Raw genomic sequence first — 133,988 nt, forward strand, 5'->3', positions numbered from 1 at the left:
ATGTCTTTATGTTCACGTTCAAAAAATATTTTAATCCTAATAGCTTTTTTAAACTGTAGCAATTTCAGTGGAATAATAGAATCTAACAGTAGATTCTACCATCCTTTAATTAAGATATTCTTCAGAATTAAGTAAACAAGGATGTATGTTCCAGTTCAATATATCATAAAACATGTCCTGCACTTGCTTCCACCTTGGTCAAGAAATGCCAAGTCAATCCTGTAAGAGATCGAAAATTTCCCCGTGGGCCAAAAATAGAAAAATAATTTTCATCTGAAGACCTAATTCTGAAAATAGATACAGGAAAGTTTATGAGTCCATCTCCAGGAGAAAGGAGAGCTGTTTTCAATTAGTACTACCTCGTATAGGCCAAAAAAACTTTTTTAAAGGAGAGGCAACATTTATGATGAATTTACACCTTCCAAAAGATAGTATTAATTGCTTGTTTTCTTTCTTTTTGTTTCAAGTTTAATTTTTACCATATATACATATGCCAAATAGTTTTAAATATATATATAATTTTACCAAATTTATATTTTACCATATATATGGTAATTTTACCATATATATAAAGATAAATATATATATGATAGTCAAATAGCTTTCAAGGCTTAAAATGAAAGCCAGTAGCTACTTTATCTACCTCTTCCCACCTCTGATTTTCACTCCCAGAAGCAACTATTTTTAAATTCTTTAGCTATATGTTAGTGTTTGGTGCTATAGTATGGTAACTGATGTAAACAGTTTTCACCAAATCTCTTGTCACTCTTATTTTGGCTCATAGTTAAAAGGAAGCTCTAAAAGTGGAGGGGGGGGGGAGAGAGAGATTTAAAAAGGGGCTTCACTGAAGAATAATTGAAGAAATCACAATAATTTCATTAGAGGGCTCCCACCTGTTGGTTTTGTTTTGTTCATTTGCTTTTCTTGTGGACTGATGACTTTCCCCAGAGAGAAACCCTCCAGTTTTCTATCTTTAAATATGGTAGCTAGCATTCCAAAATCACAGAAGAGGTTGTGTAGAGACTTTCATTCAGTTGCCCTCTTTTTGGTTTGGTACTCTTATCCTCCTCTCTGCCTTATACCCTAAGTCCTGAATCCTCTGATATGACATCTCCAAAGAATAAATCTCTAGTTTTCTCCCAAGGTCAGGAAGAAGGAGTTGCCTAAGAATGAAGCAGTGCTATGAAGAGGATCTGGGACATAAATTGTATCTGGTGTAAATTTTCAATCAGTCCTCTTGAATTCATCTTTACCTGTGCCCTATATGTTCAGAATGTAGAACATTTAATTCCTGAAACTTTTTTGGAAATATCCAGTATAAGTTGACAGTTTTCTAAGCTTTAGCCCTTGTGAGCTTACATTTTATCTTCCTCTGATCTGTGGAGCCAATTACCATTCATCCATGAGCTTTCTAGCTTTCAAAATTGCACTATTCTCTCTCTCTCTCTCTCTCTCTCTCTCTCTCTCTCTCTCTCTCTCTCTCTCTCTCTCTCACCAAAGCTGTGTGTACACATATTATTAGCCTTGAATGACATCACAGTGGAATTTCAAGGGAGGAGGTTAAGCAAGTTTCAATCTGCCATGTTTCTGTTTTAACCAGAAATCATTTGTTTTATAGAGATAACTTTAGATTGTTAAAATAGAATTATCTTAAAATCTTATCAACACCCTGTAGTACAACAAATAAAATTGAAGTTATTTTTCTCTGTGTTCATGTGGCTGATTCTGTCTACTTTTAACAAATCAAAACTTCAGTTGTAATAAATTATTCTCCTGGTGAAAATTTGATCATTATGTTGAGACCTGAGATGGGTAATGCCTTCATGCCCACTTTTTCAATCTCAATTCAATATTTATAGTTAAATGTTTAATTTCTTGCCATTAAACACAATTGTTAATTGTGTTGACTGCACGTGTTTATTTCAGAAAGTTTGAAAAACAAAAAAATTGAGAAAGTAAAAGAATCATGCATAAATTCTACTACCTCTTTCAAACCAATATGTGAAACTCACTTCTCTTCAGTCCCACTAGGCTCATTTCCAACCACCTACCATCTATCTGTAAGCATTAACAACATTTTAGACTGTAGAATTATGGAAATGTTTATGATTTTATCTGCATATGCAAGATTAGAGTTCTTTCTCACAAAATATAGGATTGTATATGGTAATAAAACTTGCTTTTTTCAGATAATAGTATAATACCATCTTTCTAAGTATTTTTTTGACATATCTCATTCTCCAAATGAGTGCCTTAATGAATGGTTTTAGGATGCATTCATAAAATAAGTCTACAAATAAGTCTCCACCCTCCAAAATGTATGGTCTAATTCACCTCTTGAGTGTGGCCTCAACTTGGGGCCTCACTTCTAGTGGTTAGGATATAGCAGAAGTTATAGAGTGTGACTTCTGAGACTAAAGCACAGAAGGTACTGTAACTTCTGTTTCCCCCACTCCCAGAAAAGACAGCTATGACAAAGAGCTGAACCCTCCTGCTAAAAGCTAGAGACTGTGGCCCTTTGCAAAGTACATGTGAGTAAGCTACCTTGGAAGTGGATCCTCCAGCTCTGGCCCAGCCTCCGGATGACAGTAGCGCTGATGGACAACTCAACTGCAATCTCATAAGAGGCCTTGAGCCAAACTATCCAGTAAAGCTGCTCCCTGATTTCTGAACCACAAGAACTGAGGTATAATGAAGTGTTAACAAGCTGCTATATTTTGGAGTAATTTGTTACCCAGAAATAGATAACTGATACTGATTTTGATACCTAGAAATGAGATGTTGTCATGATAACACCTAAAACTGTGTAAGTGGATTTGGAACCATGTAGTGGGCAAAAGAACTTTTTAAGGGCTTTGAAGAAGCATCTCAGGAAAGCCTAATGAAACAGTTAATAGAAGCCTGATGGTCACTGAGAGGTTGAGGGGGAAGGCCCAAAGGACAGTGAGAAAAAGCTATTTGAGAAGAAAAGGGGAATCCTTGTTATGAAGTGACAGAAAGTTATCAATACTATCCCTTGTGGTTATGTGGAAAGTAGATAGTGTACCTAATGACTTGCACAATCTAGCTAAGATTTCCAGATAAAGCACTGAAAGTTTGACATGATTTCTTTTTGCTATTTGTTATAAAATATAAGAGGAAAGAGAGAAAGAAATAATTGTTAAACATAAGAAGCCAAAATTTGATGGTTTTAAAGATTCCAACCATCTCCATATGACAAACCTAAAACTAAGAAAGGACTTCCCAACAAAAATAAAATCCAGGGGACTGCTAAAAATTCATGATGCAGAGATGAAGGTGAGAGTGTGGCTGTAAAATGCTTTGTTTAGAACTTCAGGAAGAATTAAGGTAATGTCTCAGAATTTTTTAGTCAAAGAATAGTGGTACCAGACAGTGAGGTGCCCAGTGGTCCTTTCCAGATTGTCATTGTCCTGTTCAACATTTAACATTTATTTAAGTGAAAGAAGAAGAAAAAGAAGCGAGAAAGAAATGCTCAAGAAGAAGAAGTGCTCTGAAGAAAAGAGAAGATATATCCTGCACTCAGAGTGAGCCACTGCAAGAACAAGAGGACAGTGGCAATGAGGCCAATGTCCTATATCTTTTATGTCTTCTTCTGACATTATATCTGACACAGGTCTCTGAATCTGCTCTGTGCACACATGCCAGCCATGATTTGACAGATCTCTGTGATTGACAGGTCACACCCAAATTCCTGCTGGTTTGCCATGCCCTAATTTCCTGCCTCAATAGGGCTTTGGAGAAATCCAAGGATATTGCCCTTCCACTGCTAAGGAGAAGCCCAATGCAAAGAAGCACTTATGACATCTCAGAAATTTATAATAACTTACAAGATTTCAAGAGATTTCTGGGTGTGAATTTTGTCTAATGAAGAGAATCCCAGTAAAAGTCACAGAAGACCCAAAAAGTTTCTAAAAAATAATGATACTGACCAAAATACCATCAATTTAGAATGCAGAGGACAGAAATGGCACACAATGAAAAGAGGTGCTTGGACTCAAACTTTTTGTGAGAACACTACACAGCTCCAAAACAGGCCACCTTTCAGGGAAAAGCAAGGGTGAATCAGAGGAGAGAGCCAAGGACCCAGAGGATAAAGCCAGGAGAATCATTCCTGGACAGTTCCTTGAGTTCAAAACAAGGAGCTTCTGACCTGGGCCTGGGTGGATTTCAAAACTTCTGTGGACCAGTAATTGTATTAAACCTCTGATTTTTCTCTTTTGAACATGAATACCTAGATTGATTATCTTCTGCCTATACCATAAATGTATTTTGGGAGACTATGTGGGTGGATAGCTTCTCTTTTTAGCTCATGAGGTTTCAGCTAAAAGGAACTGCATTTAGGAAGCTGCACTTAAGTAATGATACCGGAAAAGCCTCAACCACACCTGGATCTGAGTAAGAAGACAAGTTTCTAGACTTTTAGCAATGCTGTGAAACATTGAGACTTGGGGTTGAGTGATGACTTTGAAAGAGGATGAACATGTTTTCCCTAAGTAAAAAATGTAGGGCTGGGGATTTAGCTCACTGGCACCGCACCTGTCTCTCACAAGCACAAGGTCCTTAGTTCGATCCCCCGTACCAGAAAACAAAAAAGAAGAATGTAAATAACTTGAAGCCAGAGGACAAATTGGAATCATTTTATAATATGTCTACACTCCTCATTCCAAAAGGTAGAGCCTACTTCTCCACCTCTTGAGGTTGGACTGGACTTAATGATTTATTATTAATGAATAGATTATTGTAGAAATGATATTATGTAACTCTGAGACTAGGTCATCAAATTATAGCTTCCTTTTAAAATTAGCTGTTTAATATATATATGACAAATATATACACACTAATATATACATATATAATGTACAACATAATGTTTTGAAATATGTATACATTTGTGGAATGGCTACATTGAGATAATTAACATATACATTATCTCATGTATTTACTTTTTTGTGTATGTGGTGGTAGCTTTCATCTTGCTCTTTCTCTGGGCATTTTTTCTCAGAGAAGCCAGTTGCTGTACCATGAGAACACTCAAGCAGACCAATGGAGTATTCCATGTAGTAAGAGATGGAGATCCACTGCCAGCAGAAATGTAAAGGAGCCTTCTTAGAAGCAGAGCCAGTGAAGCCTTCAGCTAACTGTAGTCCCTAACATAGTGACTGTAATCTCAGGAGACACCCTGGGACAGAAATGCCCAGTTAGGCCATTCCCAAACTCCTTACTAATAAAAACTGTGATAAAATAAGTGTAGTTTAAAACTGCTATTTGTTAGTATAATTTGTGCACAGCAACAGATAAAATAAGCATATACTAATCTGTTGTTCTCTCTCCTCCCTTTTATACAACTATGAACAATGTTATAACAAACTTCTTTATATGATTATCTTTATGTTCCCATGATATTACTCCTATAGGATAAGTTCTTAAAACTGGAATTGCTAGCTATGCACATTTTAAATTTAGAAAACTGTTGTCAAATTACCCAAATATGGCTCCAAAAAATTGTAACAAATTATACATTTCCCAGCAGTGAATAAGGGTGGGTAGTCCTATGTTTTTGCTAATTTAAAACGCTATTAGTTTTTCTAATTTATCTTAATCCTATGAAAGTATTTCATAATTGTATTAAATTGTATTCTTTAATTATTGGTGAGGTTGAGCATATCTTTGTATGTTTATAGTTTGAAAATGTTCATTGCTTATTTCAGGTGAAATTCTCTTTGCATGCTCTTATCTCTTGATATTTCCTCACATACGATGCTTAGCATATAGTTTGTATTACATAAACGTGCAGTTTTTCAAAGGACGAATGGATGACTGGCTAAATAAATGAAATTCATTATGCAGAAAGTAAGCCGTCATTCAACCCCGTGGAACTGACTTTTGACTGAGAAAAAAATTTCAATTAATTTAGTTGTCTTTTTCTTTCCCTTGTATCACTGTTCTTAGTCTAAGCTCTTTATCTTTACAACTTGTTGAGGCTAATCTGTTTCTCAAAGTAGCTATATTTTTCTCTCTGAATATTTTTAAAACAATAACAATACTAGTAACAACAATAATAGTGGGGCTAATTTTAACTATTCTTTGGCACCTACTACATGATAAGTACATTATATACATAACTGACCTAATTTAATCTTTTCTACAACCCTCTAAGTATTGCTATCCCCCACTATAGAAATGAGGAAAGTAATACTTCATGGGGCAAAGTAAATTGCCTAGTCATATAGCTATTAAATGATAGAGTTGGGATTCAAGCTTTATCTGATTCAAAGTCCATATTCTTTCAACAATGCTCAGATGACTTTCTTAGAAATAAATCATTTATATCATTTCTCATATGATATGTTTGAGAAAAAGGGGAGTTCAAGAAGAAAAATTCCACAATTTTATATAATAAACATAAAGCTTTTCTGGCCTGGGAGAGTAGTTGTTTACTGCTGTTGATTCCTTTTTCAATAATTGCTAAAGAAAAAAAAAAGATTAAGTCAAATAAATGAGCATTTTTTCCTTTCTTTTGCAGTTTACAGACTTAATTGAACTATCAACAGGCAAGTAACTTGTCTTAGTCCACTGTGCGTTGCCACAGGATACCGAAGTTAAAAACATTATAAAGAAAAGAGCTTTATTTTGATTCATGTTTTAGATGCTGAAAAGCTCCAAAAGCTCATGTGGCCACATCTGCAGAGAGCTGTATACTGCATCATAACATGGTGGGTGTCATTACATGACAGGAATGTGTGCAAGAGCAACCAGGGGCATGGCAGAGAAAGTCAAACTTTATAATAACCTGCTCTAGTGGTGACTAGTCCAGTCTTGTGAGACTAACCCACTCCCATGAAATGGGCCTTAATCTCTTGCATGATCTTATCATTTTCCAATAGGCCAACCTGCTCTAGTGGTGACTAGTCCAGTCTTGTGAGACTAACCCACTCCCATGAAATGGGCCTTAATCTCTTGCATGATCTTATCATTTTCCCATAGGCCAACCCTCTTAAATGTTTCACCACTGGAGACAAGCTTCTAGAACATGGACCTTTGGGTAGCACACCATAGCATGACTTATACTCTCTTAAAAATTAGAAGATGTGATTGAAAATTTAACTAAGAAAGGAGAAAAAAAGGAAAATATTTCCTTTCACAATGATCAGTCTTAACCATCTAAAAAGATTTATGTCAAGCTAAAAAAATTATCGGTCAGATCAGAAATAAGACTGAATAATGAATTTTAACACAACATCATGGAAATGAGACTGATGCCTTCTTTAAAAAGCCACTTGTAAACTTTCAGAAATAATTTGTTTCTGGATGTTGAGATCAGTATAGACTGAAGACAAATATACATTTCAGATTTCATTTAAAAATATTCAATCAGAATGTTGTCAATTTATTTTTTAGAGATAATTCCTCTAATTGTGAAAGGCTTTTTTCTAATATAACCATAGCACAATGAAATGTAACCATGTGGGGAGCAAGCTTTGAATATGAGGATACTGTGAATTCAATTTTATATATAACAATTTCTCTGCTTCATTTTATGACACGTATCTAACAGTTTTCATGAATTTAGTGCAGGAAAATTGTTTTTTTCCTGTTGAACATGGCAAAATCATGTTCCCTCAATAATGAGCTCAGGTGTGTCCTACAATAATGTTTTATTATAGGCATGACAACTCATATTCACCAGCGGCAGCAACAAGGCTGCTGGAACCAAAGACAAAAAGAGGCATAATGGTGAAAACATGTCGAGTGGTCTTGCAACAGAAACCTAGGAGGGCACTGGGAGTCTTTTTTTCTTCAACCTGTGTGTTGCTCCATATGATAATTGAAAGTTGACAGTAAAATGGATAAAACACTGATATCTCTCTAAAACAGGTGCTGCAGGTTCTCATAGTAATGACAGAATGTTTATTCGTTAATATTTGTTTGAAGTGCTTGTTCATGTATCTCTAGCTATGTTTTTATTCAGCCAGCTGCATGTTCACCACCATTTATAGAGTAAGCAGAAAACATGACACTCAGAGATAGGCAGAAAGTAATTCTCAATTCCCGGAAGCCATCTCAACAAAATTAAACAACAAAACTAATAAATGAATTTCCTAATACAGAATTTTATGTTGTACATATATTTTAAAGACATATCCTTTTATTTTATAAATATGCTGTATTCTTTAGTTTTTCCCTAATGTCACAATTTATTACAAATGGGATCTGATCATTCATTTCATCCATTTATAATATATTTACCTGTTTCTAAAAATAAAGAACTGGGGCCTAGACAGATACTCATATGCAGTGAAATATAAAAAAAATTAAAATAATGTAGAAAGGACTTTTATTTCTGGTAGCATGTTTGATTAGATACCCTGAATAAGCCTCCTAATTGAAACAAATAAAATACAAATATATTACTGAGTAAGCATGAAAGAATGAAATCTATAGATTTCAAACTTTAAGTGAAAGCAGAAACCTTATCAGGGGAGTAAATGCTAAAAGTAGATTTTGTCTTGAGTGTTTCTGCTTATACTGTGATATCTACAAATAGAATGATAATAGGATATAAAGCCCAGGATCATTCCAGGTGATTATTCCAATAGAAGGCTGGCCCAAAGGCCACCTTCACAATAGAAGTAAATAAGGCACACATAGTGAGCTTAATATGTACAAATTTCAAAAATTATGTAGGCGGTTGGACAATCCCAGGACAGAATGCATGTGATAAAACAATCTAATTGTATTACAAATGTGTAAAACTACCTCACAGAAAGAAGAAAAAGGAAAAAGTACTGATCTAAGTATCATTGGAAATAAATTGAATTTGTAAGAACAAAGGCAAGATTAACAACACATAGCGCTGTTCTCTAATTGATAAACTTGTTTCCCTCAGATGTTAACAATTCTGATACTGTTATACATATTATACTACAGACACACAGTTAAATAAATGGATAGCAGCCAGAATTTCACTGTTGGGGTAGGAGTTTACAGATAAGCAAGGAGAAGCTAAAATGACCTTTATGTATCTAGAAATGTAGACACCCAGAAATGGAGATATCTCTGTAAACTCATATTTAGCTTAATAAAGATTCAAATGATTAAAAAAACTACAGGTTTTTTAAAATTTAATTTTATTGGTACATTTTAGGTATACAATATAATGACATTCATCATTGGAAATTTGCACCTTTACATAATCTATCTTGGTTCTTTTTATTTTTATTTTTTATTTTTTTTGGCAAGGTAGAACCAAAATCTTTATATGTAGATGAAATGATCATCTATGGAGAAAATACTAAGAAACCTCTAGGATCCCCTAGAATTGTATTTGAATCTAGCAGGATTAGAAAACACAAGGTATATATAAAAATTCAGGTCTATGTATACTTGCTATAAATGAAGAATTGGATATTGAAATTTAAAAGTTATGTAGGAGTACAAAGGACCCAGAAAAGTAAAAAGAAAAAGAAAAAAAAGTGTTGGAAGACCTTTAGTACCTAATTTTAAGACTTCTTCTAAAGCTACAGTAATCAAGGCAGTGTTGGTATAAGGAAAGACATGTAGATCATTGGAATAAAACAGAGAATCTAGAAATAGAACCACACATATATGGTCCACTGAGTTTTGAAAGATTAAGTAACAATAACATTTTGTAGAATACAAACTCAATTCAAGAGCCAAGGAAAAGATAGTGTTTTCAGCAAATGGCACTAGAACACCTGGTATCTGTATATAAAAAATTAACCTCAACCCTTTTTTTCCATACATGAAAATAGCTTGAAAAGATCTATGAACCTAAATGTGAAAGACTAAAACTGTAAAACTTTAAGAAGAAATTATAAGGGAAAATGTTTATGAATTTAGGGTAGAACTTCCTAGGATACAAAAAATATGATGTATAAAAGAAAATATTGATAAATGAGATTCCATCAAAATTTAGAACTTTAAATGACATCATTAAAATGAAAAGTAGTCCTTAAAAAGACCATATTTACAATGCATATAACCTATGACCAGAATATACAAAGAACTCCTAAGCTCATTAGTAGACAACCCAATTAAAAAGTAGAAACAAGAAGATGATAAATAGCCAGTACAGACCAAGGAAAGGTGTGCTAGAATCAGGAAAATACTAATCAGTACAATAACAAGATTGAATTATACATTCATTAGGGAAATGAAGTTAAACGTCTCAAAAGCCTTTTCATTACTTTTTCTTTTTGTTGGATTCTCCTCCTTTCTGTTTAACTTGTCACGCCCAATGGATTCATTCTGGTTGGCTTCCTGGGGTTGTGATCCTCAATGTCTTTTCCTAGGATATTGTCTAAAATTTTTTTGGAGTGCTGGTTTGGAATTCATGAAGTTCCTAAGGTGCTCTTTGTCATAAAAATATCTTATTTCTCCGTCAATTTTGAAAGATAGTTTTGCAGGGTACATCAATCTGGGTTGGAGGCTGTTTTCCTTTAAGGCTTGAAATACATCACTCCAAGCTCTTCTTGCCTTGAGGGTTTGCATTGAGAAGTCTGCTGTGATTCTGATGGGCTTTCTTTTGTATGTGATTTGTTTCTTTTCTCTCACTGCTTGTAGAATTTTGTTCTTCTGTTGGGTTTTTGGAATATTAACTGTTTTATGCCTATGTATAGATTTTTTTTGATCAAGGTTATTTGGAGTCCTATATGCCTCACTTTCTATATGTCAAGTTGTTTTCCCCTGCTTGGGAAGTTTTCTGCCATCACTTGTGTGAACAGTTTTTTTATGTCATCTGCACTCTCTCCTCTTTCTTCATTGACTCCAATCACTCTTATGTTATTCTTCTTTGTATCATCTATCAGCTGCTGGATTGATTTCTTGTGGTCCCTTACAATTTTAAAGGGGTTTTTCTTTTCCTGGTCACTAATTGCAATCTTATCTTCTATATCTGAAATTCTGTCCTTACATTGGTTCATTCTGCTGGGTAGACTTTCAATGGAGTTTTTAATCTCCTGGAAATCTGTTTGCATCTGTTTTATGGATTCCATTTGTTTTCTATGTTGGGATTCCATCATGTTCCTCAGATTCTCTATTTTTTTATCTGTGTCCTCTCTGGATTTGTTAATCATGCCTTGCACTATGGCCACAATCTTTGCTGTTACCTGAGAAATTATTTCTGATTTCATTTTTTCTAAATCCTCTTTTGTTGCCAGTTCAGGGAGTCCAGGTGGTTGAGTATCAAATTGTTCCATCTCATTTCCCTTTGGGGTTGCTGTAGGTGATCTGGAAGTCTGTTTGTGAGGCTTGTTTACATGTCTTCTCATTTTCACGGGGGGGGGGGGTGCTGCCGGTACCCACACAACTCACCTCCTATGCTCTAGGAGCGGTGGAATGGCAGTGGGGAGCCTCCTCCTAGGTTCTGGGAATGGCTCACCTCCTCTGCCTAGGAGCTGTGGAATGGCGGTAGGGAGCCTCCTTGTAGGTGCTGGGAATGGCTCACCTCCTCTGCCCTGGGAGCTATGGAATGGCAGTGGAAGTCTCTTCTCTTTGTTGTTATTTGTTCCCCATTCCCATGCCCTCCCTTCAACACCTCCACCCCTCCCTATTTACAAAGACTTTCTTTCCATTTTTTCATTTTCTCATATGAATTCCATTCCCTTCTTTCCTTTCCACATTCCCCTCCCAATTCCCATTCCCCTTTGCCCCTTTTCTTCCTATTTCACTTTATCTATTATACCTTTTACTCCTTATTTACAGTTTCAGGTTCTCACACTAGAGAAACTATTCAGTATTTACACATGTGTGTCCTATTTATTTCACTTCAGAGTATCGCCTCAATGTGCATCCATTTAGCTATAAATGTCTCTAATTTCTCATTTTTTATGGCTGAGTAGTACTCCACTTTATAAAAAAAATACCCACATCTTCTTTATCCAGTCTCAAGTTGATGGGCATTTGGGCTGTTTCCAAGTTTTAGCAATTACAAACTCTGCCACTCTGAACATGGGTGCACATTTATCACTGTGGTATGATTCTTTTAATTCTTTGTGGAAGATACCCAGCAGGGGAATAGCTGAGTCAAATGGGATTTCCAGTCCTAGTTCCTTCAGGCATCTCCATACTGATTTCCACAGTGGTTGTACCAGTCTACACTCCCACCAGCAGTGGAGAAGTGTTTCTCTTTCCCCACAGCCCTGCCAGCATTTGTTGTTGATTGATTTCACGATAGTAGCCATTGTTTCTGGGTGAGGTGGAATCTCAGCATTTTGTTCATTTGCAACTCTCAAAATACCAGTGATGTTGAACATTTTTTCATATGTTTCTTTGCTATTTCTATTTCTTTGTCTGAGAAATGTCTGTTCATTTCAGATGCCCATTTTTGGATTGGGCCTTTAAATTGGGGAGGTCTGATTTTTTAAACTCTTTATAGATTCGAGACAGTAGACCTTTGTCTGAAGAACAACAGGTCAAGATTTTTTCCCGCATTGTGGATTATCTCTTCACACTGTTTGTGGTTTCTCTTGTTGTGCAGAAGCTTTTTAGTAAGAAGAGATACCACTTGTTGATTGTTTGTGCTAGTTCACAGGCAACTGAGGTTTTGTTCATAAAATCTTTTCCTACACCAATGTCTTCAAGAGTTAGACCTCACCTCACCTCTGTTCTAGCCAGTAAAGCATTTCTGTTTTAATGTTTAGATCTTTAATCCATTTTGATTTTAGTTTAGTGCATGGTGAGAGATATAGGTCGAGTTTTAATCTTCGGCAAGTTGAAACCCAATTTTTCCAGCACCATTTATTAAAGAGGCTATCTTTCTTTCACAGAGGGTGTTTGACTCCTTTGTCAAAGATGAGATGGCTGAGTGTGTCGGGAGTTGTTTCTGCATCTTCTAATCTGTTCCACTGGTCCTCAGGTCTGTTTCTTTGCCAGTACCATGCTGTTTTTATCACAATAACTTTGTAATATACTTTCAAGGTTGAGGTTGTGATACCCCCTGGCATGTCTCTGTTGCCTAGAATTGCTTTTGCTATTCTAGGTCTCTTCTTATTCCAAATGAATTTCTCGATTGTTTTCTCATGGTCCATGAAGTATGCTGCTGGGATTTTAATTGGGATTGTATTGAATCTATATAGCAGTTTTGGAAGTGTGGCCATTTTCATTGTGTTGATCCTTCCTACCCAGGAGCAAGGGATGTCTTTCCATTTTCTGATATCATCTTCAGTTTCTCTTTTCAGAGTGCTATAGTTTTCAGAGAGGAAGTCTTTGATTTCTTTCATTAGGTTGATTCCCAGGTATTTCAGGTTTTGGAATGTTATTGTGAAAGGAATTGTTTGCCCTATTTCCTTCTCAATGAGTCTGTTGTTTATGTAAAGGAAAGCTATTGATTTTTGTGTGTTGACCTTATATCCAACTACTTTTCTGAATTTGGTTATTAAGTCTAGAAGCCTTTTGGTGGAGTTCTTGGGGTCTCCTATATAGAGTATCCTGTCATTTGCAAATAATGACAATTTGACTTCATTTCCTATCTTTATTCCTTTTATTTCTTTCTCTTGTCTAATTGCTATGACTAATGCTTCCAAAACTACATTGAACAGGAGTGGCAGGTTGTTTAATTGGGCTCAGTGTTTTTTCCTAATATGAGTATTCACTGCTATGAATTTCCCTCATAAGAACTTCAGTTCCTTTGCACTTACATAAATATGTTCTATGAGCAAGTATGTGGTCTATTTTGGAGAATGATCTGTGTGCAGCTGAAAAGAATGTGTATTCTGATTTTGTGGGATTGGTACACTCCGTAAACATCTGTTAAGTTCATTTGTTCAAGAGTTCAATTGAGTTCTAGTATTTCATTGCTTATTTTTTGTCTAGTTGATCTATCTATTTGTGGCAGTTGGGCTGAAGTCCCTCACTACTATTGTATTACCTCTTATATAATTTTTCATGTCTGTCAGTATTTGTTTTATATAGTTGGGTGCTCCAGTGTTTGGTGCATAGATATTTATGATTGCCATCTCTCCCTGTTGGATTGTTCCCTTTACAGGGATGTAGTGTCCTTCTTTGTCTCTCTTAATCAGTGTTGGTTTGAAATGCACTTGCTCTGCAAAGAGGATAGATACTCCTGCTTTTTTTCAGGTTCCTGTTGCATAGAGTATTGTTTTCCACCCTTGAACTTTCAGTCTATGAGTTTCATTTTAAATTAAGTGTGTTTCTTGTATGTAGCATATTGTTGGATCTTGCTTCTTGACTCATTTTGCCTATTTCTTTTGATTGGTGAATTGAGACCATTAACATTGATGGTTATAACTCATACATATTGGCTTATCCTTGTCATGACTTTTTCTTTTTGTTGGATTCTGCCCTTTGCATTTAATTTCTTGTCACGCCCAACAGATTCATTCTGCTGGGCTTCCTGGGGTTGTGATCGTCATTGTCTTTTCCTAGGATATTGTCTAAAATTTTTTAGAGTGTTGGTTTGGTATTCATGAAGTTCCTAAGGTGCTCTTTCTCAAGTAAGTATCTTATTTCTGCATCAGTTTTGAAAGATAGTTTTGTAGGGTACATCAATCTGTGTTGGAGGCTGTTTTCCTTTAGGGACTGAAATACATTACTCCAAGCTCTTCTTGCCTTGAGGGTTTGTGTTGACAAGTCTGCTATGATTCTGATGGGCTTTCCTTTGTATGTGATTTGTTTCTTTTCTCTCACTGCTTGTAGAATTTTGTTCTTCTGTTGGGTTTCTGGAATCCTAACTATTATATTCTTATGTGTAGTTTTTTTTTTTTTTTTGATCAAGGCTTGTTGGAGTCCTATATGCCTCACTTATCTCTATGTCAAGTTCTTTTTCCCTGCTTGGGAAGTTTTCTGCCATCAATTCTTTGAACAGTTTTTTTTATGCCATCTGTACTCTCTCCTGTTTTGTCATTCACTATGATCAGTCTTGTTATTCTTCTTTGTATCATCTAGCAGCTGCTGGATTGATTTCTTGTGGTCCCTTACTATTTTAAAGAATTCTTTCCCGGTCACTAATTGCAATCTTATTTTCTATATCTGAAATTCTGGCCTCACATTGGCTCATTCTGCTGTATAGACTTTCATTGGAGTTTTTAATCTCCTGGAAATCTGCTTGCATCTGTTTTATGGATTCCATTTGTTTCCTATGTTTGGGTTCCATCATGTTCCTCAGCTCCTCTATTTTTTTATCTGTGTCCTCTCTAGATTTATTAATCATGTCTTGCACTATGGGCACAATCTCTGCTGTTATCTGAGAAATTATTTCTGATTTCTTTTTTTCCAGATCCTCTTTTGTTGCCAGTTCAGGGAGTCCAGGTGGTTGAGTATCAGATTGTTCCATCTTGTTTCTCTTTAGGGTTGCTGTAGTAGATCTGGAAGTCTGGTTTTGAGGCTTGTTTACATGCCTTCTCATTTCGACAGGGTGCTTGCTGCTGGCACCAGTGAAGCTCACCTCCTCTGCAGTGTGAGAGGCGGTATAGCAGCCCAGAAGCATCCTCCTCTGTGCTGGGAGGGGTGGTACCTGTATATATTTTTATATAAGGACTAGTGTTATACACATATATTTCCTTAATTTGTCAGCTAACAGGACTTAGAATTGATAACATTTAACTCTCCCTGAGCACATCTATTTCACAGGTATTGGTTCCCGATGGCATTCTAAATAAAAGAAACCAGGGACTCTTGGGGAAATAGCTGATTCTAAGACTGCAACAGTATATATACATAACTAAGATGATCCCAGAAAATCTTAAAATGCCAAAAGTACTAAAGTTCTCCAAACCAATCAAACAACACCCAACCCCCATAAAACCTCAAAACAAAAACAAAACTCTGCAATGGTGAAGGTATGTGAAAGTGATAAAGGAGCGAACAGTTAAGAGCTCTCAATAGCCAAAAGTGGCATAATTTTAGCAACCAAGGAAAGTAGCTTTGGATTATAATTCAAAATACATAATAAATATTCATGATTCCATAAGACATAAACAAATGGAGAAGAGACAAATCTATGCAGAAGAATTCTAAATAATTTATATGGATACTCTACCCTTCACAAAGTGGAGCATAACTTCTTATTCTGCAAGTGTGGGCTGTATGTAGCCACTTCCATCTAAAGAGTACAGTATGCAAAGGGAGGAAAAAAGACACATGCCAAACACTGTCTCTACAAGATGATCAAGGTCAACATCAACAGCCAAAAATCATGTTGACAGTATGTGTCTTTGATAAATGTGATGAAAATGGTAGCTTACCCTGTGACTTTCCTCCCAGTTTAATCATGAGAAAAAATACACTAACTCCAATTGAGGGACATTCTACAAAATACCTAACAAACCCTCTTCAAAACTGTCAAAATCATCAAAAACAATGTTAGAAACTTTCTAGTTTTCTAGAGGTGCCTAAGAAGATATGATAACTGAATGTAATATGGTGTCCTGGAAGGCATTCTAATATGAAATTCTATATTAGGTAAAACATGAAGGAACTCAATAAAAAATGAACTTGAATTAATAATAATGTCAGGTTTTTTTTAGTGATTGGAACAAATAAACTAGATGAATGTAAGATGTTGATAAAGGGAGGTACTGGGTATAAGGTAAATGGGAACTCTATATTATCTTCACATTTTTTTCTGTAAATGTACAACTATTTAAAGTAGAAAATTCACTTTTTTACAAAAGCACAAAAAAGGAAGAGCTGAAACATGCACTTTTTGACTTTGGCACTAGATGAAGAAAAACAAAATTTGTATAGTAAGCTGATGCTAACACTTATTTTTCTTGCATTCATTCATTAATATTATTTGTGTTGTCTAAGTCACCTGTGAAAGTTTTTAATGCAATAAGGTGGTTTGGTCATGCTCCCAGGCAATTCTCAAAAGCAAATGCAAATCCTCTCTGGAAGAATTCAAACTTAATGTTGGTCTGAAAGATGTTCCAGAAATAAAATTCTCCCTTCAAAAGAATCGCCTAGTCAAAATCTATATAAAACACACAAGAAACATACCATTTGAGTAAGAAGGAATAGCAATAGATCCAAATATTTCCAAAAATGGTTACAAGACACAAAATAGAAAATGATTATTATTAATACACATTAAACATTAAAAGTTGGAACAGTTTGACAAAAATAGAAATTATATAAAATGACACAGATGATTTGCAAAATAACCAAGTTAATTTTTTAAACGTCAAATTCAGCAAATCCTTCTGGAGTACCCCCTAATGCTAAGGCATGTGTTAAATACTTTCACATTTTTTACTTTTATAACAATAAAAATTCCACTGATAGATACTAAAGCTGTAAAAACTTTTATAAAAATGTTTTCCATTATTTTTCTTTTCCGTTTAATCTGAACACTTCCTACTGATCTGTTTTCCAGTTTACAAGTTATTCACCTATCTCAAATCTACCATTATACATTCATATTCTTACTTTTTGTTATTAGTAATTTTTTTAATTTTAGAATTTCTATTTGGTTTCTTTTCAAATATTTTATGTTTAATGTTCCCTAAAGATTTTTTTCAATATTATCTTTTATTTCTATAAATGTAATATCTACATTTTTATAATCATTGTCTGGTTGCAATATCCAAAGTTTCTCTGGTTGTTTCTGTGGTCTACTGCTTCTACTGGTTTCCCCTCATAGTGTCTTATTTCTTGGTCCTGCATGCGTTCTGGTAATTGTAGTTAGGCAATTACTTTTAGGAGTAATTTGAGCCCAAGAATGATTTTATCTTAACCAGAGGAAATTTTTACTTGCTTCTTCCAAATGTTTTAATCTGTCAGTCCATACCATCTTATTTTCAATTCGAAGACTGAGGCTATCCCAAATTATCTAAGTGAGCCAAAGCTGGCTGCAAATTGGTGAGATCAGTGGTTCATTTCTATTTCACCATTTTCCTGAGGTCAAAGTGTTTGGAGGTCTCAGCTTATAGACAGATTTTTATTTATTGACTCCCCACCTGGGGTGAGCCCATGCTTTGTTTTTTGTCTCCTTAGTGCCACAAGGCTATTATAATTGGCCCTCAGTTTTGCCGCTATTTCTTGCAGAGCATCAATGCCTCAAAGACAAAAACAGCATTGAATGGTGAGCTCACTTCTCTAAGTTCTTATCTTTTAGATTTTTGACTCAATAATTTTTCATTATCATATTAACTAAAGGTTCTAACAGAACAAGTTCCCAGAAAAAAGTTGACCCAAATGTTAAAAAACACTTAAGCAGACAAGCACAACTTTCCTCATTGTCCCATTAAGGACCTTTGACTGCACCAATGCCTGAGGTATGTATGTCTGGCTCTAGGACATAAATATTATGTATATAAAACTTTACTCATGACTGTACAAGATCTTTCTCTCTTTGTTTCCCTAATATTCAAGAGAGGATGGCATTGATAAAGCTTTAAGGGTCCATAAACAGGATAAATACGGAGATTCATGACTGACATTTTCCTAGGAATTTGGTTTTATTTTCTGAACCTAAAATGAGACTTGGTGTGCCTAATTCCTATCATGAGTACATGCTCACTTGGTACCTAGGCTTCTGGCCAACAAAGACTAAAAGGTAAGTTCCTTCTATCTAATCTGAATGCTCACTGGAGAAACAGCTCTTACTAGTGACAACCTACAGGCCTACAGACACGACAAAATGAAAGACCTTACCCTGCCTGGCTAAGGGCTCAAATTTACATATTTCTCTTTGGATATTCAATCCCTCTCCTAATCCAGAGCAGGTTCAGTGAGGGTTTTGGGATAGGGTACCTTCATAATTCCTCTCAAATCACACTCAAATAATTTAGAATCTGTTATTGTATGACCATTCATACTTAATGAAGGGCTTTAATACATTGTCCAGGCACTCAAGTTCTCAGATTTTGCTGTTTAATGTTATGTACCAGTCATGTATGACTGCTGACCTCTTGCACATGGCCAGTATAAATGACTGAGCTGTAAATATGAACTATAAATCAGATTTTAAAAACCTAGTAGGAAAACTCACATAATTTTTATATTGACTACATGTTGAAATAATAATATTTTAGATATATTTAGGACATATTATTGAAGTTAACGTCCTCTGCTTCCATTATAGAAGTAGCATAGCATAATAAGAAAAAAATTTGGATTATGATCTTTATTCTTGTCATTAACTAACAATGAGATTAGCCAAATAATTATAACTCTGGGTCTGAGTTTCTTCATATAAAAGGGAAGATGATTGACTATATCCCCTCTATAGTTCCTTCCAATCCTATGATTATTTGATTATTATTGTGTTAATTTTTTTTCTAAAGTATTTTCCACGTATAAGATACCCTTAGTTTTTACTGTAATGCATATATAATTTTTGAACTTGTTTTCAAAAATATACAAATAATTCTGCATTTCATTAAATACAAAGACCTACATCAAGTTATTTTATATAGCCACACATATATTAACATTGCACTGTCATTTTCTATTTTGCTATTGTAAATTTCATAATGAAAATGGTTTTGTTATGGTTTTCAATTTTTAATAGTCTATTGCTATGATTATTATTTATTCTCTGTAATTGGTTCCTCAGCTTTTCCTTCACACATCATCCTGTTCTTCATCCATTTCTGCCTCCTCTATTCTCTTTTGAACACTTCTGGTTATATTTTATATTTTGTCCTGATTTTGCTGTGTCCTTCAATACTCTTTCAGGACTAAGCTCTCTGCCCACCTCTCACCAGCTCGCTTGAGAAAGCTTTCCACCTTGCTCGCATTTGTCCCCTCCTTTCAATTTGAGGCCTTTTAAATCTCCTCTTTCAAAACAAATTCATTTGTAAAGATCTAATAATAGATACATACAGGATGAATTCAAATCTTTGCAGTTCCTTCTTCCTGAGGAGTGGGGCTGAGAGGTGCATACAGGCTTTTGCATTCAAATCTTACCATTCATCCTGAAATGAAAATCTTTATTCCTATTAAACTGAATGGAGGAGAGGGTCTAGTTTAAGTTTAAATTTTCCTAAAATCTATTCAGTATACTTCTTCTTATAGGTTTTGCAAGCCCTTCCCCACTCACTCTTTCTTCTGAAAATGTGAAATCTATAGTTACCTGTGCAAGGCCCTGACCTCCAAAGAAGTATGTTCAACCCTAATTTTTGGCAGTTTGAAGAGCACCAGCCTTGGAATAAGATGACCTACTTGAACCAGTGGTATCCTCTTGGACAAATCTTTTATTCTAAGTCTGGGTTTCCTAATCTATTAAAAGAAATTATTAATATTACTTATTACCATTGCCTCACAGAGTATTTCTGAGCTGAAAGGAAATAATGAATATGGTAACAAGCTATGCAGAGTGAATGATCTTGAGCACCTTAAAATTTCACTACAATTTTTTCCTAGTTCAGTTTACTTTTTTTTTTTTTTTGGTACTGGGGATCGAACTCAGGTCCTTGCGCTTGTGCAGCAGGCGGTGAAACCACTGAGCTAAATCCCCGACCCCTAGTTCAGTTTACTTTAAGTCAGGAAAAATATGCTGACCCATTCAGTTTAGACAAGAATAAAGAATATGATTAAGGTTTTCAGAATAATAGAAAGTTTTAAGGTAAAGTGAAATAATCACTTTCTTCATTCAATAATAATATGAGGGCTGTGAAATACTAATTAGAACTAATGTCCTGAATTCCTGTACATAATCTATTTACGAAACTGAATTTATTAAGAGAGCCAAAATGGTTTTATGAAATTTGGAAGTAACCTGAATGGAAGAATGTGAGTTGATTTTTTAAATAATATCCCCATTAAAGGAGCAAATTGATGTTGTTATGAAAATGAGGGCAAGTGAAAGATTTTAAGAATTAGAGATTAGGACTGGAGATTTAGCTCAGTGGTTTTGCCACCTGCTGCGCAAGCGCAAGGACCCAAGTTCGATCCCCGGTACCAAGAAAAAAAAAAAGAATTAGAGATTAATTGACTGGATGTATTGGAAAGGAATTGTTTCTAAAATAAATTCAACATTTCCGAAACACAAAATTCAAGTGCTTGAGATTATAGAGTATATATGTTTCTTTATGTGTAAATATGTACTATTTTATCAACATTTTTCTGTGAAATCAAGGGGGTTCTCTATGAAATCAAGAGATTCTGACGTCAATTATTTTTGGAATTTAGCAGAATAAGGAAAGAATTTGGAATCAGTTCCCTTGAGTTCCGTTCCTGTTCCCCAGCTGGAAGCTATTTCCTTCTTCCTGAAAGGGAGGCAACACAGCCTGCTCACCTCACTGGCAGTTTTCTAAGTACAGGAGGAGCTGTTTGGGACACTGAGGTACAAATGCTGCTGTCACCACCACCAGTGACTTTGGGCTGAGCAATGCAGTTGAAAGACAATCAGCTCTCCCCAGCTGGAGGACACTTGGGTGAACAGAGAGAAAGGTACGTAGTTCTCTTTACCTTCTTTTTGATATCGTTTCAAATTTGGGTGAGAGGACAGAGTGAGGCGGATTTAGGGAAATCGGACGCTTCGTTATCTCCTCATTCAGTCATTCATTCAACAAATATCTCTCTCGGGGACTGTTGGGTGCCTGGCAGTGGACAGTGGGATTGCAAAGAGAAAAGGACCCACCACAGGGTCCAGATGTGTAGGGTGAGCAGAACCTAAGCGCCTAATGGCAGCGAGTCGCGCTCGCACGTGGTAAATTTGGGCAAGCAGCGGGGCCGGCGCGAAGCTGCTCCCGGGCGCGGGTCGCGCCCCTCCCCTTCCCAGGCGGCGGCGAGGTGGGGCCGCGTCACCATGGCAACCCGCGGCGGCGTGGCTGGCGGGCAGCGGGAAGCTGCAAGAGGAGCAAACCGCCTGGCCGCTGGGTGGGCGGGCACAGCGGCGGAGGAGCGGCGGCTGGTGGCCGGGCCCACCCCACCCCACCCCGACGGGCGGTGACCCGAGAGGTCCGGTGGCCAGGCCTCAGACCTAAGGGCGAGCCCGGCGTGGCGCAGGTAACCGATCCCGGGCCTCCCCGGCCCTCGCCCGGGGCGGCACGTGCTGGGAGCTGACCTGGCCCGCTAGAGGGATGGGAACCCCTACACGCTGGCGGCCCCGCGGAGGGTGGGCTTGACCAGGGCAGTGGGGAGGACCGGCCTGGGAAAGTCCAGAGCAGTGATTCAGATGCTGCTTGTGTGGCCTTGGACAAGTCACTTAGCTTGTCCGCGCTTCACATTCCCTACAGAATCATTTATTCAGCTGAACATTCTGCTCTAGTTTCGTTCACCTCACACACAGTTCCATTGTCTCTTAAATTCCTTTGACGTGGAAGTGATGTAAGCCCCAAAGTCTCCCTCTCCTATACCAATGGTCTTTAACCCTCCCTAGTCCTTGCTCCAGTGCTATTTCATTGACTTTTATGTAGCAATTTGAAGAGCTGAAGTTCTTTTCAATACTTTGTTCATTTATCCTCATAGATTATTTTTTAACTAAAACTTTGTGGCTGGGACAAGCTTTTCTTTTTTTAAAACTTCAAGCAAGTCCTAACATCTCTGTTTTGACAAGAAAGGAGACAGTGTTTACAAAACCATTGAGGAATTGTAAGATTTCTATTTTACAGCAACTCCTAGATTTTTTTGGTCCTAAATTTAATAATAACAACAGTCATGGGCCAAAGAAAGAATGTACTCAAACTAGGGGATCTACCAGTCTGGAAAGTTTGATAAGCTCTGCTGGAACTCCTCTTGAATAAAGAATTCTGTTTTATGCATCTTCCTGTACTGAGCACTTTGCAAAGTACCTGATTCCAAATTGTTGTTCAGTAGTAAATAGAACATGGATGCTCTTTTTAGTCACTAACACATTTCAACTTATCACTTCATGGGAACACTCAAACTCAAACCTGTTCACCCAAGAAACCAAGTTTCTGCATTGTGCAGAGCCCAGAGCTGCCACCCTCAGGAAAACTCATACTAACTTGTTTGCCAGTAACAAAATTTTTATGTTTTATAGGTTAATAAATCTAATCATTTCAGGAATCTAGATCATTTTTTTTCTAACAGATTAAAAATCAAGAAGTATAAACCAGATGTAGCAGTTTCTTGACATGGAGAACCAAGCCCATAATACAATGGGGTAAGTGTTGAGAAATTTCTTTATTATTTGTTGATATTTAATTATGTAGAAAATCTCCCTGATGAAATGTAAATTTAGAAATTTATTATTAATAGAAGGATGTTCCAATTTTTTTTTTTTTTTTGGTACCGGGGATCGAACTCAGGACCTTGCGCTTGCTCAACAGGTGCCGGAACCACTGAGCTAAATCCCTGCCCCTCCAATTATTTTTGGTAAGAAGGCTGGGAGAAAATATCAGATGACTAATTAAGAACCTATTAGTGTATTTCCAGTTTCTGTTCTGTGTGCACTCTAAAAGCACTAGTTTCCACCTTGTAATGACTGTGCAGTGTCTGAGGGTGCTGGTACCCAGGCTGGCTTCAGATACCTTTCCGCAATGCAGCAAATCCTGGATAGCTTGCACTTTTTTTAACCCCCTGCATTGAGGATCCCAGTTTTTTCTCGGCTCTTACCTTTAAGACTTGATCTTACTTACTCAACATTTTAAACACAACCTCAAACTAGATCCAATTCCACAGAACTGGATATTATACTAAGAAATTTATTATGAAGAGATAAAGAATGGAACTAGTATAACATTTGTATAGGCAATCCACTTCCTTTTTACAAACATCTGTCCTCACCCCTTCCACAAAGATTTCTCTTCCTGTGGTTTCACTAACCTGCTGGCCACTGGCTGACCTCATAGCTTGGGAGACAAGGGATGTACAGGTAGTTCTAGACTGCCCAGTCTTGCTCGTGACTGTTTCTGGCACTAATCACACTACTCTAGGTGTCTTACTTTCAGAGAAGATTCTGCTCAGACCATGACTTTGGTATCAGATTAAAAGAAAACGTCAGAAGTCTGGATAACAATAACTGTCACTGTTTTGAGCCCCTCCTCCTTTCAACAGCCCTACTGGATATCATTCTCATTGTATAACAAGAAAACTGCCTATAGTATAGTATGGTCTAAGCTTTTGTGATAGAGAACCCAAAAGAATGGCTTAAATAAGATTAAAAGTTTATAACTGGTCCAAGGATTAAGCAGAACAAGACTGGTAGGGTATCTCTGCTATCCTCACTACATGATTTCCATCTCTAGGCACAAAGTGATTGCTTCAGCTCCTCTTAAAATGACTGTGCTCCTTCAGTTGTGACTGTCCTGTTCATAGAGGGAAAGGTAAGGGTGACAGTAGTAAGACCTTTCCCTTTAGGAGTGTGACATGGAAGTGGCTCGGTTCTCTTCTGTTCACTGTCCATTGACAGAACTCAGCTCCAGCTAGCTACAAGAGAGGCTAGGAAATGTGGTCTCTAACAGGGAAACCTTATGTCCACCTAAAGCTTAAGAAGTTCTTTAATATTGACTTATCATCGACTTCATGATAGAGTAAAAGTGATACATCTCAGAAACCATGTTTCATATTTTGAATCTGTTTTTCCCCCCTGGCTAGTAATACCTGATATTCCTTTTTGATGGTGCTGGACATTGGTAGCAAACCCAAGCTTCCAGTCAGCCACATGGTCATAATGGTAGACAACTGATTCTCCACAGTATACCATATTGCTAAGCTATGATGTTCAATAGGTTAAGGGTACTGGTGTATTTTCAGTTTTGGATATTTTTCAACTTATCCAGATGTAACCCCAATGTAAATCAAGGGGCATCTGTAAAGGAGGAAGAGTGGATATTGCAACAGTTGCCACACTGAGACTTAGAAAGATAGAAGGAAAATGGGAATTTACCCCCTAGGCTAGCATACACAACTGGTTAATGCAGGAGGTGTAATTCGAATTTAGATATGACTGGCTCTAATTCCTGCATTACTTCCTGCACTGTAAATGAATGGCAGTGAGATGCAAGGAGCAGCCTGCCTAGTATCCATAGCAGAGCCAAGTGGATTGAGCATGGGCTGGGTCCCTGGTATGATAATCACACTCAGCTCTAAAATATTGAGCAAAGGCCTCAAAGGTAAGGTTGAGTATCAGAACATTTCACTCCTGTAAATCTGGTGCCTTGACTATTTCTCTCCATTCTTTTTCAAAAAATGTATTGAGTACTGAATATGTAACGGGAACAATGTTAAGCCCTATATTTCATACACAAATAATTTAGAATTTGGTAGAGAACTGTGGAATTTGTTTGGAAACAAAATAATTATAAACCAGAAGTTAATGAGAATTTCTGTACATTTCCATTTCCACATATGATGGCAGATATGAGAGATTATTTACTGTAATTTCTAGAACATAGAGACCTGTGTCTTCCGTGATATTGAGTAATGAGTGAAAGTCTGGATCATGAATCATAAAACCTCATTAAGGACTTGCCATGTTAACCTCTGTACCCAGTAAAGTTTTGTGGAAAGGCCTTCATTCAATACATATTTAGCATCTCCCATGAGCTGCACATAAAGCAATATAAACATATAAATAATGTATCATATGCTGATATTAAAGAAAGTATGTGTATGTAGTAAAAAAGTCATTTGGTTCTTTATCACTGTTACCAAAAAATGACAATCTCCTGTTCTCTTCTTACCCCCCAGTTATCCACTTCCAGAAGTAACTACTTTCTGCTGATTCTCCAGCCCCCACTCTGGTGTTTACCTACATATCTCTAAATAACATGTTTTTATTGATACTTCTTAATTTTTTTCAGTTTCAGACAATATCTATTGATTATTAAGATGGATATTCCTCCCCACACAGTCACACTTCTCTTCTCCATCCTCCCAGTGCATTATAATTTCACTAGGATCAGTGTTCTCATTGGCTTGTTATGACTTTATAAGTATTATTCACCTCTGAGTCGTGTAATGTATCATGATTATTTTTTTCCAGGACAGTATTTTTCCTGTAGTTAATAACCCTGGTACCATAATTATAAATTATTTTTAAAAATTTTGATGCATACTTTTCTTCAAAAATGCATTTCTGCTTATATTTGAGCTCTTTCTCTATCATGTGAGGTGCTTTCCTCAAACATCTAGGATGCCTGACTGTTTGCTCCTATGTAAGAGTAGTGGAGTAGAAAGCTGTTGGGAAGTTTGTGTGCACATGGAGGGGCTTACTGACAGTAGTCTTCACTGAATGGTCATTTGGGCTAAGCTGTTTCCTTGCAGGACTCTGTGTCATTTTGTTGGTCTTCCATCTCAGGTGGACCCTATTCCAGAGAACCTTCTTCTAATCTCCTTCTTAGGGGATATAAATTTGGGTTGCTAGAACTCTGAGAGCTGAGAAGGAGGGAAAGATTTGCACTGTGTGACTTCAATTAAATGTCTCAAGTCTCAGCATAGTGGCCCTACCCTCACTGTGCCTGGTATTCTCCTAGTTCAAGGCCTTTCTGTTTTATCTTCTACCGGAGAATGTGCCTCAATGTCAGTAAGAGGATTGGGAGTCCAACCCCCTCTTAGCCATGCTTCCTGATTTCAGCCCCACATGCAACCCTCTACTTTCAGAAGTACCTACTTAGATTGTTTCTTCATTATCTCCACTAGCTTCCATTACTTTTGTCCTTATAGATTTAACTTTGTAGGCTAAAAATATCCCTTTACATTACTTAGCAGGACTCAGAAAGGTAGCAAAATGTGTGTTCATCGAACCTTAACCAAAAGTCTCATTTTTCTCTACTGAATCTTTTATTATGTGACTTACACCTTAGTCATTGATCTCTTTCATAGAATCTTGTCAAATGCTTCCTAAAAGTCTAAGTTCTGCTACATGATCCACCAAATTCTTATCTTCTATGAAAGTTATATTTCCAAAGAACCAAAATAGATGAATATTAAAGTATAACTTCTCAGGCCTCAGCTCAGAAAGCTCTTTTAAAACACTGCTGTTCTCTGTGTACATCTTTCTTAACCCATAGTGTCTTTTTCCTCGAAGATTCATTAATTCAGAATCACAACTTGACTTACCATTTCTTGATGAGTTAAAATGCAGTTTTAATTAGTCTGTAAAAACTTTTAAGTTTTCTGGTATTTCAGTATGTTGTGATGTTAATAAGTTGGGATAATGTATTCTTTTTGTTCATTGAAATTTTCTGTAATTTGATCATTTCTCTTGACTTCTGGATGGCCCAGACTGTGCCTCCCTATTCTCCCTCGAACATACTTTACCCTCCCCCATATATATACATATTTCTCTCCAGAGTAATAAATTCAACAAGTTCTTCTGATTTCTTCTTTCTGTGAAGAAGAAATAAGAAGAAATAAACCTAAGGTAAAAATCCTCAAGACCAACATGAATGTACATTCTGAAGTATTAGCACATTGCCAAGAGATTATAGGAATTCAGCATATGATTTTGAATGGAAGGAAGAAAATTCAGGGGGGAGGGGAGAGATTTTAAAAAAGGAAGATTCCTTTAAGAAACTAATTAAGTTTATAGGGAATTAAGTAACCATTTCATTTTAGGGAAATTTTTTTTTTTAGGTTTAGTGAAAGTTTAAAAAGTACCACTATGTAGGGTATATTTGTGCATACTTTTTATAGGGCAATTTTTATAAACAGCATTAGTTAAGTTACATTTTAAAAAAAGAAGTAGGCCTGGTAACTGTATACCTAGGTACCCTTACTCTATCTTAGTTTTCCGTGGGGCTCAGTTTTCTGGCTCCTTCAACCACCTGGAAAACTTGTGAGCCTCTAGTCAGAGCACTAGTGAAATAGACAAATGCCAAATACATGAATATTACACAAATGTGTGCAGCATAAAGATCCTCTCCACAAGGAACCATCTCATTAGACAGCAGTTCGTGTAAAAGCTAGTTTGTCTTTGAACTAAACTCAAGAAGCCAGAAGAAAGAAGAAATAGAGATAAAAACAGGAAAGCAGACAAGAGCAGTAGTGATACAAGTACTGGGGGCAACAGGACTGTGCAGTTGATCCAGCAACACTGTAGGCCAATGGATTCTAAGGGCCCAGCTCTGCTTAGCAATGTTTGTCTTCTCTCTGGTGTCACCAGAGAGACCAACATAGCTCCTGACACCAGGTAGGTGTGCAGTCAATGTCTTTGCATGAGGAACTGAAGGAATTACAGTCTGTTAAAGGGAATAGTGTCCAACAGGATGATCAAATATAAATACCATATCCAAAGACCAGAGATGAATGGAGTCAAGTTTCAGAAGTAACTAGAAATGGGGTGTATGGAAGCAAATGGTGAAAAACTGAAGAGAATCAGAGCAGTTTTATAGGTACATTTGAGGTACTGAGGGCTTCTCTTTTTAATTGGGGGATATATAGGTTGTGTTATATAGGAAAAGCTTCATGGCAAGAGACCAGCCTGCCTTCATGGAGTCTAAGGATAAAATCCTAACACACATTATTTTCACCTTTTAGTATTTAAAGTAGGTTATATTATGAAATTAACAGAAACATTTTGCTGTTATTCTCATTTTATTCTAAAAGCAATATTAACCTGTTGTTTCTTATAAATGGAATTGTTACAGAATAAGAAAATGTGTTTCATATATTGCCACACCAAAGCACAAAGGTGGCATAGCTCTCCCTGAGGAAACCCACTCATCAAGCCATAGTGCCAGGGAGCAAACAATCTGTACAAATGCTAAATGTATTAAGGTGTACAGGACGAGCTAGGTGCACTTGTAGAATTCATACAAAATGGGCTCCAGATTTTCTCTTAAAAACAGCCAAATGCAAATACTTTTTGCTAATCATATAAATTTCAAGTTAATTTTACTTAAAATGATTCAAGAATAGAAAAAATTTGGCAGATCACCAAAACAGTTGAGTCATAAATGATAGCTGTTCAGAGTACCCATGCAGCCAGGATCCATTCATATTAGAAATTGAAGTGGGATGGGAGACATAATTGGTGCTATAGCCCAGGGAACCAGGAGCATACAAATTTTGCCTCAAGTCAGACAATCTCAAGGGAGATACGTACATGATAACAATGGCAATGAAGAACAAAGCACTTTGAACAATAATGTAATGAGGCCTGCATTTGGGAGGCTGAATCAGGAAGACTGCAAGTCTTGAGTACTGGCTGGGCAATTTAATGAGATCCTGTCTCAAAATAAAAAGGACTGGGGATGTAGCTCAGTGTGAAGGCACTGGGTTCAATCCCTAATACCACACAGACACACACACACACACAAAATAACATAATGTAATGAGGCCACCCACTTCACATTGTTACTGGAAGCAAACATCTGCTGCAACCCTCTTTTAAATAGCTTTGTAGCAACATCATTTACATTTTACCACCAGATTTTGGTACATATCATGGTTAGCTCCAAGGGAGACTGGAAATTTTAGTTATTTTTTTTAACCAGACACATACCCACTCTGAATAACATTGGAGCTCTATTAATATGGAAGAAATGAAATATGGATAGTATGTAGGTATATTAGTTCATCTTCTGTTGCTATAACAAAATACTTAAGGGCGAGTACTTTAAAAAGAAAAGAGGCATATTTCCTCATAGTTTTGGAATGTGGAAGTGCAAGTTCAAGAAGCCCCATCTGTTTGGTTTCTGCTGAGGGTCTCATGGTGGGTGGTATCACAATGACAGAAGCACATACAGAAGAGATCACATGGTGACACAGAAAGCCACAGAGAGTCAGTGACCAGGCTACCCCTTTTTATAATGCACCCTCATAAAAACTAATCAGGATTCCGTGGGTACTGCATTAATCTTTTCCAAGGTTGGTGCCCCTAATGACCTAATATCTCTCCCCAATAGGCCACACCCATTAAAAGATCCATCACCTCTCAACATTACCACACTGAGAATTGAGACTCCAGTATTTTGACCTTTGCAGGAAACACTGAAACCATACCCAAACCATAGCAATTGACAACTAGAAGACAAGTGGTAAGAATGACTCAGACCACTTGGTATGTTGAGAAGTAGTCAGAAGTTAGCATGTATACAGAAGGTATTGCCAGTAAGACTTAATGCTGGTTTGGGGGCTTGGGGAAAACAAAACTAGAATCATGAAGGGTCTTTATGCTAAGCACCTGGTAGCAGTTATGCCAATTAAAGAGAGAAAGAGGGGTGGAATGAGGACAGGTTTGTGGTGCTGGGAGTAAAGTGCTGTTTTAGACATGTGAAGTTTGCTGCAAAATGTCCTATCGAAGTATCAAGGTTGCCCAGGCAGTTGGACATAGAACACTGAAGCTCAGACTGCAAATACAGATTTGGAAGTTACCAAAACAACCTTGCAGGGGAAGTAATTAGAAATTTCCAACATTCCAAAACCAGTGTAGTTTTTTAAAAGTTGTCTAGTATTGAAAAAACCTCAGATTTTATCTATACTTACCTAATTTTCTGTGTTAGGATCTAGGGAAAGAGCTGGCTCCAAGTTTAAATGGAAAAGGATAAAAGACTATCTTCATGTATACTAATACTGTAGTCTCATCAAATAGACCTTCTGTCGAGGGGAAATTTTAATAGTCCTAGAGGTTGGTTTACAAAGCACAAGTGTAGATAAACGTTGGTTTATTATGAACTGTATTATATGTTGATTCGTATTGCTGCTAAATAATTTAGATACATAAGTTTAATGAGGATAGTGAAGCTATTTATACTTCTAAATTATTACAGAGATCCTCTTGAATAAAGAGGTCAAAGCCTTCCAGTAGTTCACTGTCTCATCTTGCTGCCTTCCTGTGGTGCATGAAGAGGTTGCTCAGAATGTAAAAAGTTATTAGAAAGAAAAGTATCAGTACTGTAGGTATCTTAACAGATTGCCCTCTCTTTTTAGAACATAAATAATGAGATTTTAAATTTGTATGTGCCTAGAATTCTGGTAAAACATTGATAGGGACTTGGAGGCTATGGCATTGCATTTTATTTTTGCTATGTCTCCTTTTTATGATTATGACAAAGGCTTTAGAACAGGCCTTTATAAGCACGGTTAATTACACTTTTTAAAAATAATAGTGAAGTTTATGCCTCCTCAAAGTCCCAGCATTAAGCTTCTTTCAAATAAGAGAAAAGAATGAACTGAATATGAGCCACCATCTCACTTATGCAGTAAAATTAGGCATTTTAGTGATACTAACAGCAAACAGTAATGATGACAGTAAATAACATTTCTTAGAAAAGTGCTTGAAGAAAGCTATTTTTAATTTGATTCAGTAATTTCAAATAAGGGTAACCATGAAACTATGACCTGAAGTTCCTAAAATAACAAACTTTTTACTTTACTGTTGTAGAAGGGACAGTCAAGTAAAGAGTAGGCTGAAATTACAGACTTGCCAGTGAAGGTGGGTTCTGGACTGGGAGTCATGCTACATACCTGTAGTACTAGCGCTCTGGAAAGCTGAGTCAGGAGGATGAGAAGTTCAAGCCTACCCTGGACAACTTAGTGACTTAGCAAGACCCTTTCTCAAAATAAAAAACAAAGGGCTCAGTGTGAAGCCCAGTATTCAATCCCCAGTAAAGGAAGGAAGAGAGGGAGGGAGGGAAGGAGGGAGGGGAAAGAGATGGAGAGAGAGAAAAGAGAAAGGTGGTTACATTGGTTCTGTACTTTTGGAGTCTCTCCACTTGGTCTAGTTTATTTCTCTGGTGTGATGCAGTATTTGTATTTGATGTTCAAAACGGGCTCTGTGAGCCACCATGAAAGAATTAAATTATATTTAGTTTAAGTTATTGCCTAAGGCATATACATATACACTATATTTTAGAATATAAAAGATTAAAGTTCCATTAAAAGATTTTTGCAAAAATTAAAACCTAGTAAGATTATTTATCAGCCCTGTGGAAACTCATTTTCTTTCTTCTTCCTTTTTTTAGTACTTGGAATTGAACCGAGGGCTTCATATTAAGCTATATCCTCAGCTCCCTTTTTTATTGTTTAAAACAGTGTGTCACTAAGTCACTAAACTAGCTATCTTGCTATTTTAGCCTGGGATTATAGCTGTCTTGCTAGTTTAGCCTGGGATTACAGGAGTGTACCACCACACCCAGCTGAAAACTCACTTTCTTAGACCATTTCAGTTTCATGAAATCTCTATTCTCTATTGCTCTCTCCTGTCCATGATGACTTCTGTATTTGTCTTTTAAACCCCCTCTTTCCCCCCCCCAAGCTTCAGACTCAGACTCATTTCTATTTACATATCTCATGTACCAATCTCTCTCTCTCCCTCTCTCTCTTTCTCTGTCTCTCTCTCTGTCTCCTCCGCCAACCTCATTTTACAAACATCTAACATCTTTCCATCTCTGTTGTCCAGACTAGTGAGTGGTAGGTTACCCAACATCCCAGTTTGTGCAGAATAGTCACTGTTGCCACCTAACATGATTATTAGTGCTCCTCCCACTTTCAAAGTCATCTTGGATAACAAATCACATAGTCATCACAGCATTCTATCTGACAAAGGGCTGCCCTTTTAAGAACCAGCATGTAAGCCTATTTTAAATGACTTTGGGGTAAGAGGCCACCAGTCAAAAAATTGGTGTGGCTCACCTCCATATAGTTCATGCATTCTTTTTTAAATGTACTATTTTTATTTACATATAATATCTGTACATATTTATGAGATATAAGATGATATTTTGATTCATGTGTATATTAGGTAGCAGGCAACTCAGTCATTAGCGTATCTATCACAAACTTATCATTTCTTTATGATGAATACTTTTTCTCCTCTTCTATTTTGAGGTATATAATATTTATGATGAATACTTTTTCTCCTCTTCTATTTTAAGGTATATAATATTTGTTATTTATTATATTCATGGTGCTATGCCATACAATGCCAGAATTTATTCCTCCTATCAAACAATAATGTGGTGCCTGTAGATCAACTTCTCTTCTTCCCCCCATCCTTTCAGTCTCCGGAAAACCACCATTTCACTCTCCACTTCTTTGGATTCCACATATAAATGAGAATGTGTGATGTTTGCCTTTCTGTTTTTGACTTACTTCAACTTCATTTAATGTTCTACAGGTCCATCCATGAAGGTTATTAATGACTATTTTTTATGGTAAAACACTGTTCCTTTAAGTATATATATCATTTTTATTTATCCATCTATTGGCACATATTTAAGTTGATTCCATATCCTGATTATTGTGAATAGTAATAAACATGGCTTTTTCACATTTTGATTTCATTTCCTTTGGCTATATACCCAGCATTGGGATTGTTAACTCATGCAATAATTTCATTTTCATTTTTGGAGAAGTCTCTATACTCTTCTCTGTGATAGCTATAGTAATTTGCATTTCTGCCAACAGTGTACAGAAGTTCCTCTTTCTCCACATCTTCACCAGCACTTGCTGTATTTTTTTGGTCTTTTTTGATAATAGCCCTCCTTACAGAGTTGAGAATCTGAATAGCCATGGCAGTCTTGAGAAAAAAGAACAAAGCAAAAGGTATTAACACTATCTGACTTTAAAGTATAAACTATATTTTATTATCTCAAACTACATATTATGATAGCTACAGAGCTATAGTAATAAAAACATCATGGCCTTGTCATAAAGAAAGACTCGCAGATTAATGGAACAGAATAGACAGCCCAGAAATAACCCACACATTACAGCCAACAGATATTAACAAAGGAGTGAAGAACACATAATGAGAAAAGGGCAGTTTTTTCAACAAAGGGAAAACTAGATATCCACATGTGGAGGAATGAAAGTAGACCTCTGTCTCTCATCAGTTACAAATATCAACTCAAAATGGATTAAAGACTTAAATGTAAGACCCAAAACTATTAAACTACTAGAAGAAAACATAGGTGAAACATTTCAGGACATTGACCTGTGCAATGATATTTTGGGATATGATGCCAAATGCCAACACATTGAAAACAAAAATTGACAAATAGGACTCTTAAAACTAAAAGGCTTCTGTACAGACAAAGAAACAATAGACCGAAGAGACAACATACAAAGTGGGAGAATATTTGGAAACTATACATGTGACAAAGGATTAATATCCAGAATGTATAAGGAACACAAACAACAAAAAAAAAAGCCAAAAAAAACCCCTTAAAAATGGGCTAAAGACTTGGCTCTTTTTATTCCAAAAGTGACTTTCCCCCATCCCCCTGCACCCTTTCAACACACTTTCCACTGCTACCATCATTTATATCATCAGCTTTTTGTTCTGCTCCTTTTCATCTCCAAATTTCATATCTTGCTATTTTAATTCTATGCTGCTCCCCAGACTATTCTGTCACCCTGTGGGTCTCAGTGTCCTCTCCCTTCTTGTCCAGTGCATTAAAGGATTAATCTAACCTGACCCCAGGAATCTTCTCTTGCGAGTTGCTACCAAGGATAAACCCAATAGTAAGGACTGATGTTGCCATGTCTTAAGTAGATCTGATCTGTTAATTTTATTAATAGGATGTTGTGAACATCTATGAGAGGAAGTACAAGAAAATACTTAGCATAGTGTTAGCTGGTATTTGACTAAAGGAAATAATGAACATAAAAATAAAGAATATTAATGCCCAACTATATGAAAGAGGCTAAACCAAGCCTTTAAATTTTCTTTTAAAGATCAATAGATTTAGAAGCAAATATTGATGATGATAATAATAATAATGATAATAATTACTGAATGAATTACAAGTAATTATCTCTGTAAAACTGAAGAATAAAAGATAGACTAGAAGACTGGACAAGTGAATTTCAAAAGGGAACATTAAGTTTGACAAAAAACTGAGTGATGTAAAACTGAATTTGACCAAATCTTAGGGAAGACTCTGGAAGAAGCAGCATGGGCACCACGACTCCATGTGGACGACCCGCCCACTGCTTACCAGACCAGCCTCAGTTCACAGGTTATTGTTGGGGCATTAGAGAAACTTAACGTGATGTTTTGCAGGGCCTTTCATAATTGTTTTGTGAGAAAGAAATAAAAAGTTTCAAGGTTAGCTAAATGTATTAATAATTGATTATAATAAAAGAAATAATTAGCAGGTAACTCTTACCCTGAAGGGCTTGGTGGTGGAATGCCATACGGTTCTGTCTCCATTCTATCCTTTATCAGCTTATATATAAATATGTATATTTTGTGTGTGAAAGATGCTTTATATATGTATAATAGATGCTTTATATATGTATGTTTTATATATACATATTAAATTTATATGTAAATGGTGTATGAATATATGTGTATAAGACAGTTAATACTTGTCGAATCTGCAGCTGACACCAAACTGGGAGATCTAGTGAATATATTCTCTTATAGAAAAAGATCTCAAATTTATAAGCTCAGATTTACCTTGCTTAGGAAGAGTTCTGTGATACTGCATCCACTCCAAGTCTGTATTCAGTACCCCTTCTGTCTGAGGCTTGGCATGTATTCATCAGTCGCCCACTGCTTAACTGCCGTATAGGCCTCTCTCTCTCTGCACAGCCAGTTGGTCTTGTGTCTTTGTTCCCAGTATCTCACACAAACCTTAATGAATGTTTGCTGAAAGAACTACTGATGGTGATCTACACTGAGAGTCTAAAACTATCAAGATGAAATTTAACAAGGATAAAGTCCTGCCCTTTTGGTATTCCCCAAGAAATAAGCACGAGATAGTGAATGAGTCTTACTCATAGCATGCCTAAAAAGAAGGGTTTTAGACAAGAATAAACTCACTTTGAAACAGTATATCACTGCTTCACTCTTCTCCCTCCAAAATGTGATCTTCACTTGTTGGAATGTAAATATCTAACACCTAAAACAAAGAATGTGAGTCACTCTGGAGCTGACCAGACCATACCTTTGTTACTATTTTAAAGTCCTGAGTGATACATTTCAAGTAGGAAACCAACAAACAAGAATTTGTTCTAAGGAGAGCTGCTAAGATTATGAAGGGCCTAAAAATCTTATCAGAGTTATTCAGTTTCTTGTTCATTTAAATATCCATATGACTATATATATGACATAGGGAAACAAGAGGCCAGATCACTAGAAGTAGGGTATCCTATGTGACTGGTTTGGGGAATATATTTGTCCTTCTCTATTTGGCTCTGAGTTAGAAGTGGAAGCAAAAACCAGGGAAGCCGGCATTCAGTGACTGGATCCTGACCATTCTGAGATGATGGTTGCAGAGTTTGTAGTTTGGGTTTCTGGACTGATTGTTCCAGTTCCAAGTTGCAGGTTAGAGTATACGATCATAGGGACTGGGCATAATTCACTTGTATATTCAGTCTCTAAACTGAACATTGAGGAGAGAAGAAAAGATACATTAAAAACTGTATTCAGCACATAATGGATTGTGTTTAAATACTGTAAGGTCTTCTAAGCGAAAAAGTTCGGAACAATCTCAGTATATCAAATTAGGACCAGTGAGTGGAACAATTCTTGAATTTAAAAAATAAATTTTCTAAAACTCATTTCTAGCTAGATATAATCTCAGGCTGTGATTACCTGTTAAAAGAGATAATTCAATTCAAGGCTGAATGACCTCTTTACAGTGATGTCACAAAACAGATCCTGTACTTTCCCATTTGTCAGAACAATGTGATATCTTTATTACCAGTGCAGAATTTGGGGCTCTGTCCTAGACCTCCTAGTCAGATCAGTGATAGATTATGATTCTCTTATGAAATATTTGTGGAAAGAATGCACATACTGGACAGATAATTGTATTAGATGGCTTGTAAGATTGCCCTCACTCTGAGAGTCCAGTATTCTAACCTGCATACTGGCGTCACAACCAGGAAATAAACCATTCATTCATTTGATAATATTGATTGGGTAAATAAGTAGATTACATTATGTCCAAACTCTACTTTATAGGGTGTATTTTAATTCCATTCCTACATGCCAAGGAGGTAGTAATGAAAATAACTCATTTGTTCATTCTTCAAAGATGTATTGAACATCTGTTGAGCCTAGCTGGAGCACTGTACTAGACTCTAGGGAGTTAGTGATGAATAAGACTGATAAAGTCCTTTTTTTCAGAGCTTACACTAGCAAAAAAAAAATAGAATGTATTTATAGTAAAGAGTTATATCATATCTGTTATGCAAAAGAAAAACTGGTGCAAAAACACCAGGCCATAGTTCTGTTCTTTTTCCCTCCATCGTAACTCCAATTAAAAATCAATCAAGTTTTTTATGGAACAATTAGTGTACTTCCTTTCCTCAGATTTGTTTTAGGTTTTAAGTAAAAAATTGACCTTAGTCAGGATTACTATAAGAAAACTTCAAAAGTGGTACTTTGTACTTAAAACTTCTCTGTTGCAAAACTGGTCAATGTATTTCTAACAAACCAAGGGACAGTCCTTGGTCAGGTCGATGCTGGGTATTTTAAAAAATTATTTTTGAAATTCTGAGTTCTTTGGAGTTCTAATACTTGTTTGTAGCCTTACTGCCATGATGCAAATTTGTGCAGTAGCTTTCAAGCACCATAACACCCTGTCTTTTACTGAACGGTATACAGGAAGGCACGTAAGATGGGAAACAGCTGCCTAGGATCTAGCTCTTCCACTAATCAGCTGTGTGACCTTGGACCTCTGTGAGCCTCAATTTTTTCAAAATGCTAAATGATCCTTAATTAGCCCTGAATCCTGATTTGGTTAAAACTAAATGAAGGAAATGTTATCATTTTGCACCTGCTTCTCCCATTTGCCCTCCTCTCTGCTACACAAATATATTAGAAGCCTGATCATCACCATTGAAATGAATACTGAAATAACTTGCTTACCTAATCTGGACATTTGTGTAACCCCTGGAGGCTTCAGTATCCACCTCCTGTGCCAGCTCCCTGAGGAACATTTCAGCTTCTCTAAAGGAAGACCCTGTACTGGAAACACCTAGACATCTGTCCTCTCACCACTGTTCAGTCTTTATAATCCTATTGCCAAGAATCTTGTTTCAAACTCAGCGGACCTTCCTAGGCTCAGGATGTCACCATCTGCATGACTAATAGTATTTCCATTGTATGAAGATATTTTATGCTGTACTCATCTGTAAGATCAAATTCCTTCCAAACAGACATTATGTCAAGTTTCTCTTTTGAGGAGCAGCACCACAGCAGTTAGTACTCCTGAATGGTCCTACCCGTCCTATCCTTGCTCTTCTATCCCTAGCAGGCATCAAGATGTCCCAGTTTGCCTTTGTCTAACCTCTTCAAGTCAGAACAGACATAGGTACATTATATTTACTTGTAAGAGCACTGAGACCTAAACTAAATAGTACCATTTTTCATAGTTAGCATATTCTGTAGAATTAGCACCGTCTTAAAAAAGTCATTTACAAAAATTAAGTGTATGTAACTGTTAGCTCTGAAATTAGCTTTTGGTTTTAATTTAAAACTTAACCTTTAGCTTTGGACTTCTTGCTATTTAAATAATTGAACAATTTAAGGAAATAAAGCTGTGCAGAGCAATATAATAATTTTTCTTGTTCTTATTCTTCACTCTTTTAAAAACGCATTTTACTTTTCCACATTTTGCAGAGCTTCTCCTTGTGAGGCTGAGCTTCAGGAATTAATGGAACAAATTGACATCATGGTAAGCAACAAAAAATTGGACTGGGAAAGAAAGATGAGGGCTTTGGAGACACAATTAGATCTTCGAGATCAAGAGCTAGCAAATGCACAAACTTGTTTGGATCAGAAAGGTCAAGAGGTACTGAATACATGTGTTAAAAACTGTTAATTCATCAGACTCTTACAGATAGGATTTATTTTATCATAATATGTTTTTCATTATAGATGCTTTTTCTCAGGCATTAGTAACAGCATTTATTGTCTAGTATGCTAAATGTATTTGATGAATAAGTGCAAGGATTAAGTACATAGATATTTACTGATGAAGAAAGACTTTAGAGTGTCAATGCCATATATAAAAGTAAATGTTTAATATATATGTGAAATAAATATTGTTTGCAAACAAAGATATGAATGCTTTTGCTGCTATAGAAACAAAAAAGTGGTCATCAAAATTGTATCTCTGTTCAAGGAAGAGTACAAGAGCTTTTGCTTCTTTTAGTCTGTTAGAAAAATGTTACTTGACAATGAGATGTCAAAAAGAGGATAGAGTTTGGCCAAAGTGTGTGTTTGTGAGGCACTCACTGAGGAGGTGTTCTCTCAGGTGCCGAAAGGTGGCCCACTTCCAGAATGCGTCCTCTCATGCCTGAGAAGTTCAGGACAACCTTATTTAATATGGACTTTTGTGTCTCTGGGCATTTCTTTTCTTTTTCCGGGGGTGGTGGTGGTATTTCTTTTTAGTAATACATAATAGAAACATCATTCATTATAGTCTTAAAAAATCATCAATTAACATCATCAGCCATTTTTTTACCTTAATTGGTTTTTCACAGGAACTTGGTTTCATGCATAGTTAAGTATATTATTTTTTGAGATGGTTAATTTAGTTATTGATATCTAGTTTCCATTAACAATAAGATGCAGGTCATCAGTCTTGGCACATTCACGGGATTATTCTCTCTCTTTCATACCTGTAATGGCACAGATATGTAAACAGGAGTCTTGGCTACATTTTAAGTTTATATTTATTTTTTAATTAATTTTATGGGTATATTTTAGTATACAATATAATGACATTCATCATTGGAAATTTGCACCTTTACATAATCTCTCTTGGTTCTTATTATTTCCCCATTCCCCTCCCCTCCCTTCAAAATGTCCATCATCCTTATTTACAAAGACTTTGTTTCCATTTTTTCATTTTCTCATTTAATTCCATTCCCTTTCCTTTTCCCTACCCCTCCCACTTCCCCTTCCCCTTTGCCCTTTTTTTCCCTATTTCACATTATCTATTATACCTTTTAGTCCTTATTTACACTTTCAGTTTCTCACACTAGAGGAACTATTCGGTATTTACACATGTGTGTCCTATTTATTTCACTTCAGAGTAGGACCTCAGTGTGCATCCATTTAGCTATAAATGTCTCTAATTTCTCATTTTTTTATGGCTGAGTGGTACTCCATTTTATTTAAAAAACCACATTTTCTTTACCAGTCTCCATTTGATAGGCAATTGGGCTGCTTCCAAGTTTTAGCTATTACACACTGTGCTGCTATGAACATGGGTGCACATATGTCACTGTGGTATGATTCTTTTAATTCTTTGGGGAAGATCCCCAGCAGTGGAATAGAGGGGTCAAATGGGACTTCCAGTCCTAGTTCTTTGAGGTATCTCCATACTGATTTCCACAGTGGTTGTACTAGTCTACACTCCCACCAGCAGTGGAGCAGTGTTCCTCTTTATTCATGATAGCAGCCATTCTTTCTGGGATGAGGTGGAATCTCAGCTTTGTTTTTATTTGCATCTCTCAAATGACCAATGATGTTGAACATTTTTTCATATGTTTATTTGCTATTTCTAATTCTTTGTCTGAGAAATGTCTGTTCATTTCTGATGCCCATTTTCAGATTGAGTCTTTAAATTTGGGAGGTCTGATTTTTTAAATATTCTTTATAGATTCTAGACAGTAGACCTTTGTCTGAGGAAGAGCAGGTGAAAATTTTTCCCACATTGTGGGTTGTCTCTTCACACTGTTGGTGTTTCTCTTGCTGTGCAGAAGCTTTTTAATAAGAAGAGATCCCATTTGTTGATTGTTTGTGCTAGTTCACAGGCAACTGAGGTTTTGTTCATAAAATCTTTTCCTACATCAGTGTCTTCAACAGTTCTACCTATCCTCTGTTCCAGCTGGTTCAGCATTTGTTTTAATATTTAGATCTTTAATCCATTTTGATTTTAGTTTAGTGCATGGTGAGAGATATAGGTCTAGTTTTAATCTTTGGCAAGTTGAAACCAAATTTTTCCGGCACCATCTATTAAAGAGGCTATCTTTCCTCCAGTGAGGGTGTTTGGCTCCTTTGTCAAAGATGAGGTGGCTGAGTGTGTCCAGAGTTGTTTCTGCATCTTCTAACCTGTTCCACTGGTCCTCAGGTCTGTTTCTTTGCCAGTACCATGTTGTTTTTATCACAATAGCTTTGTAATATACTTTGAAGTTTGGGGTTGTGATACCCCCTGCCATGTCTCTGTTGCCTAGAATTGCTTTTGCTATTCTAGGTCTCTTCTTGTTACAAATGAATTTTTGGATTGTTTTCTCAAGGCCCGTGAAGTATGCTGCTGGGATTTCAATTGGGATTGCACTGAATCTATATAGCAGTTTTGGAAGTATGGCCATTTTCACTATGTTCATTCTTCCTACCCAGGAGCAAGGGATGTCTTTCCATTTTCTGATATCCTCTTCAGTCTCTCTTTTCAGAGTGTTATAGTTTTCAGAGAAGAGGTCTTTGATTTCTTTTGTTAGGTTGATTCCTAGGTATTTCAATTTTTTGGATGCTATTGTGAAAGGAATTATTTGCCCTCTTTCTGTCTCAGTGAGTCTGTTGTTTGTGTAGAGGAAAGCTACTGGTTTTTGTGTGTTGACCTTGTATCCAGCTACTTTACTGAGTTTGGTTATTACGTCTAGAACACTTTTGTTGGAGTTCTTGGAGTCTTCTATATAGAGTATCATGTCATCTGCAAATAATGAAAATTTGACTTCTTCATTTCTTATCTTTATTCCTTTTATTTCTTTCTCTTGTCTAAATCCTGTGGCTAATGTTTCCATGACTATATTGAACAAGAGTGGTGACAGTGGACATCCTTGTCTTGTTCTTGATTTTAGTGTGAAGGATTTCAGTTTTTGACCATTTAGTATGACATTGGCTGTTGGTTTTTCATAGATGGCTTTATTCAGATTGAAGTAGAGACTATCTATTCCAAATTTGTAGGATTTTTTTAATCATAAATGCATGTTGGATGTTGTCAAATGCTTTTTCTGCATATATTGAGATGATCATATGGTTTTTGTCATTGGCTGTATTGATATAGTGTATTACATCGATTGATTTGTGTATGTTGAACCATCCCCTCATCCTTGGGATGAATCTCACTTGGTCAGGGTGTATGATCTTCTTGATGATCTTCTGCATTCTATTTGCCAGTATCATATTAACGATTTTTGCATGTATGTTCATTAGTGAGATTGGACTATAGTTCTCTTTTTCAGTTGGGTCTTTCGATGCTTTGGGGATCAAGGTGATGCTTGCTTCCAGGAATGAATTTGGGAGTATTGCTTCCCTTTCAGTTTTATTGAAGAGTTTAAACAGAAGTAGCAGTAGTTCCTCTCTAAATTTCTTGTAGAATTTGGCAGTGAAGCCATCAGGACCTGGGCTTTTCTTAGTTGGTAAGTTTTTAATTACATTTTCAATTTCATTGGTTGATATTGGGTTGTTTAGAATTTTTAGGTCATCTTCATTCAACTTTGGTAATTTGTAGTTATCTAGGAATCTGTCCATTTCTTCTGTTTTCTATCTTATTGGCATATAGGTTCTCCAAGTGGTATTGATGATCATCTGGATTTCTGCTGGGTCCGTTGTAATTTCATCCTTTTCATTCCTAATTGCATGGATTTGGGCCTTTTCTTTCCTTTTTCTGATAAGTTCGGCTAAGGTTTGTCAATTTTGTTTATTCTTTTGAAGAACCAACTCTTGGCTTCATTTTTGTGACATTCTCTTATTCTCCATTGCATTGATTTCACCTCTGATCTTTATAATTTCCTCCCTTGTATGAGCTTTGAGTTTGTCCTGCTCTTCTTTTTCTATAAGCTTGAGGTTCAGCATCAGGTTGTTTAATTGGGCTCGCTCTGTTTTCCTAATATGAGTATCCACTATGAATTTCCCTTGTGAGACTGTTTTCATTGTGTCCCATAGATTCCTATATGTTGTATTGTCATTGTCATTTAATTGTAGGAACTGTCTTATTTCTTCTTTACTTTCCTCTGTGACCCATTGTTTATTCAGAAGTGTATTGTTCAATTTCCATGTGTTGGGGTTTCTTTTGCTATTGATCTCCAATTTCATCACACTATGGTCTGATAATATACAGAGGGTAACTTCAATTCATTTGCAGTTTCTTAAACATGTTCTATGAGCGAGTATCTGGTTTATTTTGGAGAATGAGCCATGTGCAGCTGAAAAGAATGTATATTCTGATTTTGTGGGGTGGAACACTCTGTAAACATCTGTTAAGTTCATGTAAATGTTTTGTATACCTAACATGTACCAATAAAAGAATTAAAGGGAAAAAATAGTTTGATTGAGTACTAGTATGTCGTTACTTATTTTTGGTCTAGTTGATCTATCTATTTGTGACAGTTTGGTATTCAGGTGCCCCACTACTATTGTATTAGTGCTTATTTGATTTTTCATGTCCGATAGTATTTGTTTTATATAGTTGTGCACACTAGTGTTTGGTGCATAGATATTTATGATTGTTATCTCTTCCTCTTGGATTATTCCTTTTACAAGGATGTAATGCCTTTCTTTGTCTCTCTTAATCAGTATTGGTTTGAAATCCACTTAATCTGCAAAGAGGATAGCTACTCCTGCTTTTTTTCGGGTTCCTGTCACATAGAGTATTGTTTTCCACCCTTTAACTTTCATTCTATGAGTTTTTTTTAATTAAGTGTGTTTCTTGTATGCAGCATATTGTTGGATCTTGCTTCTTGACCCATTCTGCCAGTCTATTTCTTGTGAATGGTGAACTGAGACCATTAGTATTGATGGTTATAGCTGATACGTATTGAGTTATCATTGTCATGAGTTTTTCTTTTTGTTGGATTATCTCCCTTTGAGTTTAGTTTCTTGTCATGCCCAATGGATTCATTCTGCTGGGCTTCATGGGGTTGTGATCCTCATTGTCTTTTCCTAGGATATTGTCCAATATTTTTTAGAGTGCTGATTTGGTATTCATGAAGTTCCTCAGGTGCTCTTTGTCATGAAAGTATCTTATTCTTCCATCAATTCTGAAAGATAGTTGTGTAGGGTACATCAATCTGGGTTGGAGGTTGTTTGCCTTTAGGGCTTGAAATACATCACTCCAACCTCTTCTTTCCTTAAGGGTTTGCATTGAGAAGTCTCCTGTGATTCAGATGGGCTTTCCTTTGTATGTGATTTGTTTCTTTTCTCTCACTGCTTGTAGAATTTTGTTCTTCTGTTGGGTTTCTGGAATATGAACTATTATATGCCTATGTGTAGCTTTTTTTTTTTTTAATCAAGGCTAGTTGTAGTCCTATATGGCTCACTTGTCTGTATGTCAAGTTCTTTTCCCCTACTTGGGAAGTTTTCCACCATCACTTGTGTGAACAGTTTTTTTTTATGTCATCTGCACTCTCTCCTCTTTCTTCATTGACTCTGATCAGTCTTTTGTTATTCTTCTTTGCATTGCCTAACAGCTGCTGGATTGATTTCTTGTGGTCCCTTACAGTTTTAAAGAAATTTTTCTTTCCTGGTCACTAATTGCAATCCTATCTTCTATATCTGAAATTCTGGCCTTACATTGGTTCATTCTGCTGTGTAATCTTTCAATGGAGTTTTTAATCTCCTGGAAATCTGGTTTCTCCTGTTTTATGGATTCCTTTTGTTTCCTATGTTAGAATTCCATCATGTTTCTCAGCTCCTCTATTATTTTTAACTGTGTCCTCTCTAGATTTATTAATCATGTCTTGCGCTATGGGCACAATCTCTACTGTTATGGAGAAATTATTTCTGATTTCATTTTTTCCAGATATTCTTTTGTTGCCAGTTCAGGGAGTCCAGGTCGTTGAGTATCAGATTGTTCCATCTCGTTTTCCTTTGGAGTTGCTTTAGGTGATCTGGAAGTCTGGTTTTGAGACTTGTTTATGTGTCTTCTCACTTCAAATGGGGGGTGCTGCTGGCACCCACACAGCTCACCTCCTCAGTGCCAGGAGGGTTCTGCTCCTTGGCACTGGGTGTCTTATGTACTTTTAAAGCAGACCAACTAAATAAGCCAAATCCTTAACAACATTTCTTAGACATTCTTTTTTTAAATGTTAATTCCTATTTAAAAATGCAACAAATAATTACTCATGGTACTGCTAAAGCAGAGCTCCCCTTGCAGGCAGTGGAGAGTGTAGGGTGGGGGAAGAGGAGAGAGAGAAGAGAGTGAGGAAGGGAGCAGAGCAGAGGGGAGAGGAGGGGAGGAGAGACAGGGACACAGAGAATTGAATTATGCTAGGAGAGGTTTTACCTGAATAACAATGACATAGCCTCTCAAAAACATAATCCAAAGTAAATTCTAAATCTTTGTTTATAATTTGATAGTGATGAGCATCTTTTGTTAAAGATCTATTCCATACTGTATGTGTAGCTAGTGGAATACTATTAGCAGTGTTTGTTTTTTGTGAATTTAATTATTAATAACAATTTTAAGAACTCTAGTGTAAATATTTATTCTTGGTTTAGGACAGCAGTTTTATTTGAATTGTGCTTCTCTTTTGCACATTTTCTGGTTTTGTCAGGCAAAATTTCAAAAAAGAAAAATTAAATTTTATTCCTAATGCAGGTAGGGTTACTTCGACAGAAGTTGGACAGTCTGGAAAAATGTAATTTAGAAATGACTCAGAATTATGAAGGACAACTACAAACTCTAAAAGATCAAGTAAGGAAATTTGTTACAATTACATTACCCATTTTGCTATATGCTTTTGACTTACAGAACTGTATTAACTTTATTAAAACCAATTTGTGGCTGTTGTTTTGTTTGTGGTACTGGAATTTGAATCCAGTGCCTTTACAATGAGCTATACCTTCAGCCCTTTAGATAGGGTCTCACTAAATTGACTAGCTTGGGCTTCAACTTTCAATCCTGATCCTCCTGCTTCAGCCTCTCAAAGTCCTGGCCCTTGAGACATGCACCAGCACACCCAGATAAAACCAACTGTTTTTAGTACAAGCAAAGGTTCTTATATTTTAATTACACATTTAGCCCTGACTTTCATTGGTTTATACTCACTTTGTTTCATTTAGTAGATTGTCATCCTCTATACCTTCTTACCTCTTTAGCTGTTAGCACAGTACTAAACTAATAGTTTCCAGTTTCTCCAGACACTTGTTGACTGATTAAATTATAGTAATTAGATATATGAATAACAGCAAAGCCAAAATTATCTTTATTGATTACTACCTAACAAAGATAACCTTTTATCTATGACAATTTAAAATATGGAAGTCTGCTATTATGAAATAAATCATTGAAAGAATAAAACTGGTCTTCACTATTTTGTTACTGGTAGGGCTGTTTCATAAATCAGTGCTTCTGCATATTTCATGAGAGGGTAACTGATTTCTTTCTTACTCATCCCTATAGCTTACTGTGTTGACAAACAAAAAGCTTTCTCTCCCTTACCACAAATATCTCCTAGGGTAGTAATCATCTGAGCTCTGAACTAGGTGATGCTACATCCTTGCTTAACCTAGTAAATGAATCAATGGAAAATAGTTTTATTATGAGAGTTCACCTTATAACCAGTTTGCTTGGTGTGCAAAGATTTATATACAGTAATATAGTTAAAAGAGCCTAAAGTAGTTAATGATCTTTCAAAAGTACCTTTTAAAGAGAGGAGTCAGTCATTAAGACTGAAATTTTCTGATGCCATTTAACAAGTCTGATCTATTACCTTAACAGGTAAGACTAGAAGATGAGCTTAGCCCACCTAGGCATTTTGCCTCCAATTCAAGTAACTGGGACTAAATGGTACCTTGGATTATGAAATTACATATAGTTTTTTTCTAGGTGAGACTCCAAACATGTAAAACTTAAATCAGTAAGTCTAGTTTTTTCTATAATGGTCTAAAAAACAACATAAATATACAATAACTATAATTGTTACACACTCATATGCATATTTGAGACTTGTGCTGGCATATTTATAAAACAACACAAGACCACCCTGGAAAGTAGAGAGAAGATATTTCTTAGTTTGGTTAGGAACATTTGGATCCAAATAATGGCATGGTAATGAGTTCTCTGGGATTTCTTTTTGCCTCACATACTGTGTCACAGAGAAACTACAAATCTAGATTTGCCAGTGGGTGCAAACAAATAAAAAGAGGGCTAAAGAAATCTTGTCTCCAGCCAGATTGGGCAGGAGACAAACTAATTATATAAGACAATTTCACATAATAACTACTCCAACCAATACCACAGGCTGGGGGGAAGTACGGCCCCTTCCCACCAGCAAATGCTGAGCAGAAACCCAGATTTCCATCCTTTCCAAACTGTAACAAAGTAGCTCAGGCCCCCTACTTGTGTGCTGTCAGAGAAGACCGAGTTGAGAGTCAGAATATTTGTCATCACCAGACATTAACAAAGCTTCCCCCAACCAGGGGTTGTCAGTGGAAACCATGTACAGCCCTGGATTTTCCCACCTACTTATGGGCATGAGGTGTCCCATCCCCTCCTCTCCGGGGTGCTGAAGAAGCCTATGAGGATTCACCATGGCTTAGGGGCAGCAAGGCCATCCCTTACCCACTACAGTATCACTGAAGACCATGTGAGAGCCAGTAACAGGCATCCATGCTTCTCTTATCAAAGCGGGATCAGTGAAAAGCCAGTGTGGAGCATGAATTCTCACTCTCACTCAGCAGCAGTAAGGAGAGGAGCACCCCCTTGGGCACTGAGCCCAAGTTAAAACGTGGATTTCTCTTGCCACCTGGCAGTCATAAGGTGGCACTCCATTTTCCCTGCTGGTACATTTTCAGAAGAGGACCACTAAGATACAATATTTAAATAAAACCCAGAGACTCATAATAAAATGGCCCAAATTCCCAGGTTCCATTCGAAAATCACTCATGATAGCAGGAACCCGAAAGATACCAACTTGATGTCAATGTGAAAATGACACAGATATTAGCAGTATCTGACAAAGATTTTAAAGCAGCTGTTATAAAATTGCAATGAGCAATTACAAACATGTTTGAAATGAGTAAAAAATTAGTTCTAGCAAAGAAATTAAAATATAAAGAACTAAATGGAAATGTTATAACTGAAAGTATAATCAAATTGAAATTTCAGTGAGGGAACTCAGAAACAGTATGGAGAGAACAAAAGAACCTGTAAATTTGAATATAGTACAATAGAAAACATTTAATCTGCACAACAGAGAGAAAAACTAAAAGTAAATACTTCTGGAATGTATAATGAGAAGTTTAAAATTTGTATTATTGGAGTTCCAGAAGGAAAGCAGAAAGGGTATAAAGGTCTTCAAAGAAATGATAGCTCAAAAATTTGACAAAAAATATATGTATATATTCAAGAATCTGAGTGAAATGCATAAAGAATAAACAAAAAAATATGTAGCAGGACATATGACAACAAACAAACAAACTTGGAAGTTGTAAGAGAGAGGGAATACTATGCCCATAGGGGAAAATCAACTTAGATAACGATAGAATTCTCACCAGAAACTATGGAGCCCATAAGGAAATGGTACAATATATCCCAAGTGCTGAAATAACTATCAACCTAGAATTCTGTATGCAACAAAGATATCACTTAAGAATGAAGAATGGAATGGAGACATTGTCAAATGAAGGGAAACTAAGAGCAGTTCAGTGCATGAAGACTAAAAGAATGACTGATGAAAGTTGATACATGCCAATAATACAATACCAATTTTTACAGCAGTCCAATTCATAATAGCTAAATCTTGACCTCAGCCTATATGTCCATCAGTAGATGACTGGATAAATAAAATGTTCTCTTTATACATAATGGAATACTACTATGCTATAAAGAAGAATAAATTCAAGGCACTTATAAGAAAATTGATGCACCTTGAAAACACTATTAAGTGAAATAAATTAGATATACAAGCTTAAATACCATATGGTTTCTCTCATTTGAGTAATCCAAAGTATAAATAAAGATAAAAGATTGATAAAAGGAAACAGAGAGGTAAAGCTTATGCATATAGGAAGGGGACTAAGAGACTGAGGGTAGGGGGTAAAAGGGGAAGAGGACATAAGAAATACTGAAAGTGTATCATGTACATGTACCAACTATCTACAATGAAGGTAATCATATCTTGGGAACTGAATAATAATAGTAATGAAAATGGGAGAAGGGGATCTAGAGACAGTGTGGGGGAGAAGGCAAATAAAATGAATTAAGATAAGTTAAGTACATGTGCCTACTCCCTAAGATAAAGGTAAGTATGTACAGCAATCCTGTACTAGTAAAAAATAAATCAATAAAAAGAAGTTAGAAAGAAGGAATCTCTAGAAATCTGGAAGGAAAAAGAAAACACTGGAAAAAGTAAAAATAAGGGTAACAACAATATGCTTTCCTTCTCCCTTTGATTCACCTAGAATGACAGTGAAAAATTAACAAGTGTGAAAAGATTTAAGACAATTTTGTTTTAGATGGGGCAGAGTAAAAGAATATAAAGTAAAAGAATAGATTCGAACTGGCAAAATGTCAGCACCACTAGCCCGTGGTAAGTTATGGAAGTATAATTTAATACTTGCAGCAACCACGTAAAAAGTTATACAAAAGTTACACTCAAATTACTATAGATAAGTCAAAATGGATTCTGAAAAATGTTAAGTAACCTACAAGAACACAAGAAAGGCAAAAAAACCCAAAACAAACAAAAAAAGTAAAAACAAACCAAAAACTAAAAAAAAAAAAAGGTCAGGCTTAAAAAGACCGACTGGTACAGTAAATAATACATAACCCAACTCCATCTTCTATTCCCAGAAACTCACTTTAAATATAACTATATAAGCAAGTTGAAAGTAAAAAGATGGAAAAAATATACCATGCTAATATTAAAATAAAACAGAAATGCTGCCTAGGTAATTCAGTGAAGAAAGGTTAGTCTTTTCAACAAATGTATGGGGATAATCTGATAGCCACATGCAAAAAATAATTAATTTACCTTAAGCCACAGACAAAAATTAACTCAAAATCAAAGATCTAAATGTAAACGTTAAATCTACAAACCTCTTAGACGAAAACACAGGAGTAAACATTTGAGACCTTGGATTAGTCATGGTTTCTTAGCTATGTCACCAAAAGTACAAGCAACACAACAATTAGAGAAGTTTGACTTCATTCATTTTGAGTATGAATGGAAAATGGTGCAGAAACTTTGGAAAAGTGTTCCTCAAAAAGTTAAATTTAGAGCTACTATATCATGCAGCAGTTCTACTCCTAGGTATACGCTCAAGGGAATTGAAAACATATCCACACAAAAACTTGTATACATATTTACATAGTAGCATACTCATAATATCCCAAAGTGATTCAAATGTCCATCAATTGATAAATGATATAGTGTGATATATCCATGTAGTGGAATTTTATTCAGGTGATTTTATAATTGGTGATCATATCTCCATAGAAGAAATTATATTAGAAAAAAGGGAAAGCAGAATTGGCTACTTCAAATGAGATAATGTAGATAAGAATTATAGTTTTATTTGTAATAGCCTCAAATTGGAAACAATCAAAATGTTTTAATATGTGAATATTCAAACAACTGTGATACATTCATAGCATGAAATGTTATTCAGCACTAAAAAGGAATGAACTATAGGATCTCAATGATAATTGAGTGAAATAAGAAAATCACTCTCAAATAATCATATATTACATGATTCCATTTCATAACTTTCTCAAAATTCAAGATTATAGAGATAGAAAAAAATTAGTAGTTGCTAGGGGTTAGGGGTAGGAAGGTGGGGGTCATGGTGGGACCCTAAGAGGTAGTAGGAAGGCAGGAGTAGTTCTGTGTCTTTTTTGTGGTTGTTGTTTGGGGATCAAACCCAGAGTGCTACAGGCTAATTACAAGTTCTAGCACTGATCTGTAGCCCCAGCTCCTAGGTCTGTATCTTGATTGTGGTTATGGTCACTCAGATCTACATATGTGACAGAAGGGCATAGAACTATACACATATATTGGATCAATATCTCCTTCCTGTTTTGATATCATACTATATCAATAAGTTGTGCTTGTGCTATAGTTCAATAAGAAGTAAATAGTGGGGAAAACTGAGAAAGGAACTCAGAATCTCTCTATAATAGCTTTGTAACTTTCTGTGAACCTCTATTTCAATGTTAAAAGTATGAGCAGAAACACTTGAAAAAAGATATACAGAAATTTTCTCAGAGATGTTGATACACTATGATACTTATAGGAAATATTATCATTTAAGTTAGATATTCAGTTTTCCTGAACAAAATATAAGCTGGCTATTTTATAGATTGAGTTACTGAAATTGAAACTGTCAACACAAGATGGCACTAAATAAAAGTAAGAAAGAAAACTTGTTTTTTTTTAATTGTGAGCTTTGCTAATATTCAGTTTAAAACAAAACTGAACAAAACATTTATCAAGTGAATCATTGTTTAACTGTGCAGTTAATTAAGTCCCAAATTTACATGAAAGCTGAATCATGTTCAGCTTCAATAATTTAGTTTTAATAACTGGTTCTATCTTCACTAATTGGAACATTTAAGCTTTACTGCACTTTCTAATCATGACTTAAATTTTCAAAGAGGTACACAAGGAAAGAAATATTGTGAAATCAAGCTAGAAGTAACTGTTAATAGTAAAATGTTAGTATTTTTATTTACAGTTTTCCCAACTAACAAACAGCTTTGAAAAACTGAGATTACATCAGATGAAACAAAACAAAATTCACCAAAAAGAATTGTCTCACAAAGAAGAAATACCCTTTGAACTGAGCAATTTGAACCAGAAATTAGAGGTGAGGTATATTTTCTTAGTTTCTTTGTGTGTGTTAAAGATTGATTTTCATCACTGTTCACATTGTGGGGTGTTTCTAGTATACGCAGTATTATGTACAACTGTGGTAAAAACACCATTACAAATCAATCTTTCATTGAATGTATTTTCTTAGTGTACCTTCCCTTCAAGCACTTAGTGAATTAAAACATCACTTTGATTTATCCATCTTTTATATCTATCAGCATTTTGAGAGAGCAAAAAAAAACATTCAAAGAAACTGAAGCTGTTGAGTGAAATTAAAAGACACCCTTGGGGTCAGTTAAAGGAAATATCTAATAAATCTGTTAATGGCCATTCAACTGTTAGGTACTTAAATCCCAATGAAGCCTCAAAATAGTTTTCATTGCAAGGCTTAAAGTTTCAGGGTTTTTTCCTTAAAGGTATAGCACAGCTCCAATTTTGGTCACCCCTTATCTCCTAGAACTTCTAAATCTCAGTCTGTAGATTCACAATGTCACCACTTCATTTATTTTTATCCTTTTAATTTTCCAACTTTAGAGAACACAAACTAGCTATTTTTCTTCCCTATACTCTTTAGCATCCCTTCTATAAGACACATAACAGCAAGTAGATTCTACTGTAAATTCATGTCATCTAACCTTAGCTGGGTTCCCAGTGCTGCCCAATTATTATTTTTTAATTGAATCACCCTTATATTATCCCACACAATTTCTTTCATTCCTCTCATGTCCTAAATCCCAGCATTCCTGCTCCTAGCTAATGATCTTTTTTTCTTTTATTCATTGGTTAATAATGGTTCTGCACCTCCCAATTACCAAGTTCAGATACCTTTTTGGCCTCTTACTCTTCATATTTCAGCCCAAATCTGCCCCTTTGCCATTCCTCCTAACTAGTTGTCCCTGCTCTATTTCATACATCATCATCTTTCTCCTCAATTAACAATTCTCTGCTCCAAAATATCTTTAATAAAAGTAGAGAAAAATAAAGTCTGACATCACAGCCTTAAAACTAGGCTGTTGCAAGAACTTTGTAGGAAGTTGTGGATTTTGTTCTTTAAAAGTTCAGCAAATTTTATATCTTACTGGATAATATATACAGTTCTTCAAATACAAAATTACTATCAGCGGGTTGGCCCCCTAAGAGAATGCACAGTAGCACTGATTTCTTGGTTTTCACTGGCTCAGAAATTCCAGGCTGGCTTTAGAAGTATTGTGTTCTCATAGAGGACATCCAAAGATGTGCTGTGTAAAACACATGTTCTTTCACTCAAAATGGAGATCAAGTCACTGATTATCTATTTAACTGGCTTTTTGTGTGCTTTTGGGGAGACCCACATACATATAAATTGTTACAACAACAACAAAGCTTTACATTTATAATGTAAAACATACCCTGAAGACTCATTTATTTGCCTTGTCTCACAGAGATTCCATTTTTCCATCAGTAAGTGGTGTTTAAAAATATCTGATAGGTGCCATTGTGGTTATGGGGAAATGCACGGTGAAGCATTTAAGGGTGAAAATACATGAGGTCAAGAAATTGCTTCAAAATATTCCCAAAAAAAGGGTGGAGTGTCTGGAGAAATAAAGGTAGACCAAGTTGATGCTGGTTAAACTGGGTGAAAAGTATGTGAAAGTTTCCTTTATTCTCTACTTTCATGTATGAAATTTTTCCTAATAAAAAGTTAAAACCATGGCCCAAGGATTTAGCTCAGTGGTGCCACTGCTGGCCTCCCAAGTGCAAGGTCCCAAAGTTCGATCCCCGGTACCAAAAAAAATAAAGTTAAAACCATCTTACACATTGAGGTTTATAGAGTCCCTGTGATATAGTAATCACTAAAGACCATCTCCAAATATTTAGTTGAAGGTTTTCTTAAAAATAATCTAATAACAGCTACCACTAGAACTCTAATTTTAATGACAATGACTACTTCTAACTCTTGAATGTAAAGTCCAGGAAAGAATTTCCAGCCTTGGAGAAGACTTTACTCTGGATAGAGATCTAGGCAAGTCTACACATGCCCTGAAGCCTAGGCAGACAGCTCCAATCTCTACAAAAACCCTTAGAACTCTCTTTGGTCTCTACATGATACCATACTAGTACATATACTGTGCTGACTGACTAGTCTTGAAACCAGTCTTTCTATTTGACTGCTAAAGCCAAGTCTGTTTTAAGTACTTCCTAATATGTCTGTGACACACTTTTCTAGCCATTCTTGGCCTCATTTCTGCCTGTTGTAACATTAGTAAGAAATTAAGGTTAATGCTCCTGCCTCCCCCAATTCATGCTACAGAATATTTATTTGTGCTAGACAGATGATGCTAAGTATTTGTATTATTTAAAAAATATTTACTGCTTACATCAGCCTGGCTCAAATTTTGACTTCTTACTCCAAAGACACCTTTTTAAATTAAAAGCCAACAAGTATTTTAAACCTTAGACTTCACTGATTTGGAAATGCTACCTATTTTCTACTAGAGCCTGATTTTGTAAATTTGTTACAAATACTAAAAGTCTGGTTTCCTATAATTTTCAAATTGTTTCATGTCAGAATCAAAGTCAATAACTTTAAACAAACTATTTTCATTTACCTAATAAATATAGCTTATCATAAGGGATTCATATGTATTTAGAAGACAAAAGTATCCATCAAAATTTCTCATCATGCAATTTCAGGTAACATTGAAATACTATAAAAGCTTTCTAAGTTATAACTTTTCGTCATTCATTATTTTGGGACTGTAGATTTATAAAATGGAAATTTTTCTAAATGTTCTTTAAAGTCATTTCTCTATGGAAAATATGAAATTCCATGTTCTTCCCATTTTAAGCAAGATACAATTTACATCCTCTAAAATAGCATATTTATTTTCTAGCATAGCCAATCCAATCATTTCAGCCATCTTTAAAACAGTACAGATCACTCTGGTCAAATGAATTGTGTTTCAAATTGACATATTAGGGAAGATATCTGCATGGCTTTTATGTGACAAAATCACTATACCTATCATACTATAAATTGGTTCCTTATATATGTACATTTCCCTATTTTACCATATATTCCTTGCCTTTTTCTTTCAGAACAAAATTTTAACCATACAATAGTTCCAATTTTTCTTCTCTCCACATAACCTGGAGAATAGGTTGTTCATATTCCATGTATACATGTACACAATAATATGTAAGCAGGAATTTAGTAGTTGTAGAGTTTGTTTTCAACCATGTTGTTTTCTTTGGAAAATTTAGTGAGAAATTTCTACATTTTAGGGAATGTTAATACCATGCTTTTGCTTGTAGATTATACCTGGCCTTTTGTCAATGAAAAGCAATAGAAAAGTAATAAAATACACAATGCTTAGCATTAAGTTGCTTACAGCCTGGACAGAGAGATAAATGCAATGGCCTGCCCAGGACAAAATTGAGAAGTCTTCTTTGACACCTCCAAAGCCATATCCTTTGCTCACATTATTAAGTTGTGAACAGATAATCATGTTCTATGACTACATTACTTGAACAGAAACTTCAAGAGCTAAGCATACTCTATCAAGCCAGTTCTACCTTTTCTTCCCCAGGTAGCCCAATTGGTACTTTCTAAATGAAGTCTGATATGGTTTTTCTGTTCCCAAGAGTGATGATTTTGGCTTCAAATTGGACAATAGCTTTGAAAGCCACAAGGGATTTTAGTATGAGTTCAGGGTGCTATAAGAGAATACCATACACTGTGTGTCTTGAACACCAGACATCTATTTCTCACAATCTTGAAAGCTAGAAGCCCAAGATCAAAGTGCCACAATGGTCAGAATCTGTTGAGGGCCCCTCCTCCTAGTACACAGATGCCTATCTGCTGTTTGTATCCTCATATAGCAAGAAGAAAGAGAAAGAAAACTCTTTCATATCTCTTATTACAAGAGTTGGCTCTGGCATTATAACCTAATTACTGGCCCACCCCACCCCCATCTCATCACATTGGGCATTAGGCTTCCAGATGTGGATTTGGGAGAAGATACATTCAGTCCATAGCAGTCACCAAATAAGTCTACGCCCTGCCCTCTTAACAAAGGAATTCATTCAGTGACTTGAGTGGAGGAAATGAAAGAAAAAAAAAAGTCTTGTGTCAGGAAATAAAGTACTAGTTGAAGCAAAAGTTGTTTGAAACTACCTTATTAATAATCACCATTTGTTATCATAGACTTAGATTTATAAGTTGTGCTTTTTAATACATAAAATGTTTAATATTTTATAAAAGGATTAAGTTAAAAATTTTATATTTCCCTACCAAAAATTGAAAGATACAGGTTGAGCATACCTGCTCTGAAAATTTGAAATCCCAAATGCTCTAAACTCCAAAATTGTTTGAGCACTTGACATGATGCCATGAATGGAAAGTTCCATACCTGATCTCATATGATGAATACAGTCAAAACACAGGCACACTAAAAATACTGTATAAAAGTACCATTGGGCTATGTGTATAAAGTAAATATGAAATATAAATGATTCTTTTGTTTATACTCGGGTCAATTCCTCACGTTATCTCATTATGTATATACACGGATATTCCAGAATCTAAAATTTGAAGCATTTCTGGTGCCAAGCAATTTGGATAGGGGATAGTCTCAACCTGTAGTAATAAATCCTACATGAGTGCTTTGATACTTTTTTTGGTTTGGTTTGTTCTACTATGTAAAAAACAAATTTAATTATTTTTCTCAAAATGAAGAGGTACAAATGAAAGAATTCATTCTGCTTTCCTATTCATTGTGCTTTAAATGAATAATATACTTCAACTTGTGTTTGCCCCCCCCCCAATTTTTAAAGGAATTTAGAGTAAAATCAAGAGAATGGGACAAGCAAGAGATACTATATCAGACTCATCTGGTTTCTTTAGATGCTCAACAAAACTTATTATCTGAAAAGTATAATCAATTTCAGGTAAATTATCTAATACTACCCTCTAACTTAGAAGAAATTAGAGGCTAAGTATTGGTATCCTTGCCATTCAGCATGTAATCCATTTACAAATAGAAATGTAAATCAAGGAAAAATAACCAGAGTCAATCCAGTGGTGGGTGCAATCACAAGTAAATGAAATACATGTAATGATGAATTTAGTCTGCAAATCTGAAAGGATAATACTATTTAAAAATCCCATTGTGGAAATGATGTGTGTTTTTGTATGCCTATGGGCAGGCAGTTAAGATTGCTTGATTTGCTTTACATTTCCCTACATACTTCTAAGGCTGAGCATCTCTTCATGTATTTTGTAGCTGTTTTCATTTTCTCTTCTAGGAGTTGCCTATTAATACTTTATTTTTCTTTTGAGTTGTCTTATTGATGTGTAGAAATTTTATACAATGGGAATTATTAAACCTTACATGGGGTTGACAACATTTTTTCTACAATCTAAGGTTCTGTTTTATTTTATTTATTTTTGGTCATAGAAACTATTGTGTAATTTAATTAATAATTTTCTCTTTCTATAGCTTCTAGATTTTTTTTTTACTTAATAAGACTACCTTTAGCTCCCTCCCCTATTCAACAACTTTGCTTTGAAGTTATAAAAATGTATTTTCTCTTTATACTATCTGAAGTTGATATTTTAGAACAAACATAATACTGAATTATACAAGCCAAGCTTCATTATCTAGTAAAATATTCAAAGATTTTATTAATTCTTTTCTTAACTTTATGTAAGCTTAAATATGGTATTGTTCACTTAATCACTCAGTTTTCATATTCCCCAGAAACAGACACAAAATTATGAAACTCAATTAAATGGTAAAAAACAGTGCATAGAAGACAGCAGCTCTGAAATTCCTGGTTTGATATGTCAATCATATCACAGTTGTGAAACCAGTGAAAGAGATGAATTCATTATTGAAAAATTAAAATTGGCTGTGAATGAAATAGCATTAAGCAGGAATAAGTTACAAGATGAAAATCAGAAGCTTTTACAAGAACTGAAAATGTACCAAAGACAGTGCCAGGTGAAGACTTACGTTTTTATTTTCAAACTAATACTGCCTATGAGTTGTATTTATGTTCATTCAACAGGTAAATGGATCAGAAAACTAATTTTCTATTACATGTATAAATTCACCTCATATTTCCTAAGGGTGTAATTCCAACTTGATGAGAAAATTCAGTCATCCTGCAGGTACTTTACCACACAACTTGGTTCTGCAATGGCATAATAATAATGTACTCAGTGTGTTATAACAGTAATCACAAATCCATTGACCTCTGGCCATATACTACCACCTGTCCCTCCTATTTTCCCTGATCCTGTGTCTCTTTGACTCACAGGAATGTTCGGTTAGAGATACAGGAAATCCTAAAAGGATAAACAGTCTACTAAGCTCACTGAAAGGCTTGTGATTTCTAATTGGTAACCTGATATGTTAGCTTTCTGTCACCATAACAAAATACTCTGGATAAGAAAATTACAAGGAGAAACAGTTTATTTGACTTAGTTTTGAGTCAATTTATAATTAGGTGGTCTTATTATTTTGGGCCTGTGGTAAGATGGAACTTGATGGCAGGCTTATGTGGTGGAGCAGACTCCCTCACTTCACGGTCAGGAAGCAAAAGAAAGAATGAGAAAGATGTTGGAAAGAACATACCTCTGATGACCCAATAACCTCCCTCTAGGACCCACCTCCAAAGTTTAACTTTTTCCCCATAAACTTCTTCCTCATAGCCACACCTTGGAGACCAAGCCTTTAACTCATGGGTCTTTGGGGAACATTCACATCAAAATCATAGTACTAGCCAGGCATGGTGGTGCATGCCTGTGATCCCAGCACTTGGGAGGCTGAGGCAGGAGGATCACCGTGAGTTCGAGGCCAGCCTGGGCTACATAGTGAGTTCAGGGCCAGCCTGAACTACAAAGGGAGAACCTGCTTCAAAAAAAAAAAAAACCAAAACAAACAAACAAACAAAAAAACAACCATAGTGCTTTATTATAATCCTTTAGCAAATATTAGCCTAGAACTTATTTTTAGGTGCATTTCACATTGGCAGATATGATTGATGGTTTATCCAAGTATTTTTTCTTAACCCAAGAATCTTTTTTCTTTTTTTTGTCTTTTTACTTCTTGCAGTTTTTAGGGAGGTTTTGTAGCATTCATCAAAATTGGTCATCACTGATTTCTTGCTAAATGTGTATCTCTTATTCACAAATAACCAGCCTCTTGAGAATTTTATGGAATTCTGTGGATGCTGTGCCAGCATCTGCTCTTTTCTCCTGTGTTCCTCTTTCCACACTAGTCTCCCAGTTTCTCTCATTCACTGTGTGTGTGTGTGTGTGTGACAGAGACAGAGGCAGAGTGACAGAGAGAGATTGAGTTCTTTTTTTATTAGTACATGTTTGCAGTACATAATGGTTACATTCATTGTGGGAAGTTGGTACATGTACCTAGCACATTTTAATTCTTTTCTGAGAAGCATTCAGTGGCATTTCTAAGAGATCTGCATCTCCCCATCTCAAAATCCAGCTTTGTTTGAGGAGGGAGGTATTATTCTAATACAAATTAGCATACAAACATATGCATAAACAATCAAACAAACTTTAAATACTAAAAAAACTGAACAAGCAAGCCATTTTTAAAAAATAGAAAAGATAATGATGGTGTTTTCTCTGGCTCTATGAAAATCTAAATTAAATTAGCTCTTACTCTTCTGTTCTAGAAGGCCCAGGAGGTTCCCAGTGTTTAGCTTGTTATTTAGCCCACCCTGCCCTGTTTGAGCTGCTTGCATGACTGCTGGTTCCAATGGGGTGCGCTCTCTCTCTCTCTCTCTCTCTCTCTCTCTCTCTGTGTGTGTGTGTGTGTGTGTGTGTGTGTGTCTGTGTGTGTGTGTGTGTGTGTGTGTGTGTCTGTTCTGCATTCATTTTCCCTGGTAGGGGACAACTTGATCATGCCTTTTGTTTAAGAACAATTTAAACTTACACTTTCCAGCTGTGTTTGTACTGCTATAGACTGTGCCAGGATCACATTTGATGAATAAGGAGACTATTTTTCTAGATACCAAATACTCTTCCCTGGGCTTCAGTTTGTCCCCCACAGACTGAAGAATGCTGTACTTTGTCCCTCTTTGAGGCCTTTTTGGCTCTGGTCCCTACATTTCTATTCTCTGCACAGGCCTATCTTTATCTGTTCAGTTTAGTTTGCTTGAAACATAATTCATTAGCAAGTGCAGCTATCAAGTCTGCATGCAACCTGAGAGTTTGGAGGTGTACAGGAAGTCAGAGAACGTGAACCACCTGCTGGCCAATGTCACCCTATTCTTTTTTTTTTTTTTCAAGTTCTAGGCCAGCCTGGGAAATTTACTTTTTATAGCAAAACATATACTGGTACATTTTAGGCATATATAATAATAACACTCATTGTAGAGAATTTGCACCTATATGTGATACATCCTGCCAAAATTTTTCCCATTCCCTCCTCCCCTCAAGCCCCCTTCCCTCCTTATGTACCAAAGCTTTGTTTCCATTTCTTCCTATTTTCTCTTTTGTTTTCTTGTCCCTTCCTTCCTTTCTCCTTCCCTCTTCCCTTGTTCCCCTTCCCATTTGAACATTTTCTTCCCATTTCCCAATATCTAGTATATATTTTAGTCCTTATTTCCACTTTTGGTTTCTCACACCAGAGAAACAACGTGGTATTTAAACATGTATGTCAAATATTTCACTTAAGAGTGTGGTCTCAAGGTCCATCCATTTCACTGTAAATGTCTGAAGCTCATCCTTCCTTACGGCAGAGTAGTACTCCATTGTATCCATTTGTTGGTTGATGGGCATTTGGGGTGTTTCCCAGATTTAGTTATTACAATCTGCTGCTATAAACATGGGTGTGCATATATCTCTGTGGTAGGATGCTTTTAATTCATTCAGGAAGATACCCAGAAAGGGAATAGCTAGGTCAAATGAAACCTCTAATTTTAGTTTTTTGAGAAATTTCCACACTATTTCCACAGCAGTTGCACCAGTCTACCCTTCTACCAACAGTGGAGAAGGGTTCCTTTTTCCCCACAGCCCTACCAGTGATTGCTGTTGACTGATTTCTTGGTAACAGCCATTCTTTCTGGAGAGAGATGGAATCTCAGCATTGTTTTAATTTGCATTTCTCAAATGACCAGTGATGTTGAACATTTTTTTCATACTTTTTTTTTTGGTACTGGGGATCGAACTCGGGTTCTTGCACTTGTGAGCCAGGCGGCGCAACCACTGAGCTAAATCCCCAGCCCCTCTTCATACATTTATTAGCCATTTCTCCTTCTTCATCTGAGAAATGTCTGTTCATTTCAGATGCCCATTTTTGGATTGGGTCTTTAAATTTGAGGGGTCTAATTTTTTTGGTTCTTTATATATTCTAAATAGTAGTCCTTTGTCTGATGAGTAGTTGTTAAAAAAAATTTTCCCACACTATGGGTTGTCTCTTCACCCTGTTGGTGGTTTCTCTTGCTCTGAAAAAGCTTTTTAATAAGATGAGGTCCCAGTTGTTGATCCTTTGTAGTATTTCCTATGCGGTCTGGGTTTTGTTCATGAAGTCTTTGCCTACACCTATGTCCTCAAGCGTTCTATCTATTATCTCTTCTAGCAGATTTAGCATTTCTGTTTTAATATTTAGATTTTTGACCCATTTTGATTTTAGATTAATGCTTGGTGAAATATACAGGTCTAGTTTTAGTCTTCAACATGTGGAAAACCAGTTTTTCTAGCACCATTTATTAAATAGACTTCCAGTGGAGATGTTTGGCTCCTTTGTCAAAGATAAGGGGGCTAAGTATGTCTGGAGTTGCTTATGCATCTTCTAATCTATTCCACTGGTCCTCAGATATGTTTCTTTGCCAGTACCATGCTGTTCTTCTCACAGTAGCTTTGTAGTATAATTTCAGGTCAGGGATTGTGAGACCTCCTGCTTTGCCTTTGTTGCCCAGAACTGCCTTTGCTATTCTAGGTCTCTTCCGTTTTCAAATGGATTTTAGGGTTGTTTTTTCTAATTCTGTGAGATATGCTGTTGGAATTTTGATTGGGATTATATTAAGTCTGTGTAGCAATTTTGGAAGTATGGCCATTTTCACTATATTACTTATTCCTATCCAAGAACAAGGGATACCTTTTCATTTTCTGATATACTTTTCAATGTCCTTTTTCAGAGTACTGTTGTTTTCTATGTAAAGTTCTTTTACTTCTTTCATTAGGTTGATTCCTAGGTTTTTCATTTTTTTGGGATGCTATTGTTAAAGGGGTTGTTACCTAATTTCTGTCAGTGAGTTTGGTATTCGAGTACAGGAAGTCTATTGATTTTTGAGTGGTGACTTTGTATCTAGTTATTGTATTTGGTTATCAAATCTAGAAATCTTTTGGTGGAGTTCTTGGGGTCTTCTATATAGAGTATCATGTCATCTGCAAATAATGGTAATTTAACTTCTTCCTTCCCTATCCTTATTCCTTTTATTTCTTTCTCTTGTCTAATTGCTCTGGCTAGTGTTTTCAGAACTGTATTAAACAAGTGTGGTGAGAGTGGACATCCTTGTCTTGTTCCTGATTTTAGAGTGAAAGCTTTTAGTTTTTGTCCATTTAGTACAGTGTTGGCTGTTGGTTTGTAATAGATGGCTTTTGTCACATTGAGATAGACTATACCAATTTTCTGTAAAGTTTTTATCATGAATGGGTGTTGGACCTTGTCAAATGCTTTTTCTGCATCTACTGAAAGGATCATACTGTTTTTGTCCTTGGCTCTCTTAATATAGTATATTACGTTTATTGATTTGTATATGCCTGAATCCCTGGGATTAATCCAACTTGGTCATGGTGTATAACCTTCTTTATGATTTGCTGCATTTTTTTTTCCAGTATCTTATTGAGGATTTTTGCATCTATGTTCATTAGGGAGATTGGCCTGTAATTCTCTTTTTTGGTTGGATCCTTCTGTGGTTTTGTTATCAGGGTAATACTTGCTTTCAGGAATGAATTTGAGAGTATTATTTCCCTTTCAATTTCATTAAAAAGTTTGAGAGGTAGCGGCATTAGGTCTTCTCTAACTTTCTTGTAGAATTCAGCAGTGACTCCATCAGGGCCTGGGCTTTTCTTTGTTGGTAAGTTTTTAATTACATTTCCAATTTTATGGACTGATATTGGGTTATTTAGAATTTTAATATCTTCTTGATTCAGTTTTGGTAATTCATATGTATCTGGAAATCTGTTCATTTCTTCTGTATTTTCCATCTTATTAGAATACAAGTTCTCAAAGTAGGTATTGATGTTCTTCTGGATGTCTGAAGGATCTGTTGTGATTTCACCCTTTTCATTCCTAATTGCATGGATTTGAGTCTTTCCTTTCCTTTTTCTGATAAGGTTGGCTAAGGGTTTATCAATTTTATTTAATCTTTCAAAGAACCAACTCTTTGATTAATTGATTCTTTCTGTTGGTCTTTTTGTCTCCATTGCATTAGCTTCTGTTCTGATTTTTATAATTTCCTCCTTTGTACAAGCTTTGGAGTTGACTTGCTCTTCTTTTTCTAAAAGCTTGATGTTCAATATTAGGTTATTTGAGTCCACTCTGTTTTCCTGATATGGGTACTCACCACTATAAATTTCCCTTGTAGGATTGTTTTCATTGCATCCCATAAGTTCTCGTATGTTGTATTATCATTATTGTTTAATTGTAGAAACTGTCTGATTTTTTTCTTTAATTTCATCTGTGACTCACTGGTTGTTCAGGAGGGTGTTATGAAGTTCTTGTGGTTTTAATGTGTTTATGAAGTTACCATGTGTTTATGAAGTTCTTGTGATTTCTTTTCCCATTGATTTCCAATTTCATTGCACTATGGTCTGATAATATACATGAGATAATTTCAGTTCCTTTGCATTTACTTAAGCATGTTCTATGGACTAGTATGTGGTCTGTTTTGGAGAACATCCTGTGTGCAGCTGAGAAGAATGTGTATTCTGATCTTGTGGGGTGGAACACTCTGTAGACATCTATTAAGTCCATTTGTTTAAAAGTTTGGTTCAGTTCTAATATTTTACTATTGATTTTTGTCTAGTTCATCTGTCTATTTGTGACAGGAGGGTATTGAGGCCCCCCCATTACAACTATATTAGTGCTTATATGATTTTTCATGTCCTTTAATATTTGTTTTATATAGTTGGGTACACTGCTATTTGGTGCATATATAGTTATGATTGTTATCTCTTCCTCTTGTATTGTTCTCTTCACAAGGATGTAGTGACCTTGTCTCTCTTAATCAGTCTTGGCTTGAAATCCACTTTGTCTGCACATAGAATAGCTACTCCTGCTTTTTTCCAGGTTCCTGTCACATGGAGTATTGTTTTCCATCCATTGACCATCACCCTCCTGACCCAAGTCCAGTAGGATCTGACTTATCACACACCCCACCACCAAAGATTTCTACAAACTTCTAGGGCTTATATGTACAGTGGAGAAGGCTCAGTGGGTTGCCTGAGCTAAGAAAGTCTATGCTCCCCATTTGGATTTTTCCTTATACATACTTGTTTCAATGCACTTAATAATTCATTAATGCTCCTGAATACATAGTAACAAAATTAAAACCCAGAATTTTGTAGGAGTTAATAAAATCGTGGATTTTTAAACTGATATTTATATTAAAGATTGAAAAACAACAGTATTATCTGCCTAATCATTGACTTGATTTAAATCAGTGGCTCTATGATGTGATGATTTTGTCTTCCAAGTGACGTTTCACTGTGCCTGGATATATTTTTGGTTGTCACAACAAAGGGAAGAGAGATACCAGCATCTAGTTGGTAGAGCCCAGAGATGATACTAAATATCTTACAGTGCCTCTAACTTTCTTACAATGCCCAGGATACCCCCACACAAAGAATTCTCCAGCCCAAACTATCAGTCATGCTGAGATTGAGAAATCTTTCTTTTAGTTTTGAAAATAAATTATTTTTGTTATATTCTTCACCAGTAACTCTCAAACTATACATTGTGATGTTTTCTATAGGTAATAATAAAATTTAATGTGACTGATATTTTCATTAATATGATGGAGTTTACCAAAATTGTTTTTTGGTTTTGGGGGGGTTTTTGGTACCAGGGATCGAACTCAGGACCTTGCGCTTGCAAGGCAGGCAGCGGAACCACTGAGCTAAATTCCCAGCCCCTCAAAATTGTATTCTTAAAAAATTTTGTTCAGTTACAAATAATTTGTCCTTGGATTTAGGAACACAGTTCAATTTAAATTTAAATTCAATTTAAATTAAGCAAAGAATCTCCATTTCATATTTTTCAAAAGAATTCCATATATTAAGCACAAACCAAACTACTCTGGAATGCATTTCATGCATTAATAATAATAGTCCTAACAAAAAGATTTTTGAAAACTAATTTGGTTTTTAAAAATTAGGATTTCTAAAAGATAAGATTTCTACAACTAAGAAAATATTAAATGTAGTTTATCTAGTTGGAAACAAGACTGAAAATATTCTCTCTCTTTTTAGCCTCTTCCCTGTTTTATTTCCAAATTTTAGCCATGTTTTATCTTTTTACTTTAGGAAATACTAGTAAGAAGGTATCAAATATTTATATTTGTTAGTCAATTTGAAGACTTTAAATAACTTCTCTTTTCAAATTATTGGGCAAATTTCTAATTAAACAGATGGGCCTAAACTTGTCTTATAAAATTTATATTTTACCAAGTGGGAATAATTAGCAGTAAATAATATGTACTATAATCAGAATATGAATTAGAAATTTTATCTTCTTTTCGCAAAGCTATCATATGACAGAATATTCCACATCCTGCAAACAAATGCAAAAGACAGCCATTTCAATTTGAATTGCTGTCATTTATTATATAAAAAATTCTCTTTAGTTTGCAACACATTTTAATGCCAGATGCATCTGAATTTTCATATGAATTACATTTTCTCATTTGTCTTTCTACAACTTAGAAATATGTCAGTATATATATATTAATTCTGTTGCATACATTTATTTACTATGCTACATTACACTCACATTTTTTAATGTTCAGTATTTCCTATTAGAGGTTAATGACAAAAATAAATTGTTCTGCATTTTCAAATATCTATGCCAGAAAAGTTAACTGGTTTTTGTTTGCTTGTTGAAGGTAGTAGAGCAACAATGTCCAATTACAGTAGTATGTAAGCTACAAACGTAATTTAAATTTTTCTAATAGCTTCATTAAAAGAAGTAAAGAGAAATGAGTGAAATGTAATAGTAATACATTTAATTCAACTGACTATATACCCATAATACTTCAATATGCAATCAATATATAAAGTTTATTCAAATATTTTACACTTTTCCCATACTGAGTCTTCAAAATCTGGTATATACTTTACACTTAAAATATATCTAAATTTGAATATAAGTATTAATTGGAAATACCTGATCAATAGTTAGATTTCGTAGAAGTTTAGTTAGAGATTTTACCTTCTTAAGTCATTCTAAACAAACTTTAAAGTGAATAACTGAGTCAAGTACCAAAGAATCCTTTTCCTGAATATTTGACACACTGACAAGTAACTGATTTGACTGTCATGCAAAATCATTCCAATTTCAAAACTACCTATCAGTTTAAAAAATTTATTAATTCTTTTGTCAACTTAGCATTATTAATATTGATTTCAAAGTAAAAAACAATTCTAAATTCATCAATATCAACAAATCCTTCACATTGTTTATACTTTTGCAGCCAATTTACAAATATGGTCAATTATAACTAAAATCTTTTACATATTCATTTGCATGTTAAATCTGTATTATTATTTTGTATTATGAAAAGTCTCAATACGTAATATATATATATACACACACACACACACACACACACTAATACCTGTGCAACTCAGTCACTTCTTTTCCCCTTTGATATTTTCAAATGTCACTCAGATAATATTTTCTCAGATAATAATAGACTATTATTATCACATGTCGGAGTTTCAGCTAACTCTAGCCCATGATGACACCATATTTCAGTGGGCTGAGTTAGACTCTTTTATGCAGCTCCTTTCCCCAAGTAAAGGCAGGTCTACTTTTGTACAGGGAGATTCACATTTGATGTTCATTTTACCTGGTGGCAAATTTGCAAAACAAGGAGCTTGTATTGGACCATCAATTAGGCAAAATAATAGGTGATATTCACATCAAATTAAATTACTTTCTACATCGTAATGTATTGTTTCACATCTCTTTTCATTTTTGAAACTTTCTCCCCTTCCCAAAAGTTTTCACTGTTCAAAACAGATACTTTTTATCTGTGTAAGTCCCTTAAATCACCATTTTGAATGTCTTTATACTTAATTCCAAGTACTTCTGGAATTCCAGAAACTTCTGAGGCTAAAATATTGCCCCTAAACCCTTCACTCAGTCCAGGACTCTAGGGCGCTTGGAAACAGTACATATTTAAGGCTTTGCTTAAACTATGAACTCATTGTATAATTAATTATTCTTTAGGCTTTGTGATTTTTTGGATAAGAACTAATAAGTACATTGATTGTACATTAATTTTTATGGCAGTATTATTCTTTCTCTTTTTTTGAAATGGAAATTAAACTCAGAGCCTTCACACTGAGCTACATCTCCAACTATTTTTTCTGTTTTTTATCTTGATACAGGGTCTTGTGCAGTTGCTAAATTCCCCAAGCTGAGCTCAAACTTATGATCTTCCTGCTTCAGCCTCCCAGAGTACTGTGATTATAGGCATGTGCCACCATGCCTGGTTTGAGTATTAGTCTCAATAGGCAAGATACAGAATAACCCAAATGTCCATCAACTGATGATAAACAAAATGTGTATACCCATACACTGTAATGGAATATTACTCAGCCGTAAGCAGAAATAAACTTGGTATGTACTACAAAATGGATGAACCTTGAAAACATTATACAAAATAAAACAAATCAGTCACTAAAGCCACATATTATATTCTCCCAGAGAACAGCCAAATACTGCTACAGGAAATCCCTCACCAGGCCATGGTATTTGAATGCTTAGCCATCTTACTGTTTCTCCAGTTGGCTAACTTCTTCCCATCATAAGACATTTCAGACCTTCTTCACTTTCACATCACTCCCATACCCGATGCCCGCCTCCCTTCCACCATCACCACATAATGTTACCTTTTACTTCACAAAGGAAACATAAGCCAGCAGTAGTCAGTCTTTTATTCTCTTTCTATCCAAATGCATAAACTTGGCTATTGCGTCTTCCTTCTTTCCTTCCTGTTGGAAGAGAAGAGGTACTCTCTTGCTATAAGCTCTTCACTTGTGCTTGGGAGCTCATTCTACCCACCTTCTCAGGAACTTGACACCATTGCTATTACCCCTTTTATTTCCTAAAGGGATCCTTCCCAGCAGCTTCTGAACTTGCTCAAGCCTCTCCTGCGAGCAATATAAAACACTGGACTCAAGAGGTTTTCTGGTATTTCTAACTACTGACTAAATTATGACTACTATTAGGCAAGAATGGAATCATGACTTATAATTTATTGTTGGCCAGCTTTACCATTAGATAATTTCTCATTCAATCGTTATCTTTTTTTTTTTTTTTGGTGCTGGGGATCGAATTCAGGTCCTTGAGCTTGCGCAGCAGGCAGCGAAACCACTGAGCTAAATCCCCAGCCTGAATCGTTATCTTTTTAATTAGGAAGTATTTGCATAAATTCAAATTTTATACATTTTACTTTATTCGAGCTTTTATATTTCATGTCAAATTTACATACAAATGATTATATTTACGTGACTTGATTATTCTTTGTCTCTATCAGTGGACGGTAAGCTCACGAAGTTTCTGGGTCTGTGTTTCCAAATGACATAATAGCTCAGTAAATAGCTTTTAAATAAATGAATAAAGGGATAAAATTCTATAATGTAGAACAAGAAAGGGACTAAATATCAATTTGTTTAAAACCAGGCTAGTTTGTAGATGTTAAATATTTTCAAATGTACTGTACATCATGATGTTGAAAATGAGCAATGACGTTCTCTGATATTTTACGCAGGCCATGGAAGCAGGACTCTTGGAGGTAAAAAATGAGCTACAATCACGTGATGACCTCTTGAGAATTATAGAAATGGAACGATTGCAGTTACACAGAGAATTGTTAAAAATAGGAGAGTTCCAAAATTCTCAAGAAAATAAAAAGAGGTATAGTCTTTATATTAGATAGTTTGAAACTATTCCAAACACATTTATATATTTTAAGAGTTTTATTTGAAACTAGAATAAAAAGTTTATTTTTAATTAACATGTTAATTGATGTATAAAGAAAATACTAAGATAAAATTAATTATTACTTTATCTTCAAAATTAATCTTTACCTAGAAAATTGTATCATGTTCTAATTTGTGGATACTCTGTCACACTGAGTCAGAAATTTTCTTAGAACTTTTATTTTTCAGGCTATCATAAAAACAATAGCATAGAGCTGATATTTAATTATATATTTGCAGATAAATAAGGTTTATTCTGTATTTCTCAGTTGGTCGCCTATAAACCTGTTTGTTGTTCACTTACCTCCACACTCGCCATTTTGTTAGTTCCATTAAGGATCCTTGTTAAAACATTATTTTCCTATTTAAAGCCAGACAGATATTGTGTACTCCATAACCACAAATAAAATTGGACTGCTGAGGATTATTAAATGTTTATGATTATGAATAGACTGTTTTACTGCTTTAATAGTTAATTGATGTAGAACTTTCTTAGAATCACAAAGGTAATGTCAAATCAGTGACAGGATTTTAAAAACTGAGTAGCCAATGGTGAGAGATATTTTATTGAATGATAATTTTTGTTTTAAAGGCAATAATTATTTTTTCAAAGTTGTGGGACATTATATTTTTTTCAAATTTGTCCTCAACAACAAATGGTAAGTTAAGATCCCTAAAATGACCTATTGCATACCTTGCCAAGGACAGCAGGGTACCTATTAGTCAGCATTATTGAGTGCTCTATATACAGCTATACATCACTATCATGGATGATTAATAAATCTATTCAATATTTATTATGTGGAAGGTGCTGTTCCACTGTGCTGAATTGGTGAGAAATGTTTTCACACAAAGAAAAAGAATGTATATGCCTTAAAACATAAGATATTTTATAGAAGAACACACTATTCAACCTGTATCTATCTCTGGTTTTATGAAGAGTATGGTATATACTTTTTATGGCACTCTTACATGGCCAGTGCTGAATTCCAGATATTGCCACATTTCCTGGATCTCATCCAGAGTCTTGTATTTATTCACATATTTATCCAATAGAAACTCTTTTCTCCCTGCTTGCCATTATCTATTTAATTGGCATGTATTTTGGTCTCTAAATTATATCTTTCTTATTTGGAAATATCCCTCAGTGAGATTTCATGAAATCTTATGTATTTAACTTTTCACATTGCATTGTATTTAGAGTTCTCAACCTTCCTCTTTGCTACTGCAAATTCGGATTCTTTTATTTTGTTCTCACATGACTGCTGTTCTACCTGCTTTGTTGTTTTGATTTCTTTTATTTGGACTCTTGTTTCTTCTTTATAGTTGTATTAAAGAAAGGTAACCCAGACTACTGAAAGAAAGTACAGGCACAATGGTTTCATAGAAATAGTACAGTGATGTTTTTATTATCTTCAGAACCTTTCTCAGTAATCTAAATTTTATTAGCTTTTTATTTTCTTTTATTACTTGTAGAAGCATCTTGGGCTGATATGTTTTTGCATTATTACAAATAACTACAGTACTTTTTTCTATATGACAAATAATAGTTTCTTTCATAAACATTTTATGTTAGCATGATTATTATTTTCTTACTACTTGTCCATATTAGAGTTTGACTTTTTTTCCATTAATTCACCAAACTTTGCAAGTTTGCCATGAGATTTTTAGCATTCAGTTCAGCATTTTACTCCCTGAAATTGCTTAGAAGAATTGAGAAATAAGGAATTTCATTTTTCACCTTTTGAATTCATAGAAAATTAGAAAAATTTAAGACTAATCCTGAAATAATATATTGGGAGAATACTGAATAAAATGGAAATGCTTGCGATGTATTATTAAGTGGAAAACAAAAGGAGACTGAAAAATAATGTTCACAGTATATTTCCATTATAGGGGAAATGTGTACTTATGCATACATGGAAAAAAGACAGTATATGCAAAAATGCTAATAACAGTTTCTTCTGGAAAACATTATAGCAGTGTATTACCGTTTGATATGCTCTGTTATCCACAATTGATACATGTGTATATATAAAACATATTTTATACATCACCCACATACATATACCTCCAAGATATCATTATCAATTTATATTTTTTGAAAGATCCTTTATTTTCAATCTAATTATTTCTTCATCATTAATGATTTTGGTCTGTTGTTTTATTTGTGAAGCTTATATTTTTGATATGCGAAACCTTTTCACAAATGCTTTGGAAATCTAAAATTGTACTCAGCTAAATCTAAAATTGTACTCAAATAGGTATAGTCTTCATAACTCCAGACTCCACAAAAATAGTAAAGTCTGACTTCCAGTGGAAAGCATGCTGTTTGGCCTGCATGGCTATCTTTATTTTAGTATTTTAATAATTTTTATTTTACCAGTTTGTCTCATATGGATGTGAACATTGCCTCCTTGTATTTCACCAAATTTCTTATAGGAATTGAAAGTGCTAGACCATCAGATTTAATCATTTTTGAGCACTTTTATTGAGTAGTTGTTCCCCTTGGACTTTTCATGTCATAGTTACTTTCTGCAATGCATTAGCAAGTTGGGTGTGTTTCCTTTTTTAGGATGGGTTCCCAAGCTATTTATTGTAGGAAGCAATCTGGTTTTTTAATACAAAAATCTTATGTGCATATGCAATACCAGTGTTCTGCCAATTTTTAATGTATAATTGAAATTCCATATTAATTGCTACCTTTTTTCCATTAAAACCATTTGCACTCAAAGATATAAATACTTAATGGGATATGAATGTATTAGGACTTGCAATTTTGCAACTAAAAATATTTCCAACAAAATAATGATCTATCTCTGCAGCCTACAGTGGTCTAAATTAACAATATAATCATAATAATTTATCAAATTAAGCATAATTTTGCTTCTTATTTTATTTTTAATTTGTAGACTTGAATCATCTTATTCACCTTCTATTGAAGAAACAGAAAGGAAAAAGAAAGAGCTATTTTCAGTGGTCCCGGATCAACCAAATCAAGAAAAACAATTAAACAAGGTATGAAAAATAATGAGGTCCATTCTTTCAGGTAGATCTGAAGTCTTTGCATACAAACAGGTATAAAAATCTTCCTTTTCACTCCCTTCCTTTTCCTTCTATATTTTCTCCTAATAATATCTATCAAGTTAATAATTCTGGCCTTATTCCATGTAAACAGGACCCTGAGTTATCATTAACCATGAAATGAGGAGGGCCAGTGGTTCTGTGACAGGTGGCATACAGCAAGAAAGTTGATAGCAAGACTTGGTGCTCAGCCACATGTACAAGCTTAGGGAAGTTGCTTGTGCTCATTCTGCAGGATTGATGATTCGTGCCTATCTCATAAGGTTGTTATAAGGATTAAATGAGCTGATAATGCCTCCTCTTTACATTCCACTTACCATGTGACAGGAAGTGTTCTAAGGATTTAACAAATCCTAATTCATGTATTCCTCTCAACCATCTTACAAAATGAATCTAAATATTATCTCTTTTTTATATTTTAGGAGACTAAGACACTGAAAAGTTTAGTAACTTCTCCAACATTACTTGACCTTCTGTTAAAATCTATGAAATAGTGCACGTAAAATGCTTAGAGCAAGGCCTGGCTCACAGGAAGCACCTAGTAAATACTGGCTGCTAGTGTTTTCAGTAACACCCAGTTTTCACAGAGCACCTGACATATGCCAAGTACTCTGCCAGAAGCAAGGAATACAAGATGAATAAGATGTGGGTGTTGTTCTTAAAGAGTCTGCAGTTCTCTACTCTCCTATAGAAAGTATATTCTCTTCTAGTAAGATTTAGTAATGTCTTTCTTTCCATGATTTTATCACCTCATGGAAAGCTACTGTCTACACTCTCTGGTCTTTAGGTTTGAGAATCAGAATGGATGGATATTCAACACTGTAAAATCTAAATAATAGTTGATAGTTAAGCAAACTTGGGCATGGCTTGGAATTATCATCTAGTGCACACTGCACATTACTTGATACACTGTAAATGAAAGTAAATATTTAGAGAATGAAGTAACTAATATTAAATTTGTTACCCCATAAACTCAGTTGTTTGTATAAATTCAGCAGCCATTTATTGAGCACATAGTAGGGTTATAACTGTTCCACTAATTTTTATAGATATTCATATGAAAGATGGCTCCTGTTTGACAGTTGACTGTCAGAGAACTAGTACAGGTTAAGTGTACAAAAGGTGTTACAAATTAATAATCATTCCATTATATTTTGAATACTTCAATAATATACAGTCTCATGAAACTAATTTTACTGATTTTAAAACTATACCTAAAAATCTGTCCTTTACTGATGACCCCAGTGAATGCATTAGGCTAAAGGCCTGATTAAAGCTACCTGAAGCCACCTATATTACACCCTTCTAAACCTCACTGATTTTGAGAGTAATAAAAGTTTTAATATAAAGAATCTACTGATTTCCCACAGTTTTGACATGGAGGGAGAGAATGTGAGGCACAAATCTCTTTGTAGGCTCTTGGAGAGTTACCCGATAGTGCCATGCTGTGCAGAAAAGGTAACAAATGAATTGTATATAAATAGCTATAGCTTCTTGGAAGTGTTTGTGGAGAGCATTTTCATACTCTGGTAATAAAACCAACAAGAGCCATGTATTATAAATCTTGTGTTTTCTTTTCTCCTTTTCTAGTACAGAACTATTTTTAGTCATTTATTTTGTTATAAAATTCACATTTTTAGTAGAGCTAAAAGTCATTTGAAGCTCAGGTAAATTAAGAAATAAGCTTTGCAATATAGCATTTTGTTTTAATAGCTAAACGTTATAAAAATAATAAAAATAGTTTATAACAATATATTTTTTCCAAGTTCCATTTTAAGAGGAACATGTTAAACCATACCACAGAAAGGAATTAACAAATCCAGATGAACTGCAGAACAATGCTGTTGTCTCATCAGATGAATTCCAAGAAAAAAAGCTGGAGAGAGAAAATTAAAGGAGACTTGTAACATTGTTCTGGATTAGGATGTTTGCATTCCAGTCCTTTAATCCCTTCTTTTGCTTCCAGGATTCAATAATTTAGGGCCAGTCAGTTTTCTTTCCTTTTTTCTTCCACCTGTTAAATGGTAGTGTAAAGTCTGTGTGATGTGATTGTCATGTCCGACTTCAAAATTCTAAAATGTTTATAATAAGAATAGAATCAGGTGAGGGTGAATGGTTCTGATGATGGTGCAGATTTTCCTCTGCACATGTTTGTGTTCCATAATAGGCCATCCTGCTCTAGGTATCATTCCCTGAAATCTAGGTTTTTCTAAAGTATGAACAACTTTCCAGGGCCTAGCCACAAGAGGCTAGGAGCATAGTGGGTAGAGTCACAGGTCTAGGAATCAGGCTGCCTATCACAAGAATGTAACTGTAAAACTTTTTTTATGCACTTTAATATTTTTTTAAATCTGAAAACAAAGAGTTTGTGAGAACTGAATAGATGAAGCACATAAACACAGAGAAACACATAAAAAAGATACATGAGCCAGTTTCAATGGATGGACAATAGTTAAAGCTTAATTCAATTAAACTTAAAGGACATTTGTTACATTTTTTTAAACCATTTTAAATGTGAACTGAGCCCAGATATTTGATGAAATTGAGTAATTATTAATTATTTAAGACATTGTGGTTATGTTAAGAGGGTGTGTAAATGAAAGAAAAATGCATTCTTGTTCTTTTTTTTTTGTACTGGGAATTGAACTCAGGCCCTTGTGCTTGTGAGGCAGGCGGTGGCACCACTGAGCTAAATGCCCAGCACACCCTTGTTCTTTTAGAGATGCACACTGAAACATTTAAAGATGAAATGGAAAAAAAAAAAGACATTTTAAAGCTAAATGTGCTGGAGTAGATTTATGTAAATCCCTTTATGAATAACCCCTATCTAACCTTTTCAGCCTTATTTCTCATAACACACTTGATCCAGCCATCCAAACTCCTTTTTCACTGAGTGTTCATTGTTCCCTGGACTTCACTGTAGTACTTGCCTGGGAGTCTTTCTCCATGCTGTGACTTCTGACTGGCTTCCAGTTGCCCTTCAGTATTCAGTCTCATGACCTCTCCTTGGGAATTCTATCTAGACATCCATCCCCACATTGTTACATACTCTCCACTACTATTGCTAACAACCATTAACATACTATACTGTCATTATCTGTTTATATTTCTGTTTCCCCAATGGACTATGATGTTTTGAGATTGTTGATTGTATGCTTTGTCTCTGAATATCAAGAACTAGAAACTGTGAGTGGCTTGTAGAAATAATGCTAGCAGGCTGGACCGACATAGCAGTAGTAGGAATGGAGAACAGAGGAGAGACTTAGGAAAGGTTGAAACAGAATGCAGTGATTTTGTTGCCTGAGTAGGTTTGAAAGAATGAAGGTGGATAGGAGTCCAAGATATAAAGAGGTCCCTACCATGAAAGATTTAGCCAAGAATAAGAATATAAGATACTCCACAGGCTTAAGCGGGGAGGAGGTTGTGATGCATGTTTATGGACACATTAAGTTTAAAGTTCATTATAATTGTTTATGGGCACATTAAATTTAAAGTTTATTATAATTGGTTCTAAAATACATAGTGTTTGGTCTCAAATGGTACAGCATAAGTCATTTAAACTTTTTCAGTAATTTTTTCTCCATAAGAAGTTCTTCATAGTGTTTTCTCCACCTTTCAAAGTAGTTATCAAAGTAGTGTCAGTAATGGGTGATGATTGGTACACAATTGAAAATAGAAATGAGATCACGAAAAAGCAGGAAAAAGTACAAATGACATAAAAAAAACTGTTCACAGAAGTAATAGCAGAAAACCTCCCAAACAGAGGAAAAGAATTTGACATACAGATAAGCGAGGCATATAGAACTCAAATACGAGCCATGATCAAAAAAAATCTACACCTAGACATATAATAGTCAAGATTCCAGAAACCCAACAGAAGAACGAATTCCTACAAGCAGTTAGAGAAAAGAAACAAATCACTTACAAAAGAAAGCCCATCAGAATCACAGCAGACTTCTCAACACAAACCCTCAAATCAAGGAAAGCCTGGAGTGAAGTATTTCAAGCCCTAAAAGAAAACAACCTCCAACCTAGATTGATGTATCCTACAAAACTATCTTTCAAAATTGATGGGGAAATAAGATACTTCCACGACAAAGAACACCTGAGAAATTTCATGAACACTAAACCAGTACTCCTAACAATTCTAAACAATATCCTAGAAAAAGACAGTGAAGGTCACAGCTCCATGAGGCCCAACAGAAGCCAAAAGGCAAGGCAAGAAACTAAAGAGAAAGGGGGAAAAATCAAGAATAAAAGAGCCAACAACAATAAAACATCATGACAAAGATGAGTCAGTATTTACCAATTATAACCATAAATGTTAATGGCCTCAATTCACCAATCAAAAGAAATAGACTGGAAGAATGGATTAAGAACTAAATTCCAACAATATGCTGTATACAAGAAACACACTTAATTCAAAAAGAAATTCAGAGTCACGCGGAAGATGCCGAATCACCGCACTGCAGACAGGCAGGTCTGCCCACACCCTACCGAGGTCCCCTAGTCCCGTGGAACACCCCGAATCAGCCCGCTGCAGACAGGCAGGTCTGTGCATGCCCTACCGAGGTCCTAAGTCCCGTGGAAGACGCCGAATCACCCCGCTGCAGACAGGCAGGTCTGCCCACACCCAGCCGAGGTCCCCAGTGGCATGGAACACACGCTGAATTAGCCCACTGCAGACAGGCAGGTCTGTGCATGCCCTACCGAGGTCCTGAGTCTCACGGAAGACACCAAATCACCCAACTGCAGACAGGCAGCCACCTGATTCCATGTTACCAAGGCGCAGAGGACAACAGACCACCAGACCAGGGTACTGAGTCCTGCTGTTCCCGGCCCAGAGGTAGGGGCTTCTGAGCCGTCGTCCCACTGCTCCTGGTCCAGAGGAAGGGGCTTCCCGGTCACCATCCCTCTCGCTGCTCCCAGCCCAGAGGAAAGGGCTTTTGGGCCACCTTCTGTCCCGCTGCTCCTGGCCCAGAGGAAGGGGCTTCCAGGCCACCATAACTCCGGCTGCTCCCAGCCCACAGAAAAGGGCTTTTGGGTCACCATCCCTACCACTGCTCCCGGCCCCTGTCCCACCTCACCCAGCTCAGAGGAGGTAATCCGTGCAGGCCCTAATAGCCCCCCGCCCTGGTCGAAATGAGAAAACAAATAAATAAGTCTCAAAACCAGACTTCCAGATCACCTACAGCAACCCCAAAGGGAAATGAGATGGAACCCTCTGATACTCAACCACCTGGACCCATTGAACTGGCAACAAAAGGGGATCTGGAAAAAATGAAATCAGAAATAATTTCTCAGATAACAGGAGAAATTGTGCCCTTAGTGCAAGCCATGATTAATAATCTAGAGAGGAGCTGAGGAACATGATGGAATCCCAACATAAGAAACAAATGGAATCCATAAAACAGATGCAAATAGATTTCCCAGACATGAAAAACTCCATTGAAAGTCTACACAGCAGAAGGAGCCAGTGTGAGGACAGAATTTCAGATATAGAAGATAAGATTGCAATTAGTGACCAGGAAAAGAAAAATTGCTTCCAAATTATAAGGGAACATGAGAAATCAATCCAGCAGCTGATCGAAGATGCAAAGAAGAATAACATAAGACTGATTGGGCTCAATGAAGAAACAGGAGAGAGTGGAGATGACACAAAAAATCTCTTCATAGAAATAATGGCAGAAAACTTCCCAAGCAGGGGAAAAGAGCTTGACATACAGATAAGTGAGGCATATAGGACTTCAAATAGCCTTGATCAAAAAAAGTCTACACATAGGCATATAATTGTTAAGATTCCAGAAACACAACAGAAGAACAAAGTTCTCCAAGCAGTCAGAGAAAAGAAACAAATCACATATGAAGGAAAGCCCATCAGAATCACAGCAGACTTCTCAACACAAACCATCAAGGCAAGAAGAGCTTGGAGTGACATATTCCAAGCCTAAAAGAAAACAGCCTCCAACCCAGATTGATGTACCCTGCAAAACTATCTTTCAAAATGGATGGAGAAATAAGATACTTTCATGACAAAGAGCACCTTAGGAACTTCGTGAATACCAAACCAGCACTCCAGAGAATTTTACACAATAGCCTAGGAACAGACATTGAGGATCAGAACCCCAGGAAGCAAAGCAGAAAGAACCCATCTGGCATGACAAGAAATTAAATGTAAAGGGAGAGAACCCAACAAAAAGAAAAAGTCATGGCAATGACAAGTCAATACATTTCAGTTATAACCATCAACGTTAATGGTCTCAATTCACCAATCAAAAGAAAGAGACTGGCAGAATGGGTCAAGAAGCAAAATCCAACATATGCTGCATACAAGAAACACAATTCAAAAGGAAACTCATAGACTGAAAGTTAAAGGGTGGAAAACAATACTCTATGTGACAGGAACCTGAAAAAAAAGCAGGAGTAGCTATCCTCTTTGCAGATCAAGTAGATTTCAAACCAACACTAATTAAGAGAGTTGAAGAAGGACACTACATCCTTGTAAAGGGAAGAATCCAAGAGGAAGAGATGACAGTCATAAATATCTATGCACCAAACACTAGTGCACCCAACTATATAAAACAAATACAGACATGAAAAGTCATATATGCACTAATACAATTGTAGTGGGGGACCTCAACACCCCACTGTCACAGAAAGATCAACTAGACTAAAAATAAGTAATGAAATACTAGAACTCAATCGAACTCTTGAACAAATGAACTTAACAGATGTTTACAGAGTCTTGACCCCACAAAATCAGAATACACATTCTTCTCAGCTGCACATGGGTCATTCTCCAAACTAGACCACATACTCACACATAGAACATGTTTAAGTAAGAGGAAAGGAATTGAAGTTATCCCCTGTATATTATCAGACCATAGTGCAATGAAATTGGAGATCCATAGCAAAAGAAACTCAAAAAATTTCATAAACATGTGGAAATTGAACAACACACTTCTGAATAACCAATGGGTCACAGAGGAAATTAAAGAAGAAATCAGAGAGTTCCTTCAATTCAATGACAATGACAATACAACATATCGGAATCTATGGGACACAATGAAAGCAGTCTTACGAGGGAAATTCATAGCAGTGAATACGCATATTAGGAAAACAGAACGAGCCCAATTAAACAACCTGATGCTGAACCTCAAGCTTCTAGAAAAAGAAGAGCAGGACAACCCCAAAGCTCATACAAGGGAAGAAATTATAAAGATCAGAGGAGAAGTCAATGCAATGGAGACTAAGAGAACGATACAAAAAATCAATGAAGCCAAGAGTTGGTTCTTTGAAAGAATCAACAAAATTGATAAACCTTTAGTCAACCTTGTCAGAAAAAGGAAAGAAAAGGCCCAAATCCATGCAATTAGGAATGAAAAGGGTGAAACTACAACAGACCCAGCAGAAATCCAGAGGATCATCAATACCTACTTCCAGAACGTATACGTCAATAAGATGGACAACACAGAAGAAATGGACAGATTCCTAGATACATATGAATTACCAAAGTTGAATGAAGAAGACCTAAAAATTCTGAACAACCCAATATCAACCAATGAAATTGAAAACGTAATTAAAAACTTATCAACAAAGAAAAGCCCGGGCCCTGATGGCTTCACTGCTGAATTCTACAAGACATTTAGAGAGGAAGTGCTGCCACTACTGTTGAAACTCTTCAATGAAATTGAAAGGGAAGCAATACTCCCAAATTCATTCCTGGAAGCAAGCATCACCTTGATCCCCAAAGCAGAGAAAGACCCAACTGAGAAAGAGAACTATAGGCCAATCTCACTAATGAACATAGATGCAAAAATCCTTAATAAGATACTGGCAAACAGAATGAAGAAGATCATCAAGAAGATCATACACCCTGATCAAGTGGGATTCATCCCAGGGATGCAGGGATGGTTCAGTATATGAAAATCAATTAATGCAATACACTATATCAATAGAGCCAAGGACTAAAACCATATGATTATCTCCATAGATGCAGAAAAAGCATTTGACAAAGTCCAACATGCATTTATGATAAAAACCCTACAAAAAAACTGGAATAGATGGTCTCTACTTCAAACTGATAGAAGTCATCTATGAAAAACCAACAGCCAATATCATACTAAATGGTCAAAAACTGAAATCCTTCACACTCAAATCAGGAACAAGACAAGGATGTCCACTGTCACCAGTCTTGTTCAATATAGTTCTGGAAACATTAGCCATGGCAATTAGACAAGAGAAAGAAATAAAAGGAATAAAAATACGTACTGAAGAAGTGAAATTGTCATTATTTGCAGATGACATGATACTCTATATAGAAGACCCCAAGAACTCCACCAAAAGTCTTCTAGACTTAATAACCAAATTCAGTCAAGTAGCTGGTTACAAGGTCAACACACAAAAATCAATAGCTTTCCTCTACACCAATGACAGACTCACTGAGAGAGAAATAGGGCAAATAATTCCTTTCACAATAGCATCTAAAAAACTGAAATACCTAGGAAGCATCCTAACGAAAGAAATCAAAGACCTCTTCCCTGAAAACTATAGCACTTTGAAAAGAGAGATTGAAGATGATATCAGAAAATGGACAGACATCCCCTGCTCCTGGGTAGGAAGGATTAATATAGTGAAAATGGCCATACTTCCAAAACTGCTCTATAGATTTAATGCAATTCCAATTGAGATCCCAGAAGCATACTTCATAGACCTCAAGAAAACAATCCAAAAATTCATTTGGAACAAGAAGAGACCCAGAATAGCAAAAGCAATTCTAGGTAACAGAGACATGGCAGGGGGTATCACAATCCCCAACCTGCAACTATACTACAAAGCTACTGTGATAAAAACAGCATGGTACTGGCAAACAAACAGGCTTGAGGACCAGGGGAACAGATTAGAAGATGCAGAAACAATGCCAGACACACTCAGCCATCTCATCTTTGACAAAGGAGCCAAACACCCTCACTGGAGGAAAGATAGCCTTTTTAATAAATGCTGCTGGAAAAATTGGGCTTCAACTTGCCAAAGATTTAAACTAGATCTGTATCTCTCACCATGCACTAAACTAAAATCAAAATGGATTAAAGATCTAAATATTAAAATAGAAACTCTGAACCAGTTGGGACAGAGGTTAGGTAGAACCCTTGAAGACATCGGTGTAGGAAAAGATTTTATGAACAAAACCTCAGTTGCCCTTGAACTAGCACAAATAATCAAGAAATAGGATCTCTTCTTATTAAAAAGCTTCTGCACAGCAAGAGAAACCACCAGCAGTGTGAAGAGACAACCCACAATGTGGGAAAAAATCTTCACCTGCTCTTCCTCAGACAAAGGTCTACTACCATGAGTCTATAAAGAACTTAAAAAGATCAGACCTCCCAAATTTAAAGACCCAATCCAAAAATGGGCATCTGAAATGAACAGACATTTCTCAGACAAAGAAGTAGAAATAGCAAAGAAATACATGAAAAAATGTTCAATATCACTGGTCATTCGAGAGATGCAAATGAAAACAATGCTGAGATTCCACTTCACTCCAGAAAGAATGGCTGCTACCATGAAATCAACCAATAACAAATGGTGGTGGGGCTGTGGGGAAAGAGGAACCCTGCTGCACTGCTGGTGGGAGTGTAGACTGGTGCAACCACTGTGGAAATCAGTATGGAGATACCTCAAAGTACTAGGACTGGAAATCCCATTTGATCCTGCTATTCCACTGCTGGGGATCTTCCCCAAAGAATTAAAAGAATCATACCACAGTGATATATGTGCACCCATGTTCATAGCAGCACAGTTTGTAATAGCTAAAACTTGGAAACAGCCCAAATGCCCATCAACTGGAGACTGGATAAAGAAAATAATGGGTTTTTTAATAAAATGAAGTACTACTCAGCCATAAAAAATGAGAAATTAGAGACATTTATGGCTAAGTGGATGCACATTGAGGCAATACTCTTAAATGAAATAAATAGGACACACATGTGTAAATACTGAATAGTTTCTCTGGTGTGAGAAACTGAAAGTGTAAATGAGGACTAAATGTATAATAGGTCATGTGAAATAGGAAGAAAAGGGGCAAAGGGGAAGGAAGTGGGAGGGGTAGGGGAAAGGATAGAAGGGAATGGGATTAATATAAGAAAATGGAAAAATAGGAACAAAATTTTTGTAAATAGGGAGGACTGGAGGGGTTGAAGGGAGGGCTGGGCAAGGATGAAAAATAAGAACCAAGAGAGACTATGTAAAGGTGCAAATTTCCAATGATGAATGTCATTATATTGTATACCTAAAATGTACCAATTATTAGAATGAATAATCGATAATGCAAAATAGGAATAAAAGGTCCAAAGGGGTAGGGGTAGTGGGAGGCACAGGGGAAAGGAAAGAAGGGAAATGAAAAAAATGCTGAGATATGGAAAAAATGTAAATAAAGTCTTTGTAAATAGGGAAGGGTGGAGGGTGTGAAGGGAGGGCTATGAATGGGGAAAAAATAAGAACCAAGATGCATTATATAAAGGTACAATTCCCAATGAGAAATGTAATTGTGTTGTGTACCTACAATGTACCAATAAAAGAATTTAATACAAAAAAAAATTCATAGATTGAAAGTAAAAGGATGGAAAACAGTTCTCCACGTGACAGGAACCCAGAAGAAAGCAGGAGTACCAATCTTATTTTCAGACAAAGAAGATTTTAAACCAAAACTAAGAAAGACAAAGAAGGTCACTACATACTTGCAAAGGGAACAATCCAAGAGGAAGAGATGATAATCATAAATACATATGCACCAAATACTAATGCCCCCAACAATACAAAACAAATAGTAATGGACATGAAAAACCAAATAAGCACTAATACAATTGTAGTGGGGGACCTCAATACCCCACTGTCACAAATAGATCATCTAGACAAAAAATCAACAATGAAACACTAGAACTGAACCAAGCTTTTGAATCATTGGACTTAATAGATGTCTACAGAGTGTTAAACCCCACAAAATCAGAATATACATTCTTTTGGCCGCACACGGGTCATTCTCCAAAATAGACCACATGCTAGCTCATAGGATATGTCTAAGTAAATGTAAAAGAATTGAAGTTATCCCCTGTATTTTATCAGACCATGGTGCAATAAAATTGGGGATCAATAGCATAAGAAACCGCAAAAAACCCACAAACCCATGGAAATTGAATAACACTCTCCTGAACAACCAATGGGTCACAGGGGAAATTAAAGATGAAATTAGACAGTTTCTACAATTAAATGATAATGACAATACAACATACAGGAGTCTATGGGACACAGTGAAAGCAGTTCTATGTGGGAAATTCATAGCAGTGAATGCCCATACTAGGAAAACAGAGCTCAGATAACCTAATGCTGAACCTCAAGCCCCTAGAAAAGGAAAAGCGTGACAAACCCAAAGTTTGTACAACAGAAGAAATTATAAAGATCCGAGCAGAAATCAATGAATGGAGACTAAGAGAATGATACCAAAAAATCAATGAATCAAAGAGTTGATTTTTTGAAAGAATAAATAAAATCGATAAACCCTTAGCCAACCTTATCCAAAAAAGGAAAGAAAAGGCTCAAATCCATACAATTAAGAATGAAAAAGCTGAAGTCACAACAGATCCAGGAGAAATCCAGAGGATCATCAATACCTATTTTGAGAACCTATACTCTAATAAAATGGAAAACGCAGAAGAAATGGACAGATTCCTAGATACATGTGAATTACCAAAGTTGAAAGAAGAAGATATAAAAATTCTAAACACCCCAGTTACAATCAATGAAATTGAAAACGTAATTAAAAATTTACCAACAAAGAAAAGCCCAGGTCCTGATGGCTTCAGTGCTGTATTCTACAAGACATTTAGAAAAAAAACTATTGCCACTACTCTTTAAACTCTTCAATGAAATTGAAAGGGAAGCAATATTTCCAAATTCATTCCTGGAAGCAAGTGTTACTTTGATTCCAAAACCAGGAAAAAACCCAACCAAAAAAGAGAACTACAGGCCAATCTCCCTAATGAAACTGATGCAAAAATCCTCAACAAGACACTGGCAAACAGAATACAGAGGGTCATCAAGAAGATCATACACCCTGACCAAGCTGGATTTACCCCAGGGATGCAAGGATGGTTCAACATATGTAAATCAATAAATGTAATACACTATATTAATAAAGCCAAGGACAAAAACCATATGATCATCTCAATAGATGCAGAAAAAGCATTCAACAAAATCTAACACCCATTCATGATAAAAACACTACAGAAAATTGGAATAGATAAGTAGTAATAAATCATCTCAACCAGATAAAAGCTATCTATGAAAAACCAACAGCCAACATCATACTAAATGGTCAAAAACTGAAAACTTTCACACTAAAATCAGGAACAAGACAAGGATGTGTCCACTATCCCCACTCCTGTTCAATATAGTTTTGGAAACATTAGCCACAGCAATTAGATAAGAGAAAGAAATAAAAGGAATAAAGATAGGAAAGGAAGAAGTTAAACCATCATTATTTGCTGATAATATGATACTCTATATAGAAGACCCAAAAAACTCCACCAAAAGACTTCTAGATTTAATAGACAGATTCAGTAGGGTAGCTGGATGCAAGGTCAACACTCAAAAAACAATGGACTTCTTGTACACAAATAATAGACTTACTGAGAGAAAAATTAGGGAAACAATTCCTTTCACAAAAGCACACACAAAAAATGAAATATCTAGGAATTAATCTAACAAAGGAAGCAAAAGACTTCTACATCAAAAACTACAGCACTGTGATAAAAGAGATCAAAGAGGATATAAGAAAATGGAAAGACATCCCTTGTTCCTGGGTAGGAAGAACCAATACAGTGAAAGTGGCCATACTTCTGAAACTGCTATATAGATTTAATGCAATGCTGATTGCAATGCAATGACAACAGTATATTTCACAGAACTAGAGAAAACAATCCAAAAATTTATTTGGAACCAGAAGAGACCTAGAATAACAAAAGCATTCTAGGCAACAGAGACATGACAGGGAGTATCACAATCCCCAACTTGAAACTATGACTACAAGCCACTGTGATAAAAACAGCATGGTACTGGCAAAGAAACAGACCCAAGGATCAGTGGAATAGATTAGAAGATGCAGAAACAACTCCAAACATACTCAGCAACCTCATCTTTGACAAAGGAGTCAACCACCATCATTGGAGGAAAGATACCCTATTTAATAAATGGTGTTGGAAAAACTGGATTTCAACCTGCCAAAGAATTAAACTAGATCCATATCTTTCACCATGCACTAAACTAAAATCAAAGTGGATTAAAGATCTAAATATTAAAACAGAAACACTGAACCAGCTGGAACAGAGGTTAGGTAGAACTCTTGAAGAGATTGGCATAGGAAAAGACTTTATGAACAAAACTTCAGTAGCACGGGAACTAGCAAACAAAGAATCAACAACTGGGAGGGGGTGAAAGGCGCACAGGTAATGGGGAAAAAATAAGAACCAAGATTCATCATGTACAGGTACAAGCACCCAATGATAAATGTAAACATATTGTATACCTAAAATGTACCAATAAAAGAATTAAAAAGAAAAAAAAAAAGAATCAACAACTGGGATCCCATCTTATTAAAAAGCTACTGCCCTGCAAGGGAAACCACCAACAGAGCTAAAAGACAACCTACAATGTGGGAAAAAAAATTTTAGCAGCTGTACCTAAGACAAAGGACTACTATCTAGAATATATAAAGAACTTAAAAAAATCAGGCCCTCCAAATTTAAAGACCCAATTCAAAAATGGCCATCTGAAATGAACAAACATTTCTCAGACAAAGAAGTAAAAGCAGCAAATAAACATATGAAAAAATGTTCAACATCACTGGTCATTGGAGAGATGCAGATGAAAACAACGCTGAGATTCCACCTCACCCCAGAAAGAGTGGCTGCTGTCAAGAAATCAACCAATAACAAATGCTGGTGGGGTTGCAGGGAGAGAGGAACCCTTCTCCATAGTTGGTGGGAGTGCAGGCTGGTGCAACCACTGTGGAAATCAATATGGAGATACCGCAAAAAACTAGGATTAGAGGTCCCATTTGACCCAGCTATTCCTCTGCTGGGTATCTTCCCAAAAGAATTAAAAGAATCATACCACAGCAATATATGCACACCCATGTTTATAGCGGCACAGTTTATAATAGCTAAAGCTTGGAAACAGCCCAAGTGCCCATCAACTAGAGACTGGATAGAGAAAATGTGGCTTTTTAATAAAATGGAGTACTACTCAGCCATAATGAACAAGAAACTAGAGACATTTTTAGCTTAAAGGATGCACATTGAGGTAGTACTCTTAGGTGAAACCAATAGGACACACGTATAAATACCAAATAGTTTCGCTGGTGTGAGAAACTGAAAGTGTAAATAAGAATTAACATAAATAATTGATAATTTGAATTAGGAAGAAAAGGTCCAAAGGGGTAGGGGAAGTGGGAGGTATAGGGAAAAGGAAAGAAGGGAAAGGAAATAATATGAGAAAATAGAAACAAAGTCTTTATAAATAGGGAAGGGTGGAGGAGTCGAAGGGAGGGCAGGGCAATGGGTAAAAAATAAGAACCAAGATGCATTATATAAAGGTACAATTCCCAATGAGAAATGTAATTGTGTTGTATACCTACAATGTACCAATAAAAGAATTCAATTAAAAATAAATAAATACGAACCAAGATACATCATGGAAAGGTACAAGTTCCCAATGCTAAATGTAAATGTATTGTATACCTAAAATGTACCAATAAAAGAATTTAAGGAGGGCAGTGAAGCTCAGCTGGTCCCACCACCCAGAAGGAAGATCCCCACCTCCACCCCAGGCTCCTAGGGCAGTGAAGCTCAGCCGGTCCCAGCACCCAGAAGGAAGCTCCCCTGCTGCCATCCCAAGCTCCTAGGGCAGAGAAGGTGAGCCCCGTGGGTGCCAGAAGCATTCCCCCGCCCAGTGGAAATGAGAAGACACATAAACAAGCCTCAAAAACAGACTTCCAGATCACCTACAGCAACCTCAAAGGGAAATGAGATGGAACACTCTGATACTCAACCACCTGGACTCTCTGAACTGGCAACAAAAGAGGATCTGGGAAAAATGAAATCAGAAATAATTACTCAGATAACAGCAAAGATTTTGCTCATGGTGCAAGACATGATTAATAAATCTAGAGAAGACACAGATGAAAAAAATAGAGGATCTGAGGAACATGATGGAATCCCAACATAGGAAACAAATGGAATCCATGAAACAGATACAAACAGATTTCCAAGAGATTAAAAACTCCATCGGAAGTCTGCACAGTAGAATGAACCAATGTGAGGATAGAATTTCACATATAGAAGATAAGATTGCAATTAGTGAAGAGGAAAAGAAAAATTGCTTTAAAATTGTAAGGGAACATGAGAAATCAATCCAGCAGCTGCTAGACAATACAAAGAAGAATAACATAAGACTGATTAGAGTCAATGAAGAAAGAGGAGAGAGTGCAGATGACATAAAAAAACTGTTCACACAAGTGATGGCAGAAAACTTCCCAAGGAGGGGAAAAGAACTTGACATACAGATGAATGAGGCATATGGGACTCCAGCTAGCCTTAATCAAAAAAAATCTACACATAGGCATATAATAGTTAGGATTCCAGAAATCCAACAGAAGAATAAAATTCTACAAGCAGTGAGAGAAAAGAAACAAATTACATGCAAAGGAAAGCCCATCAGAATCACAGCAGACTTCTCAATGCAAACCCTCAAGGCAAGAAGAGCTTGGAGTGATGTATTTCAAGCCCTAGAGGAAAACAGCTTCCAACCCAGATTGATGTACCCTGCAAAACTATCTTTCAAAATGGATGGAGAAATAAGATACTTGCATGATAAAGATCACCTCAGGAACTTCATGAATACCAAACCGGCACTCAAAAAAATTTTAGACAATACCCTAGGAAAAGACAATGAGGATCACAACCCCAGGAAACCCAGCAGAATGAATCCATTGGGCATGACAAATTAAACACAAAGGGGGAGAATCCAACAAAAAGAAAAAGTCATGACAAGGCTTTTAAAACTTTTGACTTCATCTCCCTAATGAGTGTATAATTCAGTCTTATTATTGTACTGATTAGTATTTTTCTGATTCTAGAATTGCACACCATTCCTTGTGCTGTACTGGCTATTTATCATCTTCTTATGTCTACATTTTAATTGGGTTGTCTATTAATGAGCTCTAAGAATTCTTTATATATTCTGGTCCTAGGTTATATGCATTGTAAATATGGTCTGTTTAAGGACTACTTTTCATTTTAATGATGTCATTTAAAGTTCTAAATTTTGATTGAATCTCATTTATCATTTTTTTTTCTTTTATACATCATGTTTTTTGTATCCTAGGTAGTTCTTGCCTACCCTGAATTCATAAATATTTTCCCTTATAATTTCTTCTTAAAGTTTTATACTTTTAGACTTTCTTATTTAGGTTCATAGATCCCTTCAAGTTATTTTCATGTATGGAAAAAAGGGTTGAGGTTAATTTTTTATATACGGATACCAGGTGTTCTAGTGCCGTTTGCTGAAGACACTATCTCTTCCTCAGCTCTTGAATCGGGTTTATATTATATAAAATGCTAACGTTAAATAATCTTTCCAAACTCACTGGACCATATATGTGTGGTTCTATTTCTAGATTCTCTGTTTTATTCCAATGATCTATATGTCTTTCCTTACACCAACACTGCCTTGATTACTGTAGCTTTAGAAGAAGTCTTAAAATTAGGTACTAAACGTCTTCCAACACTGTTTTTGGCTTTTCTGGGTCCTTTGTACTCCTACATAACTTTTAAATTTCAATATCCAGTTCTTCATATATAGCAATATACACAGACCTTAATTTTTATATATACCTTGTGTTTTCTAATCCTGCTGAATTCAAGTACAAGTTCTCAGGGCTCCTAGCGATTTCTTAGTATTTTCTCTGTAGATGATCATTTCATCCACATATAAAGATTTTGCTTCTGCCATCCCAATCCTATCCTAGTTGTGTCATTTTATTGCCAGACTATTTTGGTTTAGACCTATGTTTCAAAGTCTAATGGACAGATAAAGAGTAGGCATATCTGCCCTTGTTCCCCACTTTAGGGAGAAAGCATTGTATCGTCTCCATTCATAGAAGGAGTTTTTGTTGGAAGTATGGAGTACATGTCTTTGATCTGTTGAGAAGGTTCTGTTCTACTTCTAGTCTCCTGAGAGCTTTTACCATGAACAGCTGTAGAGTTTAGTCCAATACTCTTTCTCCAACTAGTGACAGGATCCTATGGCTTTCTCCTTTCCTCTGTTAAAATGATGACTTTTGGGGGTGGATCTTCCAATGCTGAACCAACACTGCCATCCCTATAATAAAACCACTTTCTACATCCTGCCAGATCTGACTTCTAAGAGTTTGTTTTGTTAAACAAATGTCTATCTATGTTCATACTTTTTTCTTCTATTATCTTTATCCAGTTTTAGGATTAGCACAATGTTGATTTCCTTAAAAGAGAGGAGAAGTGTTCCTTCTTTTTTCTGCTTTAAATGTTTGATATAATTTATCAGTTAAAATGTTTATGAGCCTGCTGTTGTCATATAGGTAGGCTTTCAAGCTAGGAATATACTTTCTTTAATAAGTGCTATTCAAATTTTATATTTCCTCCAGAGTTAGTTTCATTGATTTGTCTTCTAAGTTACTTCTTAGAAGTTGTCAAATTTATTTCAAAAAAGATTTTTGTAATATGCTTTCTATATTCTTTTAAATTCTGTAAAATCTGTGGTAATGTCTCCTTGATCTTAATATTGTAATTTAAAAAATGTATAACTGATATTGTGTAACAGGAAGAAAAGGTCTAAAAGAGTAGGGGAATTGGGAAGGGTAGGGGAAGGGAAAAAAGAGAAAGGAAAAAATATGAGAAGAGGAAAAATATGGAACCAAGGTCTTTGCAAATAGGGAAGGGTGGAGGGGGTGAAGGGAGGGCAAGGGAAGGGGAAAAAAAATAAGAACCAAGAGACTCATGTAATGGTACAAGATCCCAATGATGAATGTAACTGTATTTTATACCTAAAATGTACCAATATAGTTAATGGGGGAAAAATAAAAAAATAAAAAAATAAAAGAATTTAAGGAAAATAGAAATGAACTTTTACAATTGGAAGGGAAAATATAAATGAATCATATAAGTATCTGTTTTTAGTTTAGCATTGATCATAAAAAGAGGGTAGAGGAGGGCCTGCCAAGATTTTAGGACAGGAGGACAGAATATGACCAATAGAAGCTTTAAGCTGCTTTATAAATAAAAGGATTTGTTCATGTTTTCTGGTCTTTATCTGCTACAGATCAGAAACCAGCTCTATCAGGAGGAAGAGTACCACAACTCTGAGCAAGAAAGAATGAGAAATGAAATCTCTAACTTAACAGAGGAGCTTCATCAGAAAGAGATCACTATAGCAACTGTGATGAAGAAAGCTGCCCTTCTGGAAAGACAGTTAAAGATAGAATTAGAAATAAAAGAAAAAATCTTAGCAAAACAACAGGTAGGCAGGCAGGAATAAAGCAACTTTCCAGGGCATACTCTTGCTAGGTGCTCACAGTAGCCTTCATTACTGACTGATAAAATCATTGCATTGCTAGGTTTTGTTCTGGAACTTAGCATCACAGAAATGCCTGTAGTGTCACAGCAATGTTTTGTGGAGTCACATAAAACCTTTGCGACATATCACAAAGTGCTGTGAAAAAAGAGCTAGGAAAATAACTGGCAATGCAAGGTAATGTGATTATATCTCATCCTAACATTTTCTTTTAACCCATATTCTGAGCACCTCCCACACATGCTCTAATCATAGATTTCTTCCTTAGGTCCTTTTCACTAACATTGTTTTTTAAAAACTTTACCCAGATTTTCTTGGATGTTTCCCACCCTCCATTTCATGTATTTTTGAAATATGGATGCTGTAACATGAAATCAGTTCATATTTACTGAATATTCACACAACGCACCACATGGGGCATGGGGAAAAATAACAATTGTAGTTCTACCATTAAAATACCGAAAGTAATTTCTATCTCCACCACCCTGCCCACCCTTCCTTTCTTCCCTCCAATTTAGTTTTTAAATTCCCTGATCTCTTACTCCTAATCAAATCTGCTATTAACAGATTTATCAGCCCTCTTTGCCTCAAAGCTAGATGTTTTCAAAGCACAAAACATAAGGAAAGTTTCAGTAACTTTCTAGGTATATGAGGATTACTTCCCAAATAGCATGACTATCAAATCCTGTGTATTACAGGAACAAAAAAGATTCAGCCTTTGCCCATTCTGGAGCCTTAAGCTATGTCTTACTTGTACAATACACAGGAAAACCATACAGGCATAGCAATAGCATCCATTATACCTCGTTGGGGAAGGACATTTTACAGATGGGAACAGTGATCTGAGTAGTTGGGTTATGAATGATTCTTACTTTCACTTTTATATTCTTATATATTTTCTAGATTTTGTCAATGAGCTTATATTTTATAATTAATAAAAGTAAATCTTTTTAAGGCAAGTTTTTTTCTATAGAAATGAGCCCTAGGTAAATAAAAGGACAGATACTATGTCCAAGTACTGTCAATCAGGAAAACAAACAAAGAATGTAGGAGACAGATAAGTCACAAACAAAGGTAACTTGGCAGAAAAACCAGATGGGACCAAATTAAACATGAAAGTCATGTGTTGCCTATTGTAAAAATTAATCAGGTGCTGCAATTTAGTGGACAGTGTTATTTCAAGCATGGCTTAAAAATTGTGATTTTTCTGGTAATTATTTTATATGATTAAAAATAAAAGAAATGGGATTTTGGAATTGGAAGTAAAAAAGTAAATGAATCATTATTATATCTTTTAAATTTAATATTGATCATAAGAGGGGAGGGTACAGTGTGTCCGGGCAAAGATAGGCAAGATGAATAAGAATACTCAGTCAATAAACCAAAGGAGCCTTTCCCTTTATTACAACTAGAAAATTTTGTATTCTCAAAGTAAAATTAATTTGAATAAAATTATGTGTCTTCATTGTGAATTTTACACTTACCTTTTTTTACTAATCTTTCAGTTCTCAGATATGCAATATAAAGCTGTCAGAATGGAAAACACACATCTAAAAGGAATGATGGGAGATTTAGACCCTGGATGGTACATGGTAATATGCCGAGTTCATTCAGTAAATTGGACAAGAGATTATTTAGCTCATCAGGATTTACCAAGACGTCACTACTAAGCATTTGCCATGTATCAGGCATGCAGAAGTTGTCTTGCACCTTAGTTAAATTTACTTCTGGAACCCTTGAATTTCTAGTGTTCTCTCCTGTTTTTTTCTTGTATTGGACTCAATTCTTACCCTTTCCCAAACATACCAAACATGCTATTTATATGCTTTTGCTCTTGCTGTTGCCTTAAAATCCTACATAATCTGATTTAAGTGTCAACTTTTCCTTCAATAAAACCACCCCCCAAATCTCAGTCAGAACGAATTGTTCTATCTGAACTTGGTTTATATTTGTCTGACTTGTTTTATATCTTGTCCCTTTCCCACTAGATGGCAAGCAGGAATTATGTCTTACTAATGTTTGTATAACCAACTCCTCAAAAAATCAGTTATAGATTAAATGTTCAGTTTGTGTTGGTTGAATAACAAGAGAGATGAATAAATAAATGAATTAATCAATGGCTCTTCAGGTTTACACAAGGCACCTTAACAAGCTCTGTGCTTCTCATTTCCCTTGCTTAATGTTACAGTTGATGTTTGATTTTTATGTGAGAATTTTTGTTTATTGAATTAATGAAATATTAATGATATCATTATTTTCTCTGAGAGAAAATTCTAAAATAATTTTTCTATCATTCAAGGCATAGAGAGGATGAAATAAGAGCTAACCTGGCCTTAGTTTATTTAGCTAGAAGTGAAGGTGTTGGATTAGAGATTCTCCATACTCCCTTCTTAATCCTTGATGCTGTATTTCTGTGATATTATGTATCTGTTCTCTTAATAATCCCTATTCTAGCATTAAAAGAACAGGAGCACCTGGAAGCATTCTGCCTTTTTGAAGCATCTTTGTCTGTGCAGTGGTTGGAGTATAGATGGATAAAAAGCAAAGCACCCATGATTTCCCTGTTAAATTAAAAAAAAAGTTTGTCATCTAAACATTGAATGTACAAAAAGTTAAATCAGATCCTGAATCCATGAGTGTCCTTTTTAAATCACAAAATAGTATTTGTATTGTATTTTTTATTCAGTTGAATGTTGTTAGTTGTATATTCTAGGTCAACACACACACACACAGAGGCTTTTTCACTGTGGTTCATGTGGGCTTTTAGCTTTGTTCATTTATTTGTCTTGGACTTTTAAGAAATAAAACACAAAAATGTATTTAAAAAAAGGTTGTTATCCTCACCTCTACCCTGGATCTCAGGACTTCAGAGAGAACCAGTGATAACACAGTAATATGTAGCATTCTATCACTCTTTCTTTAGTTGTGCATGCATATAGAGGAAGTGAGTTGGATGTTCTACAGAAACAAATGGATAATATATATTATCCAAAACTGCCTTCTGACTATATACATGGACATGTGTACAAGTCAGTAAATACATTTTTATTTTTCCTAATTTCCTAGAAAAAATTATAGTTGTGTAAGATATATATTTTTATAAATTGATCCATAATTTAAATACTGATAGTTTAAGTGTGGTCTTTTTTTCTCAATTCCTTTTCCCACATCATACCCTATCTACTAGATAATATATGTCAATTACTCAGTTTGTATCATTTAACATTTTTATATGTATCTATATGATCATATAACTATCTCAAGATTTTACCATTTTTTAAAAAATAAGATCACGTACTTGTGTGTGTATTCCTTTTGCTCACTCAGAAAAATCCCTTGGAATCTTTCCAAATCAACTAGTTCAAGTCTATTTCATTCTTTATAAAAGCTTGACAATATTCCATGGTGTGTATGTATCAAAATTTATTAAACTATTTTTCATAATTATTTCAGCCCTAATATATTCAACTGTTTTCAGATTTTTGCCTGAATGAACAAAACTACAAGAAAATCTGTATTCAAATGTCTGAATAGCTTCTTAGAAGTGGAATTGATGTTCAAAGCAAATATGTTTTAATTTTTAATAGCTATTATAAAGTGATATTTCTACCTTTTTCTCTTTCATCCTTCCCAGAAATAGGTGTTATTGCTCTTTTTAATTTTTGTCAGTATGATGGTTATAATTTCTCAATAGTTCTTTCATTTTCATTTCTCTGACTACAGATAAGCATGTTTGTACATTCATTGGCAATGTGAATTAGATATATGCTTTCCTCAGTTTTCTGTTGTGTTGTGAGGTTTTTTTGGTCAATTAATAACAGCACTTTTCTAAATCCATTGTTTATAACTTTGTTTATGATACGTTTTTGCCATCTACAATTTTACACTTTTATTTGTCAAACAGGTACTGTATATCTCTTAGTTTATAGCTTTGGAGTTTTCTTCCTTGACTAACAAGATTTTTCCTCTCTCTCTGTCTCTCTGTATATATATATATATTTTATTATATCCTCTTAGATTTTCTTGAGAGGATTTTATATTCTCCATCCAAGTGCTAAATCCATCCATACCTTAATTTGATATAAAAATTCAATTTTGTAATTTGAATGAGATATAAAATAGGAGCCAAATTTAAATTTTCATGTGAACATTAACCTCAATTTATCCAGTTTCTCCTCAGAACTTCCTGTTGGATTCTATTTGAGATTGAATTAAGTTTACATATTAACTTTGAAAGATTTGGGTTCTTTAAAATAAATTTTCCACTAAGAATGTGACAGGGCTTTCTATTTATTCATATCTTATGTTTTTCAGTAAGATCTTACACTTTTCTTTAAGTTCTGTGCCTTTCTTCTTAACTTTATCCTCAGGTATTTTACAATTCAGGTGACTGTTATGAATGGAATATTTTCCTTTTTAATGTCTAGGAATTTATTGCTAATATAGAAAGATCCAGATTATTGTATTAATTCTAATAGGACTTTTATTAGAGGTATCTAGGTTTCTTGAGATAGCTAACTATAACAACAAAATAGCTTTATCTCCTCTACTTTTCATAGCAGTTATTTTTGTCATATTTCATTTTCCAAAATCTCCAAGAGAATATTAAAGAATAATAGTGTTTGCAGGCAAACTTGCTAGTTTCTGATTTTAAATGCCATGGTTTCAGAGTTTTGCTTAGTATAGCATTTGTTCTTGATTTATGGGCTTTATTATATCACTCTATTCCTATTCTTAGAGTTTATCAAGAATTGGTATTAATTTTTATCAAATGGCTTTTCAGCATAGATGATTTGTGGGTTTTGTCCTGTAGACTATGTTAATAGGATATGGTTAATACATTTCCTGCTATGGATTGAAATTTGAATTCCAGGAATAAATCTTTAGTCACTGTGTTAGTTTAATAAAGCTGCCCTAACAAAGTACTACAACTTGGGTGGCTTAAAATAATAGAAATCTATTGTTTCACAGTTCTGGAGGCCTGAAGTCCAAAATTAAAACATCATCAGTGTTGTGACCCTCTGAAATCTACAAGGGAAAATTCTTTCTTGCCTTTTGCGGGCAGTCTGGGCTGCTGGCTTCCTGGGCTGTAGATGCATCACTGCAATCCTGGCTTTACATGGTGCTTCTCTATCATCTTGGCTCTTTTCCTGAATCTTCACAACGGCATCTTCTTCCTGTGTTTCTTCATGGTGTCTTTTCTGCATACATGTCTACTTCTGTATTTAAATTTCCCCTTTTTACAGGCAACCAGTCGTATTGGATTAGGGCCCCTCTAAAGTCTTCATATTAGCTTCATTACCTCTGTTAAACCCTGTTTCTACATTCAGGTCACGTTCTTTGGGATAGGGGTTTGGACTTCACCATATCTTTTTTAGGGGGACACAATTCAACCCATAATAGTCAAACTAGCAATTTTTATATATTACTGGATTTTATATGGTAATGTTTTACTTAGAAATTAAGGTCTGTATGTATAAATGAGACTTGTAATATAGTTCTTTCTTTTTCTACTTGTTTTAAAGTTATTCTGTAGCTTTACTTGTAACTTGGGAGCATTCTATCTTTATGCATGGTCTAGAATAGTTTACTATTAGAATTATTAGTGCTTTAAAAAAAGAACTCAGCTGTAAAACCATCTGACCAGACAGATCTTCACTAATCTTTTCTTTTAGGATACTTGATACATTCAAATTTCATTACTTCTTCTTAGATCATTCTGCTAATTTGTATATTTCTAGGACATCTTTACCAACCTTTTGTTTCCTTGTTACCAAAGTTAGTAATAGCCTACAATTATTTCATCTCTTCTATATTCTGTTTTTGTGTTTCTTCTCTTGTTTCTAATCTTATATAGTTGAACACATATAGATTTTCTTTTTTGTTTTAGTTCTGGCTCACAAAAAGTTATTTTAATAGTATTTAAAATATTAGCTTTTGGATTTATTAATCTTCATCCATTTATTTTTTAGCTTTTATCAATTTTTCTTTTCCTGATTTATTTTGTTGCAGTTTTTCTAATTTCTTAAAATGAAGAAAACTCTCTTCTATCTGTTGCGTTAAAATCCCATGAATAACCTGAAACAATGGCACATGCCTGTAATCCCAGCACTTAGGAGGCTGAGGCTGGAGAATCAACAAGAGTTTGAGGTCAGCCTGGGCTACAGAGTGAGTTAAAGGCAAGCCTGAACTACATAGTGAGACCCTGTCTCCAAGAAAACAACAAAGTTTTCTAAGATCCCATTAGTAGAAGAAAATCCCATTATTAGACAATTATTTCTCAAATAATTGGAATGGATAAATAAACATAGAATTAAATAACTGGTGCTGAAATTTTACCTCTGAAAATGAGAAACAAAATATTTTCATCATTTTAAGCCTTTTAACATATATGCTATTTGGAGAATATTAAAATAATAATTACTATTTCCTTTCTAAACATGGAAATTACTGATTTAAATTGATAATATCTAATTAAATATAGCTTTGAGAATTTTTATGTATGACTAACTATAGAACTCCTTGTTCATTTCTATTTAGGGGAAGAATATTTACCAAAGAGGTAGGAACAGTGGTGCTGCACCTAATTACCACCAGTGTACACAGTGAGCTTCAAAGCTCCTGTTTTCTTGGCTCTCGGTAAGGTAGTTAGAGTAGTAACAGAGCCAGGTGTTTTCCATAGATTGTGTTGAAACTTGACAGCATAGAAAAAAAGGAGGGTTTTTTTTTTAACATGTCTCCTAGGGAAGCTAACAAAGAATTAAGTTTATCTGACAGGTTTTTTATTCCATATTTACTTAGACCTATAGTTGTATTTATTAATCTTTTCATTTTTTTAAAGTTGTAATAAAATTTGATTTTATCAGAACTCAAATTTGTGATTATTTTCAAGAAGACTTATTTGCTTTTTACTGTTCATAAAGTTAGCTAAATAAAATAATAATATTGTCACAATGATTAAAACATTCATTTACACCCTGAAAACTAAAATAATAACCATAAAACATAGCTAAAGCCTATCTTTCTGTAGAAATATTTTTCTGGGCTAATTATTAAATATATATAACTAAAAAGAAAAAGTGTACATGCAAAATGCAGTTATTCAGATATTTCAATAATTTAACTGGCCTCATCCTAGTCTTTTCAAGTAAATAAGCACCAGGAAGTTTTGCCATTTCAAGAGCAAAGATGAATAAAACTACAGGACTTGAAAATTTTTGAAAGAAACAAGAATTGAATAACAGACCTACATAAAAGAACCCATCAGAAATACAGATGTAGGCTGAGAATGTAGTTCAGTATTAAAGCATTTGCTTAGCATGCATGACATGAGGCCCTGGGTTCAGTCTCCTGAACTGCAAAAAAAGAAAAAGAAAGAAATACAGTGGTAGGCTTAATTATTGTATATTTTCATATGATAATCATATAATGAAGGATATATTTCATAAATCACTAGAAAAGTATTTAAGGAAAAAACATGAAATAAGAGTCCTTAAAAAGCTTGTTATCAAGAAAAAAGGAATATGCTCTCAAATATAAAACATGTAGATACATCACTTGTCTAATTCTTTCAGGTCATGCTTATAATACTTATTTAATTATGCTACATTTAGAAAATTGTAGGGTTTGGATTTTAAAAATCATCACTATCATTCTTAATTACTTTAAACCAATAGTAGGCCAAAAATAGTCATAAATAAATCTAATTTTAAAAAAATAATGGATACAGTTTTAACTGAACAGCAGTCCATTAAGAATTATTATGTTTAGGGCCAGGGATTTAGCTCAGTGGTGTTGCCGCCTGCCTTGCAAGCGCAAGGTCCCAAGTTCAATCCCTAGTACCACAAAAAAAAAAAAAAAAAGAATTATATGTTTTGACTGATAGATGTCTTATTTGGACTAAATTTTTGAATATTATTCAAAGACAAGATTCTGGTTGACCTTTTTCAACCAGATCTGCCCACGTGAATTTTTTCTTTCTGGAGGGCAAAATTTTATAAGACTGTGCCTTCTTTATATTTATTGCAAATCTACTCTAATTTTAGAATAAGCAATCCTTTCTCTTTTAAAGCAAAAGAATGCAGATTGCTCTTTTTTCTTCATGTATGTCTCAAAAGAGTAAATATTGAGAATTCCTAAAGACAAATGCGTAACAAACAAGGAAATACTTTGAATGGCCTCCTTTTCTAAAGAGCGACTTGATTAATAAATTTATAAAACCCATCCCATATTATTTTGTGGAAAATTTGCCCTCCTGGAGTATTTTTAGGATATGTTTCTATGTGTTTTTATCAGTACTGATATTAATATGATAGCATATAAATAACTTTCAAAAATTTTAGAAAATTTAGAATGATTTTATGTGTGAGATGGCAGATCATATGAATGATGCTCAAAACCTTTCATTTAGAAACTTCAACAAGTAGGTTCTAAGCTGTAATCACTTACAGTCTAAAGAATTTTGAACCATAGATATTTGGAGGGTCACAAAAAGTTGTTTTAGGGAAGGGGAACAGGAGGTTAAAAAAAGAATTAAGATGCGTTATTTGCATGTACCAGTTCTCCATGATGAATGTAATCATTATGCATAAAAACGTATACTAATAATTTTTAATTTAAAAAACAAAAAAGATATTGCACTCAAGGTGTGCTTTTTATGCTAAAATATTACCCTTCTGAAATCAGACAACTATTGTTTAGTCAGCAGCTAATAAACATTTAAATCACTGGACTCTGAGGACTATAAACAGCCATGTAAAGTATTTTCATTGTGAGATTATAGCCTATTTTTTTAAACTTTTGAAAATTATAGACACTGCCTAGGAAGTTTCTTAAAAGAATTTAGTTGAAACAGCCACAGAAATGTCTTATTACTCCAAATCTCTCATTTTGTAATTTAAACATATTTTATTTTCTGTTCTGATAATGCAATAAAATTGACTGCTCTCTACCAGATAGTAAAATTTTATTATGAAGCCACATGGCTTCAAACTCTGTAATACTGACATGGTGTCAACAGTAAGATCAGTAGGTTGGTGTAGTCCAGAATCAGACATCAGTCTACATGGATTTAGTATATCATTTGTTACATCATCCAGCAGTGGAGAATTGATGTTTTAATCAATATGTGATTTAAATAATTAAAATAATTTATTATTCTTAGTCTCATCTCTCATTTTAGACCAAAATTAATTCCAAATAATTAAATGTAATATAATAAAATTATAAAACAAATGGAAGTACAGAAAAGCAAAGAAATAAAAATCTAAATTGATAGATTTAAGTTAAAAAACAAAAACAATTCTAGATATACTAAAATTAAAACTTTGGGCCAAAGATTTAACTCAGTGGTGCCGCTGCCTGTCTCACAAGTGCAAGGTCCTGAGTTCGATCCCTGGAACCAAAAAGAAAAAGAAGTTAAAACTTAAAAATCACAAGAAAACATACTTTCATGCAACTAAAAAACAATGAATTACTATCCCTAATGTTAAAAAAATTGTTTCAAATTAGTAAATTAGTAAAACAACAATACCCTAATGAAAAAATGAGCAAAGAATACAAGTAGACAATTGATAAATGATGGAATAAAATTGTCAGAAAATATGAAAATATACTCAACTAAAACGTTACTATTGCATCTGTCAATTTAGAATTTAACAAAATAATAATATTAAATTATTGTAAGTGATAAAATAGGATTTTTAATACATTATTGGTGGGAATTTATGAGACTAGAAATTATGAGATTTATAAGGAGAAAATATTGGCACTTTTTATTTGGGTCTTCAAAAAACATTCCTATAATTTATTCCTGTTGTCCCAGTCCTTGGAATTTGCCTAAAGAAAACAGAACAAGATTTTTGTATAAGGAAATCAATACAATGTTATTTATACTTTTGGAAATAAATTAAATTTCCAATAACAGAGGAATGACTAAATGAATTAATTTAAACCTCTTCAGTGCAGTCATTAAAAACTTATTTTTTTAGGTATATAGTGTTCAGAAAGAAAAAAACTATTCCCAAAACTTTATTGCATTTTTATATTATAATTTTATATGTATGTTTATATTTGATATTGACTATATTATATTTCTTATGAATATTTATATATTGATTACAATTTTATAAGTATATAATTATATTATTTATTGGATTTCCTATTGATAGAAAAAGACTAGACAGATAAGAATATTAATAGCAGTTATCACAGAGTAGTGGTAGTATGGAACATTTGTTTTGTTCTTAATATTCCCTATTTTCTATAATCATATGAATTATTTTAATTAGAAAAAATCTTTTAAAATTGAAATGTATGTTTGCATTATTAATCAACACTAACAGGTATACCTTATAAACACAAAAAAACCCTTTTTAATCTGGCCAGTTTGTGGTAGAAAACAGTAAACATTTTCTGTATTGAAATGGGCACTATTATATGCATTGTTTTTATATATGTTGTGAGAAAGCAGAGGGAAGGGAAGGAACATTCAAGAGGTAAGCAAAAGTAGAACCACATCACTTAGCTCAGGAGGAAGGGCCTTCCCATCACATGTGTCCAAACACACAGAAAATATGCACCCTTATACAAGTCAGTGTATTCAATGATAATTTATTTTATTCTCTAGAGTATGGACTTCACCAACAAGGCACATTCAAGGCACACATCTATTAGCAAACTGGAATATGAGAACAAAAAACTCCAAAGTGATCTTGCAAAACTTCATGTCAATGGAAAATCAGCATGGCCTTATCAGAATACCTATGAAGAAACAGGAAGTTATACCTATCAAAGCCAAATAAAAATGGAAAAAAATGAAGATAGGTTTGTTAGCTCCATTATATAAGTTTTAAAACATTTAATTGAAATCTATTTTAAGTAATTCAAATTATAACTTTATATGCTTTCTCTTCAGTTGTCTAAAATTTATTTAGTAGTGATAGGTGCTTATTTTATAAGAAATTTGTGTTATCAGTAGTTTTCAAGATATAACTTTGAGGTGGGTGGGGTGTTACAGGAGATTTTAGTTTGTTAGCCACTTCAGACCATTCTTCAAGCTGTAATATAGATATACAAGTAAATAATCTTACTTTTTATATCTTGGGAACAGAGAAAACTAGAATTTATTTATTAGGTTTTTTTTCATACAAAACAAAAAATACAGGAAGATGTCACTTCTGACTTACCTTCAGTAGTGTATATAACTGTATATTTACATTCTAGCCATGGTGACAAATGAGTGGTCATTTCATAGAGGGAATCTATGCATGTATATGAGAGGTTTTCTCAGAGTGAAGAGTATAAGGAAAGCCACTATCTGCTGTCCATTTTATGTCTATACTCTTTAAAATGTTTTAATTTAATAATCTAAGAAAGTATATGAACCAAAAAAATAGGCCAATAGATTTAACTGTAATAAAATATTTATGAAACCCAAACCATCTATGAAGGCCTTTTACTGTTTTCACAAAGTTGGAAAATTCTCAGCAAGATGTTTCTTTTTTTATAGAATTTCTTAGAGCCCTTACTATGCTAATTTACACTGTGAGTTTCCAAGAAAAGCTATGGTATACAGCATTCCTAAAACTTACTTGATATCACAGTAACTAACCTTCCATGGCCTTCAGAAAAGCTGAATTTATAAATCCAGACTCAACTTCAATACAGCTTTTTTATCAGAAGCTCATGATACTTAGCCTGAAAAACTTCACATATTGTTTTCATATACCAGAATATCCACAGCCATGGGAAATTTGCTTAACTTTTGTTACCCTTAAATTCCCATTTAACAAATAGGGATAATAATTTATAGAGTTTTTGTAAGCATTACAAGAAATAACCCATGTACAACATATAGTCCATAAATATTAGCTGTTATTACTAACAAAATGGTAAGTATTCATAAGAATAGTACTTCTCTAACAACTCACAGTGCCTAAAATGTATGTTTTGCTGAATAGACTAATAGGTGGATCTGCCGTTTCTTCAAAGATAGTCCTGTGCATGCAGAGGTGATACCAGGCTCATTTTAGAAATTAAGCATACCCAGTCCACAAGAGACAAATCCAAAGTCTGTGGAACATATTAAAAAACATGTCTCTTCAACATTCTTGTAGGTGTAGAGCAGCTGTCTCTTCTCAACCTCGTCCTTTGTGCTTTAGAAGGGTAGATTCTACTCTGCTACATGAAACAGCAACCATTCAAAAGCACTAAATTAATAACCTTCAAGTGGTTAAGGACGGGAAAGAAGAGAGGTTGAGGCACTGCAGTGGAATGCTGAGGTGTGCTGCAGTCAGCTCCTTGCAGTGGTGATGGCCCAGAATGAAGCTAATTGGGAGGATGAAAGAGACCTTTGGACCACAGCCATATAGTAGTTCTCTGGTGAATATGCTCACATTAATTGGCCAGCATAACAGAAAATCTATCCAGAGGGGTCTATCTTGATTTGGGTGTAAGAAAATTTTTTCTAATATAGAATAAATGTTTTACAAAGTGCTTTGCAAAGTGTAGTTCTCTTTAGGTCAAATCACAATTCCCGTGTAAGGGAAAGATAGGCCCAGAAAGATACTTCCTGTGTATGGCGTCCATCATTGCTCAGTACTGAGCATCATTGGGTGCAGAGCAGTGTTGCTTGTACTTGTTCGCAGAAGTAACTTTGAAAGCTTTAGATGAACGTACCAGGTGTTATTTAAACAAAAAGGCAGTTACTCTGCCTTTTATTATTTTTTCAAAGTATTTTTCTTGTTTCCATTGCCCCCTTTTTCTTTGTCAGGCAGTACAGAATGTGTTAAAAGTGCCTAACAAAAATAAGATAGTTGGGCACACAGAAAGGAACATAAGAAGTAAAATGCTCAGCAGGAGATTATCTTAATAAGCAGTTTGGACTGACTATTCTTGCTGCAAAGCCTTGTGTCCTGCCAGTTGCATTTGTTGAAAGTTTCATTAAATTTGTTTTAATGCATCCTGTGATTTCAGTGTTCTCCAATGACCTGGTTTTTAAAAGAAACAGCATTTCAAATGTTCTGAATAAATTATTACCATATAAAACCCACTATGGGGAAGAATTGTTGAAATGCAAGGACACTGTGAACTCAGCAAAGGAGAACTGTAAAGCTTATACCTCTTTATTAATTTTACCAAGTCAAAATGGCATCTTTTTCCCTTCACACCACAGCTCAGTGAAGTCAAGTAGTAAATGCTGTGTGTGTGTGTGTGTGTGTGGCATAAATTAATCAGAAAATACATAAATAATTTTTACCTATCAATGGCTATGCAATTAGGTCTCATTGAACTATTTTAGAAAGGAAAACCCTTTTAGGTAAAGGTGTATGAAGTAATGCTCCACAAAATTTTAAAGTCTATATTGTAAGGAAATTTTTGCTTCAACTAAGGAAGGTTTGTAGTACATCATTTAAGTAATATTTTATTCCCTCAACTCAATTTTTGTTGCTTTTCATTCTTTTCTGAAGTGATAAGTTTTTAACATTCACTCACTTAATATGTGAAGCATTTTAGGATATTTCAAAGCATTTATTTTCCAATAAGAAAGTTACTCAGTACTTTAAAAAACTTACAAAATGCAATTGAATTTGGCTAGCATATTTTGAGTGTTGTCTTAAAAGTTAGAGTTGGGAAGCTTCAGGATAGTTAGAAGCTAATTTGGAGTGTGGCATCCAGAAATATTAAGATGTAGATAATTTTAATGGTAAATCAATTTTTAAATAAATGGAGTTGGTATATAAAAGACATACTTAAAAGTGAATTTATGGTTTTAAAAGTTGTATCATATACTGGATAGATTTTAGTTATCATAGACATTAATCATTCAAACAGCTTCATGTCTAACTAATTAAAAGGTTTTAATACTAAAAAGCGACAAAGTCAGCAGTTTTGTCATAATCACTCATCAGATCTCTTGTCAATGAATGAATAGTTGAGAAGCTGAAAGTAAGCTGAGAAAATTTTGTGCCATGGTGTTGCTCAATAAGAAGCAAAACACTGCAAGCTGAAAGGATATAGGTCAGGAAACAATAAGCAGTTCACAGAATAGGGAATTAGAAGATGAGGCTAGAGAAAGGTCAGTTAGCATAGTTTATGATGGGATCGTTATTCCATAGCCCTGTGTGGGTGATGGAGAAATAATATTGGTGTACACATCAGAGGACTCCAAAAACTACACAGTTGACTCAGAAGTCAAGGAGATAGGGTTCTGCTCCCCAGCAAAGCAATTGGGTCCTACCAGAATCTGTCAGGGCCTTAGAGTAGGACCTGTGGAAAAGCTGATTGAAGAAATTAGCTCATGAGAGGATATTAAAGCCTTCTGAAATAACTTTTAAGATCGCTTTTATGTTGATATATGTAGCATTTTATCCAAGATGGTTTTATGAAGTATTTGAATAGCTATATTCTAGAAGAACTTGTCAGATATAAAGATGATTTAAAACAAAAGTGCTTTACTTCATAATGTAAGTCTTTCCTTTCAATCTCTATATTTTATTGATCTTACAATAAAAAGAATGTTCCTACATAAATTTTAGTAATTAACACCATAAAGCTGCATCTATACATCCATAACAAAATGTATAACTGAGATAATTATTTAGATAATTTAGAACAAATACTTTGCCTGAAATCTCTGTATAATTGAGATTAGAGAGGGAGATGTATTTCTTGAATCACTTTTATAATTATCTGTTTTTCCCACTGTGCTCTGAGGTACAAATAGTAGCCTCGCTCAAATTAAAGGTTCAGCTAAAGATTATACATATATGTACTGTGCAATTGTTATCATTCCATTTGAATTGTGACTTGTTTCTTCTTATTGTGCACATCATAAACCATGTTATTTCAGTTTAATTTGCTGTTCTGTTACCATGGTAATTATGGTTGGGAGAAGGGGGAAGATTTATTTCAAGATAAGTAAAAATGAGAAACATGTTGTGTTTGTTTTTATGTACTAATTTACAGATGCTTCACTTAACTTTATTGCTGTTTGTATGCATAGCTTTGCAAATGTTTGCATAATAAGAAACAAGTCTATATAGATTGATTTTTGGATAAAAACAGAAATATATGTGGAAATTTTTAACTGTGTCAATTTAAAATATGAAGGGTTTGAAAATGCTTAATACCGGTGAGGCATTTGGATTATTAATAAAAATAAATAATTTTAAATTGAAATTTTATGTTTTAATGGTCTTTGATGATTTGAATAAATTTAAACCCCATTTTCATGAAAGATGAAATCCCAAACAGCCCATACCATTAGGACTTTTTGTGTAATTTCAGTGTAAATTGATTTCTTTGTTTTATTACTACTTGTCTAGTCACCAAACCAAAGTTTAAAAGCTCATTGGTATTTTTTCAGTCATCTCTTCTACTCTATATTTTAACACAAACAAATTATACACTGTGACTTTCATCCAGTTTTTTAGGAAAAAAAAAGAACAACCTGGATTTAAGTCCAGAATCCAAAATCATTGCTTCTTGGCAGTTTATTCTAATTTAAAAGTAAATGAATAGATTATATAATCTAACTTTCAAGTCTCAGTTTCCTCATCTGTAGATAGTACCCATATGTTATGGTTATTTTAAAGATCAAATGAGTTTAAAAATAATAACATGTAATCCTTAGTTAGTGTTTGTGCTAGGTATTATGCTGAAGTGTTTTACACATACTAACCACTCAACTCTTAAAACAGTTTTTTCATGTGAGAAAATTTAAGTGACAGAGAGATCAAGTCAAGTCCTCAATATCACACAACTTACAAGTGGAGATGTTTAGGAAATGATATAAATTGAAAACATGCTGTAAATTCTTATGCCCTATAGAAATTAGAATTATTATACAAAGCCTTGATTAGCATTAAAAAAGTATAATTCTGTTAAGAAAGCCAGTGAGTTTAAATGTAATAGAGAATTTTAAGAGAATATTTAGACCTGTATCTATTTAGACTAGCAGGCATGTTAACTGTTTTGAGATTTTTCTCAAAGTAGCTTCAGTTATATAAACAGCCAAGAGATTTTTTTAAAAAAGTTTAAGACAGAAAGGGGAGCAATATAGGCAATTAAAATAGCATAATATTTAAAAATTACTGCTTCATTTTAAGTTATTCTAGGTCTTTCAAGTAAAGTAGAAATTATTCAGGAAAATCATATTCAAAGAAATAACCAGACAACAAACCCAAACATTTTGTTGATTTCCCCACTTAGACATCAGAGAAATCAAAATCCCTAGCTATATAAACAAACATATATCCTTGGTAAAAATAATGACAACCATTCCTTCTCTTTTAGACTTGGCCAAGATAGTGACGCAAATAGAAGCGCAACACCGCCATTGCCATCTTTGACATTCCAAACTAAAGAAATAACAAGTCCATTCATTAGTGATGATGAAGTATTCCCACTGGTGAGTTGCTGGACTGCTGGATTGTTTTTTTCTTTTTTCTTTTTAATTAAATTATTTTATTGGTACATTGTAGGTATACAACACAATTACATTTCTCATTGGGAATTGCACCTTTACATAATGCATCTTGGTTCTTATTTTTTCCCCATTCCTAGCCCTCCCTTCACCCTCTCCACCCGTCCCTATTTACAAAGACTTTATTTCCATTCTTTCCATTTCTCATCATTTTTCCTTTCCCTTCTTTCCTTTCCCCTGCCCCTCCCACTACCCCTACCCCTTTGGACCTTTTCTTCCTATTTTGTGTTATCCATTATTCATTCTAATCAATGGTACATTTTAGGTATACAATATAATGACATTCATCATTGGAAATTTGCACCTTTACATAGTCTCTCTTGGTTCTTATTTTTCACCCTTGCCCAGCCCTCCCTTCAACCCTTCCAGTCCTCCCTATTTACAAAGATTTTGTTCCTATTTTTCCATTTTCTCATATTAATCCCATTCCCTTCTATCCTTTCCCCTACCCCTCCCACTTCCTTCCCCTTTGCCCCTTTTCTTCCTATTTCACATTACCTCTTATACATTTAGTCCTTATTTACACTTTCAGTTTCTCACACCAGAGAAACTATTCGGTATTGACACATGTGTGTCCTATTTATTTCACTTAAGAGTATTGCCTCAATGTGCATCCACTTAGCTATAAATGTCTCTAATTTCTCATTTTTTATGGCTGAGTAGTACTCCATTTTATTAAAAAACCACATTTTCTTTATCCAGTCTCCAGTTGATGGGCATTTGGGCTGTTTCCAAGTTTTAGCTATTACATACTGTGCTGCTATGAACATGGGCGCACATACATCACTGTGGTATGATTCTTTTAATTCTTTGGGGAAGATCCCCAGCAGTGGAATAGTGGGGTCAAATGGGACTTCCAGTCCTAGTTTTTTGAGGTATCTCCATACTGATTTCCACAGTGGTTGCACCAGTCTACACTCCCACCAGCAGTGGAGCAGGGTTCCTCTTTCCCCACAGCCCAGCCAGCATTTGTTATTGGTTGATTTCTTGATAGCAGCCATTCTTTCTGGAGTGAAGTGGAATCTCAGCATTGTTTTCATTTGCATCTCTCGAATGACCAGTGATGTTGAACACTTTTTCATGTATTTGTTATTTCTACTTCTTTGTCTGAGAAATGTCTGTTCATTTCAGATGCCCATTTTCGGATTGGGTCTTTAAATTTGGGAGGTCTGATCTTTTTAAGTTTTTTATAGATTCATGGTAGTAGACCTTTGTCTGAGGAAGAGCAGGTGAAGATTTTTTCCCACATTGTGGGTTGTCTCTTCCCACTGCTGGTGGTTTCTCTTGCTGTGCAGAAGCCTTTTAATAAGAAGAGATCCCACTTGTTGATTGTTTGTGCTAGTTCACAGGCAGCTGAGGTTTTGTTCATAAAATCTTTTCCTACACCGATGTCTTCAAGGGTTCTGTCTAACCTCTGTTTTTTTCTTAAAGGGTGATTACTTTTACACTGATACCAATATACTAATGGTAGTTTCACAGTGCCACCGCTTCAACAGGACTCCAAGATGAGTCCTATTGACCATACCTATCTATAGAAAGTAAACAGACCCAAACATGTCATGAAGTATTTTAGCCAATGGTTGTTAACCTCCACTGCAGGGCAGAATTACTGGTGATGCTTTTTTAAAATGCAAGTATTTGGGACTCATTCCTGGATATTCCAGGCACCCTCAAGGATCTGTGTATTTTAAAGAGCTACAAGTGATCTTTTGTTCCTGTTTAAAAGCATCATTTTTATAGTCTCCAACATACATACAGAAACGTGTGCAAATCATAAATGGACAGCTTGGTGAATCATCACAAATGGGACACATCCATGTTACTATCAATAAGGTAACAGAACATTACCATTCCTCAGAAGCCCCTCTCTTTTACCTTCCCACTCTCTTCTACTTGCTCCTAAGGTAACCACTATGCTGACTGTTAAAGTCATTAATTAATTTTGTCCATTTGTGAATTTTATGTAAATTGTATTATAATGTATGTATTCATTTGAGTCTGGATTCTTTTGCTCAATATTGTTTCTGAGGTTCATCATCATCCATATTGGGTTTTGTTTTATTTTGTGGTATTGGGGATTAAATCCAGTATCCTTAGCTATAGTTTATTGGTTTCTGTTTCTCTGTAGTATTCCATTGTATATAAATAACACACATACCTGTGGATATTTGGTAGATTCCTTTTAGAAGATTAGGGAATTTTATTTTATTCCTAGGTTGCTAATTTTTTCATGAATAGATATGGGATTTTATCAAATACTTTTTTGCCTCTATTAAAATAACCATATAATTTTTCTCCTTTGCTCTATTAATGTGATAATTTTTCTTGATTATAGATTAATCCAATTTTGCATTCTTAGAATAAACATAATTAGATCACTGGATTTTGTCTATAAATATTTGGTTTAGAATTTTTATGTGATGCTCACAAGATAAATCGGCCTATAATTTTCCTTTAGTATCTTTGTCAGGTATTGGTATCAGATTAGGTTAACCTCATAAAGCAGGTGGGAAGGGTATTTTTCAGTTCTTGAATTTTCATTTGATTCCTTTTTATGGTTTCCATTATTCTGCTGAAATTTTCTACTTTGTGATGTATGAACATAAAAAACCACAGCTTTTTAAAAAAAGGTACAGTTTTTCATCTCAGAAAGAAAAGTAGTAGTACTTTTAGCAATTATCTTTCCCTTGTATTCAAAGTATATTATGTAATTTTTCAGTCCCATTTCATGATATACTAATATGGGATACAAATTATAAATAAATACACAATAGAACTTTTTAATGGATCAGAGTGTACTATGATTACTTTTCCACTTTTCTGGAATCTGTCACCTTGTATTGGCAAAGGCTGAAATTAAGATTTAAACTATTCTGGTAGAAAAAGAAAGCCTTAAACCATGAATGTTTGAAAGTTTAAGGATTTCTAAAGCCCCCAAACACTCATTTTTTCTTCATTTCAACATAAAATGCCAACATTTTCTAAATAGAATAAAATTCCACACAAGTAAAATAAGTAAAATGAACTGCCTTATTTAAAAGTTACGAGAATCTCTATGGAGACTAGTTTCTGCACCAACAAGACTTTGATCTTTACAGAGTAAAAGCAAGAATATATTCCAGCCAAGCCATAGGGAGGAAAAGGATAAGGTGCTAACTATTCTATTATTCTAATATCTGATGATCTTAGGGTTTCAGAATCATTAGTCTGCTGTAAAGCTGGTTCCCATGTCAGCATGTCCGTCACTCTGAGCTATTGGATAGTTTGCCTTTTCAGTGGACAGGAAAGGCAAATCCATAGAATGCATGTCAGTTCTGGTAAGGATAAAACATTATCCTTTCTAAGGTATAAGGCACCTGATTACATCTGATGTAATCGGATTGCCACCAAGAGGCTGGTTGGTCTCTTTGAGGGATGGTGTATCTCAGGAGCTTAGCTATATTTTCTGATGTGAGCAGGTCAAACATTCAGTAGCAACAGTAGTTACTACTGTTGGTGACAGGGAAATGCTGATGTTTCCTAATTTCCACTAGGTAGCCAATGACAGAAAATGGATCATTTCAAGCCATCCACTTGCTAGAGTGTCTATCTCACCCATAACTCAACAGCATGGCAGCAACTATTTTGCAAATAGTATATGGGTTTCTGTTTCTGTTACTGATGGCATACCTTGTTCCAGAATCCTGCCTGCAATATACCTTTTCCACTGAGACTTCTAAAGTGTTCCAGAAGGCATTTTTCTCTATCAGATATTCTTCTAACATAGGATCTACCAAGTCATTTGAGCCAAATAACAAGGTTGTTGTACCTTATCCTGGAGCCATTATGGAGCCCTTTAGTGTTCTAGGCTTGCTTCTATGTCACCCAATAAGTGGGTCAGATTATGCCACCCAAGAGTGGAATATTTTCAAGATGTATTCATTTCTAATTTATATAGATGTCCTGACATGTCCCATACCACTAAAAACAATATGTCAACCCCTTGAATCTCTGGAGCACATATATTTTCCAAGCTTTTGTCATACTTGCTACTTCCTGCTCATCAAGCCTTATTAACTTATGTTACAATAAATATATAATGTTCTATGTGATAGTCTTTGGACTATCCATGTGGTCTAGGCCCTTCCAGAATTTACTGTGACAATATCGTTAACACAAGGTGGGGGCAAGCCCATGGATCTACACTGTTGTCTATCCCATGTGAATGCTGACTGTTTCTAATCGTTTCTATTGGTGTTGACATTAGAAATAATGCATTTGCCAGATCAACAGAAGCATACCATATACCCATGTCTTGACATTCTACCCTCATAAAGATGCTTTACCTAGCACAGAAGCTATAACTGGACTGCTACTTTGATAAATTTGTAGTACTCCACTATAATCTGCCATTATTTCTAGTTTTGGTAGAGCCCAAACAGGAAAATTTAATCTTCTTAGAGCAAGGTTCAGTCCCGTTGTTCCTAATATAAATTATAAAAGAATAAAGGGAGTACACAACTAGAAAATTAAAAATTTCTCCAATTTTTTAAAGTTTAAGTTTTAAATTTTTTTAATTGAGGACTGTAAAATTATCTAATATTGTTTTTTATTCCATGGCCAGATATTTTATTTTTTCTTTTTCTGTAAATAAGCATTCAACAAGTCACAAACAATTAAATAGCATTTCCAAGATGGGTGAAATTGGGGTACTCATCATTCAGATTTTCCCAATAAGAGAGATCCCAGCATTATGCACCTAACTAGGTCCAAGTATCAATTATCCCCCTTGTTAGGGCAACCATTCATGTGTGTGTGTGTGTGTGTGTGTGTGTGTGTGTGTGTGTGTGTGTACAATTTACCCAATTCTGCCGTAATCCTTACTTTAGCTTTGGAGTTGCCTGTTTCCAGATGAGAATCACTCGCTTTGCAAATTAGTAGAGCATGTTTTAGGAAGATTCCCTGGTGGTTACCTTGTCCCTACATTTGCAGTTGGATATTATAATATTCACTTCTAGGGCTTTTTAATGTAATGGTCCTGTGACGTCTTAGCTCCTTGAGGATTTCATTAGCGGTAACTTCATTACACTGGTGGAAGGAGTTCAGCTCAAGATGTATTATTTCATTAACAGCTGCAGTGTTTGACAATATGTCAGAGATGAAGCATGCCTGGAAATATGAAGATTTAAAAAGGCTCTGTATTCTTCGTCTCATTTTTCTTTCTTTCTCTCTTTAGCCTCCCCCAGATATATCCTTCCCAGCTTCTTTCACTGCACAGCATTTCTTACTGGAAGAAGAGAAGCGAGCAAAAGAACTCGAACAGCTTCTAAACACACATATTGATGAACTGCAAAGGCATACAGAATTTACCCTTAATAAATACACCAAACTAAAACCAAATAAACGTATATGAGCTTTTAAACTTTTTGACCCCCCCCCAAAAAAAGCCCTGGCAAAATATTTACAAAGCTGATTAATGAAACTGAGGATTTTTTTGTCTTGAGTAAATAATTTCTGTAAGGTAGCTTTCGAAAATAGTATTTTGTTTGATAAAGCTATTTGTATTTCTACACTAACATTCTACATTTTTCTGTTCTAGAGTTACTGTGAAATAAACATGACTACTCCAAAAGATTTTTTTCCAGTCTAAGGAATAGTGTGGAATTAAAAAATGCAATTTTCCCACTTGAATCATGTATACTAAAAACCCATTTCCTCTGCAACAATACAAAATCAGGGAAAGGGAAGTGCTATATTCCTAATATAAATGAATCAAGTTTAGTTCAGTTGTATTAGGTTTGGAAACTCAAGGATTTTTTAAAATGAAAAATATTTCAATATTTTGAGCTATGTAAAATTTCTTTTGTTAAAAAAATGATATAGCTCTGCTGTTCTTACATTCACTTTTGCAATACCTCTGTTATAAAACCACAAAGGACATGTACTTTGTAATGTACATACTTAAAATATATATGTCAGAGATTAATGCTTTCCTGTTAATAATAATTATTTCATGGACCTGAACAAGATAAATCAAATACAAAGCATTTTTATTGCTACATTCTCCGTTGTAATTACCTCTGTTTTTAATATAATAAAGGAATTCAGAATTCAATGGACTTAAACATAAGTGCCTAGTTTGTATAGAACAATAGTAACATGATAGTGAACAACAAAATTCAAGTTACAAACACACAATAATGATAATTCAGTATTCTATTCTTTCTTTTAATATGTGATACATATATATATATATATATACATATATATATACACCTGTATCTGTCTATACCAACTACAGTGGTACCTTGGTTCACAAACTTAATTTGTTCCACAGTTTCAGAAAAGATGGCCACACTTGTGTTTCTGCAGGAAAGGTGGCCATGGTCCTGTTTGTCACCTGATACAGAGTTTGCAAACAAAAAATAAATTTTTGCCAAACACTTTTCTTTGCGAACCAAATTGTTTGCAATCAAAAGCATTCAGAAGCCTAGGTACCACTGTACATATAGAGACTATTAAAAATTCAAGGTAAATCCTACAGCTTTTATAGTATTTTTTCTTTTTAAAAGAAACAACGTTAACATATTGAAAAGGACGAAATGTCCTTAGAAAACAAATCTCATTTTTCTGTGAAAAATGAAGAGCATTATTCACTTTAGGTGACATGACCGTGTATAATTTTATAGTACTTTACAAAAGGTCTTCTGTCTTAGTTTAGGCTGCTATGACATAAATATATCTCACAGTTCTAAAGGAAGGAAAGTCCAAAATTAAGGCACCAGTTGATCTGGTGTCTGGTGAGGACCCAGTTCCTGGTGGAGAACAGGGATTAATGAGAAAAAAAAAAATCTATCCCATGTCTGTACATATAAGGTCACTAATCCATTATATTCATGGAGACTCCACTTTCATCTCTTCCTACAGACCCCACTGCCTAATACATCACAGTAAAGGTTAGGGTTTCAGTATATGAATTTGAGGATATACAAATATTCAGTCTATAACCTCACATAGCATTTTTCATTTAAACTTAAGACATCCCTGTGAAGTCAGTAAGGCTAGGATTATTGTCCTTGGGAGCCAAAGCTTTTAAGAAGTGTACCCAGAATCATGGTAAGTATGAGAGCCAGAAAGGAAATCTTGGCTTCTGATTCCTGGCTCTAGCTCTCATTACTTCCCAGTGTCACTTCTTATAAGCAAGCAGAGGTGGGCAAAGCTATATCCATAGGATGACAAATCATTGGAGGTGTACACAGCCCTTAGAATATCTATGAATACCTCAAGTGAGGAAAATAATAGGATTTATGGTACTTTTAAATTATTTAGTAATTTCTAGCCTGGACATAAAGAAAATAAAATATTTTTCCATAATATCTTTAGAAGATGGGAAGAAGAAGTTCATTTAGGAAAAAAGACACCCAATAAAAAATTCTTAAAACTTTATATTCCTAGTGAAAACAGAAAACATGAAAATTATAAATAAACATTCATATATACATATATAATATTAAGTGCCATTTAGTCTCTGCAGGGTAAAGGCATGGGTGAAAATTGTTTGATGAAATAAAGACTTAGACTACAGCATTCTTCAAACTTAGCAGAGCCAAGAAAACATGAATGTGAAGTGTGTCCAGGACCAGTGCTGATTTTGCCCTATGGATAATTACATCAAGTTCATATGTAAATTTGTTTTAAGTTACTACATCAGCATTCTACTTAATACGAATTTTCTAAAAAAACAATGGTTTTTATTACTTTCTGCTTCACAGCAGAAGTCAGTGTTTAGAAGGAATCATTTGCTGAAGTCCATCATATGTATAATCAAGATAAACAGCCAGCAACTCTAGCTGGACATTAACAGGAGGAAGGAGTGAGGCTTGTCTGCTGCTCATCCAGTCTCCACTGGCCTCTCCTACCTGGCTGCCCTCCACAAGCCAAAGGAACTCCATAGAAAAGTTCTGCCAGCTGTTATCATGGAAGGAAACTAAAGGAAAGGCACCAAACACGTTTTTCCACAGAAACCATATTGCAGAGAATGCAGTCTAAGAGCCAGTTTAGCAAGGTTTCAAGCAGAGCATAGAACCAAGGAGATTTTGAGAGCTACCCAGCTGACCCCAGGACCAGACTAGATTTTAGGGCTTTAAGGTTCTCAATACATTCAGACAGTTCAGATTTGTTGGGTATAAGATTCTGCATGCTTTGGTCCTGTGACCTTAATAAAGTTTCCATTTCCTTCTCTTCTTAGGCTTATTTCACTAACCTTGTCAGAGGATTCTTATGTGGATAAAAGGAAGTTATGTACACAGCAGAGTTTGAACATAGTAAGCACGGAGAGCACATGCTAGCTGTAACCACTTGTCATCCTTGCCCTCTGAGGCATTAGGTCTGAGTCCAGAAGATTGAATATGTCCTCAAAGTATACTGTCATTTTGAGGACTATATTCTATCCACTACCCATAAGTTAAATTCATTTAATGACTAACAATTTCATAAAATAATTTAATAATTTGGTGTGGTGGTGCATGCCTGCAATCCCAGAACAGCAAAAGCTAAAGCAAGAGGATTACAGATTTGAGGTAAGCCTGTTCAAAGCCAGTCTGGCCTACATAGCAAGACCCTATCTCAAAATAACAATCAGAAACAATTTACATGCCATGAAATTTACCCACTTCAGGGGGATAATTCCATGATTTTTACTAAGTTTACAAAGTTGTATAACCTTTGCCCCAGTGCACTTTTAGAACATTTCTATCACCCCCCCAAAAGATCCCTAGTACCCACTTGCAGTTTCTCCCTATTCCCATGCCCAACACCAGGCCTGAACTACTATATAGATTTACCTGGACATTTCCTATAAATAAACCATATAATATGTGGGGTTTGCATCTGTCTTCTTTCACTTAACATAATGTTTTTGTGGTCTGTATTGTGTTGTAGAATCTACCGGTATTTTTTTCTTTGTTTTATTGCTCAATAGTACTATACTGCTTGAATAAATTGTTTCATATATCCACTTCACCACTTGATGGACATTTATTTGAGTTGTTGTCACATTAGGGGCATTATGAATAAAGCTATTATGAACGTTGACATACAAGTCTCGGTATGGATGTATGTTTCTATTTCTATAAAGTAGTTTCCTTGGGGTAGAATTTCCTTGGGGTAGAATAGTATATTTAATTTTGAAAAGAAAGCTATCAACCTGTCTTTCAAAGTAGCTGCGCTATTTTACATTACCAACAACAAAGGCATTAATTAATGAATAACAGAGCCTTCATGACCTAATTGCTTCTTATGCCCTACCTCCCAACATTATTACACTTGGGAATAAGTTTCCAACACATGAACTTTTGGGAACAACTCAAACCACAGCAGATCCAGACAAAGCCACCACCTGCTCTGCCCACAGACCAGCGTTCTTATTTGAAAGCCACATTCAGATTTGCTGCCTTAAGGATCCCAACATGATGCTAACAGGCAAACCCTCCTGGACAAGCATCCAGAGACGGAGGTTGCACTCAACAATTTAAATTTACAATTTTCCTCCCTTGCCTGCCTAAAAGGGAGAAACAACATGCCAAAGGACCTAAGTAAGTGGAAAGAATCACACTTGTTTAAATATTAACACATGACAAGTGATAATCAAGACTTCTACAGATAAGAGCTTGGAGATGCATGTTGTTTACTCACACAGAAATAGAATGGTTTCCCCACTAAGAGGAAGAAAGACTCTGCCAGAGAGAAAACCAACCTGGCTCTATGTGTGTCACACAAAGAATTAGCCTTTTTAATTATCTGGTCAATATGTCCTTTTAGAGGTATGGTAACCTAGTATCTTAGTCTGTTACAGCTACTATAACAAAATATCTTACGCCAGATAACTTATAAACAACAAAAATGTATTGCTAACAGTTTTAGAGGCTGGGAAGCCCACAATCCAGACATTGTAGGTTAGGTATTGGGTCAGGGCCTGTTCCTCATAGATAGTGTCTTCTAAGCATCTTCATATGGCAGAAGGGAGAGGACAATCCCATGGGCCTTTTTCATAAGGATTCTAATCCTTTGTAATTATGTAATCTAATCACCTCCTAATTGCTCCAGATCTTAATACTATTACATTGGGGGTTATAGTTCAACATATAAGTTTTGGGAGGACAAAACATTCGGACTGTAGCACCTGCTTAAAGATTATTATATAAGGCCAAAGGGCATCAGTGTGCACAACAGGTCTCTGTTATAAATTTTTATATAAATTACAAAAAATTATTGAGCCATTATTCTTCGAATTTGATAGATTTCTTTGGGTTTTGTTTGTTTATTTAAACAAGAAGATTGACAGCTTTCAAATTCCTCCTTTTCATCAGCTTAAGGGAAATCTTCCAAAAGCCATTATTCATTCAGCTCAAACTTTTTTCTAATCCCAAACATATCTTTGGCTGAAATAAATTATTTTATAAGTCATTACAAAGTGACTTTAATAGATAAATTATGAGGAACCAAACTAAAACAGTTCTTTGGCTTCAAATATAATATTTGCTACATACAAAGCTTAGTTTATAACCAAAATTTTTATACTAACAAGAGTTACACCCACAAATTTTGAAAAAGTCATACATGTCTATATGTGTGCAAGTATATTTACATTTATACATATATATATAGACATGTATACATATACACACAAAACTTTGAATATAATTATTAATAAAACATGAACCAGAATGGTCCTAGAGCTTGGAAAATATACAATAGTTTAGTCACTTTTTTTTTTTAGTCACTATTTTTAATGTTGAAATTGTAAGTACTTAAGAAAAGATAAAATTTAATGGTCAAACATAATAGCTTTATTTTGGAGAAAATGCACATATTTCATTGAAGATACTGTTAGATATATAAGGTGCATTAGTTATTTTCCTCTCTTGTTGCTGAGACAAAATACCCAACACCCAAAGTTAAAAGAGGAAAGGTTTATTTGGCATACAGTTCATAGAGGTTTCAGTCCATAATTGGCAGTCTCCAAGGCAGGATGGCAGAGGGGCAACAGTTCATGACAGCAGAAGACAGCAAAAGCAACAAGGGAACTTAACAGTGTCTATCTGCTCCTTTTTATTTTATTTTATTGAGACTACTTATGGTGAGTAGCACTCACACCCTTAAAGCTAGTGCTCTCGGGGCTAAGCATTGCACCATGAATCAGTGCACCATGAATCTAGCACACTCTAGATTCAGCCCCCTCTGAAACAGCCCCACCTCATTCACATAAGGCCTTGGGGGGACATCTAAACATAAGCCATAATAACATAAGGCATTATGAATGTTGGGGAAATCAAAACTTTAGATATATAAAGATTTATGAAATAGATTAGGCCGTTCAGTCTAGGATCATAGCCAAAAGATCTAAATGAATTAGAATACTATACCAGATAGAAAGGATAAAACTGCTATGCAGTCCATTTAAGAATTCTTGGATGAGTGTGAGATCAACTTGGAAGCCAGTATTTCAACTGAACATCAAGGTTAAATTGGAAAAAAGGTAAATAAAGGAGGAGAAAAGTGAAAAAAATGCCCGTGTACGCTTTTACTTGACACATCATTCACTTTATAGACATTTATTGAAAACCTAGTTAGGGTCAGGTATTGGCCAGATGATAGATGATAGTCCATAATCCCAAATAAATGTGGAGAGAATTTTTCAATTTTATGCTCACTGGTTCATTTACCAGTGAAGATTGTTGTTTCCTATTTAGTTATCTACAAATGATTTTAGAATAAATTTTAAAGATTGTCTTGAGTTGTCAGGCTTTTGCTTAGCTTGTAGGAAAACTTCTGTTAGACAGAGGTTGAGGAGATGGGGAAGTGAAAGCAGGGTTACCTCACTAGTCTGCCATTTCTTTCATTCAGTTCAGCAGTTGGGTCAAAGGCATTTACTAATTGTCTAATATAAATTGGGCTATGTTAAGTTTTGGAGCTATGGAGTTTGTTTTTTTTAAAAAAAAAAAAAGCTCTCAAATGAGTGTCAGGCGCAACACATCATTGGGAAATGTGCAATATTAGAAGTATGTACACAGTATTATGGAAACTCAAAGGAAGATACCTAACCCAACTTGGAGTGTGTATATATTGGGAGAAAGTGGAAAACAGAGGTCATCCCAACAATACTCCCAGAAGAGGTGATGCCTAAACTGAGTTTTCCAGGATGAGTAGGAGTTAGCAGCAAGCAAGATAGGGTTGACTTTAAAGACCAGTGACCTGGGTTCACAAGGCCCAATGCTCGGTTTAATGCCCCCCTGTTGTTGTCTTAAACTTCCTAATAATTTTTGCAGAAAGAATTCTGCATTTCCATTTTGTACTGAGTCCTACAGATTATATATGTGCTACTGAGGATAGGATGAGGATGGGAAGTAGGCAGCTTTCCAGGTGAACTAAGCCATGTGTACTGGTCATTGGACAAACATAAGCAAAATTATGGCATGGAGGGCCGGGGATTTAGCTCAGTGGTTCCACCACCTGCCTCGCAGGCAGAAGATCCTGAGTTCGATCCCCAGTACCAAAAAAATACATATATATGGCATGGAAATTATGAGGAGTATCTTTGTTTCAATGTTCCATGTTAGGCCTAATTTTCTCAAGTTGTATTTATCTCCTCAATTTATTATTCCCACTAAGTACAATTAAATGCTCTGGGTTTACATATAAAATAAATATAAGACAACTAAGGCAGGCTGGCTATAGCCTCAGGACTCAAGAAATAATACGATAGTGAGTTCCCTGGAATTTTTTTTTTGCCTCATGTAGATTGAAATTCATATGATGCTTGATAATGTTGAAGTCTTAACCCTCAGTATCTCAGAATTTGGCTTTATATGGAAATAGGATCAACATAGATAAGGTCATATTGGAATACGGTGGTCCCTTAATCCAATGTGACTGATATCCTTATAAAAGGGGGAGACTCAGACATAAATGCACACCAGGAGAATATCATGTGGACATGAAGGAAGATATCAAGGTGATGTTTCTACAAGCTAAGGAGTACCCAAAATTTCCAGCAAAACCACTAGCAGCTAGGAGAGAGACCTGGAGCAGATTCTTCTTTACAGTACTCAGACCAACTCTGCCAACACTGTTAATACCTTGATTTCGACTTCCAGCCTCCAGAACTTTTTACACAGTACATTTCTGTTATTTAAGCCACCCAGTTTGTGGCACTCTGTTATGGTGGCCCTAGCAGACTAACACACTCAGATCTCTGATATGTGGAGTTGAAAAGGATGGCAGCAGGTGCAAAGAAAAAAGCCTCAGCAAAATCCTGTTCTCTTTAGGCAAAGACAAGAAAGAACTTTTAAACAAGAACGTGTTTGTATGGAACGTGCTGTTTCCAAACACCACAGAAAAAGCTGTGGCCATATTCACATTCAAACCCTCAAAGGCAGTGACAGAACCTAGACTTCTACCCTCTCTCCAACCCCCACCAGAGTGGTATCAGAGGAGGCTGACTTGGATGACAAAACTTTCATCAGTGCCAGCAGGAAAGGAGGCACCCCTGCTCCCAGCTGCCTAAAACAGACTAGTGGGAGTTCCCCTGAGGCAGGAAGAGGGAACTCCATCCCACTCCACTCTGATTGAAGAAGAGGAGGCCTAATGGAGAGTTAAAATATCCACCTTGGCTTAGTGGTAAGGAGCCACCCACCCGCCTCAGGAGGTAAAGCAGTACTAAAAGGGAGATTAAAACACTTAAGTGTATATATTAGAAAACAGAAAAAGTCACAAATCAATAATCTAAGCTCTTATCTCAAGAATCTAGGTAGGGGGTGGGAGTGTACAGGGAACCAAAAATAAACCTAAACCAAGCAAGCAGAAGGAAGGAAATGATGAAAACTAGAAATCAATGAAATTGAAAGCAGAAAAAAGTAGAGAAAAATCAATAAAACAAAGAGCTGTCTAGTTGGAAAAGTCAATAAAACTGACAAATCTCTAGAAATACAGAAAAAGGGAATAAAGAAAGAAGGCACAAATTACCAAAGGAAACAGGCAGTCTCATTGCAGACCCTGCAGAAAGCAAAAGAATAATAATGGAATGCTATGAACAAAAAAGTTATTTAATAACTTAGTTGAAATAAATTAAGTCCTTGAAAATCACACATTTCTATAACTCACAATATGAAATAGATAATCTGAACATTCCTAAAACTAGTGAGGAAGTCAAATTCATAATTCCCAAAAAAGAACTCTCAAGGCCTAAAGTAGTTTCACTAGAAAATTCTAACAAAAATTTTAAAAAGAAAAAAAAAGGGCTGGGGATTTAGCTCAGTGATGCTGCCACCTGCCTTGCAAGCGCAAGGTCCCGAGTTTGATCCCTGGTACCAAAAAAAAAATTTAAGAAAAGAACTAAGTTCTACATGATCTCTCTTCCAGAAAACAGAAGTGAGTACTTCTCAATTCATTTCATGAAAAAAATATTAGTATGATACCAAAAACAGATAGACTGTACCAAAAAATGTAAGACTAAAATCCCTAATTATTAGTCATTATAGAAATGCAAATTAAACCACAATAAGATATCACTAGCTATTTATCAGAATAGCTAGAAATAAAAAAATAGTGACACTTCCAATGGTGACAGAGAAACTGAGTCAGATTAATGATGAAATGTAAACTGATACCACTACTCTAGAAAACAGCTTAGCAGGTTCTTAAAAACATAAACATGCAACTATCACATGGCCTGCCATTTGTACTCCTTGTCATTTATCCCTACGAGAAAGACTTATGTGCTCATACAAAAAAATGTACTGAATGTTCACAGTAACATATTCATAACAGTCAAATGCTAGGAACAACATACATATCCTTCAATGAGTGAATAGTTAAAAAACAAAGCAGTATGTCCATATTAGAGACTACTACTAAGCAAAAACACCAAAAACAAATCCCCAAACAAACCTACCAAAATAACCAATTCCAAAAGGTTACCTTCTGTGCTATTCTATTTGAATGACATTCTTGAAATGACAGTGTTTTAGAAACAGACACCAGATTAGATGGTGCCAGGGGCTACAGAGGGGTTCAAGAGAGGTCCGGCAGTGATCTGTTCTGTATCTTGATTCTATCAATGCTAATATCCTGGCTAGACAAGGACATCATACTACAGGTTTGAAGAAGTTAATCTTGGAGGAATAAAGAGTACATAGCATCTCTCTATTATTTCCCTACAACCGCATGTTGAATCTATATTTATCTCAAAATAAAAAGTTTAAAAAATAACCATCCTTAGCTCTCCATCTGTTCAAAGACAGGTGGCAGGCTGGATTTGGCCCACAGGCTATAGTAGTTTACATTAGAGTTTAGTGCAAACAAGAAACACTATGTGTTCAATGGTGTTTTAGATTCTTACACTGCAGAAGTCTCAACATAATCAGAGGTCTTAAAATGGCTTTACAGTCATTCATTCTTAGAATTATTGCAATGGTTTCAAGAGGACAAGTGTCTATTCTTAAGCCTGACTTGGAGGGATAAAACCTGTATGTAGCCTCCCTTGGATTTGGACTCGGCAAAGTCTTATCACATTGCCATTTTAGTATCAGCACTGTGAGCTCATCTCTAGTTTTGTGCCTCTTCAATACTATATCCCCACATCCAGGATTTTTACTATGTCATGGAAGCTAGTGTTTGTTTTATTCAAATCTGTTGTGGCCCAGGTAAATACGATTGTTCTTTAAACCGGAGTTCTGTTTGAATTGTATATACTGGCTTTAACTTTCTCAGCCTTTTCATCTACAGTGTGTTTTGTTATTCAGCAGAAAAATTTTAAACCATACTTAAAATATCTATTTACTTTCATATTAGGAAATCTACTTTGATCCAAAAGAGGAATCATTACTCAGTCATTTTGTATAGTCTGTTTCATTTTCATTGCTATTTAGTTTCCTTATTTTGGCTTCTGTCTTTTAAATAAATGTACTGAGATCCTTAGCTGTTCGCTTGTTTTTAAAGGCACTAAAAAGTTCTGTGCTTTGCACATTCGGTGGAACTTACTGGGCATGCTAATACAAATAGATCATTTCTTTGGATAGCCTTAATCTTTAGGTCCTTTCTCTCGGGCATATTAAATTCCCCAGAGAAGATGCTTCTACTTTTCTGTCTGAAGGGTATAATGCTCCTAGCCACATGCTGGGGACCAGGTGTGCAAGAAATATAGGGATCTAAGTATTTTATATGTCTGTTACTTAAGCCTTATGTTTTTAGTACACGACCACCTCTTTCAACCACACCGGGTCCCCTTAGCCAGAAGACTCTATTTCTCTTTTTGAGAATGAATTGCCTGCCTTCTGCCAGAGCTGAGGAAATAATCTGGGATTCTAACAAGTGTTTTAAATGACTCCCTCAATCTTTTTTTCTAGCTCCATCTTAACAATCACTCCCAGAACTTCGCTTTATCAATTCCTAAGCTTTATAAGATTTGTGGTGAAAGCTGGAGTGATTCCCAGGTGCTCCCACTGCCAGTGTTGTCAGTTCAGCTCAGTCAGCTACATTTGCCTTCCATCTCAGATGTTGTTGCTCTTCCTTCTTCTCCTTTTCTCTTTATTCTGGGAATTTAGGTCTTATTTTTGCCTTTACTGTTGTTTTATCATTAGAAGGAAATACTATTAAAGTCACTATCATTAACCAAAGGTATTTATTCAATAATTATTGTCTGAGTCAACACATCAGGAATTAGTTTAACATAAAATGTGGATTTGACATAATTCTTATTCGGCTAAGAGCATACACATGGATGCAAATTATCATCATGATTATAGTTGAGATTAGTGCATTTCATTATTGCAGGTAATGATAAGACGGGGTCAAACCTTGAGCATAACTTGGAAGAGGGAATGAAGTTAATAAGGTATACATATTTGGATATGCAAGCCTGTTCAAATACTTTTTCTTCTGCTGTTTGTTTTGTTCTATTTTTTAAGGGACAATAACATATTTTTGTCATAAAGGTGCATAAACATGGATGTGTCAAACCCACATTTATTCGTTAGAATATTTCTATTGATGAATTGTTAATTTTAATTTTATGAGTTTTATTATATTAGCCAATGAGTGCTTAACAGAAAAAAATCACAAAAATAAAGTATTGAATTTTTAATATTTATTGAGAGTTTATAAAAAAGCATCAAAGTTTTCAACACTCAAAATTTTTGATGGACAGCCTAAAAAAGAACATCAGAAATAAAAAAAACCTATGTGAACTACAATAAAAATACCAATGGCACTCTACAAAAAAAAAATCTACTTCAATTATCACACCTAAGGCAGTCTTCACACATAACAACAGCAGGTTCCATGCACACACATCACTTACATTGACAGAACATGTGTTTTGTTTTCCTGGCCTTTTTATAGGAAATGCTTGACATCTCGCTGGCCTTGCTGTTTTGTCAGGAAGTTATTATATTATACAATGTGTAGTTAACAGGAACATAAAATATCAATAAATTAAAGTATTAATATGTATTGTACATCTAGAATAAACATCAACATTTCCATATCAGCTGTTTACTTGCTTACAAAATGATAATGTCAGAAATAAAAACCTATGTGAACTACAATGAAAATACCAATAGAACTCTACAACAAAAATAATCTTTGCTTCAATTGTCACACCCAAGGCAGTCTTCACACATGAAAATTGCATGTTCCATACACAAATATTGCTTACACTGATAGCACCTAGTTTTTGGGTTTTTTTTTTTTTTTTTTTTTGGCACTGGGGATCGAACTCGGTTCCTTGAGCTTGCGCAGCAGGCGGCAAAACCACTGAGCTAAATCCCTGGCCCAATAAATTTTGGTTAGTCTAATTTAATTTTTTTTTTTTTTTTTTTTTTTTGGTACTGGGGATCAAACTCAGGACCTTGTGCTTTCGAAGCACGCAGCAGAACCACTGAGCTAAATCCCCGGCCCGAGTTTGTTTTCCTATCTTTTCTTGTAGGGCACAGTTGACATCTTTTTGGTTTTCCTGGTGTTGTAGTAGGTCTTTGGGATGGTGCACCTGCCTGTTCACCTACCTGTCAGCTCACCAGTGTGCTCGACAATGTTTTTGCATAGTTCCCTGGGCAGAAACAATTTGTTTTTCCTCCACTGTAAGTGATCTCTTAAATTCCAGTCCCAATCCTCTAGGAAAATTTCTCCATGGTATTTTGCACTTGTTATTTTCTTTGTAAACTCTCAAACTATTTTATGCTACATGTTTAGGATTGAGTAAAACACAAACATTGGCCAACACTCAAAACAATAATGTTTTGAGTAACATTATAGTTGATGCATATCTCATCAACAATATCTACTCCACCTTTGGTTTTATTATAGAAAGTTTCCATCTCAGGCTTCCATTTTGTAGAGGTTTCCCTATCAATATTTCTATCATGGTGCAATGTTGACATCAGCAGTAACAGTTTGTTTTTCTTTGCCAAATATGAGGCCAATGTAAATCTTTCTGAAATCCAAAGATTATACTATACAATTCTCTGTTTTGAAATTGCAACATTTCACTTGGAATTTCTGCTTTGTTCCTGTGTACAGTTCCTATGCTGGTCAACTTGTGCTCTGTTAACAAATGTAACATCAATTAGAAACTGGTTAACCAATTGTTGAATGTCACATTCTGATTAGTTTGGGAGATGGAAGCAACAAGTCTGTTCACACTATCATTCAGTTTATTACTATATGAGTAAGGACTTGGTGGCTGAGTTCCAGGATAAATTTTTAAATCAAAAGCAGAATAAGTCTCCACATCTACAAGGGCATAAATTTTTATGCCATATTTTGAAGGCTTTTTTGGCATTTAATCTCTGAAGCTACAGCGGCCATGAAATGCTGCAAAATGTTCATCAATAGTCATGTATTCAGATGGTGTGTAAATTGCTTGGCAATTACAAATCTGTCAAACAATGGCCAGACAGCAGCCAGATTATCAGTGCTTTTTCTTTCTTGGCAGGTGGTTTTGTCAAGTCTCAGGCAATTTTAAAGGCAAGCAAATTTCTTCAGTGTCATTGTTATTCTACAAACCTCAAGCCCACACCCATGCTCTTCCATAAGTTGTTTATATCTCTGAAATTACCATGAGAAACCCCTGCTAAGTACAGCAGACCTATGAAGGCTTTCAGTTCAGCTAGTGAAATGTTATAATAACTACATTTCTGAGTATGGCTATTGATGCATACTTGTATTTGAGCCTTTGTGTATCTCACATCTTGTAGTATTTCACCTTTGCAATTTCCAAGATTGAATGGCAGTGTTGGTATTCTGTCTGAAAGGTTTCACCCCACCAAGGACCTCACTGTATTTTCAGACCTAGTTCTAACATCGGATCTTTCCATTTGGTTGTGTGACCATTTTGCAACATTTTGACTAGTCAAATATGCACTAACATTGCTGTTTTGTCATCTGAATCAATGTGGTCTGTATTCTCTATGTCTGTGTCAGTCAATTCTTGCTCCATTTCACCGTCATAGGAACTTTGAATCACATGGCCAATGTAAAAGTCATCATCATTGTCATCATCATAATCATCATATAATCACACCACTCTTCAGTTATGAAAACATGTATTTTACCATCATGGTTCATATTCATCATCCATGGATGAGTAATCTTATGATTTACTTTTGATCTCCTCCAAAACTTGCAAATCTGGTTTTTCATGTGTCATTGTGGTGAATTGGGCTACTTCTGCCATTAAAATCAAAAGACAACTTTTTAAAAAACAAATCCTAGAGTGGTGTGGGTGTATTATATCCTGCATGAGGCTCAGGTAAAAATATGCAAAACCTGTTAGATGGAGCATAATGAGGGTGAAAATCCTGGTTTGACACTTTTGCACAGGTGCACACACCTTTCCACTTATTGTACCAAGTGGCTAAACACAAAGATTGCTTCCTGTATCCCTCAGGGAAAGGTACTAAGATGCATAGCTGGCTAAAGTAAAGATTCATAGTAGAAAAGTAAGGGGTGGGTTTTTGAAACCCAGAGTTATGCTCGCTGCGTACAGTACTCACATTTGGGACCTATCTTCTGCTGTTGTATGGTTTCCTAATTCTAGATATGAAATCAGAATCTATTAATGTTGCTATAGGAAGAGAAAGGAGATTGAACAAGATAATCTTATGGAGGTTTTCAACTCTAAGGTTCTAAAAATATGAATAGATTTTTGTGGGATAGTCTGGAAATCTAACCACAAAACATACATATTTATTGCCAGATGAAAATACGCTCTGTGTTCCTTGCAACAAATTTTCAGGTCAACAATAGGCTAAATACCAGCTTTGGGAGACATGCACTCCCTTGGGAGACAGCAGCGGGGGTGGGGGGCAAACTGATGATGGGCAAGAGAAGCTAAGCAGAGGACCTAGGAGCCCAGTTCAGGAGTGCACTGACCTCTGCTGTGGGACTATTAAGAGAATATGCTATTCTGCCTGGGGATATGCCACTGACTGAAATAAAGGGGAAGTAAGGATTTGACATGACACAAAGTAGTATATTTCCTCACAAGCCATGGCTGACCTTGCACGTTTGCATGAGGGGAATGGCAAAAACTGACAAAAACTATTTGTATTACCTATCCTTCTTGACACTTCAGAGTTGACAAATTAGGTATTCATTTATACAGAGCACAGAATTTAGAATACGTTATTCCTTAGGTTTTGCTGATTTGATGGGCAAAATGGTATTCTATTATTATTTGAACAGAAATATCTTTGTTTATAAAGTTATGTTTTTTTCATAAGCTTAGTGGTCATTTGTATTTTTCTTTTGAGTATTATGTGTTCTTTCACGTATTGAAAAATATTTATTGTTCACTCCTTTTAGTTCCTGAGGAAGTAGGAGTAACAAGACACACAAGTTCCCTTCCCATCTCATGCAACTCATGATTTAGAGGAAGCAGACTAATATAGTATTAGATAAGTAAGCAAACAACATAATTTTTGTAAATGTTTCTGGAATTTGAAACAATACATAGACTATGCTTTCAGGGATAAAATTTGATATGTACTTGTAGGAGTCAGATGTGTTTTATTATGTTGTCTGAGTCTTCTAAACCTGTATCTTTTATTCACTTACTCTGCCATGGGTTTAAAATGGTGGACTAAAGTCTCAAATTACTAATATGTTTCTATCACTCTGTATTTCCCGAAGATTTCTTTTAGGAAAAATTTGATCATTTGTGTATATTCATAATTTGTAGACCTTAATTATGAATTAGTTTATCATCATAATGGGTCCTTATCTCATTTACTCTTTTGCTCCCATTTAATTTTATCTAACAGGTCATAACTGCTGATTCTTTGTTTCACTGACAATTTCATTGTTTTCAGATATAAATAATTAAAGCTATGAATTTTCTCCTGAGCTGTCATTTAATGGTACTTTTGCCCTAGATGATCACTGATATATTCTTTTCTGTCCTTTTTCCCCCCAACTATTTAAATCACCTTAATGTATATTTTTAAACTAAGGTACACACTGAGTTTTCCTTTATAATCCAATTTAAGACTTTTTCTTTAAATAAGTATAATCAGGATATTTATACTTACAAATATGATAGCTGTTTGATCTTGTTTTGGTCATCATATGTTACACTACATTTTATTTCCATTGATGGTTTAAAGTGACTTTCAACAGCATGGGTTTCATAATGATGTCTCAGTTAAGGAAGGACCACATATATCATCGTTGTCCCATAGAACTAGATCACCTAAGTGACATCATAACCACCTTAGTTTATTAAGTATAGTTTATGATGCTTGCATAAGGTCAAAATTACATAACAACACATTTCTTAGAACAAATCTGCACTGTTAAGTGACCTATGACTATACCGTTTGTTTCCTTTGCTTACGTGTTTCCATTGTTTTAGTTATTCCTAATGGTTACCTATTTATTTTTAGTTGATAAATAAAAATTGTATATATTTATCATGGACTTTTTTTTTTTGTACCAGGGATTGAACTCAGGACCTCGCACTTGCGAGGCAGCCGCCGCACCACTGAGCTAAATCCCCGGCCAATGTACTTGTTTGAAATACACTGTGGAGTGGCTAAATCACGCTATTTTACATATGTATTGCCACGGAATACCCAACTTACTTGACAGTTTTCAAGAATACAATAAATTGTTAAATACTGGAATAGACCTCTTGCACTAATCCTTCCTGACTGAAACTTTTTATCCCAAACCAACATTTCCCTAGCTCCTGATAATCACCATTCTAACTTTTCTAGGTTTTTTGTTTTTGACAGGGTCTTGCTATTTGGCTCAGGATGATCTTGAATTTGTTATTATCCTGCCTCAGCCTTCCAACTGCTTGGATTACAGGTATGTGCCACTATGCCTATGAGTACAACTTTTTTTTGTATTCCACATGTGGTATTTGGCTGTTTCTGGCTTATTTAACATAATGACCTCCAGGTTCATCCATGCTATCACAACTGACAAGACTTTCTTCTTTTTTAAGGTTAATATCGTATTTTCTTTATCTATCCACTGATGGACATTTGATTCAATTTCTTGGCTATTGTGAATAATGCTGAAATTAACATGGTAATTCACATCTCTTCAGCATACTGATTTAATTTCATTTGGATATATACACAGTAGTGGGTGTGGTAGCTTTAATTTTTTGAGGAACTTCCTGTTTTCCATAATAGCTATACTAATTTGTCTCCTTACAAATAGTGTGCAATGTGTCCATTTTCCCCCACATCCTCCTCTCCATCACTTATCCTTAAATATTTTTGGTAATATCCATTCTAACAGGTGTGAGATACTATCTCATTGTGATTTTAGTTGCATTCCTTCAGTGATTAGCAATGTTGAATATTTCATAATACACTTATTGCGCATTTGTATGTCTTGAGAACTATGTATTCTGATCCTCTGTTTTCTAGTTATTTATTTTCTTGCTGTCCCATATGTTTTGGATATTAACCCCTTATAAGATGTATAATTGGAAAATATTTTTTTCCTATTCTGTTGTCTCTTCACTCTGTTGATTGCTTCTTTGGCTATGCAGAAGCTTTTTAGTTTCATTAATGCAATTATCTATTTTGCTTTTATGTTTATAATTTTAAAAATCATTGCCCACTCCAAAATGTTGGAGCTTTCCTTGTTTTCTTCTAGGACTTTATTTGGTAATCTTCTATTTGTCTATCTTCTATCTACTGATAGCATATATAAGCAATGAATAATAATATGCCTTCATTTCCTCAGACTTCCCCTCCATTGAAATAGCTGGCTATTGTTACTTTTATTTATTTTTCTGGTTACCCTTTACTATAAAGTATATTATCAGCTTTAAGTAATTTTAAATCCTAATAAGAGTAAAAACATCAGAATATGTATGCCACCTTTTCACTTCCAACTGATAGCATTTCTGAAACCATAATTTCACAAGTATGATCATAAAAGTTAGTTCTAAAACTTACAGTAAGTTCTCTTGCTGTAGTTTCTCCATTTACCTCTTAAACTGTTTGTCCTTTACCCTCATAGTTTCCTCATAAAATGCTCATAAGAAAGTCTTTAATAAATATAATCCCTCCACATTCAGCAATGTTTATGTGTTATCTTCATACATGTTAGTTTTCTCCTACTAGAATATACACTATGTAAAATAAGGAATATTTTGACAAGGATATTTTGCTCATTGTCATATTTCCAATGCCAAGAATAGTACTTAGCACAGTTACTGTACTATAAATATTTGTAAAATAAAAATATTCCAAGGAAAAATACAAAAATTTTTTTTAAAAGCTCTTGGGCTAGGCTTTTCCTATGAACTTAGGAGGTATTGTTATTCTAGTGTGTGAGAACTAACTGAATTCTACACCCAGAACTTTTATTTTTGGTTTTCACACATTTGACTCTGAGGTGCCCATATGTGATTTTGTTTATCCTTACGGCTTGTTGAATTTCTTGAATCTGTTGATTTATATTTCTCATCAAATTTGAAAATTAAGCCAATTTTGTTTCATGTGTGCTTTTAAAAATGTACGTTCTGTGGAGTGAAAGGATCTTTATCTATGAGATCAAGTTTACTAATTTTATTACTCAAATCTTCCACACCTTTGCTGAAAGCCTGCTTGAGCTCCCAACTCCTAAAAGGTGTATCTTAAAAACTCCAACTAAAATTAATGCATTCTTCCCAGAGTTCTGTTCATAGTCATTACTTTATATATTTTCAAACTATATAACCATCATTATATCATCTTTTTAAATTAAAGTGGTACCTCGGTTCACAAATGCAATTATCTTCACCATTCTGGTCGCAAACCAACTGGATGAGAACCAAATCAAATTTTCCCTTAAGGTCAACATTGAACCTAACCACTGAATTTGATTCTGTTCTCATCTAACTCAGTTTGTGACCAGAATTGTGGAAAGAATCAAGCTTGTGAACCAAGGTACCACTGTACATTACTAATATATGTCATCCTTTGCCCCTCATGAGATATTCATCTTATGCTTCTTTGTACATGCTAAAACTACTGTATGGCTTTTGTTGATATTGCCAGCCATACCATTTTATTTTCAGTCTTTTCTACACTTTTGCTTTAAGTATGTCTGTAGATATTGCTATGTCTTTTAAAATCTAATCCGGGAGGACTATGTGAGTGGAAATTTCAGTGCCTTGCATTGGGTGAAATGAAGTGGGAGGCTTTCAACCAAGCCAGTAATACAGCTGAAGGCAAAAATATTTCAAGGTGGAGGAGTTTCAAAAGGATTTCATAGTGGGCTTTCTTAATACATTCTATTCTGAACTAGCTGATGCCTTGAGAGTTAGGTCTGATCCCAAAAGATTTAATGTGCTTCCAAAACAGCTGAAGTGACCACCATGTGGCCAGTTGGGCTGTTTCAACTAGAAAAGGAATATTCAAAACTTAGAAAAAAATTTCCTTCCTGGGAGAGTTTAAAGACAGACCTTTATGAAATGAGAGGGAAGTAAAGGCTAAGGGAAAGAGAGGCTTGACTATGACGTTATGGGACATTCAAACATTCTTTTGGCTTTACATTCCTCAAGTTATTACTCAATAGCTCAGTGTTTTAAAAGCTATTTGACAAGACTGGCTCCTTTCCAAAACACTGGCATGCAGGTGGGTAATACAGATGACCCAATTGAAATACACTGAAGTCAAAGACATTTGCCATGGAGAGTAATGAGAAAATATACTAGAACTGCTTACTGATTTACAGCAAAACCCATAAGAAAAAACTAGGGGCCTGTAGAGTAGGTAAAGCAAGCCTCCTATGTAGTTGCTCTGCCTGACATATGAAGTACACAGGAACAGGAACAAGGATCCAAAGGACATGCGAACCTTCTCCAATTCTAGTACAGATATTCTGGAGGGATTTAGAAGAAGCCACTCATGTATTTCCTTGATCTGAAGATTCTGTTATCTTATTTCTAACATTTAAGCAATAGTCTGTGACAAATTCTGTAGAGAATATTGTTCAGAATTCAACATGATTCCTGAACAAGAAAACAGCATCCATAGTAAGGCACGCCAAGTCTGGAGACACACCATGGGGGGACACTTTCAAGGCAGAGCTATAGGGGATGTATGCACATATCATGGTACACCTCTCCAGAGAAATCTCAGAGCCATAATTTCAAAAAATTTCCTTATTTCTTCCTTATTCCTTATTTTCCTTATTTCCTTTATTATGATCACAAATAATGAAGTGAGATCCTTTAAGGGAAGCAGAAAGGATAATCATCTGTTTAATCTTTCCAACCACTCAAAACAAGTGTTAGCACTCCAATTTACAGATAAGTCCAGCTGCAAGTTTTCTTCCTGTTCAAGTTTTCTTGCTCTTCTGTTTTGGGGAAGAAATTATAGAACCCATTAGATTGAACTTTGCCTTCTCAGGTTCAGAAAATGAGACAGAGCAAGCACTACCTTTGTAGAGCACTGGGCAGACCAGAGAGAGGTATGCAAGGCTCCTTAGTCCTCCTATCTCAAACTGTTGATTCTCTGAGTTCTACACAGACTATTCATTCACATAGGGATGTTAACTCTACATTCACAAACACTTTGGGATACAAGAGTTTTTATGAGATTATGGCCCAACACACTATGGGGTGGGGTTGGGGGGGCTGCCAAGTGCCACATTCTGAGAGCTGGACTAGGTCTGAATTTTTCAGTCTCATACTTCCAAAGATTGCAATAATGGACCATCAAAATTTTGGTTGGTCAGAGAATGAGCAAGTACACACACACCCATCTTAGTATTATGATTTTAAAAATATATCAAATGACACTTTTAAACCAAGGACAACTTGTTTCTATTCCTGTTTCCAATCAGATTTCTCTTCTGGAATATCCTCTTCAAGAAATGTTAGACTCTGTAATGATTCTGAAAGCCAAGAGTCCCAGATTCTACTGCAGAAACTCCAGTTTGACTTTGTGAAATTCTTAATAAAGCATTTAGTTTTGCCCTTGAAGCCACAGAATAGGAATAATTTGGAAACTCATGTCTAAAATCTTTACCAAGTGCACCTACATGAGAGTACTATTTACCATGAGAATTGTTAAAATTCCACCCAGCAAGTCCAGAGTAAATTGGTGTCTCATTCTTGCCAGGAGGTGACTCACATCAAAGTTGTATTAACTTTAAAAGTCCATTTTCACCCTGCCTTCACCAAGCCTGCCTAGTAATTGCCTTCTGAAAATCCAGTTCAAATCCACTAGGCCTCCCAAAGGATAAGAAAGAGGGAAACAGTGAAGAAAATGAGACTCTAAAGCGCCTAGCGGATCTAGTATACAGTGTGTAGTGTTATGTTGCTCTGCCAAGTAAAGCCTTGGGAAATAGGCCTTCATTTGTGTTCTGTAAGGTTTTGAGCACACTGAAAAGGAAGGTATAGTCATTCATTGAGCATCTACATTGTACTACAAATGATGTTATGGCCTTTTCATATGTCAA

At 35.2% G+C, this 133,988-nt stretch overlaps 1 protein-coding gene across 10 annotated transcripts; it reads left to right on the forward strand.

Moving 5' to 3' along the window:
* The first annotated feature begins 20,880 nt into the window (after window positions 1-20,880).
* Deup1 (deuterosome assembly protein 1) lies at window positions 20,881-112,843 on the forward strand. Of its 10 annotated transcripts, none has more exons than XM_021252559.2 (14): window positions 20,886-21,396; window positions 23,002-23,074; window positions 38,438-38,492; window positions 45,366-45,461; window positions 51,446-51,577; window positions 56,398-56,511; window positions 57,324-57,566; window positions 68,599-68,744; window positions 71,722-71,827; window positions 90,302-90,499; window positions 92,059-92,145; window positions 101,181-101,377; window positions 106,850-106,964; window positions 112,255-112,828. In XM_021252559.2, exons 2-14 carry the CDS (start codon window positions 23,046-23,048, stop codon window positions 112,429-112,431), a joined length of 1,695 nt encoding a protein of 564 aa, XP_021108218.2. In that variant the 5' UTR covers window positions 20,886-21,396; window positions 23,002-23,045; the 3' UTR covers window positions 112,432-112,828. The 10 variants fall into 10 exon arrangements, with proteins under 10 accessions (XP_021108222.2, XP_021108213.2, XP_021108224.2 ...); XM_021252551.2 differs by having other exon boundaries at window positions 20,887-21,396; window positions 38,438-38,609; window positions 112,255-112,824; XM_021252560.2 differs by lacking the exon at window positions 20,886-21,396 and adding an exon at window positions 21,787-21,954.
* The last annotated feature ends 21,145 nt before the right edge of the window (window positions 112,844-133,988 follow it).

The sequence above is a fragment of the Heterocephalus glaber genome, unplaced genomic scaffold (genome assembly GCF_053883595.1).
Source record: "Heterocephalus glaber isolate CG9 unplaced genomic scaffold, H.glaber_assembly_v1.0 deba00001429, whole genome shotgun sequence".
Lineage (NCBI taxonomy): Eukaryota > Metazoa > Chordata > Mammalia > Rodentia > Bathyergidae > Heterocephalus > Heterocephalus glaber.

Bases quoted from the DNA above. Each gene is read 5' to 3' on its own strand.
- Deup1 (XM_021252551.2), top strand. From the start codon at position 23,046: ATGGAGAACCAAGCCCATAATACAATGGG. The intron at 56,512-57,323 runs GTAAATTATCTA...CATATTCCCCAG, and splicing joins AAAAGTATAATCAATTTCAG to AAACAGACACAAAATTATGA. The intron at 57,567-68,598 runs GTGAAGACTTAC...TATTTTACGCAG, and splicing joins TGTACCAAAGACAGTGCCAG to GCCATGGAAGCAGGACTCTT.